The following is a 104,457-nucleotide window of genomic DNA, read 5'->3' on the forward strand; positions in this document are numbered from 1 at the left end:
CAGGGAATGTTTTGGGTCCCAGTTGTGGTCTGGCCCATGAGTCCAACCTGCCTTGGGCTGAACGGCCAGTTTGAGGCCAGCCTGGCTTCTCCTGCTCTCCTCCCCGTGTCTGCTGCGAGCCCCTCTCACCCCCCCCCTCGGGGCCTGTGCCCCCTCTCCCCCCCCCCCAGGACCACACGAAGGTCATCCTGTGCCCGCTGATGGCGGCCGTCAGCTACATCAACCAGAAGCGGGAGTTCCACACCTACAAGCTCAGCCTCCTGGAGGAGTTTGGCTGCAGCAAGGAGCTGGCCAGCCGCCTGCGCTTTGCCCGCACCATGGTGGAGAAGCTGCTGTTCTCCAAGGCCGTCCCCGCCAGCACCAAGCCTGCGCCCTAGAGGCCGCCCGGCACGCAGGACACTCTCCGGGCAGGGGCAGGGACGTCGTCCCGGAGCCAGGGAGCCCAGCCACGAGGGCCGTCTGTTCCCCCTGCTGCCCAGGGGCTCTAAGGGGGCAATCCTGCCCCCCCCCCAGTTTTGATGGAGAAGATGCCTCCCTTTCGCCTGGCGCCTGGCCCTGCCCCAAAAGGGGGGCTGTGGGTGCATCATGCACGTTATTTATATGTGTGACTCTGTCAGCGGCCTCTGCTTGGAGGGCTCTGCTTCCTGTTGTTGCTGTCTGGGGCTCCCCCCCCTTCTCTAGTTTGTTCAGAGAACCTTTGGTGCCCCCTCTTTTAAATACTGAAATGAATCCAATAAAGGTCATTTTGTACAGTGCAACAGTCTTGTGTGTGTGTGTGTGGGGGGGAGCACTTCGCAGCCAGGACACTGGGCCTCAAGGTGTGTTTGTTATCCCTGTGGCAGCCCCTTGCCCAGCCATTAGCTTATTTCGGGGGGGGGTCTATGAGGTCTGGGGCCAGCCCAGGAAAGAGCCTTTGAGAAGCAGGGGGATGACTGGGTGCAGAGGGGGAAGCCCAAGCAGGGAGGGAGAGAGGACTCTCTGGACTACAGTTAAAACTTTGGTTTAATATACAAAACTGTGTTACAAAGGAGTGCTTGACCCAGCAGCCTCCATCTCTGTGGGGCAGGGCCCCCTGAGCAGAGAAGCCCCTCAAGCGGGACGCATGCCGGAAGTGCTGTAGCCCCCTCCTGCTGCTGCTGCTGGGGGATCTTGGGGATGCCTGTGGCCTCGGCTGGCACAGAGCAGTTGGGGGGGGGAAGGGTCCAGAGTAGCTGGGCAGCCAGCTCTGCCCTCTCCTTCAGCTCCGAAAGGCTGGTCTTTTGCAGGCCACGTGGCCACGCCCTGTCCCCTGCTCCTGGTGGTAGTAGTACGGCCGCAGCAGTCTCTCGCCAGCACAGGGCTGCAGGGCCTGGTGGGTGTGCAGGAGGAGGCGGGGGAAGCGAGCCGTGAAGTAGCGCACAAAGTCCTGTGGGACCTCCCCCAGCGTCTCCTGGACCTCCTTGGGCAGCTCGCGGTAGTGGTGCTTCTGGGGAGGGCAAGAGAAAGGGCTGCTCTCGAGGCACCAGGGGGAGGGGAGGGGAGGGGCACGGCTGCGGCTGCCCAGGAGGGAAGGGGCACAGACTTCTTGCCAGGAGCCCTCCAAGGGTACGGGCATCTTGCAGCCTCCCGCCTGGCCTCTTACTGCCAAGGAATGCCCACTGGGGTGGGGTGGGGTGGGGGCTACCTTGTTCCTCATGGCCCTCAAGAGGTCGCGCACAGAGTTGCCTTTGTAGGCCCGGAACTTCCTGAGGTCTGGGGAGAAAAGGGGGGATTGGGACCGCTGACCTTTGGCTGTGCGGTGCCAGAGATGCTGCCGGTCCCACGTCCCACGTGCCCCACGGCTTAGTCTTACCCGTCTGCAGGGGGACAGAGATGTGGGCCCTCCAGTTGCCTCTCACCACCCCCTCTCCCCCGGCCTCCAAGGCTCCGAGGAGGGGCCCGCCCACCGGCTCCTTCTCCAGGCGGTCGCTGACATCCTGGAGAGACAAGAGAGGGATTCGCACTTGCCTCTGCTGGCAGGACTGTCCCTGCGTCCCTGCTGGTCAGGCTCGTGGGGTGGGGTGCCCTCCACCTGCCCAAAACTCACCAGGAGAAACTGCAGCAACTTGGCTGGGCTCCAGAAGAAGGGGTGGGCCAGGACCTGGGCCCCTGTGGGCCTCCTGGCGGGGTCGCTGCTGATCATGGCTTCCATCAACTGCAGGCCGACCATGTTCTCTGAGGGAGGGGGGGGGAGGAGCAGAGGCCAGCAAGCCGGTTTCAGGCCCCTGGAGGAGCACTGTGCAGTCTGACCGCTCTTGCCTGGAGAGGAGTTCTAATCCTGGGAGCTCTCCTGCTCAGCAGCCCGTTCCCATCGACCTCCCGGCAGAGGCTGCCGAGTCCCGTCCCCCCATTCCTCACCGTGAGTCTCTGGCTGCAGGTGCTCCAGCCGGTGGGCCCCGGCCAGAATGTTGCCCTGGCGCTGCAGGCGGTCTCCAAAGGGGTGCTGCCCGCCAGACACCACGTAGTAAAAGACGCAGCCGGCAGAGAAGATGTCCACAGCCGGCGTCTGCAGGGAGCAAAGGGCAGGGCCAGGAGCTGAGGCCACCCTCCGTCTCCAGCCCCCCGTGCCCCCCCCCCACCCACACGCGCCCTTACCGGGTTCTCCCGCGGAGCCTCCCGTAGGACCTCGGGGGCAATCCAGCCCTCCGTGCCGGGGATGCCGGAGCGGAGGCTGAAGCTGCTCCGGCCGGCTTGCAGCTTCTTGCACAGGCCGAAGTCCGAGAGGACGGCACGGATCCGCCCGTGGATGTCGGGGGCCGAGAGCAGGATGTTGCAGGGCTTCAAGTCACGGTGGACTGGAAGGAAATAGCCCCCCCCCCCCCCGGCAGGGTGTGAGCTGAGGGCGGGGGAAGCAAGGCCTTCTGAGGAGCGATCCTCGGGAACCAGCACCCCCACTTACCTATGCCCAGGGCGTGCAGGTGAGCCAAGCCAGCCATCGTCTGCTGCAGCAGGGAGACTGAGGACGCGAGGGTCCGGCCGCCGAGGGAGGGGGACTCCACGTACTGGGAGGGGGGCAGAGAGAGACAGTCACCTGCCTTGGAGGCACCGGGGGGGGGGGGGCAGGATCTCTCTCTCGCTCTCCCAAACCAAATCCCTGGGGAGGGGAGGGGGAGGAGGTGGAGGGAGCAGCTGCAGCTGCGGCCCCAGTGAGGTTTTAAATGTTTCGCCGCCGGCCCCCTGTGGGCTCACCTCCTGCAGGGTGGCGGTGCAGAGCTCCAGGGCGATGTAGTGGAACTGCCGGTCCTTCTCCGTGCAGAAGTAGCGCACCACGTTGGGGTGCTCATCAGATTCGCGCAGGAGCTGGACCTCCCGCTCCACCAGGTGGGTGTACTCTGGCAAGAGGCGCTTCACGGCCACCTTGCGCCCGTCAAAGTGGCCCCTGGGGAAACAAAGGGCCCATCGGGAGGGGGGGAGAGGTCAGGGCACAAGCAGCCACTCCCCCCCCCGCCCCGCAAGCAGGGCTCAGCTGGGACTCCCTGGGGGCGTGTAAAGCCCCACGGCAACCTACAACAGGTTCCTGGGAGAGGGCACCACCTCCACCCCCAATGAAGCCCCGATGCCCCCCCCCCCCCGAAATCCTGCTCTTCTGCCCGGGGAGGGGGGGGGGACAGGGAAGGTTCCAGCCCATCCTGGGGCAGAAGGGGGGTCCTCTGCTCCCAGGGTTCAGAAGCACCCCTTACCTGAAGACACAAGTGCCTCCTGCCCCACGGCCCACCACTTCCTTGGGGTCGAAGGAGATCTTCCCCACGACAAAGGTCTCGGGGTCAGCTGCTGCTGCTGCTGCTGTCCGGAGAGAGAGCGGAGCTCTGACTGCCCTGCAGGCACCTGCCTTCCCTTCCCTTCCCACCCCCTGGAGCTATACAGCCAGGTGGCCTCTCCCTGTGCACCCACCTGGGGCGGCAGAGCTGTGGCTGGAGGGCCCTGCCCTCTGCTCTGCCTGGGTGGGCTCTGCGGAAGCCCCGGGGGCGGCTGCTGCTGGGCTGTGGCTGGGAGGGGACCCCCCCAGGCCTCCCTGGTGCTGCAAGAGCTGGGCCAGTTGCTGCTCCAGGTGCCGCTGCTGCTCTCGGTTCTGCCGCTGCAGCTGCTGGGGGAGGGGGGCAAGAACGTGGCCTCAGTGTCGGGGGGGGGGCATCCCAAGGACCTCCACAGTCTTCAATTAAAGGTCACTCAAGGCTCCCCCTCCCTTCCTCCCCACGGAGAGCTGGGCTCTGGGGATCAAGATTCATGATGGGGTGGGGGGGGGGGGTGCTGGAGCCCAGCCCACTCACCCAGAGCATGAGGAAGAGGATCCCCCCTCCCAGAAGCACAGTGGTAATTCCTGAGCCCACCAGCTCCCAGGGACCCCACGCTGGGTCAGCCTCCGGAGGCTCCAGGGGCAGCTCTGCTGGGCCAGGGCTCCCACCCGCTCCCTCCGCCAAGCCACCATCCATCGTCAGGAACTGGAGGAGAGAAGCAGGGGTCAGGTTAGGGGGAGGCTGCACCATGGGGGTGGGCAAAGGAGGAGGAAAGACCCTCCCCAATTATCTCAGCTCTGCCCTGCCCTGCCACCTACCTCATCGAAGAGGGTCTTGGGGGCGGACGTGGGGGCCAGCAGGGCCTCGGGGGTCCTCCTCAGGCTCTCAGGAAAGGCCCTCAGCATGGTGGTGTGGACCACCGGGGGCAGCTCGTGGTGCCCTGCGGGGAAAGATCACCCCTCTGTCTCCATCACCCAGCACGTCCCCTGCACCGACCTGCTAGCCGGATCCAGAGCTGACCTACTCCGAAGCCTCTCCCCAAGTCCAGCCAGCTGGTCAGTCTTCAGGGACGGCAGAGCACGAGTCCCTGTCCTCTTTTCCAGGGCAGCCGCCAGGGGCCGGCTCTGCTCAGCTATCGGCTGCTTTGTGCTGCCCCACTCTCTCTCCCGTGGCCCCCCGAGACAGAAGATGTGGTGCTGGTGCGTTCCTGAGCATGGCAAGAAAGGGGGACTCACCAATGAGCATCCACTGGCTGGGAGGCACAGTGACGCTGCCCTTCGGGTACCTGACCTCTGTGCTGGGCGTGATTTTGCACTCTCCCGACTTTTGGAGCGTGACCTCCTCGGTGGTGGGGCCGTTGATCCGAGCCAGCGTCACCCCCTGAGGCTGTGGGAGGCACAGACAGAGCAGTGGGGCCTCCGGGCCCAGTGGCATCTCCCCCCCCACCCACACAAATACAGGGCCAGCCAAAGGCAGATGGGGGGGGGGGGAGGTTCTCACCACCAGTGTCACTCCAGCATGTACCAGGGACGTCAAGGCATAGAAGCAGCTGGCATCTCTGCCCACGTAGAGCGTTGGCCTGGGAAAGGGCAAGGGGGTGGGGGGGTGGGGGTCAGGTGTGCAGTAAAAGCTTCTGGAACTCATTTCCCAGGATCCCCCAGGCAGCTTCAGAGAAGACCTGGAATCCAGCCTCCCAGCCTCTCCATGTCCCCACCACGCTGCCTCCTGAAGCCCCAGAAGGCAGAGGGGCCCTGAGCTGAGCTCCCTCCTCCCCTCCGGCTTGGTACGCACAGCAGCTGCGTCTTGGTGGCAAACTCCGCAGGGGACCCCCGGTGCCAGTTGAGGGGGCGGATGTCCCGGGCGCGCAGGGCCAGATAGCGCAGGCTCTCCGTGCCGACGTTGAGGTGGGGCAGGCGCCGCAGGCTGTCCTGGTGCCAGGTGTAGACCCCCACCACGGGGGACCCGTAGTCCTGCGTCCACAGCAGCTCCCCGCTGGCCTGGGCCGCCGTCACCAGCAGCCCCTCTCCGCTGGAAGCCAAATGAACCATCCCTGGGGAGACAGGCAGGAACGAGAAGGGCTGGCAGACGGCCAGAACTCAGTCCCCAGAGGCTGGCAGCCCAGGCCTTGCAAGGCTCCACCAGGCCAGGAATTCACAGAGGCCTGGAGGGTCAGCCCGTCACACGGAATCCACAAACAGTCCCGCTCACAGGCGCAAGAGAGATACAAAGAGGCTGGAAGAGGGACGGGGCCGAACCCTCCTCCAGTGGAGCTTCAGCTTGCATGTGTGTTCTGGAGTCCCCCCTTTGCAGCTTTTGACTCTGCTTCGGCAGGAGGTCCAGGGCAGAGCGCTGACTCGTTCAGCACCAGAATCTCCCCACCCGGAGGGCACTCCCTGGGACTCACCGTGCTCCTTGTCTGGATCGTCGTGCCGCAGTGCGGAGTAGTCCAGGAAGGTGCCATTCCAGCGCAGCTCGCGGGTCTTGGTGTCATACATGGTGAGGACGTACTCTGGAGACACAGAGGGGTCGGAGGTGGGGGGGTCACAATGGCGAGGCATAAGAGATCCTCCCCAAAGAGAGGCAACGCCAGAAACTGGATTGGACCCCCCCCAGGGCAGAAGCCGGAATGGCAAAATATGCATCTGTGAGCAGGTAGCAACACCCCCCCACACACACACACAAAACTACAGCCACATGCCTGATTTCCCGCCTGCCCCCCCCCCAGCCCCCAGGCCTGCAGAATTTGGCTGCCCAAAGCAAAGCAGACCGCAGGAGAGGCGAGAGGAAGCCCTGGCCTGGTGCCAGGCTGTCCTGGCCATCCTCGGGGGTGGGCAAATCCAGTCTTACGGGTACGTCCGATGTAGAGGAACGGTGCCGAGGGGCACAGCCCGTCCCAGGCCTCGGTGGAGAGCGTGGTCTGCTTCTGCCCCGATGCGGGGTCCACCACGAACCAGGTGTCCTCCTTCTTGCCTGGGAAGAGGGATGGACTCTCCACAGTGGGGCCCACACATGGGTGAGACGGGGCCTCTCCCACCACCCACGCCCCCTTCCCGGTCTTGTACCTGTGTAGAGGATCCCGTCGGAGCTCCGGCACGGCGAGGACTGTACCAGCTCTGGGATGGTGAACGGCAGCTTCTGCAGTGGCCAGAGGAGGAGGAGGAGGGGCTCTTACGGGGATTGCAAGCCCTCCGTTCCCCCGGGGAACCCCCTTTTGGGCCCTGGGAAGAGGGGCCTTCTCCTGTGAGGGGAGGGGCTTGGGCTGCCCTCCGGCTGAACACTCACCATGAGGCCCTCCTTGTTCTTGCCCCCCAGGACGTAGAGGCTCCCATCACTGGGGTCCGGAAGGAAGGCTGGCCTGAGCAGGGAACAAGCAGGCATGAGAGGGACGCTTGGGAGAAAGAAGCAGCTCCAGGGGGGCTCCAGAGCAGCCCCCTTGCCAGCAAAGGCAGGCAGGCAGGCAGGCAGGGTGCCACATCCCCCTCTGCCCTTTACGTCCTGATGCCCGCCTGGACCAGTGGCCAGGACCACTGCTCCAGGTACCTTGGCCAGCTCTGTGGCCCCAGAGGGGGAGGGGGCTTAGAACCTCAGCCTCTCCTCCTTTCCTTCCCATGGTGCCGGAGCGATCCAGAAAGCAGCGGGACCACTGTACGAATCCTGCCCCCCCCCTCACAAGGATCTGCCCTCCAGTCCCAGGAGACACTCACTCAGCCACGTCCACGGGGGCCTGCAGAGTCGGCGCTGAAGGAGAAAGGGGGAGGGTCCCGGTCAGGGGGGAAGAGCTGTGGGATCTCGCCCCCCAAGCAAGCCAGTCCTCCCGGAGGAGGGGCTCTCCTGGCTCCATGAGGGAGAGGTCAGTCCCACTGCCCCTGGCCACCCCCAAGGGCTGGCAGGTGCTCACCATCTTGCAGGGTCCACTGGATGTCCCCCGTCCTCTGACTCACGGCATGGAGGTGGCCGTCCAGGGTGGAGACAAAGAGCAGACTTTCTGGGGCAGGGCCAGAAAGGCTCTAGGGGCAGGGGAGAAGAGGCCGGGTGAGGCCAGAGAAGGAGGGCCGGGAGGACCCCGGAGGCAACAGAGCGCGTGGGCACCCGAGCCCACCACCCCTGGGGGCTGGGAGGAGAACCACAAGGGCAGGAGGGGGAACCTGCTGAGGGGCCATGGAGCAGGGCAGCATCTTGTCCCAGCCACGGACCGGCCAGCCAGCCCCCCTTGGGACGGCCCAATGACCTCTCTTCTTCTTCTCCATTGCTCCGGGGGCGAGGGGGCGGCCTTGCCCCCCCCTGCCCCCCAAGGTGCAGGCGGGCTGCTGCATCCGGGTGCCAACTCACCGGCGGCACCCTCCGCCCGGCACTCCCCCTTGGCAAACAAAGCCGGGCTGGGCCAAGCGAGGGCAGGGAGCGCCTGGAGAGGGGAGGGGAGGGGAGGGGAGAGCTCGGCCAGGACAGCTGCCGCCTTGGCCCAGGGAGGGGTCACTACCCAGCTTGAGGGTCGGGGGGCCGGGCGGCCCTCCCTCCGACCCAGAGGTACCTCCCTCCCTCCCTCCCTCCCTCCCTGGGTCCCGGGGCGCGTGTGCTGGCGTTGGCCGTCGGAAGCCGGTTCCCCGGGCAAAGCTCCGGGCGCTGGACAGCCGTTGTCGGGCCAGCTTGTCTGGCCTGCCGCCCGCCCCCCGCCTCACCTGCGCCCCCGCCGCCACCGCCAGCAGCAGGAGCCCCAGAGGCAGCAGATGGAGCGCGGCGGGGAGGCTCCGTCGGGGCCCGCAGGAGCCGCACATGGGTCGCCTGGCCCTGGGTGTAGGATGCGCCCCCCCATGCCCCGCGCCCTCAGCCCCGGCCGCACGCCCGCATGGCCCCCGCCGCAGGTGCCGCTCGCAGCTGGCTCTGGCCCCGGGACGCCCGACAGGGACACGACGGGGCGGGACCAAACAGCCCTGCCCGCCTCTCGTCGCCTCCCCACTCCCAAAGCACTCTGTACGCGCTCAGGGGCCTCGTGCCGGCAAGGAAGCGTCGCCTACACCCCTCCCCTGCCGCCGCCGCCGCCGCAATTGCTCGGGGGAGCCGTGGACGCCCACCGCCCCCTCTGGCCCCCCAAGAGAGGACTCCGCCCCCAGTGGCCGGACCTTGGTTGGCCTTGGCACGGATCCTGCTGCTCGCATTCCTGTATGCAGAAACACAAACCAGTTGGACCAGTCCCCATGCATGTGTGTGTGTGTTTGTGTGTGTGTGTGAGGGGGGGGGAGGAGGCCTGAAGCCCAAGGCCCACCCCCCCCCCTTCCAGCCCTGGGTCCTGCCAGCCAGCTGCCCCCTCCCACCCAGAGCAGAGAGAAGCACCGACTTCCCTTCCCCCCCCCCAGGAAAATGCCCCAAATCCTTCCCAAGCAGGGCAGGCAGCCCAAAGTGGCCCCTCCCCGACCCAAGAAAAGACCAGCAGGCAGCAAGGAAAGGACTTCATTCTCAAAGTTTAATTGATAAGACTGATTGGATCTTACAGAACAGAACAAGGAGAATACCGGACAAAGTGACACTTTAAAAATATCTCAGGGAGGCAAGCTCCGGATGACGCCGTTCCCCTCCCCTTCCTCAGGGGGGCTCCAGGCTGAGATGCTGAGATTAGGACAGAGACCCCCACCCAACAGAGATTAGGACAGAGACCCCCCGCCCCCCGGCCTGTAACTCTGCAAAGGTGGGAAGGGGAGGGAAAGGCCGGTCTCTTCTGGTGGGGATGGGCACCAGCCAGGCAGGGGCAGCTGTTCCCAGCCCCTCACTGCTGGGCACTGGGCTCCCGGGGGGGCAGCTCCACAAGGGAGGGGGGTGAATCCAGGAGGGCAGCCTTGCAAGTGGGGCTCGCAACACGCCAGCTGGTGCACACGTGACTCTCTCCGTGTCGGGAGGGGAGAAGGGTCTTCCCGGCCCCAAGCCTGGGGAGCAGAAATGAAATACGGCACCTCTGAGGAAGAGGGAGGGAGGGAGGGCAGAAGTCGGCCCTCGGCCGGCAGAAACTGAGAAGGAAAGGGGCACCTTGCCACAGCAGGAACAAGATTTGAGCCGGGCAAAGCGCCCACAGGAGTTCCAGGCACCTGCTCCAGGGCACTTTCCCTCACCCAAGCGCTCCCTGTCGAGGCTGCGACAGGGCCCAAAAGCAAATCTCAGCCCCCAGGCAAGGGTTCGAAACATGCAGCTGCACACCCCTTACTCTCTGGCCCGAAGCGGCAGAGTCCTAAGGGATGGGGGCTACTTGGCCGTACTGCCCCCAATACACATCTGCCACGTGCTCTTTCAGTGGGAGGCACACAAGCAAGAGACAGGCTGACGAAGAACTATTTCCGGAGGAAGAAAGAGGCAAAACGGCGTCCCCTGAGCGGGGGTCTCGCTGGGACCCCTGCAGGTTGCAGGATTCGAAAGGCCCCCTGATCTCAGCACCTGGGTAGAAGGCGGGGCAGACCAAGACTGGGGGAGGAAGAAGACACGGCTGTTTAAGAGGCTGCGGAACAGAGATCTGTGGAAGCTTTTTCCATGCTCCATGCACAAGACGGTCAGGGGGGAGACACTTCCCTGCCCGAGTGCCTCAACCAAGAGCCTCCTCCGCGGTGTCAGTCCTTGGTGAAGCAGGAAACAGATTCTCCCCAGCCCCAAAGGGTGTGTTCAGGGAAGGCTCCTTAGAGTAGCCCCCCCCCCCAAGCAAAGCAGCAGGAGAGATCATTTTCTCTCCAGGAAGGACTGCAGCAAGAGTCAGGCTGTGCACACCTTCCGGAACAGGGATCCCGAGGGCCAGCCCTGCTCAAGTGCCCCTGGGGCAACCGCTTCTCCCAGGCCTCACGTCGAGCCGCATCCTAAATTCAGAGCCTAAGAGCCCGATCCGTCAGGCGTTGGGGAAATGCAGGCACAGCCTGCCGGGGACCGGAACACCTGAGATAAGCAGCACTAGGAGGGAACGTCACGTGGTGAAGCTTCAGTGAGAACTGATGGGCGGGGCACCCAACATTCTCCCCACAGAGTCTGCGTGGACGGACAGCCAAAGGCGAGAAACACTCCGGTGCCAGCCACCCTGTCACAGCTAACTGGAGAAATGCCCGGAAGTCGGGGTGGTTCAGCCTTTGGCCAGACAACCGCAAGACAGCCCGAGGCAAAGGCAGCCCCACAAGGAACAGAGCAGAAGGCCTTGGAGCCTAATCTCTGTGCAGCAAACGCCTGGGATTAGCCCAGCGGGTGTGGCTCACACCCATGGCCCACGTTCCCAGCTGGCTCAGCAGGACACCGTCTCCAGCCGCTCCAGCAGGCACAGGGACTGTGCACAGCGCCAGGCCTCGAATGCCAGGCAGGCTTCTCATCTAAGCCTGGAAGGAACTTCTGCCAGCTGAGGACCAAGGCGGCGCGAAGGACAGAGGGAGCCTGAGAGAGCAAAATGCTCCTTCCTACACACACCAGGTCAACGCACGGCCCTCCTCCTGTGTGGACGCGCCCCCTCGGAGCCAGGCTAAGCCCCCTTGGTGCTGCTGCACCCAGCATCCAGTGCCAACGCTAACCCAAACTACTTCACCTTCTCCAGATGGCTGTTGAACACTTGGCAGCACCACGGAACGGGAAGCCAACAGGACGCCGCTCAAAGCCAAGTCCCCTTGATGATGCCGGTCCGGCAGCAAGGGCTTCCTGCTTCCCTCCGTCCAGCCTCCCCTGGCCCCTCCCAGGCCAGACCAAGGGGCCGAAGGGAGCCGCCTGGCTGCATCCACTTCTGGGCCCTCTGTGGAGGCTTGGGAGGGACAGCGGTGGCAAAGGCGGCTAGAGTGGAGGCCCCAGGCCCGAGGATCAATTCAGCTACACAGAAGGCCCCAGCAACAGAGTAACAGTGCTCCATAAGGCACGCCCCCCCAAGGATGACAGCACAAAGTGCCGGGGGGGGGGGCAGAGAAGAGAGAAGAGAGACCAGAGCGCAATCAGTGCGAGCCCACTTGGCCAGAAGGCCCCTCCCTGTCCCCATTCTTCTCCAAGAGCGAGACGTTCACAACGTCCCTGCAGAAGAGCTGCTGGTGATGTCTCCAAGCATCCCTGGCTGAGAGGGGAGGCTGCCACTAGAAGCAGCCCCTGGAGAGCCTGGGGGCCAGGAAGATATGGCTGACGAACACCCCACGTTTGCCTCCTGCCCGAAGAGACTCCTTGCAAGATGGGGAGAAAGGAGAGAGGGCAGCAGGCCCAATCCCTCAGCGCGGCAGCTCTAAAGGAGCAAGAGAGAGGCGGATAAAGCGACCGGAAGTTCTTTGGCGGGTCTCTTGCAGAAACGACACCCCGGAAGGGCGGTGCTCAGCAAACGGTATTACACACACCGGTTTGTGAATTAAGATTTATTGATTTCCATCATATTTGCTTTTTTGTTGTGTTTTAAGTAGGGTGGAAGCCGCCTGCAGAAAGAGAGGGCTGCTGCTGCTGCACGTTTAAGTTAAAAATAAACTAGTGGCGAGAGTTTTCCCCACCTCTGGCGTCCTCCCAGGTGCTGATTTAAGAAGTTCCAGGACAACCACCCCCGTCCAGGCCTCTCCCAGCAGTGTCCTTTCGGCTCGAGTCCGTCTCCAGCGCCAGAGGTGAGCGTTCCTTCAAAAATACTGCCATTTCCCCAGCACCGTGTCTTTGATTGCGTCCACGTATTGAGTGGGAACCCAGTAGACCCAGTAGTAGGAGGCTTCGGTGGGACCCAGCTGGAAGGCCTGCGGGGGCAGAAAGAGGAGGGGGCCAGGTTAGCAGCTCAGAAACTTTCAGAAGAAATAAAACCACACTCATTTGCACAGAAGAAACAAGCAAGCAGCTAAGTCACGGAGCCACAGTCAGGCAGCTCCGCCAGGGTAAGGACATGAGCTGGCCCGTGACACCCACAATGTTGCCAGCAGCACCTCAAGGTTCCTATCTCATCCCACCCCCACCCCGCCCCACCCCACCCCACCCTATGCAATGGATCGGGTGAGAACTCTTACCATCATGTGATACTCTTCATGTCCTTCAATAGGTTCACTCACCACGTTCTTGATGGACCCCATGGGCAGTTTTTCTGTTCTCTCTAGACGCAAAGAAGAAGGCGCATCATTCCAGCCCCCCGCCAGCCCTGCAGTGGACACCCTCGCCACTTTCAGGCCCAGAGGGAAGAGGAGAGGGGTTCTGTCCAGACAGTCCCAACACAAGGCCAGAGTCCACGGAAGAAGGCCAGTTTTTGAAATCAACAATTTTTCGCTAGGGCCCAGAACAAAACCTCAAAGTAGGCAAACAGCTAAACTCCCCCGACTTCACTGCTGATCCAGTCTGTGCTCTTGCAGAGTGTGTGCGATGTATGAATTCAACAAAGCGTGGCCTGAGAGACCAGATGGAAAGAACATTAGGCCACCTGTTCTTTTCCCAAGACAAGCCTCTAACCCTACCTTTCAAATATATATATATTACTTTACTAAATGTATAGCCCTGCGTTTTGGACCATCAAGACACCTAAGTAACGTAATAAAAATCACATCTGAAAAAAATGTTACCTTTCGTACCAATCCAGAGCTGATCTTGTTCGAGCTTAAAGGTGAGTCGCACTTTTCCACCTGACTTGTTGTACATACCCGACAAAGGAACAGTTGGGAGACGCTCCTGAAGAGGAAAAGCCCCAAAAGTTCAGCAGAAGTACAGAAAGCGCTCTCTAGGTATGTAAAAGGAAGAAGCATTTTACAGGCTGCCTTGAGAATTACAAGGCTTACTGACTCACCTGTGCACCTTTGACAGAAGGCATCACGTCATCTGGTTTGCCTTTATCCAATACTTTCCTGTGTTGCTGGGACAAAGCAGAAAGCACAGGTGACTCAACAGGACAGAAGCCTAGAGAGATCTCCGTTCTGACCATTCGCTAGTACTTACGAAGGCGAAAGAGACACACAAGAAGAAGGAAGCTTGTTATGAATTATGCTTCAGTAAAATAATCCAAACCTGGATGCTGCACAGAAAATACACACGCTTACAAAAAACTGACAAGTGTGAGTCCTGTGGCTCCTTTCATCCAATAAAGCTTATTTCTGTTAGCTCCTGAAATCTGCTAAAACATCTTCATTATGCTGTCTGTTAATTTACTGCCCACCCTCTACCTATATGTAATGGTTGAGGAAATTCTGTTGCACTGTATCTGAAGAAGTTGCATGCACATGGATATACCTTGAATAAAACTTGGTTGGTCTTAAAAGGTGCTGATGGACTCCTACTTTGTTTTGATGTTTCAGGCCAACATGGCTACCCACATGAATCTCTCGCTCCCCATTAATGCCTTGGTAGTACAGAATTAAAGCACATTTCAAATAATTTTGGCTAAAATTTTGCACATGTTAAGAATACAACTTTCAGAAACAGTAACCCAGGATCCTACCTTGTAGCTGACAACAGACAGAGCAACGACAAAGCTGCTGACTTTATTATTGTGCCCAAATAACAGGGCAGACTTCAGGAAAGCATAAATGTACAACGGAAATTCCAGTGTGAAACCAACCCAGGTATACACGTGTTCCCCCCATCCTGCAGCCCCTCCACCGGGAGTGCATCAGTTACCAAGTTCAAACAGAAGTACTGACTGTCAGGCAGAAGGCACCTCCTGGCCTTGGACTCTCCTGTCTACAAGGTCGTCTCTCCTTCTACACGCTACCGCAATGGCCTTGTTCATCAGAGCAGGGCCTTCTGAGGCGGAACACCACCCTACAAAAGTGCAAGATCAACAGCTGCCAGGGCACGTGTGTCCACCGCTGCAGCCCCGCCTTCTAGAACAGCCTGCCTGAGGAGTTCAGGAGGGCGCCCCCACCATTGCCTATCTGGAGACAATGTGAAGCAAAACTGTGCCAGAAAGCATTTCTGTAAACATAATAGGGCTACACTGCAACAGAACGGTTCTGGAAGGGAGGGCTTTTGTTTGCACGTTTGCAAAGAATGGGACTGTGGACTACACCGCTATGTATAGCATACATCATCTGCTGGCACTGCGTACTATAAGCTTCCTCCATGTTGTCTCTTATTTAAGTGACACAGTTTCCTTCACTGTTTAACGTATGTCTAATAATTTCTGTCACCTCAGTTCAGATACACAATGTACTAGTTCCAGAGAATAGCCATGTTCGTATGCAGCAGAATACTAAGAGCAATTAGGGGCACCTTTGAGACCAGTACAAGTTTCAGGCTATGAGCTTCAGAGAATCTGTTGAAGGGAACACTGACTCTCAAAAGCTTGTACCCTAAAATTCTCGCTGTCTCTAAGGTGCCAATAGACTCAAAGCTGACAACTAAATACAGCACATTGCATTGGCTTTTGCTGCATAATCCACCTTGAGTCTCAGCTGGAAAAGCAGCCTACAAATAAACCAAATAACAGAGACAGCATAAGGCGCAATGTAAGACCACCTGTTCTGCCCACACAAAGCCCCAGCAGCGCAAACTGAAAAGCATTAGAGGGTAAGTGAATTGGAAGCTCCGCCAGAACCCCTAAAGATGACACTGACCTCGAAAAAATCACCAGCCCAATGCAACAGAAAGCAACTCAGCCACACGCGTTTAAGACAAGGCATCCAATAACACTGAGGCTCACGAGAACGGGCGTGTTCCGAGCTAATGTTGCCGTCAAGAAGGCAAAGCTTCAAGCGCCCCGGATGGTGAGTGCTGCTCTCTCGCCTGCGTCTCCTTGACCAGAATCCGGTCGGTTAGCGGCTGCCGCTCACCTTTTGCCTGCAGAGGGGCTCCTTTTTGGTCTCTTCCGACTTCACCTCCTGCTGTGCGGCGTCCTTTGGTATGCTGACCGCTAAGACGTCGTTGATGGTGGAGCCCACCACCATGATTTTGGCGCCGTTGATGACTTTGATTTCCCGCAGCGTCTTCTCCTCCGGCAAAAGCCCCTTGAACATGACCTTTTGCATCGTGGGAGGAAGGCCTGCAGCGGGGGGAAGCCGACGCAAGGCCGCTGTTTCACGAAGGGCTTCTATGCGCATGGGAGATGGGTCCAGAGGTGGGCATGCGGGACAGGCGGCCCCCTCCCTTAGGGCCCGTGACGCTGGGGGGGGGGAGGCCTGTGGGAGGCGGCCCCGCAGGGCTGGGGGGCTCACCGGTGAGGGCGTGGATGTGCTGCTTGAGGTCGGCGCCGGTGCTGTCGAGGGGCAGCTGGACGTCGTACTTGTTCTTGTTCCAGATGATCTTGAGCTCCACCCGCTCCTTCTCCAGCCCGTTGCTGACCGAGCTGTGGGGCGAGTCGGGGTCGGGCGGCGCGGGGGGGGCCGGGCCCGGGGCGGGGTCCGTCTCGACGTCCTCGTCGGGCCCCAGCGGCGGCTTCTGGGCCTCGCCCTCCTCCGACTCTGCCAAGCGAAGGGAAGGGAGGGGAAGGAGGGACGCCCGTCAGCCACGGCGGAGGGAGGGAGTGGGGGGGAGGAGGACGGGGCGCCACCCCTCCCCCCCCCGCGGGACCCCCGCCCGGACCCCCTCCCGCCTCCCCCCCCCTCCCTCTGACCCACCGGCGGCGGCGGCGGCGGACGCGGCGGCGGCGGCCATGATGATTGTGTACAAGCCGCCCGCGGGGGGTGCCGGGAAAAGGCGCCGCGCTTGGCCCTCGCCGGCCGCCGTCGCCCGCCCCGCCTCCCTGGACACGCCCCCCGGCGCCGGACACGCCCCCTCGCCTCCGCGGGTAGAGTGCCGCTGCGCGGGGAGGCTTCTCGGGCCATGGTGCGGGTCAGGTTCGCGCCCAGCCCCACCGGTGAGCCGCCCTCCAACCAGGGGACCCGCGGCCGGGACGGGGGGTGGGGGGGTTAGGCGGTATGCCCCCGCAGGTAGACTGCGCCCAGAGGGGGAGGCTCCATCCCACGCGGGACTCACGGGCCCCGCCTCCGTTGGACGCCCCACCAGCCCTGCGAGGTGGGCCAGCCCAGGAGAGAGCGCCCCACAGCCTGCCTGGCCCTAACCCTCCGTGACTCTCTCTCTCTCTCGCCCAGGTTTCCTGCACTTGGGGGGCCTGCGGACGGCTCTGTACAACTTCCTCTTTGCCCAAAAGCACGGGGGCCGCTTCATCCTGCGGCTGGAGGACACCGACCAGAGCCGGGTGGTGCCCGGGGCCGCCGACGGGATTGAAGACATGCTGGAGTGGGCAGGTGAGCCCTGGCGGCCTTCTCTGCAGGGCAGGAAGGGCCCCAGGAGGGATCGGAGGGGGGCTGAAGTGGGAGAAGAAATGCGAGGGAGGCTCCCGCCTGGGGCCGGTCTCAGCCCCCCCTTCCCCGGGCAGAGGAAAGGTCTGCACTGGGGCGCTCAGCGGAGGGAAGAGGCTGGCGTCCTCTTGTGCTGCTTCTCTGCCCACCCTCAGCCCGGGCACTCTCCTTCCAGGCATCCCTCCGGACGAGAGCCCTCGCCAGGGCGGCCCAGTCGGTCCCTACCGGCAGTCCCAGAGGTTAGATCTGTACCAAGAGGCCACCGAGGAGCTTCTTGGGAAGGGGGCTGCATACCGCTGCTTCTGCACCCCCCAGCGCCTGGAGCTGCTGAAGAAGGCCGCACTGCGGGAGCGGCAGACGCCCCGGTAAGGGCTTGAGGCATGGGCCCCCCTCTCGCGGCCCCACGGGAGCTATGGGAGCAATCAGGCCCCAGACAGAAGCGTGTGCCCCCTTCTTTATGCCCGCTCTGTAGCGAGCCAGGGGCTCCCCCGGTTTCTCTGCCGGCAGGTACGACAACAGATGCCGTCACCTGAGCCCCCAGCAGGTGGCTGAGAAGGTGGCCCAAGGGGCCGACTCCGTGGTGCGGTTCCGATTGGAGGATGGTTCGGAGCCCTTCTGCGATCTGGTGTACGGCTGGACCAAGCACGAGGTGGCCAGCGTGGAAGGCGACCCGGTGATCCTGAAGAGCGACGGCTTCCCCACCTACCACCTGGCCAACGTCGTGGACGACCACCACATGAGGATCAGCCACGTGCTGCGAGGCTGGGAGTGGCTGGTCTCTACCTCCAAGCACCTCCTGCTCTACCGGGCCTTCGCCTGGGACCCGCCTCGCTTTGCCCACCTTCCCCTGCTCCTCAACGCGGACGGCAGCAAGCTCTCCAAGCGGCAGGGCCACGTCTTCGTGGAGCAGTTTGCTCAGGACGGCTATTTGCCTGCAGCGCTGCTGGACGCCATCACGAACTGTGGCTCGGGGTTTGCAGGTAAGGCCGCCTTCGGAAGGCCCCCTCGGCCCCCAAGCAAGGGTGGGGTGGGGTGGGGTGGGGAGGCCTCTGTAGAAGAGGCTGGCCAGACCTACCGCAAAGGGCTGCTGCGAGGAGGTGTCTCCCGCAGGGGCCGGCCTCTTCCCCCTGGGAGGGCCGCTTTGGTGGACTCACTGCCGCTTTTGCCCAGAGAACCGGATGGGGAGGACGCTGGAAGAGCTGGTGGCCGAGTTTGACGTGGGCAAGATTGAGAAGCACTCCGCCCTGCTGGATCTGGAGCAGCTGAGCGAGTTCAACAGGTAGAGAAGGCCAGTCTAGGCCGGGGGGAGTCTAACTGGCCCGCACATGCTCTGCAGCCCTTCTGGGCAGCCTTCCCTCCTCACCATTGGGTGCGGAGCATTTCTCGGGTGGATGTGGCTGTATCGGCCTGGGATGACTGAGGTTCTGGCGGGTTCTGTGATTACCCAGAATCCACCTGGCCCGGCAGATTGGGGACGAGAGGAGCCGGCCTGCCTTGGTGGCAGAAGTCCAGGAGTCTGTGGAGCGGGTCTACGGGGAGCAGCTGACAGACAGGGGGGTCCTTGAGAAGGCGTATGTAGAACAGGTGCTTCTGCTGAGAAAGGTAAGCCGTCGTGTGGAAGGGGTGAGCTCTGCCCAACGCTGCCCCAGGACCCTGGACAGTTCAGAGGCCTAGGTGGCCTTCACCAGGGTTCAAGCGCACTACGTCCTACACAACACACACATTCTCCAAACACGCCAGGACACAATGCGAGATTCCCGGGTGTTGACTCTAATACTGGGCAGGGATGCATAAGTCACCGTCGACCCTGGTTAACTAAGGGTGTCCAGAGAGGGTCAGTCTACAGGGGGCCCTTTTCAAGGCCCAGAGACTTTATTTCTCAAAGATAGCAAGGAGCCATTAATGGGTACTGCCTTGCTTGCTCTCTTGAGCTCCTGCCTGAAATGTCAAAGGGCTACAAATAGAGTGATGGTCTGCCCCTGATATTTTGGGATTGGCTCCGCCTCCTGCGGCAGCCATGTTGTGGTCAGCTCCACCTCCTGCATCAGCCGTTCTGTGGCTGCGCTTCCCACCCTGTGTCAGAATTCCAAAGGCTCAAAACGGCTGGGGACCCCGGCCTTACTGCCTGTCCTTCCTCTGCCAGGGTCACATAAGCCGTCTCCAGGATCTGGTGTCACCCACGCATGCGTTCCTGTGGATCAGGCCCACGGTGCCTCACGAGGAGCTGCAGGCCATTTCCCCGGAGGCAGACGATATAGGCCGGCTAGTCCTTGAGTAAGCTTTCGCAGAGCTGGGGTCTCTGGCCAGGGGGTGTGGGTGTTAGCTGGGGCTTGTCCTCTCTGCGGACATGGTGGGGACAGCCTCTGGTTTCCCTCCCAAAGGCTGCTGGATCAGTCGGTGGCTACCCTGACCGTTGAGCAGCTCAACGGAGACCTGCGGCAGTTGCCGGCACGGGTCCGTGTCACCCAGTACAGCGTCATGATGAAGCTTCTCCGCATGGCCCTTAGCGGCCTGCAGGTGAGTGTCTGTCCCCAACCGACCCTGCCAAGGGGGACTTAAGTGGTTTGTCTGCAGAACCACACTGCGGTCCTTGATGGTCGTGGGCCGCAGCTGCCTTCCGTGTGGCCGAGATTTTAATGCCAGCCTTCCTGTCACCTTTGCGATTCGAGTACCTGAACGCCTCCTCGGGACATGTACCTGCTCTGTGCCCAGATATGGGCTGTGCCTTCTCTCCCCCTCCGGTGCATGGGGGTGGCAGTGAACGGCCTCGCGTGGGCCCTGGGCCAGTCTGGCTTTCCTGCCCGGAGGGGCTGGTGCTTGGCTGGGCAGTGAGCCACGCCCCTGGTTGGCCAACATGCAGGCTGAGATCCAAGAAGGGTTCCCCTGTCCCTGCCCAGACGGTAACCCCTGGGTGTGTTTCAGCAAGGACCCGGCGTTGCCGAAATGATGGTCTCCTTGGGGCGTGGAGAAGCTCAGGCACGGATCCGAAGGGCCTTGAGCAGCTGACCTGCTGACACCTCGGCATGCCCGTCCCTGCTTGCTGGGCCAGGTGGACCTTTCTTTTCTGCGGCTGAAGTACCGGCTGCTCTACACTCAGAATGGGCAGCCCCACTGCGAGGAGGGGGAGGTGACCGATTTTCCGAATGCAGAGCTCTGGGGAGGGAGCTGAAGATGGGGGCAAGGAAGAGGAATGGACAGCTTGCCCTGAGATTTCTGGAACGGGCCCCAGAGGCTGCTGGAGGAATGGGAGGGAGTCGGCGTCCTCTTTCTGTGAACCACTCGGCACCTTTTGATTAATAAAAACCGTACAAATGCTTAGACTTGATAGATTGTGCGGTGTGGTTCTTTCACAGATGCTCCTGAAGGGTCCTGGGGCGAGCAGGCTGAAGGTCACATCTCTGTGCATCTTCCACACGAGCTGAAAGTCAGCCATCCTGGTTCCAAGGAAGCCCCTTATGCCAGCTCTGGGCTGGGAGCCTGGGGAGTAGAGGGGCCCTACTGCAAGGCGGAATGCCAGAGCCTGGCCGCCCTCCCAAGCAGTCATTTTCTCCAGGGAAAACTGGTCTTGGTTCCCTGGAGATCAATTGTCGTAGCCCCCTGGCACGTGGCAGCCTCCTTGGAACATCTGCAGGCCATGCCGGTGAATGCTTCCTCCAGCTGAGCTGGGTCAGGCCAGGCTGCTCGTGGCTCCCAAGGTCCCAAGCTGAGAAGAGGTGTCCTCTGTGCCTGCTGCTGGGGTCCTTCAAGCGGAGAGGCTGGGACTGAATCGGGCCTGCTGCATCCCTGGCAGGGGCTCTGCAGATGCCGCACAGCCACTTCATCCACCGGTTTACTGCCGGCCGACGGTAAAAAGATTAACCGGTGCCAGAGGACTCAGCAGCAGGAGGGGCAAAGAGCTCCGAGGCAGGGCGGCTGAGGGACCACACTGCAGGGGCAGCGGCCTGAGAAGAAGGAAGAGGAAGGGAGGGCTCTGCAGGCAGTTGCAGTCGGTGGAGCACGAGGGGCCCAGGCCCTTGAGGCTGGAGCTAGGTCCTCTGGCAGGGCCCTCGGAGGGAGGCTGCTGGCCAAATCTTCCAGCCGCCCAACATTTCCCGATGGGATTTGCTAGACTTTGCGGGGTGGGGTTGCCATGGGGGTCTGAAGCAGCCACACAGGTTGAGTCCAGGGGAGCAGGTGCCCCTGAAAGCTTAGGCACTGAATCAAGCTTGGTTTGCCCCTGCACTCCAGCTTCCTTCTTTCTGCCTATTTGGAACCGTCAACCAGGGTCCACGAGGCCCCCCAGGGAGGGGGGCAAATGCAGATACAGACGGGACCATTCAGGGACAAACATGCCAACAATCCTGGAAGAGCCAGACGAGACAATATCCCGCCCCCCGCGCCGCCCTCGCTCTGATTGGCCCCGTCCCCCGCCCTGAGGGAGGCGCGGCAAAGGAAGGAGGGTTTCGATTGGCTCAGAGGACCGGCGGCGCAGCCAATCGCCGGACGCCGTGCGCCGTGGAATAGGCGGGGTTCGTGCGTCAATCCCGGTCCACGTTAAGCGGCGCGGGGCCAATCACAGGCGTATGCGGCGGTGTGCCCGGAAGTCCCGAAGGAAAGGGCATGAAGCCACGGAGGGCGGAGCTTCGGGGGGGACACAGCGGCCCTCAGCCAAGATGGCGGATACCTGGGTGGGCTGACAGCTCTGCAAGCCGGGCAAAGTCGTCAGGTGCGCGTGCGCGCAGGTGTGCTCCCGGGCCCCCTTGGGTGGGCGGGGGGAGGTAAGCGGGAGCCTCGTCGGTCTCTTTGCAGCGGAGCAGTGGAGCCTCCCTGGCGGGAGACAGCCTACCTGCATGGGCGCCTCTCGGTGGGATGGGTTTGGGTGGTGCCAAGGAAAGCTGCCCGGCCTGTGCCCGATCCCTGCCCTCCTGGCTTCTTCGGCAGGGCCCCCCTCCCAGGGGTGATGCGGAGAGGTGCTGCCCTTGCTTGGGGGCTCTGGGCCCTCCGGCAGGGTCGGCGGCAGCAGCTGAGCCCCCTGGGTGCTCCGACCCCCTTCCACTGTGCTGTGCTGAAGAGGACTGGGGCGGGGAGAGGGGACAAGCCCAGCTGGAGAGCTGGGTAGGGATGCCGGCCTCCAGGAGGCACCTGGAGGTCCCCTGGAACTGCAGCTCCTAACCAGGCCGGAGAGATCAGTTCCCGGGAAGGGTGGGTTCTGTGGCAGGGGGCCCTACTGAGGCCTCCCCAGGCTCCAACCCCAAATCTCCAGGGATTTTCTGGCCTGGAGGTGGCAACCCCAGGGCTGGGTGGCTGCCAACACTCCGCTCCCTTCTGCTCTTTCAGCCCCATTCTGCCCCAAGGGGTGCAGCCGGCCAGCATGGATTTCTCCAAGTTCCTGGCGGAGGACTTTGAGGTGAAGGCCTGGGTGAACGGGGCCTTCCGGGCCGTGCAGCAGGAGGTGCCGGGGAAGGTGGACGCCCACGCCGCCACCCTCGTCATGAAGCTGCAGCTCTTCATCCAGGAGGTCAACAAAGCTGTGGAAGGTGAGATGCTGTGGAGGGCAGGGGTCCCCTGCAGGCCACAAGAGCTGCCGTGACCTGACTCTTCTGCAGGGTGGGAGTGGAGTGGCTGGCCCCTCCATCTGCCCACAAGGTCCTCGGCCAGCCCCCTTCCCACCCCTCTGAGCACTGGGGGGGGCCTAGGGGGGCTCTGTCGGTGGGTGCTGACCGCTGCTGCTTTCCGCAGAGACGAGTCAGCAGGCGCTTCAGAACATGCCGCGGGTCTTGCGGGAGGTGGAAGCCCTGAAGCAGGAGGCCAGCTTCCTGAAGGAGCAGATGGTCCTGGTGCGGGAAGACATCAAGCGGCTGGAGGTGGACACGGCGCAGTCCATGCAGGTGCGCGTGTGGGTTTTGTGCCGAGGGGCCGACCTTGGCCCACCTGCCCCCTGGCCTGCCACAGTGCTGTGATGGTGGTTCCCCCCTCCCAGAACGCCCGCCCCCACCCCCCTCGTTCTATGCCTTCCAGGTGTTGGTGGAGCTGGATCACGTGAAGTCCAGGATGCAGGTGGCAGCCGAGGCCCTCCAAGAAGCCGACAAGTGGAGCACGCTCAGCGTGGACATCGAAGAGACTTTTAAAACCCAGGTAGCCTCGCCCTCCCCTTGGGCTTTTCTGCAGCTTGTTTGGGGGAAGGGGAGGTGATGTGGGCCTGGGCCGGAGGGGGCTAGCTCCAGTGGGCCTAACCGAGTTTGGGGGGGGGCGACTCTCTTCTCCTTGGGCAGGACGTGTCTCTGATCTCGGCCAAGCTGACCAGCATGCAGAGCAGCCTGGCGGTGCTGGTGGACACGCCGGACTACTCGGAGAAATGCGTGCACCTGGAGGCCCTGAAGAACCGCCTGGAGGCGCTGGCCAGCCCTCAGATAGTGGCCGCTTTCAACACCCAGTCGGTTGGTCAGTCGAGGGCAGCAGCTGGAGGGGGGGGGGCCGGCCGGCCTGCTGGGCTCCTGGCAAGAGGAGACGCCAGAATGGCATGCAGGACAGTTGGGGGGGGGGGAGGCTGCTCCATGCTCATTAGGACAAGAAGCCCTCTGTGTTCTGGTGCGCTTTCTGCTTGAGCGAGCTGCCCTCTCCTTGCACTAACGTCCCCTGGAGCACTGCTGGGAATGCGCCAGGAGGGGGCGGCTTTGCACTGTGCTGAGGTTTCCCTGAGACCAGTGGGGCACCTCTCGTCCACCCTTCTGCTTCTCCTTCCTCTACTTGGCCAGCCAGTAGCAGTGCCCTGAGCATCCCCCTGCAGCCCCCCTCCCCCAGCCCCCCCCCCCCAGCCCTGGGAAAGGGGGACAACTCCTGAACATGAAGGATCAATTTAGCCCTTTGCATGTGCAGCTCTAGTTTGCGGTCACCGTGCCTCGGGACAGAGAGTCCGGCAGCTCCTTAGCGTCTAAACTTCCCTTTCGGTCTGTCCGCTCTGCCCCTTTTCTCCTGGGGAATGCTGCCTGCCTGGTCCGTGGGTCTGTGTGAGAGTGTTGTAGGGTCAGCTCTTGGTTCCTCTCTTTTTCCTGCCGGTCCCTGGCTCAGCCTCGGGCTCCCCCCACTTTGCCACGCACCAGGCAGCGGCTTCCCTTGAGCTCTGTGCGGTGACCTCAGCCCTCCTCCCCGGTGGGTGTGGGGCCTTGCCCTGCTCCTCTTTGGGCGGCCACGTGCGGGGCCAGGGCTCCAGGCCTTTGGGCTGATCTGTGTTGGGGCTCCTTCTGTGTTTCCAGACCAGGCCCGGCTGTTTGTGAAGGTCTTCACGGAGATCGACCGCCTGCCCCAGCTCCTGGCTTATTACTACAAGTGTCACAAGGTAACCTGGGAGAGGAAGAAGGCCCCCCCCCCCGTCCTTGAGACATTGGGGGAGGGGGGGGGCTTGCTGCCTGGAGTGCAAAGGCCTAGGGCAGGTTTTCCTCCGCTGGCTGCATGGAGAGGAAGGGGAGCTCTCTGTCACACACACTCTCTCTTCCTGTTCAGGCCAGTGGGGCAGAGAGAGGGGCCGTGCCCCCTTCCTTCGGCAGCCCAAGACCCATGCCTGGTGGGCCAGGCCCCCGCCCGGCTCCTCTCAACTGTCCCTGGAGGAACCTCTGGGGTAGCGGAGGGTCCCTGCAGCTGCAGCCCTGGGCTGGTGTGGCTTACAGGTGTCCTTCAGGAGAGCAGCATTCCTGGCTTAATTAAACGGGCACAGCGAGGGGCCTCCCGGCTCATCTTCCGCAGGGCTTCCAGCTGGAGACAATCTCCCAACACAAATCCGCGGGTGGGGGGAGGGAGCTGAGGGGCCATGCCAGCTACCTCTTCTGGGACCCCCGAGAGACTGTTCCTCCTCACCTGGCCTGCTGGGGCCCAATCCAGTGGATTTGGCACAGGTGTTCTTCAGGTGTTCTCTGCCCATGTCCCGGCCTGCCCCTGGGGGGGGGGTGATGACAGAGCCACCCCTCCCCCCCTCCCCCCCTGAGCCCCACTTGGCTCTGCTTAGCCCAAAGAGAGGCAGGGGCTTGTGGAGCAGCAATGGGCCCGCTCTTTCCTGGGCCGCAGGTGCAGCTGGTGGTCGCGTGGCAGGACTTGTGCCAGTCCGACCTGCCTCTGGATCGGCAGCTGAGGGAGCTCTACGACCTGCTGCTGGGCACCTGGCATTCACAGCTCCAGTGGGTGTCCCAGGTAGGCAGGGCCGGGAGAGAGGGTGGGAGGGGAGGGTGGGGCCGGCACAGGGGGTCTGGCGGAGGGGCGGTGAAGGGGGCCTTGGATGCTGCACGGCCTCTTGCCTCTCTGAGTCGGGGCCTGCCCAGAGGTGGCTTGCCCTGGCCTTCCTCCTGAGGCAGTTGGGCTCCCCTGGGCCATCCAGGCAGGTCTGCGGCAGGTGACAAAAAGCAAGAAACTCCAGGAGGCGTTCTTCCGAGCCCTGTCGGAGGGACGGCGTGGCCAGGCATGCCCTTTGGAGGCAGGCGAATCCTCCCCTGGGCTGGGAAGGTGACATTCTTTAGCGGTCAGGGGTGGCCCTCCCTTTCCTGGGGCCCCTGCTGGCCGTTCTGGGACCTTGGCCTTCTCAGCTTTCAGCCTGGGGGGGGGGGCTGCCCCTGCTGAGCCGGGTAGGAGATTGCCGGCTTCATCAGATTAGGCCGATGGGTCCTTTCACCCGTGAAGAGTAAAGCTGATGTTTATCTCCGGTGTGACGGCTGTGAGGAGCCCCGTGGGCGTTTGCCCTTTGCAAGCAGGGATCGCCTTTCCTGTTGGCAGCCGGGCTCCCTCCCTCCCTCCCACCCGCCTGCCCTGGGCGCCTTTCCCAAGAGCCGGCTCCGTGGGGGCCTAGCGGGGTCCGCAGCAGAGCTGTGGGGTTTCTCTCTAGGGAGGAGGTGGTGGCTGCCGAGGGGGGATGATCATTATTGCTCGGGCCTGGGACACAGAGCCCCTGTTTGGCACGCAGGAGGTCCCCGGTTCAATCCCTGGCAGTATCTCCTGGTGAAAGGACCAGGCAGCCGGTGACCTGAGATTCCTCTGCCTGAGACCCTGGAGAGCAGCTGCCGATCTGAGTCGACAAGGCTGACCTCGGTGGTCTGATTCAGCGGAAGGCGCCTTCCGGAAGGAGCCACTAGATTTAGCCCCTCCCCTCATTGCGATCCCTGCACTAATAAGGAGAAACACCCTTGACCATTGGGGCCGCCCCTGGAGGAGAGCTCCGGACTCCCTTCATCCATTGACTCTGACACTTTACAGCTCTTGCTTTGGAGCTTTTATTGGCCGCTGTACCTGTTTGATGTGTGTCAGAAGAACTGGTGTGTGTTTAAACCAGACCTTGGAAGAAGGAAGGCCCTACAAGGGCCGAAACACATCGGTCTTTACTGGTTTGCAACGTCCTATGGACTGGGCATAAGTTTTCCTATTGTTGTTTTTAAAAAGTAACATAATTTTGACAGCCCTTGCAATCCGCTGGCTGTGAGGAGGAAGGAGGGATGAGAAATGCGCTACACCCGTTTCTTTTCCAGGGGATTCTTGGCAGCATTTGGGGGGGGGGGGTTCCAGCTTGGCCACTGTGATCCCAGCCTGGGCTCATCCTGAAGGCTGAGGTGGGGGGAGACCCTTTGGCCACCGGCACCCAGACCCTGTGCTGACTCTCGTGCCGCCCCCCTCCCCCTGCCTGTCTCCTGCAGGTGTTCCAGAGCCCCCCGCAGGTGGTGTCGGTCTTGCTGATCCAGGCGCTGGGGGCTCTGGTCCCCTCCCTCCCCGTCTGCCTGAGCACCGCCATGGAGCAGGCCAGCCCCGAGCACAAGCTGGGTCTCCTCCTGAGCCTCCACGCAACCACGGCCTACTTTGCCCGGGCCCTGGAGGCCGCCCTGCATCCCACCTTGAGTGAGTGGCTCCCCACCCCACCCCACCCCATGCGTGGCCGTGTTCAGGGGTGGGGTGGGGTGGGGGGGCACCGTGATGGCATTTGTGGTTACATAACATTTGTACCAAACTTTGTTTGACTTGCTCTGGCGGTGTTGACACAGTCCCTTGGCTGTTTGCTGAAGTGGAGCATTTCGGATACTGCCTTAAGCAAATACGACTTCACACTTCTGCCGCTCACAAACAGCCCCGGCCCGGCCCCTCTCGGCCGGCCTCCGCAGGCAGCTGCCTCCTGCCCTGGGCCGGGCGGGGGAGGGGGGCCCTGGTTGGGCCAGCCAGCACAGAGGTCCCTCGGGGACAGGGAGGGTGTCCCTCCTCCACCCCGGGTTCCCACCCACCAGCCGGTCCTTGTGTGAACTGGCGGATGCTATTCAGGGGTGGACGGGGGGGGGGGGGAGGCTCCACGTGGTTCTGCCCAGCTTCTCTCTCTGTTTTTGTGCCACTGTGCTGGCCCCCCCTGGGTCCCCGGGTGGGTGAATGAATGAATGAATGAATGAATGAATGAATGAATGAGGCTGAGGGGGCCCTCCTCCCATGCTGAGTGCATCTTCTTGGCCCTCAAGGGGAGTGCAACCCGGTGAAGGTGGCGGAGCTGGTGGAGTCCGTCTACGGGCCCTACAAGCCCTTCCAGCTGCAGTACGGGGCCCTGGAAGAAGAGAACCTCCTCATCCAGATGAGCGCCGTCCCGCTGGTAAGCGAGGCCCGGTCCGGGCGCCAGGAGCCACAAACGCATCGCGTCCAGGGAAGCCTTGCCCAGGCGGCAGGCGGTGTGGACCTCTGGCCTCCGCGGGGCTGCCATGGAGAACCCGGCGCTTCCTCCCCGCCTGAGCTCTGAGCCGGGAAAAGGGAAAAGCCGCTGGGGTTTGCCCCCGAGGGCCGCCCTCCTGCCGTCCCCAGGGAAGTCCTGGTCTTGCTTGGCCCGTGGGAGGTGGGAGGGCGACGCAAGGTGGCTGGGTGCCCCCTCCGTCTGACAGGCTCCCTGTGGCTCCCGTTTAGGAGCACGGCGAGGTGATGGACTGTGTGCAGGAGCTGTGCCAGTCAGTGAACAAGCTCTTTAGCCTGTCCCTGCAGGCGGTGGACAACTGTCTCCGACTGACCGACGGGCTGGGGGTGGGCGGCCTCCTCAAGGCCCTGCGATCCCTCTTTGGCAAGTAAGTCCCCGGCAGAACCAGGGGGGTGGGGGGTGGGGCAGGCAGAGCATGACTCCTCTTCTGGACCTCTTGGGCCAGCGGTTCTGCTCCCTGGCTGACAGCCCCCATCTCCCCCCGCTCTGCTCCGTCCCTCCCGCAGGTACGCCTCGGACTTCGGCAGCGCCCTGCAGTCGATCCGCAAGAAGTGCAAACTGGACCAGATCCCCCCTCCTTCGCTCTTCCAGGAGGACTGGACCGCTTTCCAGAGCTCGATCCGGTGAGGCCTCGACCAGGCCTGCTTGTCTCCCCAGGCTTTGGGGGCAGCTGGGGGGGGGGGCGAGGAAGCCCTCCCCCTCTCCTCCCTTGCCTGCCACAAGGGCTGGGTCCTCGAGACCCTCCCTGCTCCCTGGGAGTGTCCTCCATCCTCCATCCACCTGCCCACCCCCCTGCATCCTGGATTAAGCCCAGGGCCCTCCAAGGGCAGCCGGGCCCAGGGACCCAGGGCAGTGGACGACCTAGGGCCAGGTCCCCCTGAGACAACAGGGCTGCCCTCCGGCTGGAAGTGAAAGCTGCTTCTCTCCCCCCCCCCCCCGCCTTCCCCCTCCCCCAGGATCATGGCTGCCTGCGGGGAACTCCTGCGCCAGTGCGGAGACTTGGAGCAGCAGCTGGCCAACAGGTAGGGCTGGGAAGGGGCAGGGTTTTCTCTTTGCACGTGCTCAGCCTCCAGCCGCCTCCAGCCTCCTCCAGCTTGGGGAGGGCCCTGATCCAGGGCTGTTTTCCTAGCGCACCTTTCCCTTGTCCCTGCGGCTGCAGGATCCTCTCCACGGCCGGCAAGTACCTTTCGGAATCGTACAGCTCCTGCGGCCTCCCGGAATCCGGCTCGGAAAGGCCAAGTGCCACCAAGAACCCGTGGCAGGAGTACAACTACCTCCAGCAGGAGAGCCCAGCCGAGTACGCCACCCTCCTGGAGACCCTCTACGCCCTCAAGGTGGGACGCTGGGGCTGGGTTAGGTGAGCCTGGAGCCCTCCGCGCACCCTCGTTCCCTCTTCCGGGTGGCCCCTGGGTTCTCGGCCCGGGCCGAGGGGGGGGGGGATGCCTGCCCGGTGGCCCTGCTCGCCTCACGGGGGTGGAGCCAGCCGGGGCTGTGGTCTGACGGGCGGCTTTGGCTTGCAGGAGAAGGGGACCAGCCACAACCTGCTGGCGGCTCCACGGGCCGCCCTGACCCGCCTCAACCAGCTGGCCCACCAGCTGGCTTTCGACTCCGTCTTCCTCCGCATTGAGCAGCAGCTGCTGCAGGTGCCCCGCATGGAGGTGAGAGCCCCGAGGGTGGGGCGGGGTGGGGTGGGGGGTCAGCAGCCTTTGTGGGGTTCCCTCCCCCCCCCCAATCATGCGCTGTCTGCTGACGGACCCCTCTTCTCCACTTTGGCTTCTGCCAGGTCTGGAGCACAGCAGGGCCGGGGGAGATGCTGAGTGAGGAGCTGCCCGCCTTCAGCCTCACTCCTCTGGAGTACATCAGCAACGTGAGGGCGAGGGGGCAAGGGGGGCCAAGATGCGGGGGGGGAGGGAGGGAGGGAGGAGGGGAGGCCTCCCCATAAGGCGTCCTCGTCTTAGTCTTGCACCAGGGGTGGGGTGGGGTGGGGGGATCAGCACGCCCTCCTTGGCCACAGCCTCTTCTCCTGCAGTGCTGAGGCCACTCGGGGTCCCTCTTCTCCCGCCTAGATCGGCCAGTACCTGATGTCGCTTCCCCTCCACCTGGAGCCCTTTGTGACGCAGGAGGACTCGGCCTTGGAGCTGGCCCTCCACGCCGGGAAGCTCCCCTTTCCTCCGGAGCAAGGTGGGGGCAGCCCTGCAGTCGTCTCCCCCTTCGCCTGGGGCTGGGCTTCTCACAGGGCGGGGGAAGGAAGAGGTGGACGGGGTGCGGCCGGTCCTGGCCTGGCTTTGACTCCAGGAGCTGCTGCCCCCTTGGCCCCGGAGTGTTTGGGGAAGGGGGTCAGGATCTCCCCAGCTGCCCCCAAAGGTTTCCCCTGGCCAGAAGCCCCAGGGCCATCTCCCTCCGCTTCCACCCGCAGGGGACGAGGTGCCGGAACTGGACAACATGGCCGACTACTGGCTGGGCTCTCTGGCCAGGGCCACCATGCAGAGCTACTGCGAGGTCATCCTGCAGATCCCGTGGCTCAGCCCCCACTCTGCCAAGCAGCTGGCCACGGACATTGGTGAGCCTGTCCCCCACCCTTCCTCTGGGGCAGCAGGACCCCCCACCCCCCCCCGGTGGTGCCCCGGCTGAGCAGCTCTCTCCCTCCCCCCCGTCCCCTACCAGACTACCTGGTGAACGTCCTGGATGCCTTGGGCCTGCAGCCCTCCAAGGGCCTCCAGCACACCCTCCTCCTGCTGAAGGCCAAGCCTGAAGACTACAAGCAGACCTCCAGGGCTGTGCCCCGCCGGCTGGCCAGCAGCATCGCCACCCTGAGGGGCCTGGAGCCCTGAGGCCAGACTCTGGAGGGCCAGGATCCCACCCGCCGCAGGAAGAGGGGCTGGGGCCGGCTGGCTGGCTGGCTCTCAAAGGCAGGAGCAGAGACCTGAATAAATGCATAAACCCATGGTGCACACAGGCTTGCTTGTTTATTTTTCCTTTTCAGACGTACCCGCTGCCCTACCCTGAGGCTTCTGAGGGTGAGGCTGCAGCAAAGGAGCTCAAAAGGCCAGGCTGGGGCCAGGCCTGCGGGTGCCTGGTGGGGCATCGCCTGCCCCCCCTTCTGCTGCCTGAGCCAGGCTGTCTTTGGCCAGCAGCCCCTCCCTGCAGGTCCCGCAACGAGATGCCTGCCTCCTTCCGGGTCAGGGCCTGTCCCCTGCATGTCCTCTCCGACAGATGCTGCAAGAACACATTTCCCCCAGGCAGGCAGTGGGGGGGGGGACCTCTGTGCCTTTCCAAGAAGGGCCTGGCTGGAGTGGGGCTCCCTAGGGACTGCCTCAGGGGTCCTGCAGGGGTCCGCTCCTCTCTTTAGCCCCTGCCTTCTTTGGGAGAAGTGGGGGGGGGAGGTTTGTGGGCCCCTACCCCTCAGCTGTGGAGCTGAGCCAGTTGGAGGCCCCATGGCTCGCCCTCTTCCCGCCAGGGCCTGTGGCTCAGCCTCTGGGGAAGGCTGGACTGTGCTGGGAGAGGACCTGCGTGAACTGGATCTTGCCGACTGGGGCAAGCCGGCTTCCTGGCTCTGCCCTCCTGATTGTGCTGCCCATCCATCTGGGGAAGCTGGCTCACAGCTAAGTCGGGGAGGGGCCCTGCGCCTCTGCAGGGTGGGGGGTGGCTGGACAGCTCAAGCACATCTGTAGGCTTCTGTCCTCCCCTTTGGGGGGGGTATGCCACACCTCAACATGGAAGCCCCTCAGGGACGGGGGGGGGGCTTGGTTCTTCCTTGGGACTGGTAGCTACAGCATGGGGCTGTCCACCAGTGGGACCAGAACGCCAGGAGCCCAGTGATCCTGCCCTCCGGTCACCCCCCCCCCAGGCCCACGGTTGCCCCTCACCGCAGACAGCGTGACTCCTGGCACAGAGAGAACAGCTGGGACTTTTATTGGCCTATTAAATGCTGTTTTTTCCAGCCCACAGGAGCAGGCAGGCTCGTTCCCACAGAGCGGGTGAAGGTGGGGCCCAGGTGCATCCTTGGCCTCCAGTTCTCTGCTGCCGCCGGGCTGGGGAGATGCTGCAGTTCCCACCCACCAACCCCCAAAGGTGCCAGGGCGGGCAAGCGCCAGACAATGTGCAAGAGGGGGCGGGGGGGGGTCAGATCTCCCCCCCTGCAGGTCCAGCCGCCTTTTTGGTCTGGGACGTTCCATCTCCCTCCAACTGGGGCCCTGCTGGTCAACCCCCGCCCTGCCTTCCGGAAGCCTCCGCACCCGCCTTGGATTGAGGCCCGCTGTCTCTGCGAGGGTCGGATGGAAACGCAGATGCCCCTTCCCGCCAAGAGAGGGGGGCGAGGGGCATTCCCCCTGCAGAAGGCCCCGCAAGGCTGGTGAGGGCTGCTCCTGCTCCCCGGAGGTGGCCGAGGGCTCTAGGCTATTTTCTGCTCTGCCAAGGAGCCCTCCCCGTCGCTGTCCAGCTCCCCCATGGCCTGGGGGGATACACGGAGGGAGTCGTAGTTGGGTGGGGGGGTGCCCGGCTCGCAGGCCGCCTCTGCCTCCGGGTTCTCTGCTGCCGCCGCTGCTGCTGCTGCTGCCGCCTCCTCCTCCTCCTCCTCCTCCTCCTGGAAGGCCCTGTTGGTGTGGGCCTCTATCCGCCACACCCCAGAGGAGGGAGGGCCCTCGGGGGCCGCAGGGGCCTTGTCCCGCCTCTTCTTGAGCCCGCGGCCCCAGGCAACGAGGTTGAGGATGGAGATCCACAGGAAGTCGATGATGATCTCCCCAAACTCAATGAGGCACAGGACGGAGCCCCCCATCCAGAAGCCAAACTGGCCCCCCAGGTTGGAGAGAAGCCACACCATCTGCACGGGGGGGGGGGGAGAAGAGAGGGGGGGTTGTGGTGGGGCCAGGCCAGGAGGGCCGGCTGCCCAAGGGAAGGGAGGAGGCCGGTTTGGGCAGGGGGGCAGGGGGCCCTGGGAAGTGAAGTGCTGCCTTTTGGAGGGGGGGCAGTTGGCAATGCCAGCTGGAGGGAAAAGCCCAGCTGGAGGGGAAAGGACGGAGGGCCCTTCCAGGCATCAGGCAAATTAGGGGCCCGTGACACACAAGCCAGCCTCTCACCGAAGTGGCGACGGCCTCGGAGACGGTCCGGTAGTTGTACTCTTGGAAATAGACGTTGAGCTTGATGATGCCGCTCCTGCAGGGGCAGAGGAGGGTCCGAAATGCCCCTGACCCAGCGGCTCTTCTGAAGGGCTGCTCCTCGCCCCACCCTTCCCTCCACTGGCTCTCTCGTCCACCCCCCCCAGCTGAAAGAGGAAACTGGTCCTCAGCGGTCCTCCTCGTGGCTGAGCTGCCTCCCTGTGTCCTACTGTGCCCCGTCCCCACCTGGCTGGCCAGGGAAGACCCGGCTTCACTCACCTGTTCAGGGTGATGGTTTCGGACCTATCCCTCTCGTAGGATAAGATGTGGAAAATCCAGTCCTGGGGAAGAGGAAGCAGAAACACTCTGGCCAACAGAGGGAGGGGGACAGCGGGGGGCCTTCTTGGGGAGGGCCCGATCTCTGCCCTCAAGCCCACGCAGGTGGCAAGATGGGGGCGGGCACCGTGAATGCCCCTCCGCGAACCAGAAGCCAGCCCGGCCTGCCCACGGAGAAGGGAGGGTCTCACCCACCTCCGAAGCTTCCGAGGGCCAGTCTGCCATAGAGATGGTCATTTTGTACTGAGTGTTGCTACAGCGAAATAAGGGAGGGAGGACGAGGGGGGAGAGTCAGAGAAAAGAGCTGCCCCCTCGGTGGGGCAACAGGAGGGCCGTGTCCCCCCACCCCCCGCCCCGAACTTACTTGCAGGTCTCCTTACAAGACTCGATGCAGAACTGCCGGTTGGCCAGGCTCCCTCGCAGGGAGGTGTAGCAATGGGCTGCAGGGGAAGCAGAGGACGGGTCTGGGAGGGCTGCTCTGGGCGGGCTCCTCCCTGCTCCTGCTGCTGCCCTAAGGGGTGTGGGGCGCAGAGGGGGCTACCGCTTGGAGAGCCCTTTGCTTGCCCCTCCCTCCCTCCCTCCCCCCCTCCCAGGGGGAACCTGGCCTGAAGTTGCCACCCAGGCCAAGATCCCCGTTCCCCGCCGGCCGTCCCCAGAGCTCCAGCACTGCCTCCCTCCCCGGCCCAGCCCTCCGCTGCCCTCACCCCAATGCGGATACTCGTCGTTGTTGCAGTACTTGGCTCCTTCGGGCAGAGGGAAGGCCGAGTGGCCACAGCTGCACATTTGCACCATCTGCTGCTGGAAGCAGGAGCGGAGGCAGGACTGGTAGAGGGGGAGGGAGGCAATGGGTCAAGGGGGGGCTCCAGGCCCCGAGGAGGGGAGGGGAGGGGGGAGCGTCTGCACCACGAGCAAAGCCCCGTGCCAAGGACCCACGGCAGCCCCCCATCCCTCCTGCAGCTCAAGGGGAGTCTGGGAAAAGGTCACACACCCACGCCCACCCCTGCATTCTGGGTCACTCACCTGGATGGAATAGGTGGTCCGCAGCTGGCTTTGGGCAGTGCCCCTCTTTGCGGCTTCCTCCTCAGTGCAGTTTCCACAGGCCTTCATTTCCAGCTTGGAGGAGGAGGAAGAGGAGGAGAAGTTGGGGGGAGCTGCTGCTGGAAGCTGCCTGCCGTCCAGGCCGCCCCCCCTCCCTCCCTCCCTCCCTCCTCCAAGCACCCATTTTGGCCAGTGATGGAGGGCGGGTGGGGGGACCCCCCCTCCTCAGGTGGCAAATGGACAGGGCAGTTGTTTCTGCCAAGCCCAGCTGTAAATGGGATGTTTTACTGTGGCACCCACTTCCGTCATCTGGGCTCTGTGGTGCCAGCTGCAAGAAGGGAGGGGCTCTGCTGCCCATCACAGCTGGGAGGCCTGACTCCCGCCCCCCCCCCGACACACACACACACACACACACACACAGACACACACACACTCTGCACTCGGGAGGCAGCTGCCGGACCCCGGACGGAGCGGCTCTCGGTCTGCTTTGCCAGTCGCTGGGCTGGAATTTTGTGCAACGGACAAGAATGCTGGGAAACAAGCCACGGCACTCGCTTGGCCGAGAGCAAGAACACACACAAACAACACCCCCCCCCACCCAACACACAGACACACACCCGCTGCTCTGGAGCAAGTGGGGGCTTGGGCACGTCTGGGGGAGATGCTCAGGCGCATCTTCCCCCAAGGGAGGAAGGCACAGGACTCACGGGGGACGCCAGAGATCAGACCCTCAAAGCGGCTGTGTACCGAATTAGCCCCTCGGTCCATCCGCATTCGGCATCGCCTGCTCAGACCGGCAGCCGCTCTCGGGGGTCTCCGGCGGAGAAAGGCCTTTCCCACCCCCTCCAGCTAGAGCCTTTGAACCGGAGATGCTGCTGGGGATTGAACCTGGGACGCTTCTGCATGCCAAGCAGAGGCTCTGCCACTGAACCGCAGCCCCCGCCCCAGTGGTGGTCTGCATCTGCCCTCCTGCCCCACCGACCGTGGGCAGCCACTGGGGAGAAAAGCAGCCCCCCACCCCCTCGTGGGGCAAGAGGCAGGCCGGGTTCAGCGGGGGGGGGGGGGCTGGGGCTCCGTCACCTGCAGGGCCAGGAAGTTCTCGTAGAGGTTCTTCACCCGGATGTCGGAGCCGTTGACGGTGCAGTCGTTGTAGGGATATTCCAGGCGCTGCAGCTCATCCTGCAAAGGAAGGAGAGAAGCACAGGCCTCAGAGGCGTGGATCGGGACCCACTTGCTCCCGCCATTGGTGGAAAGAGGAGAGCTGGGGCTTCGGCCGTGAGGGCGGAGGGGGCAGATCAGGATGCGCGGCCACGGGGAGGAGCAGCGAAGGTCGCCCCCACGGCCTCTCCAGAGGCCCCCTCAGCGACAGGCCTGCCCCGGAGTCAGCAGACGGCACCCCTGCCTCCCACCCACCCACCCGCCTGCCTCCCTCACTGACCACCATGACGCCGATGGAGGTCTCGGTGCCGGCCATGGCCAGGATGCCCTCGTCCTTGAGGAAGGGGAAGCTCTTCTGGTCGTGCAGCATCAGCCGGGCCCCGGCGGTGGAGGTCAGGAAGGGCAGGAAGTCCGTCTGGTTGATGTCCAGGATGAGCTTCAGCCCTGCTGGCCGGCCAGGAAGCCCACAGTCAGCGCCAGCCCTGCAAGGAAGCAGGCCCTCTCCCCCCCCGTGGCGTGGAAGGGGGAAGGGGGGGGGCTGGCCAAGGCAGCTTGGTTTGCCCCAGATGCCAGCCGAGGGACAACCCCAGTCCATGCTGGCAGCCTCCCCCCCCCACCCCCACCGTGGCTTGGCCTCTCCCCCCTCCCGCTGCCCGCAGAGCCCCCTTGCTCCTGCCTGGGCACCCACCGAACTCAGCCCCCGGATTGGAGGACAGGAGCGGCTTCTCCGTCATGCCCCAGTTGAAGACGTAGCAGTTCCCGTGATCGGGGTGGTAGAGGCGGGTGAAGTTCCTGTGGGGCGGGAGGGGAAAGGGGGGCCGGTCTGGGCTGGGCACAAACAGCTCCCCCAAAGGCCATCGCCCGCCCCTTGATCGCAGGGCTTCCTCGTGGGCATCCCTGGCAGGCACCAGCCGCCGCTGTGGCCCCATGTTCCCCCATGTCCCCCATTGCCCTCCCCCCATCTCCCAGACGGGCTGTCGGGTGGGCGGGGGGGCGCACCTGACGTTGCAGGGCCGTGCCCCGTACAGGCAAGCCAGGATCAGGTCCTTGGCACGGTACCCGGCCTCCACCTTCTCCTTCAGGGACATCTGGGACAGCAGGCTGGTGGACTGCAGGACGTACCACTCCCCCACGGCCTGGGCAGCGCTGGTGAAGTTCCGGTATTCGCACTCGGTCCCGTTCTGGCCACACTGGGGGGGGGGAATAAGGGGGGTGAGGCAGGGAGAAGGAACCTCTCCATTCAGGGGCAGTCTACCGCTCACGGCTGGCAGTCTCTCCCGCTGCCTGCTGGGGGCTTTGGGAGAGAGCATCTCGGAGGGGAGATGCCCCTCAATCACCTTCCCCCCCCTGCCCAGCGCACCAGTTGGATGGCCAGCTTGTAGGTGGGGGGAGCTTCTTCGGGGGCGGAGGGGGCGGCCGTGGGGAGCCCCTCGGAGTCATCCCCCAGGAGGTCCGTGACCACCGGCGCAGCCCCGGGGCTCTCAGCAATCATCACCAACGGGATTTGCCTCCACAGCTCCCTGTTCAGCTCCCGGCGGCTGCCGTTGGCCGGGGGGTCCGCGGTCCCATTGGGGGGCCTGGAGGGCAGCAGCCGCTCCAGGGCCGCGTGGATGAGGTCGTCCAAGTCCTTCAGGCGGTTCTTGACCTTGGAATATCTGAAAAGGCAACCGGAAACCGCAGAAATGATATTTTTTGGCAGGGAGGGGTGTGTGTGGAACGGGTAGGTCAGGCCCAGGGCTCCAGCTCCCGTCTCCCCCCTGAAATCCGGGCTGGCCCAGGAGAACTCGGGCCGGCGCTCTCCCACCCCTTCCGCGGTCCCTTGGTGGGGGTGCCGGCCGTGCCCGGAGCTCGGGGACTGACTTGTAGGGGCTGGCGCTGCAGATGGTGACGGCCGGGAAGGTCATGCTCTTGAAGCCGATGGCCAGGGAGGCGGTGACGTTGTAGGCCAGGTAGGCGTTGACGAGGATGCCCCACTGCCAGGCCACCAGGGAGGCGAAGAGCAGCGTCAGGAGGAACCAGGCACACTTCTTCTTGGGGCCCTCGCGGATGATGCGCTTGGGGCCGTGGGTGTTGGTGTTGTTGCAGTACCAGACCAGCAGCTCCCGGTAGGTGTAGCCGGGGCCCTTCTGGAGGCGGTGCAGGGCCTTCACCCAGTACCTCCGCAGCGGCGTCATCTTGGAACCTGCCCCCCCCATGCCCCCAAAAAAGAAGGAGACCACAGTGAGCCTCCCCTCTGCCTGGGCCCTGCGTGTGTCTGGAGAGGGGCACCTGGCACAGCTGTCCCCCTGCTTCAGCCACGTGGAGCCTCACGTGTGGCCTTCCGCCCTTTGGGGATGTCGGGAGCTGCAGGCGCACTGGCCAAACGGGGCCACTGGTGGCTGGGCAGGCGGGCAGGCAGGCAGGCAGCACACCCCAGGGGGCAGGACCCTGAGGCCGCCCCACTCCCGCCCCCCCTGCCCCGGCAAGCCTCCTCTTTGCCGGAGAGGGGAGATTCCAGAGAGGCACCCACGGCCCAGCAGGGACAGGACAAGCGGTTCTGTTTTCTGCATTCTTTTGCTGTCAAGATACCATCAGTACATTTCGTTCTGCCCGTAGAGGGATGCGGCCTCGTTTGCACGGGCCTTGTGGGCTCCAGAGGGGACACCTGCCTGCAACGCCAGAACGCATGTTTTCTCAATCTGTGTTTCCTGGGAGGGAGGCAGCAGGCAAAGCGGCAGCAGGTCAGCAGCTTATGGGGAAGAAGGGGGGGGGCGGAAGCCACCAAGGGTGCCCTGGAGTGATTTTCCTTGTCCGGAGCCGGATGGGGGTGGAGAGACTGGCCCACTGGCCGACCCAGCAGGGCTGTGGCAAAGTGACTGCCGGCAGGCCAGAGCAGAGGGGCGAAGTTCAGCGGTGCCTCCCAAATTCTCTCTGGGCAGGAGAATCGTCCCTGGACAGGAAGAAGCCAGGCAAGCAGCAGCCGGGCCAGGCAGAGCATGTCCCAATTACTCGTGGGGCACTGCCCCACAGGGAGGTTGTGGAGCCTGCCCAGCCGGTTGGCAACGCAAGAGCGGAGGGAGTCACCCCGGGAATCCCGGAAGGAAGAGCCACTTCTCTCCCTCCCTCCCTCCCTCCCTCCCTCCCTCCCTCCCTCCCTCCCTCGCGGCTCCAGCCGGCAAAGGGACAAGGGGGTGGACGAGGCAGCCAGCCGGCTGGAAGTCTTGCCTCCAGGGGAGCGCCAGAGGTGGGGGACTCCTAAGAGCTGAGGCCAGGAGAGAGGCGGAGGGAGAATTAGTGGCCCTCCTGTGGGAACCCCAGCTGAGTTCTGGACCGGTGTGCCTTCTGCCCCAGCTGCCCAGCACGATGGGATGGTAGCCAAGAGGCCAGCCCCACCCTGTCCTGCCCTGTCCTGCCCTGCTGCTTCTGAGCCGACCTTGCCCGGCTCTTTGGGCTGGCCATGCCAGGTGCCAGGAGCACATGCAGGCATCCTCCAGGGACAGTAAAGCCAGAGCTCCAGCCAGATCTCTCCAGAAGCAGCTTTCAGCTCTTAGATGGGGGGGGGGGGAGACTCTGCTGCTGGACCCAGCCCCACCCCAGTCTTCTCTTTCAGAAAAGTCCCCCCCCCACCCACCCAAATGGGTCCCAAGGAGGCCGCAGCCCCACCTGCTCCCCCTCCTGGGGACTGTGCGGGTGGGCCTTGCAGCGGTGCCATCCACGTGGGCTGGCCAAAAGGGAGCCCATGGGGTTGTGGGCTTTCCCTGCCCTTACCTGGTTCTTCCCCCGAGAGGGCCAGTGGCGGCTCCATCGTCCTCTACACCTGGCTGGCAAACCGCATTCCTCTTTGCTTGGCGTGCCACGGGGAGGGCGAGTGAGCGAGGGAGTGTGGGCCGGCCCTGAGGGCGTCCGTCCGTCAGCGGCTTCCTTATTGGGCCAGGCTCTCAGGCCTTCACAGCAGGGTGACCCTGCTCAGGGGCAGATGCAGCGGCTGGTCCCTCGCCTGGCAAATCGCCCCTGCCGGCCAGCCTGGCTTCTCCTGCAAAGGGGGAAGAGGAGACGGACATCTTAGGGAGCCTCCAAGCTCACCCAGCACCGCCATGGCCTCCCTCACCCATGCCCCAGACTGGGAGTATTCCTGCAGTTTGCCATTGAGAGCTGGGGGGGGGGGCTTCCCAGAGAACCCTGGCCAAAGCCCCTTCCCTTGATGGAGGGAGCTTGTTAACCTGCTGGCCTTCTGTGGACAGAGGGTGTTTTTAAGTAAGGCAAATACCAGGATTGGGGCTGGGTTGACCATTGACTTCCCCTGAGACCTATCTTCTCTGTGACCTTTGGGAGAAGGCCGGGCAGAAACCAAACAAACAGCCATCCAGTCCCCCAAGCAGGTGACGCTTCCAGCATCTTCCCTGCCCTCCCCCCCCCCCCACACCGCCTGCATGCCAAGCAGCATCCGGAGCACCAGTCCCTCTGCAGGACAGGCAGGCAATCTACGCGTGAGCAGCTGGCGGTGGGATCATGCCCTTATGCAGGACTAATGCACAACCCAGCCTGCCGGTCCCAGCCTGAGCCACCCGCCTCCCTTGGGGGGCCAGGACCGGCACCCTCTCACCCTGACTGCAGGCCAACTGGCACTCTCAGCCTCCCCCTGGGCTGGCTTGGCAGGGCTAGGGCTGCTCTTGGGGCAGGTTCCCCAGCAGAGAATTTGGTGAACGACCAAAGGGGGGAGGGTGTCTCCGAGCCCCCTTCAGCCCTTCTTCCCAAGAGCGGGGGGGGGGGGGGGGAGGCTTCAGCAATCGACGTTTAGGCGGGGCTCCCGGGCGGAGAAGGGGGCTGCCCCAAGGTCCCCAGACCCTTGAGAGATATCCCCCCCCCCTGCCGGGGCAGCTCAGCCCAGGAGGAAGGGGGCGGGAGAGGGAACGTGCCCGCGGGGAAAGGCTCCCGGGACCCCCGCGCCGAGCCTCCAGGCGCCCCCGGTCCTCTCCTCTCCTTACCTGCGGGCTGCTCGGCGGCGCGCCTCTTCTGCCCCCGACGGGACGGGGCGGCGCAGCGTCTGGGGCGCCTTAAAGCGGGGCGGGCTTGTGCGCAGCGCCGGCGGTGGAGCCGCTTCGCCCGCCCTGGCCGGTCTCACCTGCTTGGACAGCGGCAGGTGTCCTCAACGAGGCGCCCGGCGACGCCGCTGCCCGTCCCGGCACGGCCCGCCTGGCCTCCTCCTTCTCCGGCGGCTGCCCGTAGCGAGGAGTTCCGCCGGCTGCCGAGAAACTGGACGCCCAGCCGATGCCGCCTCCGTCCGTCGGTCCGCCCGCCTGCCTGCCCGGGGGCGACCTCGCCCCGCCCCCCCTCCGCCCTGCCTCCGGTCACACGCAGCCCTCCGGGCCTCAGTTTCCCACTGGGCAACCCCACCCCCAGCGCACCCCGCAAGAAGGATCGCTCCCGCTGTTTGGGGACGACGCCTCCCCTCTCCCCTCTCCCCTCTCCCCTCTCGGGGTCTAGGGTTGCCAGCTCTCATGGCATGGGATGGGGGTCTCCCTCCACAGCTGCCCTCTGCTGCAGGGGAGCTGTCTTCCGTAGCCCGGAGGGCAGATGTCCTTCCGGGAGGTCCCCAGCCACCCCCCCTGGAGGTTGGCAACGCTCCCGCATTGCTTGCTGGCACCTCTTGGGGTCTCCCCTGTGAGCCTGTGGCTTTGGGGGCCAGGCTTGTGGATTGGTGGCTTTGCTGCGCTGCATGCAGGGTGCACCTCCTAATCTGAGTGGTGTGACCAGGGAGGTGAGCCCCGTTTCCCCCTCCCACCCCAGAGTGGCTTCTGCGGGGCTCCCGGGAGAGGTGAGGCCCAGATCCCCTGGGCTGTCCCATTAAGGGGCCCAGCCTAGAGGAAGCGGGACAGCCATTCAACCCCCAGGAGGGTGGGCGGGCCGGTTCTCCCAAGCAGGGGGGGTTGTTTGTTGTTTGTTGACAATAGCCATAAAACAAGTTTGGGACTCCTGGGAGGATGAGAGGAGAAACAATGGAATGCACCAGGCCTCAGGTGACGTCATGGGCTCCTCCGCCCTGCCGCTGCCTGCCTAGAGTGGGCTGTCCCACCTAGGCTGTGGATGAGGCCTTACGGCTGCTGCTTCTCCCGCACTCGCAGCCGTGCGGAGTGTCCTCTGATTAATGTTCTCGGGAGAACTGTGAGTCAGTTCTTGTGACTGGGAGGGTTGTGGGTGAAACTCTGCCATTGGGGCGGCTGCCTTGCGTGCTGACTGAACTCGGGCGATGCTTTGAACCCAGATGCCCAGCTGCCTCTTCCTCTTCCTCTCCCGGGGAAAAGCCCAGGTGAAGAAAGGCAGCTTTGGAAATCCGGAGGCCGCCCGCCCCGCCAGGACCGTTGCTAAACCGTCAGTCGTGGCACCCTGTTTCCACAACACGGCCGTAACCCTTGGCCATGAACCCATAACTGTTGGGGGACAAACAGGCCGCTTGCAGGTGTGTTTGGAGCTGAAGCTCTGGCCCGCCTGCCTTGGCCGTTGGGGGACCTGGGGGCGCAGTGGGCTTGGGATTTGGGGTTGGCCGTCCTGGAAAGGAATTCCCCTTCCAACCACCCCCACCCCCAGCCTTGAGGACAAGAGAGTGCCCTCCCTCCCGCTCTCTTTCTACAGAACCCAGCAGGGGTCTTTCTATCCCAGCCTGCTTGGGATTCTGGGAGGAGCTGCTCTGGGGAGTCAGGAAAGCGTACCTGGAGAGTGGGGCATGCCCTGCCTCTTGTCCTAGTGAGCCTTCCAGGGCTGCTGGGATGGGGAAACAGGCCGTGGGGTGAAAGCCTGGGAGGAAAAGGGGCGTCTGCACGTGAGCCCCGCGCGTGGCTGTTGGGTGGGGCAACCCTCAAAAGCCGGTGTGTGGGTGCCCGGCCTGGCCCAAGGGCTTCCCTCGAGCCCTGCTGTGAGTGAGAGTGAGGCCGCTTCCGACGGGCTCCAGCCCTGCTGGCACGCCGTGCCCGAGGGACCACTCAGGTGGGCAGTCCAAGGAGGCGAGGCGTGGCAGGCAAGCCCTTCTGGAGGAGCCCAGGGCAGGCCCCGCTCAAGGGTAGGGCAGTCCGTTTATTCATGAATTTCTTGCAGCCTTTATAGCCCACACCTTATTGTGGGTCCCGCTGGAGCCCTGGGGCAGCCGGCCTCTAGGCCTCCTGGATCTCCGGCTGCCTGTCCCAGGGGCCACACTCTCTCTTCGGCCCAGTAAACAGACTGGGCCGTTTTCAGCCAAAGTGTTATATCGAGGAAGGTCTAGCAGGGTCCATGAAACTGTTTGTTGACACTGGAGTCGATTAGCAATGCAGAGATCTCCCCTCTCTGCCTGTCCCCTCTCCCAGGAGACCCAGACGCGCCCTGCGCAGGGATTCCCAGGTGCAGCTCCCGGCCGGGGTGTGACAGTGACAGGGGCCACCCACAGAAAGCCTCCTTGCATTCCCTGCTTAACACAAGAATAGATCAAAGCAGCAGCTGCCCCCCCCCCAGGTGGCCAGGTGGCCCTAGCCCCCCCCCATCCCTTGAACAACAAGCACCTGTGTTGATACAGCAGGCCATGAAATGCGGGGCAGACGCATGAGAAAACCCAGAGATCCGGCACTGGGCTGAGTTTCAGAACTGCTCCTTGCCCCGTGGGAGGCGGACGTGGGCTGGGCATCGCTCCTGCAGGCAGGCAGGCAGGCAGGCTTCAGCGCACCTTGTCTTTCTAATCTCCCTGCCTGGGATCCAAATTCCTTCAGCCAAGCTCAGAGGCAGATGCTTCTCAGGTGTCACCAACCATCCCACCCTCTGCAGGGACTAGCAGAACAGGACACCAGCCAGCTGCAAACCCCCCCCCCCATGTTCCAGCCTCACCCCTGGCTACCTGGACAATCTGTTCCAGCCCAGAAGGAGCTGCTGCTGAAGTCTGGCAGGCAGGCAGGCAGCCCCCCGCCCCCCTGCTGGGACTGCCCCTCTGGCATCCTCCTGTCACCTTCAGGAGGGTCCTTGGGCCTCTCTCCTCCCACATCCTGACCAGGTGCCTTGGGGGGGGGGGCGAAGGGAGATCTGCTGCTGCCTGACCAGGGCTGGCCACCCTCCTGGCCCTGCTTCCAAGCCATCGACCGCGGAAGGACCATCGTCTCATGAACCCCTTTGGCTTTGGAATGAGCAAGGGGTGGACGATGCGGCTGGGGGAAAGGCCGGTTAGTCGACCGCGGGGTGGGGGCGGAAGCCGGGCCCCCCTCTCTCAAGGTCAGCAGCGCCTGCCTCAGTGGCCCGCAGAACCCGTTGCTCCACCTGTGCTCCCGCCAAGCGGCAGGCACCTGTCCTCCTGGGCCAGCGGGCGAGGCCGGAGGCCGGCTCTCCTTCCCTCCCTCCCGTGATTTATGATGAGAGATGTTTACCTTTGGTTTCTCAGCTGCCTTCAGCGGGGAGGGCAATGTTCCTTGCGGGAACGGCCGGCCCCAGAACCCCAGCAAAAGTAGCACTTCAGAAGCCAAGGGCTGTTGACTGCCCACGTCCAGCCTGGCCCTGCCCCCACCGCAGCCCTGCCCATTGAAAACCAGCCTGGTCCAGACGGGCTCCCAGCGCCACTGGGAATAGCCTCCGGGGCTTGGCCTGAGAGCAGCCCTGACCGAGGAAGCCCGGGGCTCGAGAGGCGCCCAGGACCTTCCGGAAGGAGGGCCAGCGGCCTCCCCGGTCGTCCCGTGGGAACAGGAAGGGGAGGGGGGCACTGAGGCCCCCCCATCCCCATTGGCGGAAGAAAGGACGGAACCGGGAATTAAAAAAATAAACCCTCCAAGACAAATGTTTATTGAAACGCGTTCCCTCCTCGTACACTTTCTCCACTTCTGTCCTTGGCGGCTGCCAGACCATGCCACCAAGGCCCCTGGCAGGATGAGGTCCCCAGAGCCGGGGAGCTTGGGGGAGGCATCTCCAAAACATATCTTGTACGCCTCTTCCCTCCCCCAAGCTGCCCTCCTGCCTTGCCATGGGGTCCGTCCCCCCCCCTCCCCAGCACCCCCGGGAGCAGCCAGTCCCCCAGGGAGAGATGGCCGTCCTACTCCTACACCGCCTGGCCCCGGGGTCAAGAGGCAGCCCCCCTCCGTCCTCCCCATTGTGGGCAAAGGTGCCCAGCCGGACCTGGAGGAAGGCCAACCACAGAGACCGGCCGGGGCACAGCAGGGCCTGGCCCGCCTTCCCTTCCCTTCCCTTCTCTGTGCTCGGGCCGGCTTAGCCGCAGGAAGGGCCCTTTGGGTCTGCCCCCAAGGTCAGCGCCTCTGCTGAGCCCCAGCCCGACGCAGGCCCCCGACGTGCCCGGGGGAGCCCTTAGGGGGCCCTGCCCACCTCGCAGGTGTCCGGCATCTGCTCGCGGAAGGCACAGCTGTCCAGGTGCAGAGTGCTGTAGGTGGGCGGGGGCGTCCGGGGGGCCGGGCCCTCGAGGGACAGGGGCAGCTGCAGCGCCGTGTTGAAGGTGGGCAGGTCGTCGTCACTTGTGCAGGAGGGGTTGTCGTGGCCCCGGGCACCCTCCGCAGGGTCGTCTCCGTCCTCTGGGACTGCTCCGCCCCTCCATCTCTTCCACCACGTCTTGGTCTTCTGCCAGTGCCGGCGCAGGATGATGGAGAAGGTGTCGATGAAGAAGACCTCGATGATCTCGATCACGCACACCATGGAGCAGCTCATCCACAGGCCCAGCTGGCCCCCAAAGTTGGCCAGGAGGAGGACGATCTGGGGGCGGGAGGGGACCCTGTCAAGTCATAGCCGGCTTCTGGCCACCCCTCAGGCACAGGAGGGGCCCAGAGGCAGCAGCCCACCCCTCCCGTCCAAAGGCCTAACGGGGGCCGCCAGCTTGGCTTCCAGGAGTCGGTGAGCGCAGGGCAGCCTGTGCCAAGCGGGTCCGGGTGAGAGGCGTGCAGAGGTGCTTTGGCCCGCCCTGCCTCCTCCTCCGGGGTCCCCCACCCAGGGGCCGATCGGGGCTGCTGAGCGGTCAAAGTGGGCCGGGACCCCCGGAAGCGCACTCACGTTATTTGCGGGGTTCTCCGAAATGAGCCTCTCGTTGAGGTCTTTGTAGAACACCATGAGGTTTGCCAGGTCTGTCCTGAGGACGAGGAAGCGGAGGAGGAGGAGGACATGGAGAAGTCGGGGCAGAGACACACGGTGGAGGCAGGATGGCCTCCGGCTCAGGGCAGCACTGGTCTCTTCCCCCCACCCCAAGAAGCGGGAGGACTTACTTGTTCAAGATTGCTCTGTCTTTCCCTCGGTTCCAGGAAAGGGCCCTGAGCATCCACTCCTGGGAAGAGAGGGCAGAGGGACCAATGCGGGCGGGTGGGCGGGCGGGCGGGCGGGCGGGGAGCTTCCTCCCGAGACGAGGAGCCGCCTCATGGCCCCTCCCGTGCGCCCTTCCCCAACCCCACATGACTTGCCAGGCCCTCCTGCTCTCCTCCCCAAGCCTGCCCCCTTCAGCCAGCCCCCAAGGGTGAGATCCCCTCTGGCAGCGGTGGCAGGGCAGAGACTCACCTCGGACACGGTCGAAGGCCACTGCGCCAGGCTGGTGGTGAGGGTCCACTCCTTCAAGCTGTGGAGACAGGCAGAAGCTTGGCTCCCAACAGAGGCCCCCAGCTCCACGGGAACGCCCCCCCCTTCCCTCCTGCCCGCCTATCCTCTTAGCAGCAGCCCTCGGCTGACCAGCCCCACTTGAGACCGCCGTCTCCGGCAATGCTGTGCCAGTGTCTCCCTCGGTCCGGCAGCCCACCGAGATGGGGCTGGGCCACAGAAAAGTGGTGGCTGGTGGGGGTGGTCTGAGCTGTAAGCCTCTGAGCGTCTTGCAGAGGGGACCCACCTGCAGGCCTCCTTGCAGATCTGCTGGCAGCCCAGCTTCTCCATCACAAACTCCTGGTGGAGCTTGTAGTAGCAGTACACTGCAAGAAAGAGGGGACACACACACACACACACACACACACACACACACACACACACCCCGCCCGAGGGTGAGAAAGAGCCAGAAAGTCCCCTGGGCCTGGCAGGACACAGAGAAGGGAGGTGCCCCTCTGGTGCCCCAGGTGGCATAGAGCTCAGGGGCAACAGTCTGCCCTGCTGCTGCTTGGGGGGAGGGGGGGCTGCCTGCCTCTCCTCTCCTCCTACAGCCCCCCCCCCAGGAACAAATGGGGGTTTAAACACCGCATGTTTTTTAAAAACGCTGTGATGCCCACAGCTGCACAAGGAGAGGACCCTGCTTCGCCACGCTCCCACGCAGGACCTGGGGTGGGGTGGGGGCCCAGCTGCCCAGTGCCCTCTGGGGCCCGGGGAGGGGGTGGGGTGGGAGGCTTCCCTCCGCCGCCCCAGCGGACTCACTCCAATTCGGGTTCTTCTTGTAGTTGCAGAACTCGGCGTTGGGGGGCAGGGGCTGGGCGTATTGGGCACACTCACACCTCTTCACCATGATCTTCTGGAAACAGGAGTGCAGGCAGATCTGGGCCCAAAGAGGGGGGGGAACAGCACGGGCTGACGGCTTGGGCAGAGACAGGCCAAGGCACCCAACCGCGCGCCGTCCGAGTTCAGAGGCCTGGCTCCACCAGCCACCGGGGCTGGGCGCCATCAGGACCTGCCTCCCCTGTCCTGCCTCGGGGAAGGGCCTGCCGGAAGAGCCGCGGGGCTCTTCAGCCCCAGCCTCTGCGCAGAAGGGCCCGGAGACCCCCAGAGAGAGAGAGAGAGAGAGACCCACCTGCAGGGAGTAGTTCTTGTTGTACAGGTTTTCCACAGGGATGTCTTTGCCGTCTTCAGTGCAGTTACTGTAGGGCTTGCTGAGGCGGGTGGACTTCGTCTGCCAGAGAGGGAAGGGGCCGGTGGGTGGGACAGCAAGGGGACACACACACACACACACACCGCTCTTGCTCAGCCCCCCCCGCCCTCCTTTCCCTAACCCCCCTCTTTTAGCAGCACACCAGACTGAAGGAGGGGAGGGGAGGGGAAGGGCCGTGCCTTCTGGTCAGCCATAGAAGCCTCTTGGGAAAAGCCCAGCTCTCCGCTGGAGACTCTGCCTCTCCTTCCCCCTGCAGTGCTAACCAGTGCTGGGGGAGAAGTCCTGGTTCATACAGGGTGTTGCTCGGAAGGAGAATCAGGCCCACACCCTCCTTCTGCTGGGCCCAGACTGGGCGTGGCCTTCCTGGACAGGGCACCACCCCACCTCCCTTTTCCAGGGCCAAGAAGGAAATGAGGCCAGCCGGGGCAGATTCCCAGGAAGGGCAGCAGGTCCTTTTTCGGTTTAGGGGTTTCGGCTGCTGCTTTGCCAGCAAATTCACCCAAACTTTCTGCTGCTGATTCAGAAGGTATGTGAGCAACCCCTCCCTCCTTCTTGGCCAAAACTAAATCAACATTTTGTCCCACAAAGTAACACAAACGAAGGCGAGAAGTTCTGCTCCTGCCCAGAACTGGGAACGGACGAAGCCTGCCTGTCTGGACGCGCTCCCCCAGCCCCACATTTCCCCACAGACCCCTGCCCATCTTGGGTGCATCCCCGGACCGCCTGAGCCCCGCCACTCACAAAGTGCATCCCGATGGAGGTGGCCGTGGCCGTCTCGATCTCCGTGCCAATGTCCTCGATGAAGGGGTACTCGTCTTGGTCGTGGACCACAATCTTGGCCCCCGTGGAGGTCACCAGGAAGGGGTTGTAGTCCGCTTCCTCTATGTACAGGATCACCTGCAGCCCTGGCCAGAGAGGGGGGGGGACAGGGGCTTGGACCATCCTTCTCCAGGAGGCCAGAGCCAGCAGGGGCAGAGGCGTGGGGGCCAGCCTCTGGGCAACAGGAAAACATGCCGCTGCCTTCCGCCCATGGCCTTTGCCCCGTAAAGGGACCTTCAAAGACAACCAGCAGGACGAAGCAGCCGAATCAAAGCCCCAGTCGAGGAGGCGGGCAGCCAGGACCAGCAGACCCCCTCTGGCAAAGGCCGGGTCCTCCCTGGGAGCAGGATTGCGCTGGGGAAAGGGGGTGGCCAGAAGACCTCATGGGCTGCTGCCTCCCTTGTGAAGGCAACGCCTCTCAGGCGCTGGCCAAACTGGCAGAGCAGGCAGCACCGTGCCCGGCGTGGCCAGGCCTCCCTTCCTGGTGGAAACCTGCAGGGCCACATACCACGTTGCCGCCCATCCCACGGACGGAGGACCCAGTGTCGGCTCCCTTCTCATCCCTCCCAGGAAGCCACCAGGTTTGGACTGCCAACCTCCAAGCAGGGCCTGGAGACCTCCTAGAACTACAACTGGACTCCCGAGACCCTTGGAGAAGAGGGCTGGTTTGTCAGCAGTAGACCCTGCCGAAATCTCCAGGAAGCCCGACACCTGGAACCGCTAGACGGATGTGGAGCTCCGGATGCCACGGAGGTCACAGGGACAGCCTCGCTCTCCAGAACGTGGGAAGACTGTCGGCGTGGGAAGATCCCTGCAAGGCCGGTCCCCTTACCATACTCGCTGCCTCCGGTCGACGTGCTCAGGATCGGCTTGCCGCTGTTGAAGGTGTAGCAGTTCCCGTGCAGCGGGTGGTGGAAGGAGGTGAAGTTCCTAGCAGGGAGGGCGTCTGCTCAGAAGCGAGGCCCATTTGGCTCAAGGGAGCTCGGACCCCGAGGGCAGCCAGCAAGGCGAAAGGGGGGCGCTGGGATTCTTAAGCGATGCCCGGCCTCAGCGGGCAAAGGGCAGGGGCACGCTCAAGGAACGTGGGAGTCCGTGGCAGGCTGGTTTGGATGGAACCGGCCGGCCCACCAAGCGTGGATCTTGGGCTGAGCTGGGGGACTGTTACGGACCTTGGCCAGGGGCTCAAAAGTTCCAAAAAAACCCAGAGACGTGAGATTCGGGGTTTCTTACAGGGAAATCTTTAGCGACACATCCGGGTTATCAAGTACAATCAGCCAGCCGAGGGGACAAATACACAGAGAGAAACTGAACCCAGTGAACAGCATAAGAAAGACTCAGCATCTCTCTCAGACTCAGGGATGAGCTGGGTCGACTCGCACCTGGCTTCCAGTGTGTGTGTATGAGGGAAACAACAAGGCGGACCTCACCCGTCCTCAGGGCACCCTAGCACCAGCGTGGAGCCAAGATGGAGTCACCCTGGCCAAGTTGGGGCTTCTCTTCCCAGCCCCTCGGACCACTCCTGCTTGTGAATGAGGCGACCTTGAAGCTGCCAGCCGTGGGCAAAGGCCTCAGGCCCCAGGCCCCTGGCGAGGCATCCCTTTGGCTCCACCGCCCCCTTTCCCTGCCCCTCGCTCTCCGTGGGACCGACCTGGCATCGCAGGACATGCCATCGAAGGAGCAGCTGAGGATCAGCTCTTCCGCCGAGTAGCTCATCCGCTCCTTCTCCTGGGCATCGATCTGGGCCATGATGTTCATGTAGTGCAGCTTGTACCACTCCTGGATGGCGTTCACCCCAGAGCTGAAGGTGTAGAGGATGCAGCTACGGTTGTTGCTGGAGTCACACTGGGGGGGGGGGAGGAGGAAGGCCGGACTCAGGTGTGCTGGCGGCTGGGAAGAGGAGGCCCACTGCCTTGCCTCCGCTGGCCAACTCCACACGCCCCCTCCCCAGCACCGCCACCATCACCACGGCTAGAAGCAGGGTCTCTCTGTGTGTGTGTGTGGGGGGGATTCAGTGGGGAAAAGCAGTGACTCTTCCTGCCCCCTGCTGCACCCACAATCCAAAGGAGCTGCATTTGGTGAGGCTGACATCCTCAAGGGGGGAGGGGGGTTAAGCTGCAGATTAAGCCCCCCCCCCGATAGTCAGGGGCCGCTGACCAGCAGCCCTCTCCCCCTCCCTCCCGGTGGTTGAGAGACTCACTAGGTGGAACCCCACAATGTCTTTGGGGTTCTTGACCATGTTGGAGCCCTCCGGGCTAACCACGGTGTCAGCGATCCGCCGTCGGCGCCCTGTGACCAGGTCCACGGCTGTCCTGCGCTGGAGGCTCTCCAGCTTCACCAGTGGGAAGCGCTGGAGGAAACGCTGCTCCTGGGGGGGCTCTGGGCCCGCCTCGCGCCGGGCCCTCAGAGGGGGGCTGCCGGAGAAGTTGTAGAGGGACTCAAGGGCCACCAGGGTCTGCTTGTCCAGCTCCTCCAGGTGCCCCTTGATGGCGCTGTACCTGCCAGGCAGAGGGGGGGGGGGTGAGGCTGGCTCTGGGGCACAAGAGGCTGGGTGGGTGGGCAACACAGCCTCGGGGAAGGAGCCTGGCTCGATGCCACCCTGGGGGCCCCTCTCCGGCAGAGGGGGACCCCCCACCCCAGGGGCACGTACTTGTAGGGGTTGATGTTGCACACGGTGACGGCCGGGAAGGGCAGCTTGTGGAACTTGACGGTGACGGAGACGGAGGCCATGTAGTAGTTGAGGATGAGCTGGGCGCAGTACCAGAGGATGAGGCCCACGGCCGTGAGGGTGAGCAGGATCCAGAGGGCACGGCGCAGGCGGCCCCGGGAGACCACGATGCGCCGGCAGCCGTGGGTGTTGGTGTTCATGCAGTACCAGCGCATGAGCTCTCGCAGGGTGGGCGCCTGGGGACCCGTCACCGGCAGCGTCTTCTTCAGCTTGGCCTTGATCTTCTCCGCCTTGGCCAGGCTCTCCGGATCCCCCCCTGCTCCTGGCCCTGCCAACGGAGAGGGCCACCGGTCAGGGAGGGCACCGCCAAGCACAGCCCAGGGCCGGGAAGGGAGGGGAGCCCACAGCAGGAGGACACCTCGGGCGGACCGGTACTCCCCGGAGCCCCCAGCCCACCCCGCGCAGGAGCCAAAGGGCAGCCTCTGGCCCACAGCGCATCCCGCCCGCCTTGGCCGCGGGGCTCTGGAGCCAGAGATCCGCCCGCCTGCCCGGCCGCGGAAGTCCCCGGGACGGCCGCGCACAACCACCCGCCGCCCGCCCGCCCGCGCCGTCGAGCCTTCCTGGGCCGCCCGCGGGGGGACGAGGGGGCTCTCACCTGGGGGTCCGCGGCGGACGCGGGGAGCCGGCTGGAGCTGCATGCCGCTGGCTGGAGGGGCGCTCCTGCTCTCGCCGCTCGGCTCCGGCGCCTACCTGCCTGCCTGCCCGGCCCGGCCCCCGCCTCCGGCCCCGCCTCCGGCCCCGCCCCCGGCCCACCTGCGCCAGCCCCGCCGCCTGCCCTGCACCGCCTCCTGGCGGCGGCCCGAGGAGGCGGCCCCCGGGCCGGGACAGATCCGTGCTTTGATGGGGGGACGGGGGGGGGACGGGGGGGGACGGGGGTCCCGCCACGGTCGGCTCAGTCTTCTGCAACAGCCAAAAGGAAACTGAGTCTCCCAGGCCAGCCGGAGCCCCCCCAACCCCCCAGGAGTCGGAGCATCCCAGCCCCGGGGAGCCCCGTCGGGCCAGGCGAGTGGCCCAAGCCCCCGGACCGTCGGGAGGCCCAGCCGGGAGGCGAGAAGTGCTCCCCCCGAGGCATGGCCAAGCCGTGTTGCCCCCCCCCCCGCATGGCGGCCTCCTGCCCCGGAAAGGGCGCCTCGGCTGCAGCCCCGCACCCCTCCTCGTGCCGGCCTAGGCCGGGGCTCCCGGGCGGGGTGGACGGGGGGTCCCCTGAGGCCGGGCCGGGCCGTTGCCAGGAGCCAAGATGGCGGCGGGGAGGCGGCGGCAGAAGCGGCGGGCGCTTGCCCTCACTTGCCATGGCGCCGCCGGCTTCGCTCGCGCCCGCCCCGTCTGCGCCGGCTCCTCCTCCCCGCTCGGCCGCCGCCGCCGCCGCCGCCTCAGCTGGAGGCCGGTCGAGGGTCCGCGGCGGAGGAGGGAGGAGGGTCCGGGTGGGGGGCGGCCATGCTGTCCCCGGGGCGGGCGGGCGCCGGCGGGGCGGCCAAGGCGAAGGAGCGGGACAAGGAGAAGGAGAAGGAGAAGCGCTCGTTCAGCAAGCGGCTGCTCTTCCGCGGGCGGGGCTCCGGGTCCGGGTCCGGGTCGGGGTCCGGCGGGGCGCGCTCCCTGGGCGGCTTCATGAGCCGCGTGCTGCGGACGCTCTCCACCCTCTCGCACCTGGGCTCCGAGCAGCAGACCCCGGCCCCGGCGCCCCCCGACGCCGCCGCCGCCGCCCCCCGCCGCGCCCACACCCCCCCGCCGCAGCCCCAGCCCCAGCCGCCCCCGGCCCAGCCGCAGCCGCCCGCGCCCTCGCCCTCGCCCGCCCCCTCGCCGTCGCCCTCGGGCTGGGTGCCCGGCGTGGCGGGCCTGCGCAACCACGGCAACACCTGCTTCATGAACGCCGTCCTGCAGTGCCTCAGCAACACCGAGCTCTTCGCCGAGTTCCTCGCCCTCGAGCACTTCCGACGGCCCCCCCGACGGCGCCCCCACCCCGACCAGGACCACGAGGACCCAGACCAGGACCCCGAGGAGGAGGAGGAGGAGGAGGAAGGCTCGTCCGCCGCCACCGCCTCCCAGGGGGAGGTCACCCAGCAGCTGGCCCAGCTCGTCCGCGCCCTCTGGACCCTCGAGTACACCCCCCAGCACAGCAGGCACTTCAAGGTGGGTCCCAAAGCAAGGCCAAAGCACCCCACCCTGGCCCTTGGAGGGCTCCCAGGCGGAGGAGCGGGGGACAGGGGAGGCACCCTGCGGCCCCCAGCTGCCCAAAGCACCCTGCCTCCCACCCCACCCCACCCCACCCCATGCCTTCGGCCTTCTGGGTTTATCCCCTGGAGGCAGACATGTTTGTTTACAAAACTCCCGTCTGCATCTTGGAGAAGGTTTCTGGTCTGTGGAATGGGACCTCCCCCCCGCCCGCCATGCATGGACCCCTAAGAGCAGCTTCAGAGGAGGGAGGGAGGATGGGGGGTCAGCCAAAATCACCCCTGGGCTCCCTCTGCTGAATTCTTCTGCTGGATCCATCCCTTCGTGAGCAGCAATCAGAGGGTGACTTTGCCACTAGGCAAAGAGGTGCCGAATTTCCGCTTCACTCAGGAGGTGTTGGGAGCAGCAGGCCCTGTGAAATGGGAGACCTGGCTCCCATCAACACTGGCCTGGGATGAAGCCCACGTGGGCAGGTGCCCCGGGCGACTGAAGGCCGCAGTCTGCCCCGTTTCCAAAGAGCAAATCCTGGCATTAGAGGCCCATTCTGGCCCCCGGGTGACAGCCACCCTGTCTGCAGAGGGAGGGCAAGCTCGGAGGGTGGGTCTCCCACTGAGGGCACCCTCTGTTTATGCCGGATTGCTTGGGCTGCTGGTGAAGAATGGTCTCATTTTTAAATGCCCGGGTACGGAGGCCACGCGTCCTTTTCAGTCCTGCCAAAACAGGTGCTGGGCTATGGCGTGGGTGCTCACTGCCCACAAGATCCAGGTACTCCACAGGTTCTGTCCTTGCCATCTGGGTGAGAACCAGTGTTGCTGGCAAAATCGGGACGCTTCAGAATTCCTGTCTGGTGGCATCTGTTGAGGAAAGGGCAGGTTAAGACCGTGTGCCTTTGGAGCGAAGTCCGCAGTCCTTTCCCGGGACAAAAGGGGCCGCTGCCAGCCCCAAGCAGAGACCGGAGACCAGCTCTTCTGGTGGGCCAGATGTAGGTGACGGGTGTGAGCAGATTTCCCTCCTGTTTCTGCCGATGCTGGCGGGGCCCACTGGGGGGGGGGCTCTCAGACTCCTGCCCTGCTTGTGAAAGATAGGCTATCACGTCCCCCAAGGAGGATTTTAAACATGAGCACATCTTTTTGAGCAAGCCAAAATTATGCATTTTTTGTCCTGGTCTTACTCGGCCTTTGGGGGCAGCATCTCCCCCCCCCACCCCCTCCCCCCGCTAGCACTGCAAACTGCCTGTGAGAGTTTTCTCCGTCCCTGGTCTGCTCTCGTGCCTTGTCTTCCCCCGTGAGACGTTGCCACCAGGCAGAGACGCTAGTGTGCCGTGGCCTGCCAATGCATCCTGACGGGTGCAGGAACGTCAGTTCACGGATCGTCGGGGAAGAAATGTGCAGCTCTTGACAGACCTGAAATATCTTCGCAGGGCAGCTGAGCTGGTTTGCAGGAGAAGAGTTATGTTTGACTCCGTAGCGCTTTGGAGGCCAACTCAAGTTTTGGGGGTGTGAGTTTTCAAGGGTCCAAGCTCCTACCCGTAAACGCTTGTCCACCGAAACTGCCGATGCCTCTCTGGAGCTGCCCTGGTCCAGATTTGTGGCTGTTTGCTTTAAGGTGCTGCTGGACTCCAATCTCGTGGAACCGTCTTGTCATTTCCTTTTCCTAAAATTGTTTGGAGAGAGTGCAGTTGAGGTTCTGGCCCCTGTTGAGAGGCCTGGCCATGAACTGCCAGCCGCAGGCCAAGAGGACGCCGGGCCTCATCCTGGTTGTGGTGTGCCTTCTGGGCAGGGCCTTCTTGGGGTTCGCAGAGATAGATTCAGGTGGGTTTCCATGTCTGGCTGAACCCACAGAACAAGGTTGGAGAGCAATCTGGGTGCAAGCGTTTGTGTGCCATCCGCAGAAGCGTGCACACTCGCAAAAGCTTACAGGGAGAGTGAACCTTTGTGGGCCTTCAGGGTCCCCCTGGCCTGGCCTGGAGGACCTCTGCGAGGGTGGCAGAGAGCCATGGGTCTGTGTGGGAGGGCCACAGCTTCTTGGGTGATTTCGTCTTTGTCTGAGGAGGAGAGCAGGTTGAGTCCAAAGCGGGGCTGCCCTAGGTCTGCGTGAGAACTTCAGCGAGGGCCAGATCTTTTGGGGGCTTGGGTGGGAATATTCTTTGAGGTTACAGTCCCCCTTCAGGGGAGGCAGATCTTATGAACTGTGTGCCAGTGACTTCACCTGGGCCGGACTCCCTTGCACAGAGAGAGCTCTCGAAGGTCAGGAGGGAGCCGTTGGGGAGCTGGCCATCTTGTCTGACCCCCTGTTCAGTGTAGGATCAGCCGAAAGCCTCCCTGACCAGGGTTTGCCTGGCTTCATGAGGAGATGCTGGTGTTGGCAGGAGCCTGGCATTGATGACGCTGGCAGAGGAGGGCCGTGCCTGACCCTTCCCAGCATGGAGAATCTGGTGGCTCACCTGCTAGAAAGCCAGGCTTTGGAAGATCTAGGCGGTCATGGGAGCCCATTGCCTGCCTCATACAAAGCTGGGTGCTCTGTGCAGAGCTCCCCACAGCCGGCCGGTTTCCTTCCTCTCCCCCTGCCCCCCATATGAGGGTCCTGAGTTGCTTGCAGCCTGTCCCACAGGACCACGTTGCTGGCGAGGGTGCCCAGAGGGGTGGGCTGGTGGCTTCCCTGTTGACCCCTCTCGGCACGCCTGCGAGGGAGTCTGTGGAACGGATTTTCTGCGCTGCTGTTCTGAGCCGGATGAGATGGGTTTAATCTCCCTGGCTGTCAGCTGTTTCCGTCAGCTGCGTTCTGCCTCCTCAGCACGTTCTCGCCTGCCTGCCTGCCTGCCTTGTCAGTGGCGGTGGGTCTGGGGGGGGGGGGGAGGGAGGGAGCGCTCTCCAGGGCCAGGAATCTGCTTCCCCTTGTGACTCCCGCTTTCTGTCCTCTTTGGACCAAGGCTGCCCTCTGAATGGACTTGGTGGTTCCTTTCTCCTGTTTGGCATTTTTTAGTTTGTTTTCTACATCATTTTTGCCTGACCTGAATTTTTCCGGTGTCCTTGGGTGGAAAGCGCGATGCCCACAAGAGCTGTGCCCCGATCCCACAGAGTCAGGCTGGGCGGGAGAGAGGCACCCCGGAGGGAACAGGGGATGCAGGAAACCGAGGCGGAGTGGAAGAGGAAGGAAGGAGGGAACCCATTACAAGTTTAATCCTCCCCCCCTCCCCGTCTTCAGGATGTCAGCTGAGGTGTGCAGATGTGAGAGGATGTTAATAATTCTGCTTTGCTTTGGGCCGGATTTCATGCTAGAGATACTCCTGATTGTTTTAATAGGGTTAGCAGCGTAAATCGTTTGACCGGGCGCATTAACCGGCGTAAATTGCCACAGAGACCTTTGAGTTAATGAGATTATTAGTTTATTGACAGATTAGCAGAACGCCGTGTGGAACATGTAAACATACTCGTGCCCAGTCGATGGGGCGATTGGACCATGCAGGCAAAGGAAGAGATTTAAGGCCGTAGCCCCACTCGAGGGCCCTTTATGCGCAGCCTGAGTGGTGGGGAAGAAAGACTGGCTGCAGGGTCATCCCTGGGCTTTGTGCGCCTACCCATCTTTCTGGAGCAGGAGGGAGGGGCTGTGGCTGGGGGGGGGGGCTGTGCTTGGCACGCAGGAGGTCCCGTTCAGTCCCCAGAAGCATCTTTCGTTCAAAGAGGTGATGGGAGAGGTCTTCCTCTTTCTGAGGCTCCAGAAGGCCCTGCCAGTCGGAGCAGGCATGACTGACCGGGACGGGTCAAGGATCGGATTCACGTGTCCAAAAGGCAGATCTAGCAGGGCTGCCCTGAGGGGAAGCTAGTCTGACCATGCTGGGGTCAGCTTGGAGAAGAGGGTCAGGCAGAAGTATTTTGCTTGGTTTTTTGGGGGTGGGGAACTGGATTCCCCCCCCCCAGATGTGTGAGTCATGTGCAGTCAAATCATTTCTGGCTCATGGCGACCCGGTGAAAGAATGACCTCTCCCACGGCCGCTCCTTCTGCCTCCGGAGTCTGTGAGTGCCTTGGCATCCTCACAATTGCACGAGATCTAAAGACACACACACCAGTTGTCTAAGGGGGCAGGCGGGTTGTGCCGGGTGGCCCTTTCCCTTGCAGGTGGCGCTGCTGACGGGTGCAGGCGGGCAGACGGAGGATTTGCATGTCTCAGTAGAATAGCTGACGGGGAAATGGGGGCAGCCTGGCAGCTTTGAAAACCCCCCTGCTGCAGCCGCCGTAAGCCTCCTCTGCCTGACCTACATTCGGGCTCGGGTGCCCCTCGGCGGCCTGGCTGGTGCTTCTGTCTCGCCCATCGTCCCCCGTAGCCCATTGGTGCCTTTGAGCACTTGAGCATCTTTGGGTCGTCTCTCGCTGGGCTCTGGTGCGCAGGGGTCTGTGGGCAGCGTCTCTCTCTCTCTCTCTCTCTCTGTTGTTGTGGGGGGGGCATGCTCTGGGGCTGTTCCTTGGGGGTGCTTCAGTTGTCGGGAAGGTTGTCCCCTGGGCTCAGGCAGGCACTCTTCCTCCTCTGGAGGAGCTGGGCCTTCAGGGACCCGCTCCGGCTCCTGCATCCCCGGTCTAGAGGGTGCCGGCAATGCTCCTCGGCCTGGGAGGAAGGAGCCCTTTGGGTGGAGCCGCTCAAGCTCTGTGGCGGAGGGAGGGAGGGAGGGTGGGTGGGGCGGGCAGGAGGGCTGGCGGGCATCCCCATGAACAAATGGAAGAAGCGCGTGAGGATTGCCAGGGAGCAGGAAATGGAGGGGAATCGATGTGCTGGAGCCCTGTGGCCTGGCCCAGCGAGGCTAAAAGCCTTTGCGAATGAGGCCTGCCCTCTCTGGGGGAGTTGAGCCAGCATCTCTTCCAGCAGCTCAGCCACGGCCCTCGCCAGGCCCAGGGAAGCCAGGCCTGCCTCGGGGGCTGGATTGGACCCTTGAGCCTGCCTTTAGCTGTGAAAGGGCTCGTCTCTCCGACGGACCCATCTCGTAGAGGCAAAGGTCGGGCCTGGCCTTCCTGAATCAGCTGAGGGACACACACACACACCACACACACACACACACACACACACACACACACACACACACACACACACACCGCCCTTTCGGCCTCTACGCCTCCTCCTGACGTGTGGCAAGAGTCTCTCTCTCCGCCGTGGTCATTTTTCTCTGGCCCAGCAGGAGCTCTCTCTCTCTCTCTCTCTCTCTCTCTCTCTCTGGGGAGATCCTGGGTGTCAGCATTCCCCTCCTTTAGTTTAGGTGCTCCGGTGCTGGAGGAGCAGGGCAGAAGAATGCTTGTGTGCACCCCCGGGGGTCAGCTGCCTCTTTGGGGAGGCAGAAATGGGAGCCTCGCAAAGACCGCTCACGGAAGCCTCTGAAGACAGACCCCTTGGATGCAAATCCTGCCTCTGGGGCTGTTGCGGGAAAGGCCCAACTGGTGCCGGGCGGAGGGAACTGGGGAGAGCGTCTCACCTCCCCCTTCGGTCCCGCTCCGGCTGGCTTGCAACAAACCAGTCTTGTTCATAAGACAGAAAACAGCTTAAGGATTGCAGGAATAGCCAACCAGGGCAGTGCTTCTTCGGCAAGTCTCCATTTCAAGCCCCCTCCCCCCCCCAACACAACAGTCTTGCAGGCCCTCCTCCGATGCTTGCTGAGAGGTGGGACCCTCCGTGGGGGGTGCTCTGGGGCCTCAGGAGCGTGCAGACTGGGGTTCCCTCCCACCCGGCAGGGGCTGACGGGGCAGTGCTCTCTCTCCCCAGAGCATCGTTTCCAAGAATGCCCTGCAGTACCGCGGCAGTGCCCAGCACGACGCCCAGGAATTCCTGCTCTGGCTGCTGGACAGAGTCCACGAGGACCTCAACCACCTGGTGAAGGACAACGGCAGCCCTCCTCTGAAGGTGCAGCTGGCCCCGGTGGAGGCAGGCAGGCAGGGAGGGAGAGCAGGGGTGGGACGGGCCAAGGTCTCCTGGGTCGTCCCTGCAGGCCACTGAGCTCTGCTTGGCTTCCTTGGGGGGGGGCGGGATTTCTCCTTTTAGGTGGCTGGACCCTAGGAAGCCCTGGGTGCTCCAGGGGGGGGGGCTGTTTCTCTTGGACTGCCCAAATTGGCCCGCTTCCTTCCATGGTCCCCTTGCCCGGGGGTGGGTCTGCCTCGCTGACCAGAAGGCCTTTCTCTCCCCAGCCCCCTCTGGAGGAGCCCGTCTTGATCGAGGGGCCGGCGTTTCCGATCAACAGCTCCTTTGTGCAGGCGCTCTTCCAGGCCCAGTACAGGTAGGGCCTCCTTCAGCTGTGCACCTGGCTCCTGGCGGAGGAGTGCTGGCCGGGCTGTGTGCGTGCAGAGTGGCCCTCTGCGGTTGAGAGCGAGGTCTGGTTGGCCCCCTGGACTGTGCTGGGATTGATGTCCCTCCTGGGGGTGGGGGGGGGGAGAAGGTCTGGGGGCCGGAGTGGGGGGTTCAATCTCCCCGGGGGGGGTCCTCGGCCTCTCAAACTGCAAGAGGGGCAGCCACGCTGTGGGCGGGACCACCGCGGACTGAGGCTGCGGCTCCACCTGAAGAAGTCCTCTCCTTGGGAAAGAAGCCTAGAAGGAGGAAGCTGCCCTCGAAAGCTGCCCCCATCACATGCACAGACAGCTCTCCCCTCCACCACCCCCCCCCCCGGCCGGGAAATATTCTCTCACCCTGTGTGCCTTGGGTGGGAACATTTGGGGAGTGGAGGCAAAATAGTTTGGGAAAGGGAGGGGCCGCTGCTCTCCTCAAGGAACCCCCCCACACACACACACACTTGCTTGTGCTTTCCTTCCCTCTGCTTTTGCCAGGTCTTCACTGACGTGTCCTCATTGCCAGAAGCAGAGCAACACCTTTGACCCCTTCCTGTGCATTTCGCTGCCCATCCCGCTGCCCCACACGCGGTAGGTGGGGCGGGGCTTGCGGCACTGGGCACTGGCCTCCTCCCGCAGGGCCCGGGAGAGAGGCCGCTGGGCACGGGCAGGCAGCTGCAGCCAGAGAGCTTTGGAGCCTGGCGGGGCGGAGGCGGGCTGGTCTCTCCCACTTCTGCTGGAGGCAGAGCCAGCATCCCGTGCTGCCCTGGGAGACCATCTCCTCCTCCTTGCTGGCTCCCCCCCCCCCAGCCTGCTGTAGGGGGTGGCGGGGAGTTGCCTGGAGGCCTGGCCTGGGTGTGCTGGCATAGCCTGCCCTCTCCTGCCCCCACAGCTAGCCCAAAGCGGGAGAGGGCAGCTGATGATTCTGCCTGCCCACCTCCTTCTCTTGCCATGCCAAGCCAGGGAAAGGGCTCTGACGTGAGGGGCCTGGGTCCTTGGTGCCGAAGCGGTGCTCTCCGGCCAGCCAGCCAGCCTGTGGGGAGGGGAGGGGCCTGTTGTGCCCGTCCAGTTGTGCCTCCACTGCACGGCTCCAGCCTCCCTCTTCTGCCTCCCCAATTGTTCCTTGCACTTTCTGCAGGCCGCTGTACGTCACTGCGGTGTACCGAGGGAAATGCTCTCACTGCATGCGCATCGGGGTGGCCGTGCCGCTGTCGGGCACAGTGGCCAGGCTGAGAGAAGCCGTCTCCAGAGAAACCAAAATCCCCACCAAGCAGGTCAGAGGGCTCTCCGGGCCGGGCCTTGTCCCTCGGCAGGCCGAATCTCTGCGGAGATCCCCCCTCCCCCTCCCCCTGGGGCCTCTGCGGGGCAGGGCTGCTCAGGGCACTGGCTGGGCTCCTGCTGCCCTCCGTGGCTGGTTGGGCCTCCAGGGAGTGTTGTCCCCCCCTCCTCCGCTGACTCTGCATGAGCAGGAGGCGCTTTGAAGCACCCACTGAGGAGGGGCCCTCCTCTCGCCCCCCCCCCCCCACAGATTGTGCTGACGGAGATGTATTACGACGGCTTCCACCGGTCCTTTGCCGACACGGACGACCTGGACTCGGTGCAGGAGAGTGACTCCCTCTTTGCCTTCGAGACCCCGGAGATCTACCGGACGGAGGGGATCCTGAGCCAGAGAGGTCGGTCCGGCTGTGGGCGCGGGGGGTCGGCCTCTGTGGCTGGGAGGCCCATGCGTGGGGTGCTTGCCGGCCGTGGCCAACGCCTCTCCCTCGCTCTTCCAGGGATCCAGGTGAACAGCAACCTGAACCACTTGAAGTACGGGGCTGACCCTCCCCGGTCCTCTCCGTATACGCAGGGGAGGCTGGACAATTCCAACGTCCGGGGGCCGGCCGGCGACAGGATCGTGGTGCTGGTGTGCAACCGGGCCTGCACGGGGCAGCAAGTGAAGAGGTAGCGGATCTCGGGGGGGAGGGGGAGGGGGAGGGGGGACAAGCCTTGGCACAGCTGCCCAAGCGGACCCTAGAAAGCAGCGCAGAGATGACTGGAGGGGAGGGGGGGGGTAGCGCCAGGCGCTCTAGGCTCATCTCCTGAAAGTCTCAGCAAGCAAGCAAGGAAGGAGGGAAGCTTTGAGCAGCGGCTCAAAGGGGGCTGCTGCGTTCCCGGCCAGCCGGCCGCAGCGCAGAGCCCAGAGAGGCCTTCTCCTGGGGCGGAGGGGAGGGGCCCTGGAGTCGCAGAGGCTGCCTTGTCTCTGGCTCCCCTCTGCACGGGCTCTCAATCACCCCTGCTCCTCCGTGCAGGTTTGGCCAGCCCTTTGTGCTGCACCTGGAGAAGACGGTCCCCTGGGACATCCTGCAGAAGGAGATCCTGGAGAAGATGCAGTATTACCTTCGGCCCTCGGCCTGCATACAGGTGAGGCCACCTGGAGCAAACCTAGCCTGCCTGAGAGCCTTCCCCCGGGCCTCCCTCTTGGCGTGTGGACTAGCCAGGAGGGGACAGAGCACTGCACATCCCTCTTCTTTGCATTCTGCATCATCTGGACGAATGGGGGGGAGGCACTCTAGGATGCTTGCAGGAGGAGTCGGGGCTGTCCATGTCCTGCAGGGGAGAGGGCCCTGTCTCCGCTCTGGCCTGCTGGTGGGCGAGGGGAGCCCGGAAGATTCCCCCCCCCCGCCCGCCCCCCGTTGACTCTGTGTGTGGGTGCGCCCCCTCCTGCTTGCCTGCCCACCAGCCCTTCTCCCCCCTCCCCCGCAGGTGTGCCCCTTCAGCTTGCGAGTGGTGAGCGCGGTGGGGATCACGTACCTGTTGCCCCAGGAAGAGCGGCCCCTCTGCCACCTGATGGTGGAACGGTGAGGAAGACGCGGCCGGAGCAGGGGAGGGGGGATGCGGGGCTTCCTGCAAGGGAGCAGTGAGGGTGCCCCCTGTCTCCTGGGGGATGTTTGGGGCCCTCTGCATGCCCTGGAGCCACGGCCGTGCAGGCTGGCTTCTGGCTTCTCTGCGGCAGGGTGTGAGGCGGTGGCAGGGGCTCTCCAAGGGGGTGGGTCCTGCCCCTGCCCCTGCCCACAGCCTGGAGGGATTCCGCAGGCACCACTGGCTGGCTGGCTGGCTGGCTCTTCAGCTGCCGCCGCCTTCTTCCTGCAGGGCTCTGAAGTCCTGTGGCCAAGGCGGGACCCCACACGTGAAGCTCGTGGTGGAGTGGGACAAAGAAACAAAGGACTAGTAGGTGCCCTGCCTGGGGGGGGGGGGGCTCCCGTCTCCCACCTCTCTGCCTTTGGGGGGGGGGGGTCCTTCAGCCGGCCCGGCCCAGGAGGACTCCCTGCTCTGTTCTGGCCACACCAGCTTTTCGCAGGGCTGTGGCCTCCCCGTGCCTCGCGGAGAGTCAGTCGGGCTGCAGCCGGACCCCCCCCCCCTCCTGCTGCTGCTGCTGCTGCTACTTCCGAGTTGGGCTTGCATCAGGCTGGGCCTGCCAGCCATTTCTGGCCTGGTCCGTGGGGAGGCTTTCCAGCCTGTGGGGGCCTGGCTCAGTGGGGCTGTTTTCCCGTGTGCAGCTTGTTCGGCAACACGGAGGATGAGTATGTTCCCGACGCAGAGAGCGTCCTCCGGCAGAGGGAGCTCCACCACCAGCCGCAGTGCTGCTCCCTGGCCCAGTGCTTCCAGCTGTACACCAAAGAGGAGCAGGTGAGAGAAGGGCAGAGCGGGCCCTGAGCGGACCTCTCTCCCGGGTGCCGAGGCTCCTTGGCCCAGCGCAGCAGCAGGCGGCCTCTGCCTCTGCCTCTGCCTCTGCCTCTGCCTCTGCCTCTGCCTCTGCCTCTGCCTCTGCCTCGTGCTGCCCTTTGCGGGGCGTTCCCCCCTCCCCTCCCCCTTCCCCTGGCTCCTCTTCCCCCTTCCCCTGGCTGCGCATGTCTAGCAGAAGCCTCTCCTCTTGCAGCTTGCGCCGGATGACGCGTGGCGCTGTCCACACTGCAAGCAGCTGCAGCAAGGGAGCATCACCCTCAGCCTCTGGACCCTGCCTGACGTCCTCATCATTCACCTGAAGCGCTTCCGGCAGGTAAAGGGGCGGGGAAGAGCCACTGGGGGGGGGGCAGCGGCTGGGGATCTCCTCCCTCCCGTGTCGCCCGTTTGCACCATAGGGTGTTCCACGCTCAGGCTGTGTCTGAAAGGCAGGCACCAGGGCCACGCCCTCCATCTGCCTGGCCGGACGCCAGCATCCAGGCCCCCGACCCCATGCCCTGTGACTCCCCTGGTGCACTTCTGGCTGGGCTACTTCCTCTCCCCCCCCCCGCAGGAAGGGGACCGCAGGATGAAGCTGCAGAACATGGTCCGGTTCCCGCTGACCGGCCTGGACATGACCCCCCACGTGGTGAAGCGGAGCCAGAGCAGCTGGAGTCTGCCCTCCCACTGGTCCCCCTGGAGGCGCCCCTACGGCCTGGGCAGGGACCCCGAGGACTTCATCTACGACTTGTACGCCGTCTGCAACCATCACGGCACCATGCAGGGCGGGCACTACACAGGTGACCGGGCGGCTGGCATTCCCGCGCCTTGGAGGAGGAGGAGGATGAAGAGGGCCCCCAAGAGCCACTGGGGGGGGGGGGAGGAGGGGCTTGGGTTCCCCCGCTCCTGCCCTGCCCTGCCCTGCCCTGCCCTGCCCTGCCCTGCCCTGCCCTGCCCTGCCCTGCCCTGCCCTGCCCTGCCCTGCCCTGCCCTGCCCTGCCCTGCCCTGCCCTGGTGAGCAGGCTCCTTTCGGGTAGCTCCCCGGGGATCCCTTGCCCTCCCCTTTGGCGGATTGGCCCACAACACTTGGCAGGTCCTGTCCCCTCCCCCCGGTCCTTCTGGAGGAACCCCGTGGGAAGAAGTGCTGCTGGGGGGGCCAGCGGAGCCCCTGCAGTGTGGGCCTCCCCCCCCCCAGCCCGTGCATGGCCTCAGGTGTCCCTTCTCCTGCAGCCTCCTGCAAGAACTCCATCGACGGCCTCTGGTACGGCTTTGACGACAGCGAGGTCCAGCAGCTGGCCGAGAACGAGGTCTGCAAGAACACGGCCTACATCCTCTTCTATCAGCGCCGGACGGCCATCCCCTCCTGGTCAGCCAACAGCTCGGTGGCAGGTATGGCGGGGGGAGGGGGGACAGGGGAGAGCTGTTCCTGGGCTGCCCCCTCCGGAAGAGCAGGTGGAGGTGTGTGGGAAGCAAAGGGCTCAGACTGATGCCCCCTGTTGCCCTTTGCCCTTGGTTCCGCCCCCCCCCCCCTCGGGGCTCTGCAGCTCCCATGCTCTCCCACGGGTAGAGGGTGCACCCGGGGGGCCCCGTTCTCACTGGCTCCCCTGCCCCCCAGGCTCCACCAGCTCCTCCTTGTGTGAGCACTGGGTGAGTCGGCTCCCTGGAAGCAAGCAGCCCAGCCTCGCCTCTGCCGCCTCCTCCCGGCGCACCTCTCTGGCGTCCCTTTCGGAGTCTGTGGAGCTCATGGGGGAGAGGAGTGAGGATGACGGTAGGTCTCTTTTGGGGGTGGGCGGGGTTGAGCAGGTGAGCCGCCAAGAGGCCCTGAGCTCCCCCACTGGTGAGGCTGAGAGCAGCAGGGCTGGGGGCTTCCTGGCCGAGGAAGGCTGAGGAAGGAAGGAAGCAGGAGAGCTGGCCGCCTTCCCTTGTCCCTGCACCAGCCAGGAGCGTCCCCCTTGCTGGGTGCCCGTGGGGTGGGCCCTGCTCCGGTGTCTGTGTCCTGGAGAAGAGCCAGCGGAGGGATGGGGCTGTGCAGGGCCTCCCCAAGGCCTGGAGGCTCCCCTGGTGCCGCTGCCACTTCCTCCTCCTCCTCCTCGTCCTCCTCCTCCTCCCGCAGGGGGTTTCTCCACCCGGCCCTTTGTGCGGAGCGTCCAGCGCCAGAGCCTGTCTTCCCGCTCCTCCGTGACCAGCCCCTTGGCGGTGGGCGAGAACGGGATCCGCCCCTCGTGGTCCCTGTCGGCCAAGCTGCAGATGCGCTCCAGCTCTCCTTCCCGCTTCCCGGGGGACTCCCCCGTGCACGGCTCGGCCTCCACCCTGGAGCGCATCGGGGAGTCTGCAGACGACAAGGTGTCCACCTCCTGCTTCGGCAGCCTGCGGAGCCTTTCCGGCAGCGAGGGCGGCAGCGGCCGGCCGGACCACCGGACTGCGGGCAGGGCCCCCCTGGCGGTCATGGAGGGGGTCTCCCGCGACGAGGGGCCTGGGCAGCAGAAGTCCAGCGGGGGCTTGGAGCCCTATGGCAAGAGCGCTCTCCTTGCAGAGCAGGGCTGCCCCGCCCTGGCCCCCTTCGACAACAACAACCAGATCGCCTTTGTGGACCAGAGCGACTCTGTGGACGAGAGCTCTCCCGTCAAGGAAGACAAGGGCTTCCGGGGGCCTGGGCCGGGCCTCTCCCCCAGCAAGGGGGACGGACCCCCGCGAAAGGCAGCCGCTCCCAAAGATGCCTCCCCCGCCCCCGCCCCCGCGGCAGGTAAGAATGCGAGGAAAGGCCGGCCCCTGCTGTCCAGCACGGATTCCCTGACGTCGCCCCAGGCTGGTGCATCGCCTCTTCCCCCCTCCAAGGGCGTGCCAAAGGGGTCCCGTTCACGGAGCAAGCTGGATTCCTGCCGGGCCAGCGGGAGGCACCACGGCTCTCCCGCCCCCACAAGGCACCGGGCGAAGGAAGCCGGCTCCAGGGCCCACGACGCAGCTGCCACCCCCCTCTGCTCCACAGAAGCCAAAGCCCCTCTCCTCCTCCGCTGCGACGCGACGGAACTCCTCCGGCCCCTCCTCCGTGCGCGGGCCTGCCCCGGCCGGGAAGACCCGGACTCCCGACCACCGCAGCCTCAGCAGGGAGGGCTCCAAGGTGAGCCTGGGTGCGGAGAAGGCCAGCGTCCCCCTGGGCTCGCGCACGGGCTCCCCGCGGATCAGCCAGTCGAGAAGCGAGGGGCAGGCAGAGAGCAAGCATGTCCGCAGCTCCTCCATGGCCAGCCTGCGGTCGCCCTCTGCCGGTCCCCGCACCAGCCTGAAGAGGGACAGCAAGTCGGAGGAGAAAGGCCTGTCCTTCTTCAAGTCCGCCTTGCGCCAGAAGGAGACGCGCAGGTCTGCTGACCTGGGGAAGACCACCCTGCTCTCCAAGAAGGCGGCTTCCGGCTCTGCCAAGGCGGCCGGCAAGGGGCTGCCGGAAGAGAAGCTGAGGCCGGAGAAGAGCAGCAACCCCCAGCCTGCCCGGGACCCCGCCAGCCCCAGCCCTGCAGCCAAGGAGGCCTCTCCCGCCAGGCACGCCCTCCTGCTGAGCCGCAAATCCAAGTCTTCCCAGGCGGAGGAGCCTGCCCCCCTGCCCCCTCGCCAGCCGGCTCCCCACAAGGCCACCTTGCGCAAGCCCCCCTCCAGCATGCCCACCTCTGCATGGCCTGCCGCCTCTGCCGCCTCGAAATCTCCATGAAGATATGCTGCAACACCCCCCCCAGCCCAGCGTGGGTTTTTGGTTTCTCCTCCTGCCAAGAAGAAGAAGCACATCTGTCGGGGCCCTTCTTGTTTGGCTTCCCTGTCCATGTGCCTGAGCCGTGCGAGGAAACCGTCCCTCCGTCCCTCCGTCCGTCCGTCCAAGCGCCTTCTGATTCCGCCGTCATACCAAATAACTGCAGGCAGCCACTGGCCTCGGGGCCACCAAAGGATTCTCTCCCCCCCCCCTTGCCACAAACCGGGGACTCTGTACAGAAGCCCTTTCGGGGACCCCCCCCCACCCACACCCCCCCCCCGCCCCCTAGAGCCGCTTTGGCGCTTGTAAATGGCTAGCGAGGCTTCGGGGATGCCCGGGCGGGTCCCAGCCTGGCTCTGTGTGTGAGTTGCAAAAGGGGGGAAGGCAGGGCTGCCGAGGGATCCTGGGGAAGGCCAGAGGGTGCCCCCTCCCCCCTTCCCCCCCCCGCTCCCCTCCCCCAGGCTTCTTAAAGGGCAATATCTCCACATATCTCATGTTGTGGTTTCTCAGGTAAATGCTTGGCCAGTGGTGGAGGAGGCAGAGGGGCGGGGGTGGGGGGCTGGCCGTGTCTGTCTCTTCCGGGTGGTCCCTTCCCAGAGTCTGTCCTCAGGGCTCCTGGGCCCTTTCCTCCCCCTCGCATGGAGTGGCCTCCCTGGCCAGCAGAGGGCAGGGCAGCCGAAGTGCTGCGGTGGAGAGCCAGCTTCTTCTCCGGAAAGGCAGAGGCTGAGTCAAGCCGCCACCTCCCTGTGCTGTGCTGTGCTGTGCTGTGGGGAGGACGGGGAAGCATTGGGGCTCTGGCTCTGCCCAGTGCCTCCCGTCCGTCTGCCCCGACTCCTCCTCTGGCACCCTCTTTTTTTGTGTGTTTTGGCACTGGACGGCCTCTCCGAAAGGTGCTGTCTTTTCTTGGCCACATTCCTTGCAGGGTCCCCAGCGCTGAGGTTGGCCTGGGGAGGCGTGGGGGGGGGGGTCTCTCTCCTGTCTTGTTTGCAGTTTGTGCAGAAGGGATGTTCTTGTTTTTTGCTGAGCTGCCCTTTGTTGTCTGGATGCTGGTTGGCAGGTGGGCTCCTCCCTTCCCTTAAGCATTGCCACCAGCCTGCTGCCCACTCCCCTCTCTTTGCAGCTCCAGGCCTCTGGACATGAGACCCAGGGATGGGCACAGGCTGAAACTCATCACGGACTGTGATGAACATTCGTGAATTTTGATACGGCTTGTGGAGAACAGAAAGCAGGGGTGGGGAAGCTCCTCAACGTTCAGCTGTTCGATTTGAATGATCCCCTGCTTTGTGCTCCCCACAAAAAGCCACTAGAAGCAGAAAGGAGGGATTTGATCTTTAAATGGTTTGTGAGCCAGTTCAGTTTCCACACTGACCTCCCAGTTCATACCGGTTCGTTGTTCGGTTTGTGCCCCTTCCTATTTTGACCGTCTTGCCAGAGCAGCTCCCCACTTCCTCCGCGCCGCTGTGGGTCTGATGCTCGACTGTCTGCCCCACCCAGAACGGTGGGCTCTGCCCCAATCCCGGAGCACCCCCTTCGCCGTCCGTGTGCGCGATGGAAGGGCAGGGGCAGGGGCAGGGGCAGGGGCAGGGGCAGGGGCAGGGGCAGGGGCAGGGGCAGGGGACCTTAGCCTTTTGGCCCTGACTGCTCTGGGTCTGTTTCTGGTGGTGTGCTGGATACCCACTTGCAGGTAGAGCCCCCCCCCAAACACACACACACACCATGAGCCCCTTTGCGTCCCGTCTCAGGGAGCACCTCTCTCTTCTGGCCCCAGAAGGCATTCCGCCCACCCTGCCCGGGAGTGTTACTGGCTCCTGTGATTCTGGAGGCATAGGCCGGGCATAGGTGTTGCTTGCATGTGCCATAGGCTGCCCCTTGGGGCCCCTCCTTGTGCTCCTGCCGGTTCCCTCAATCAGCCCCACAGTGGGGCCAGGCCTCTGGGCAGGGCTGCTTCCTTGCGGGGCCACTCACAGCTGGAATTCTGATCATCGGGGCCACCCCCTCCTCAGTCGCTGAGGGTCGCTTGCATGGTCTCGACCTCTCGCTGTCCCCCCCCCCCTTCACGCGTCCTTTTAACTATGCAAACTGCTCTGTGGGTGGCCAGGCCACTCTGCCGCTGAGGCCTGATGGGACCAGGGCGGGGCGGGTGTGGCCCGTCCCTCCGAAAAGCAGGTGGACCCAGCGCTTGGCTTTCTGTTTTGCACTCTTTCCGTGGGTCTCCTCCTCCTCCTCCTCGTTTCCCGGCTCCTGAGGTTGAAGAGGACAGGCCGTTTTGCTTGCGTTCTGGAGTCTGGACTGTCACGATGGTCAGTTCAGAACCTCTGGTGGGGGGCCGTCCAGTCCCAGGAGGGAGGGGTCCTGTCCATCCATCCATCCATCCGTCTGTCCATCCACCCAGGGAGGCAGGACCAACCCTCCCTCTCCCAGCCAGGTAGCGCTTCCTTCCTGTCGCGGTCACACCCAAGGCCCGGTGGGCACGGATCCCTCCCTCTGTGTCCTTCCAGAATCCCCCCCCCCAGACCGTGTTTTGTGTCTCTGGTGGGAGTTTGCTGCTGTTATTCTCCGCTTGCTCGTCTGCAGGAGGGAGGTGGGGGCCACGTGAGCGGAGAGGTTGGTTTTAATCAGTGGTGAGATGAAAGCCCTGCTTCGTGGGTTTTCCCCTTAATTAAAAAATATCCATTAGTGCTGGGAGCTTGGATTGGCAGGATTGAGGGCAAAAACAGGAGTGTGGCAGAGCCCCCCTCCCCCCCCCCCACCATTAGCATCTTCTCCTGGCATGTGTTGAGCAGCACAGGAGCCAGTTGGGGGGCTGATTGGGTTCGAGTTCCTCTTTGCGCCCAGGACCTATGCCCCGCAGCAGAGAGATGGGGGTTCGGAGTTCTGCCTGGTCTCTGGCCCCCTTGCGCCCCATCCATGGCGCCTTCTGCCTGTGGCCCCCAGAACGCCCCGAGGTCTCCAGAGGCGGCCAAGGGAGCCGGTCTGGCCTGGGGCTGCAGCGAGGGTGGCTTCAATCCCCTTTCTGAAACACTGGAATGGCTCCCCTCTGTGAGGAGCTGCCGCTTTGACGTTACTGGATGCTTTTTGCTTCCCCCCCCCCGCCCTTGGACCCTGCCGCCAGGATTTTAATCCTGGTGGCTGGGAGTGTGTGGGTGTGTGTGGCACTCCACACTTCTCTGGGCAGGGGAGGGGGTCCCCCTCGGGGCCGAGCCGTGTTGTACCATAAAGGATTTTAACTTATTTGAGAGCGCAGCTGCATGAGACCGTCTGTCAAGGCCTTTTATTTATTTGTATGCACTTTTAATAATGCAGAATTTATATTTTTATGTTTCAAAAAAGAATAATTTCCTTGTTGAAAGAGTTTGGATACCAAGGGTTGTAATTGGACGATTAAAAGTGGAAAAGAACCTCGTGAAGTCCAGAATGCTTCTTCTTCCGGTGTGTGATGCTGCATGTTCCTCTCGCCTTGCGTGAAGCGCTCCCTGCCCTTCTTCGCGGGCGACTGGAGAAGCCGGGCGTCTGCCGCCACCTGGCGCCTTGCACTCCTGCAGGCAGGCCTGGGCATTGGGTCAGTTTTGTGCCTGGAGGGTTCCTTCCTTGGTACGTTCAGACATTGTGCCTGGGAAGAAAGGAGCCAGGTGCCCCAAGCATCGCCCGCTTGCTAAGCCCAATTACGGGGGAGGGAGAGGGTGTGAGCATGTGTGTGTGTGTGTGTGTGTGTGTGTGTGTGTGTGTGTGTGTGAAGGCAAGCCCCTTGGCTCCTCCTGGTTTTCTCTTCCTGACCAGCAGGTGGCGCTCTCCCCTTGCGCCAGGTGAGGAGGGCCCCCAGGCCTCCTACTGGAGCGTGGCCAGGGCTGGCTGCCATCTGCACCCGTGGACTTGCCTGACCGTAGCTGGGGTCCCCGTCTTGCCGTCCTCCTCCGTGTCTTGGACCGGAGACACCACTTCATTCAGCCGCTGACCAGGAGGAGCGACCCGGCGTTGTGAGCAGCAAAACCCAGTTCTCCATCTGCGGGAAGGCCCCTCCACAAGGTCCGGAGCGAAGGTTTGCTTTCCCCACGGGGCCGAAAGTGGAATCCCCAAGCAGGCTGGGGCAGGGGTAAAGCTGGCCTCCTTCAGTCTCCTTCAGCCTCATTCCTTTCCTGCCTGCCAGAAGCGCTCTGCTCTCTTTCCAGCACACGGCCTCCCTCCCTGCCAGCGCAGAGTTCTGCCGTAGGCTCCCAGCAGGGGTGCCACAGAAGCAGCACCAGTGTGAAGGCAGGCCAAGGAGGCAGGGGCACAGGGGTGGGCCTGAGGCAGCAAGTCCTGCCAAACATCCCCTCCAGTTTGCTCCAGTGGGCCACGCCCTGCCTGGTGCCCTCCTGATGTTCCCCCTGACTCAGTGGGGAGAAGTGGGGCCCTGAGTGGCACTTGGAGGGTCAGCGGCTCGGCTGAGAGCAGCCATGGGGGAGTGCTTTCCCCCGGCTAGGAGCTCCAGCCCTTCCTCCGGGGGTGATGCCATAGGGGGCATCTTCAGCCCCTCCTCTTCAGCCCCTCCTCCTCCTCCTCCCCCCCTGTCCGGGGCCCCAATTATTGTATGCCTTGTATGGAAATTGCCGTGACAGATGTCCTATTGAAGCAGCAGCCCATTTATTTATAGGTGATTGGATTACAGCTATATTAATCTGGCCTTGGACTGCACCAAATTGGAGTTAATCTATTTCTATGCTTGGTTGTATTAGCTGGCATTTTTCTCATTTTTGGACTGGCCTCTCTGCCTGCTGGTGTCCCAGAGCAGGCACTTGGGGGCAGGGCCTAAGTGTGGGGCTTGGGCAGTGAGAGGGGGCAGCGTGGGGGCCATGGAGCAAGGCCCAAATCTGGGTCACTGGGTGTGGCTCCCTGGCAGGCCGCTGAGGGGGGGCCCCAGCTGTTGCATCTGTGCCGGAACTAAGCAGGATTACGGGATTGTCAAGGGAGGGGCTGGGGGGCAACAGGAAGGGCCTTCTGCATGAGAGGGGGCCAGGCACAATCACTGGGCAGCTTGGGTCCCTGGAACGCCAGCCCCTCTTCTGCACACACACACACACACACTCCCTTCGGTCTGCTGCCCTTAATGAGGATCTGTGCTGTGCCGCCTGATGGGCAGGAGCCGTCCATAAATTATCCAGCGTTCAGAGCTGTCGTGGCCACCCTCGGCCTCCTAAATTCTGGCCTAATGAGCGTCTCTCTCACTTTTCCTTCCTCAGCATTTTCTCCTCCTGCTGGGTATTGATCCCCCCCCACTTCCTTTTCCTTCTCCTCCTCCTCCTCCATGGGGAAAGGACCAACAGTTGACAATTTGTGGTCACGCAGCCCCCGCTGCCCCCTCTCGCTAGTGAAAGTGGTGCTCTTAGCCGAATGCACTCCGGGGTGCCCTGGGAGGGAGGCCCCCGTGTGGAGAGGGGGCCCTGACTGGGCCGTTGGATTGGGAGCCCCTTTGTTTTGCGGGGGGGGGGGAAGGGGAGGTTCCCTCCAGCCCCCTGCGAGCGAGCCCCACCCTCTTCCAAAATGTGGGGGCCTCTGTGCAGGAGCATTCCCACTCCCCCTCCTCGGCCTCCGTGTTTCCCGGCCCCCTCCTCACGCGACGTCCGCGTTGGCAGCAGCCGGTGATGGAATTAACGCCGCTAAACATACTGAATATTTCTCAAAGCGATTTGTCAGCTCCATGACAAACACCACTGTCAGCCGCTGCCAACCGTCGGTTTTAAATACCTCTTCCCCGGTGCTCAGAGAGCGAGAGGCGCAGGCGGGATTCGGCACGGAGTCCTCATCATTTTTTAATGCGCTGCAGTCCTTTGGCTGATAGAATATTGATGGCTCCTTCTTTTATTTATCAAGAAAACAGAGGAAGGGGCCCTTGCGAGGCGGGACTGCCAGGCCTGGCCCACCCGGCCCCTCCCCTCGTGTTTTCTAGCTTCCCATGGGAGGCGGCTGCCTGGTCTCCGCACCCCCTACCATCCGGAGGGGTGGGTGGCCAAGTCGCTGCCTGGCGCAAGGGGTGGACTTCTCAAGGAGTTCCCCCACAGCCGCTGGGAGAGGCCTGGGGCTTGCATCCCTCCCTCCTCGGCCTCCGTTTTCAGAGCCGCTTCCGTGGCTGCCACTTTGCAGGGGGAGGGCATCTGGGGGGGGGGCTGCTTGAGTTCAAGGAGCAAACGTTTTCTTTGGCTCAAGGTGCCTGCAGGCCCTGATTGGCCTGCCCCTCTGTGATGTCAGAGCAAATCAGGCCGTGCCCTCGGGGAGCCTGGGCCATTCAGCCTTCCCGGCTGGGGTGAGCCACACTTCCGCCCGCCAGGCCTCCTGCCCTCGGATGTGCCTCAGAGCCCCAGGTGGTGCTTGGCGAGGAGTTGGATATTTCCTTGGTGATTTATCTCTGGCACTGAGCAGCCGACAGACTCTCCTTCAAGGGTATGGATTATCTATTAAGGCTGGCGGGGGCTGTGAGCTGCCGCTTGCCTGTGATGACCGCCTGCCAGCAGTTGGAGGTTCTCCAGGGGCAAAGGTGTCGCCCGCCCAGGGAAGTGGCTTCCTCTTGGAAGAGCCCCTGCAGGCTGGTGGGACTGTCTGCTCAGGGGGAGGCAGGGATCCTCCTGGGGTACGTTGTCCCAGGGCCCTCAGCCTCTCAACAGGCGCCTGGCTGAGTCTTGACCTGTTGGACTTGTCAGGGAGCTCCCCCTGACCCCGGGTTTTCTGCTTTGGGGACAGCCCCTGTGGGGGAGCCCGGGGTCCTTGCATTGTCGCCCTTCTACGGTGGCAAGAGCATTTGTTGCTCCCCCCCCCCGCTGCCTGCCCCCGGAAAGGGAAGACATGATTTTGGGGGCTGCGCAGGTGAAAACCACATTGATCCAACCAGCTTCCAAATGAAAAGCAGCGTCTGGACTTATTGCTTTCCGCCTAGAAATTTGATTACATTTTTCTACGGCCGTAAATCTGCTTCTCTTTCTGCAATGTTGTTATTAAAGCCACCGTTGGGTTTGTGTGTGTGCGGGGGGGGGGGGCGGAGTGATACGTAAAATTTCAATCCTCACTCTGACATTCCAGGAAGTTAAAAAGCAATTACGCTGTGTGCGCTGCGCCTCGGGACAGAATGAATCACCCAAGGCAGCAGCAGCACCCGCTGCTCTGCTAGGAGAAATTAAAGGCTGGGGGGAGGGAACGGCTTGGCTTGCTGGTTGGCTGGCGGGGGGATTAAGCTGAGCATCAAAGGTCAATTAAAGTGGGATTGGCGGGCTTTTGTTTTTGATATTGTTGCGTGTATGCCACATCTTCACAAGTGAGCCCAAGAGTTAAGTGCCCCTTAACTGGAGCTGAGTAAGGGCGTCTTGCAAATCGGAGAGGTTCGGGTGGGTTCTCGCGTGTTCCGCCTGCAGCCGGAGACCAAACGTTTAGTCCCGCCTGGCACCCTGAAGACCAACAACGCTTCGTCCTGGGCCAAGGCATGCGCACCGAAGCATCTACCAGGAACAAAGCTGTTGGCTCTTCATGCTGACTGGCTGGACTTGAACTTGGGTCAACTTTGGTCATCTCTCTTCTAGGGGAGGAGGTGTGCCAGGGCCATGTCCCCTCCCTGCACGTGAGGGAAGCACCCGAGGGTGGGATCACGGGCACAAAATTGGCGTCATCGTGGGTGGGCAGGTAGTGGTGAGTTCCTGCTTTGGGGAGGGGTGGCCTCAGGTGATGAGATGGAGGCCCCGGGACCCCCTCCTCGGCTGCCTCTTGCCAGTGGGAGGGAGGGGTGGCCGCCTGCCTCTTGACCAAGAATGGCCCTGCTCTGCTCCCGGAGCCAGGAAGGCCTGTGGAGTCAGGCCAGGCCGGCGGGGGCTGCTGTCTAGCGTGGCTGCCTGCCTCCTTGCCACTGTTCTGGGGGCCACAAGTAGTCCAGGGTCTGCTTTAGTCCTGCTTGGTTAAGTTGCAGAGGAGGGGCTTGGCAAGGTGCTTTTCTTGTGTGCGGGGGGGGGGGGGGGCTCTTGATGGGAGAGTCTCTCTCTCTCTCTCTCTCTCTCTCTGGCTCTGGCCTTTTTTCCTCATCTCCCATCCCTCCCCCCCCCCCCGGAGTTCTGCTTCCTATGGCTTTCTGGCCCCATTAGTGGCAGTGTGGAGGGTGTTGGCTGCTCTGTAAATGCCTCTCTGCGGTCAGGGCTAAATCCAGCCCAAGGGCGGCGCGGCTTCTCCGCTCAGCTTCCTGGGCAGGGCTGGCAGACTCCGGGGCGGCCTGTGCCAGGAGGCTCTTAGCAGCGGCTCTTAATGGGCTGGCGTCGTCTTCCAGGCGCAAAGGCGGCTGGCCCTCTCTGCTGGGAAGGGAGCCAGCTATCCTCCCACCTCTCCTGGGACCGGACCGGCCCTGGGGGTCTCCAGGAGTCCAGAGGTGAGGGGGCTCTTCTGAGAGGGATTGTAGCAACTCCCAAGGCCTCCTGGAGCACCTGCCTTCCTTTAAAACGCCTTGAGATCGCGTGCGCGCGCGCGCGCGTGTGTGTGTGTGTGTCAGATGCTGTTGTCGGGATGATCCCTGCCCTGTCCCCCTTCCTCCCAGAGGTTTGCAGCTCAACTGCAGGCAAGGCTGATCTGTGCATGCACAACGTTTGCTAAAGCTTGGGGGCGTTTGGGGGCAGAGGAGATCTGGCTCCTCTCCCCAGTGTTGCCCCCCCTCCAGGAGACAGGGGAGGTGATTTTGCAAGCCCCCCCCCCATTTCTGAAAGGAAAGAACCTGCCATGCTGCGGGTGGCACATGGCAGCCTTGACATGAAGGGAACCTGCTGGCGCTCTTTCATCTCTCCGCTTTCCTCCTGTGCTCCAAATGGACGGTGATTGTTCCTATTTCAGCAGAGCCTATTAAAATGTAAAGCAGGATCCTGGTGGTTCTGGGGGTGGGGGAAGAGAACGCTCAGAGGAAAGGTGATCTTGAAGGGAGCAGTTTGAGCACACCTTTTTGTGCTGCACTGTTTAAAGTCCAGGCTTTGTGCATGGGCCATGCATGCGCTCCTCCGCAGCATCTCTCCGGAACTTTGACTGTGGTGGTGTTTGGGCTGCTGGGGGGCTCCTTCCCCCTCCCTGCTGGGGATCTGGCACTCCTGCAAGCTGACTGACAGCCACGGGAAGCTGTGAAGCCCCACACTGTGGCAGTTCAGAGGGGAGGGCCAGGAAGGTCCGGCCCTTCCCAAGTGAGTGCTCAGACCAGTGGTGCCCTTGCCCATTAAGGAATGGTAAAGTATTAATATCCTGAAAGTTAGCAGAGTGCCATGTGGAGTGAAAATAACAAAGACACGTTCACCAACGTGGTACTTAACCAATATAAGAACTATTTAATAAAGCACTTAATACTACGTACTTAGGGGTAAATATAAGGTTCCTATTCTAATCTAAATAGCTGGATGGAGAGAGATGCTTGAGGCACCTCCCTGCCATCATGTTGCAGGCTGGAGAGATGGAGGAGAAAGAGGACGGAGTCTGAGGAAACAGGAAATGACCCTCTAGGGACAGGTCAGTGAGATCAAAGGTGAGAGTGGTCAGTGTGCCTGTCTGTCTCACTAACTCTATGGTAAAGAGCTCCTGTTTACAGCCTCTCCAGTCAGGGGCATCGCACAGAGAGCTCCAGAGTGTCCCAACAGTGCAAAAGGTCAGGTTCTGCCCCTTGTTGGAGGGCCTTTGCTTGCCCCCTTGGCCAGGGAGTTTTTGTGTGCCACCCACCTTAGGCTGCCTCGAGAAGGACGGATTCTGGAATAAGCAAATCCACCAGTACCGCCAAGGGCCTGCTGGTGGGTTTGTGTCTTTTGCCTTCTGAGACCCCGTTGCAATAAGAGGGCCAGAAGGAAGCACTTTCTCCCCTTCCTGGAGCAGCTCCCGGAAGGCCTTTCCTCTCTCTCTGCCATCTGTGGCATTAGGAGGAAGGTGCTGCGGGCAGAGGGCGAAGGGCACGGAGAAGCCAGGGCCGGCCTCCTTGAGAGGGTGGCATTCCGCCTTGGGTACAGCAGGAAGGGCTGAACCTCTGGACTTTCTCCAGGTTGGCGGTTTATGGAGAGACCAACTGCCCGGCACCATTGGCAAAAAGAGGAGGAATCTTGCGTGAGCGCTGCCAACTTGTGCTGGGTGAGCCTTTCATCTTCCCAGCACCTGAGAGGGAAGCAGCCGCTCTTGGGCTAGCTTCCCAGGCAGGAAGAACTCGCGTCTCTCTTCCTTTGGTGGTCTGGGGTGGGCTCATGGTCCCCCTCCCCTTGGCCATGGTTGTCCCCTTGGGACTGGCCTTCCTGTCTGAAGCCCACAGCGAAGGTGTTTCTGTTTTAAGTGCCTTGGCGGAAGCTCTCTCCTCCTCACGCATTTAATGGCATCATTAGAAAACCCAAAATTCTCTCTGTTCTGCATTGTCAGCTTAGCCAGAAATGGAGGGAGAGGCTGCAATCTGCGCAGCATCTCCGGGCTCTCTTGAGAGCCTTTGTCGAAGAAGAAAATCTTGAAGAAACAGAAATCCCGGAAATTTGCAGAACACTTCCTGGCAAAATGTGCAGCCCCCTTCACAGCTCTCCCCACCTTGAAAATCGCCTCTCGCCCCAGTTGTCTTCGCTACAGCAGCCTCCTTTGGCTGGGGAGAAACACACAGAGAGAGAGACAGCTTCTAATTTGAGGATTCCTGCAGTCCGCAGAAAGACGGGGACGCTCCTCTGTCTTCCCTTCCCCTCAAAAATGATCAATTGGACTCAAAACCTGCAGGAGCCCTTGCCGTTCGCAGCCATGAATTATAGATCACGGCACCCTGTCAGCCATTAGCGGCTTTCAACATTTCTCACTAACAAGGGCTCAGCAACGGTTTCTCGAGCTGCCGTTGGAAAAAATCTCTGCCTGGCTGAGACTCCAGAAGGTTTGTTCTCGAGCCAGAGAGAGACACCCTGCAGAGGCGCCTCCGTGCAATCTGGGGACCCTCCTTCCCCCCCCCCCCCTACACACACACACACGCACAGGCACACAAGGGAAGGGAGATGGGCCTCAGTCCCTGCAGCGGGACTGCCTCCCTTGGGCCAGCCACAAGGCTCTGGGGCTGCTGACGGAAACCCCTCGAGCCGGGGCAGCCTGGGCCAAGGCCCCCCTCTTCCCTGGAAGACGCCTCAGGGGGGGGGGGCAAAGGCCAGGCCCCAGCCTGTCGCGGTAGGAGGGGGGGGGGGCTCTGGAAGGAGCCTAGAGGGGCCGCGGCGGCCCTTCCGGCGGGCGCCCAAGGCGCTGTCCCTGGTGCTGAAGGGGAGCTGAGCCGCAGGACCCTGGACAAGGCGGAAGGCGGAAGGCGGGTGGCCGTGCCAGGCCTGGGGGGAGAGGGTCTTCCTTCTGCCTTGCCTCCCCTCGGCTGCTTAGGGGGAGGGGGGGGGAGAGATATTCTGACTCCTCGGCTATGTCTGCCTCTCTCCCCCGCTAGCCCCCGTGCGGCTTTAGCTATTTATCGCCTAGTCTGCCTTTCCGGAGACCCGGAGCTTAGCGTCAGCACTCACGCGGCCCATCCCGCAGGGTAGGCCACGGGCCCCAGTCGTCCATCCAGGGGCCTCTGTGCCCCCTTTGCCCAGGACAGCGCAGTTTGGACCCAGGGGAACCTTCCGGACCGAGGGGCTTGATTCTGGCCACGAAGAAGAAGAGTTGGTTCTTATCTCGCTCCTCCCCGAGGCTGATCCTGCGGGCCGGCCCTGCAAGGGGGCCCCTGTCAAGCGGCGTTTCCCTCTCGGCTCAGAGATGCCGCCTCCCGCGACAAGCGTCTCCCCCCCCCCCCCAGAGGCGGGCGGGCGGGGGAGAGCCCGGCTTGGCGACCGACGGCGAAGGCAGGGAGGCTGGCGGGTCTCTGCGCGCCTGTGTGGACGCGCCCGGCCTCAGCCTCCGCAGCCAGGGTTTAATTGCCTCTTCAACGCGCGCGTTTGCCTTTTGTTTTCGGAGTGAGGCCTGAATGGCTGCTCGCCCTCGGGCGCCGGCGTGACTAAGCGCCGAGCAATGGCACAGGGGCGGGGGGGGGGGGGTAGGGGGAGCGAGATCAGCAACTGCTCCTCGGAAGAAGGAGGGAAGGAGAAAGGGGGGCGGTCTGGAACAGGGAGATCTTGTCGCTCGCACACGCCCAAGCAGCAGGGCTGGCAGATCCGCCAGGGAGCCCCCGGGGAGGGAGCGGCGCCCATCCCTCCTGGAGTGCTGGCCTTGCCGTCCCTTGCAGGCAGTGCGAGGGGGGTGTGGGTCTGCCTGTCTCCTGGAAGAGGACGCTGCCAGCCCCTTAGGTGTGCCCCCATCTAGCGTCATGTACTTGCGGGAAGGCGTACCTTGAGACTCCCTCCCCTTAATGTGGCTCTGTGACTCCCCCCCTCCACACACACACACCTGCTTCCAGCCACCCCAGGAGCGGGATGACCTTCCTGGATGGGCTCACTTGCCCTTCCGACATGGGTGCCTTGTGAGACCCTGCAACAGGTGGGAGGCCGGCAGATGTGAGCACTTGCTGGGAGGTGCTGGAACTGGATGGCCCAGGCCGGTCCGGCCTCATCAGGGTGAGGGCTTCTGGGCTCTGCTCACCTGGACCACCCTCTGCTGATCCTGCTCACATTTCCCCAAACAGCCCCCTGGTTCGCTGGTAGGACTTCTTTTGGAAGCGGCCCTCCCCTTCTGCTCGGGGAGGCCGGAGGGGCCTTGCGAGGTGCCCGTCCCACCCAGAGACCCTCTCTTGGGTGGCAGAGTCCTGTGTTTGGCAACCGAAAGGGCATGCTTTGCAGAAGGTCGCCCGCCTGCCCTGCCACGCAGCCCCCTCCCCTCTAGGCAGATCCGCGTGGGCTCCTCCCAACTTGTTAGCGGAATGTCAGCCTCTTTCACCAAGTTCTAAACCCCTCAGAGAAGTGGCTTAGCTGGGTTCCAAAGTGCCTTGGAGAATAATGGAGGTTCCGCGTATAAATCAATAGCTAATTTGAGGGAAACAATAGGCAGGAACGGGCTCATTTAATGCTTCAGCAAAATCCTGCCGGGATCTCGCCTGCACAGCGGTGACTCGGGCTGGGCCAGCGTGAAGCAGAGATGGCATTAATTTGTATTCATGATCCGATCGTTCTGCATCGGGCAGCCCACGCCCGTGTGTGTGCAGGGGGCAGGACCACCGTGCTGGGTGGGGCGGGCAGCGCGGCAGCTTCTTGGAGGGCAGCCTCTGGGTGCAGGTCGCAGGGCGTGACGGGCAGGCAGGGTTGCTGGACTGGGCAAGGTCTGAGAGGTCAGTGGGGTCAGGGCCTTTCTCTCCTGCTAAGTGTTGCTCTTTGTCTGCCTCCAGGCTACTACCCTTAGGGGCAATTTCCGGCTTCTTCTCTCTCTCTCTCTCTGCTAATCAGCCATGTAGTCAGTCTCTCTCTCTGTCTGTCTCTCTCTCTCTCTCTCCTCTGCACTCTCCAGCATGGTCGTTCCTGAATAAATCCTTTTCCCCTAATCCTCAAATACAGCATGTATGACTTACTCTGCTGACAGGGGTGAGGCCTCTCAACTGGGCTGGAGCAGGGTCTCAGTACGAGAGCAGAACTATTGGGGCCCGGGGGCCTGAGCTGCATGTCCCAGGTTCAGGTCATGTCTTGCTCTGACCATCGGCCCTCCCCTCCCTGGCTGCCTGGATCCTAAGTGGAGCACCAGCTGCCCAACCCCGGGGGTGGGCGGGTGGGGGGCTGTTCTGGGGCTCTTTTTGAAGCCGGAGGGAGCAGCCACTGCTGCGGCCTCCTCGCTGGGGTGGTTTAGATGCGAGTGGCAAATCACAGGTTTTGACAGGCCCTGCTGCTGGGAGTGACTGCAGCAATCGATGGGTGATTCAAGGAGTTCCTTGCTCAGATCGGCAGCCAACAGGCAGCTTCCCAGCTCTCCTGGGGTCCCTCACGTCCTTAGGCTCCTGCGTAGGGGCCAGGCAGGCAGGCTGTCCAGGGGGGAACCAGGCCTGCACACTCTCATGCTCCCTGGCAAAGACCCACATGGCAGCGACCTCCAGGGAGCTGCGGTCCCAAGAGTCCACCTGGACTCACCTCCAACAAGCCTGCTGTCTCCTGGGGGCTCTGCAGGAGCCTGATGCTGCCTCCCCCACCCCCCCAGCTGGTGGGCTCTGGCCCTCTTTGGGACAGCTGGGGCAGCCCATGTGCTTCCTAGGGGAGCCCTCCCTGCTTCAGCAGAGGCAGCCTCAGGAAGAGTGCAGTGCGTGTGTGTGTGTGTATGTGTGTGGGGAGGTCGAAATCCTGGCCAGGCCTCTTCCATGTGCCACAGCTGCAGCTCTCCTCTCCTGAAAGTGCAGCAAAACTTGCTCTGCAGAGGGGGGGGGGAGGCGCAGTCCCTGGGGACACGTCAGGGAGGAGGGAAGTGAGCCATCTGCTCTGGGCTATTTTGGACAAATAAATTAGGGGAACCGCTTTTGTTTGTTTTCATGCAGAGCCATTAACCTGACAAGGAGGCTGGCTCCATCAAGGCCCTCCACCCCCCCCCAGAGGGAGTAGCGTGGAGGGTGTCCCCCCCTCAGCTTCTCAGACCTAAGCTTCTCAGGGATCCTGAGGCAGGAAACCAGACCCCACAAGGAAACCAGACAAGGGGCCCATCCTGCTTGACGGAGCAGGCCGGGCTACACTGGGCTGTCTAGATGGCCTCTGGGGTGACACAGCAGCAGCCCCCTGCCCAGCAGGCACCCTGTGAGATCCAGGGACCAATTGGGCCCAGCCCCTCCGGGCACAGAGGTGCAAGGCTGTCGCCTGCAGAGGCAATTCCGAGCCGCACTTGACATTCAATTAGGCCTGTGGGTACCTATAAAACAGCCCATTAAGCACGGCCATAAATTCCCACTGGCTGCGCACCCGGCACAGAGCTCTCCCAGTCTGTTCCCTAAAGCAGCCGCTGAAGGCATGGCACTCGCTGCCCGGTGGGAAGGCGCCCACCCCCACCCACCCACCCATCCCGTTGTGAGCAGGCCCCACCCATTGGACTTCTCCTGGTTTTGCCCCCTGCCACAAAGAAGAGGCAGAGCTGCCCCACGGCCCTTAGGCTGGGCCTTTTGACTGGCCTTGGACGAGGCTGCTTGGGAGGGCATCTCCCGCTCTGGGCCTCAGAGGCCATCCATGGGCAGATCCAGCCACTCCGGACAGGCATGGGCCGGGCCTTGCTTTGGTCGCCTTCAGGCCAGGGGGCTGTGCTTGGAGAGATCCCCCCGCCCCCAATCCAAGGAGAGGGCACTGCTCGTGAGTTAGTTGCCCCCCCTGAACACTAAGGGAGGGGGAGGGGGGAATCTTGTTCTGCCCCCCCCTAAAGGTGCAGGGTTAAGGGCTGACACAGGGAAGACCCCCGCAGGGGGTGCGGGTGGAGGGGAGGGGAGGGGAGGGGGAATTCACATCCAGAGCAAGAAGAGGGCTCTCTCTGAAGTACCCGTAACAGCAGAAATCTGTGCTTTATTGGCAGGACAGAAATGCCTCTCTGGGCAGGGGGTGTTCCTGGACAGACAGGCTGGCTTTGCTCCAGAGGAGTAGCGACAGGTGGAGGGAAGGCCGGGGAGAGGGAGGGGCCTCCGTACTGCCCAGGAGCCGTGCAAGCCAAGCCCCACGCCACCACGCAAGGCCAGAGGGAGGTGGAGCCTTGGGGTCTGGGGCTGACCCAAACAGCATCTAGGTGGTGGTTCGGGAGGAGGCAGGTGTGGGTTTGTGCTTAGGCAGTGAGCTTGGTAGACTATATATATATTTATATATATATATTTATATTATAATACTATTATTATTAAAAAATAAAACCCATCCTTGGGCATCGTATGCCCTGATTGCATGGCAGAAAATGGGCCCCCAGGAGGCGTTTGCACTGGCCAAGCAGAGGGTGGGGGTGGCATCTTTTCCGCTCTGCCAAAGGGGAGACTGAGGCAGCCCCCTCCCCTCTGCCTCGCTGGAAGAGGGAGCCCCCCTCACTCACCCCCAATGGGCCCTGGGGGCTCTAGTCCCAGCGGAAGTCCTGCCCGACCGTCTCGTAGAACCGGACGTTGTAGGGGCGGAAGAAGTCCCTCAGCTGCTCGATGGCCTCGGGGTCGATCTGCACGTGGGGCCGGCCCTTGGACTTGCCCAGGCAGCGGGGCGGGCCGCCCTGGGGGCTCCTCTGGAGGCAGGGGAAGCCCTTGGTCTTGTTGAAGTAGAACTGCTCCTGGGTGATGAGGCGTGGCAGGCCCAGGAAGTCCTGCACTTTGGCCATCTCCCCCGCGGGGTCCGTGATGAGCCGCTCCCCGCTGACAAAGAGCATCTGGCGGAGGGGGAAGAAGCGCAGCCAGCCCTGCAGGTGGAGCACGTAGAGGCCGATGCGGATGGCGCTCCAGGAGGCGTCCACCAGGCCCCGGCTGCGGTTCAGGAAGGAGAGCCCCTCGAAGGTGGGGATGTCCGGCTTCTTGGAGAGAGTCTGGGTGTAGTCCGAGATGGCCCGGGTCACCGGGTTGCGCACCACCACAATCAGCCTGGTCTCTCGCGACATGTTGAAGATGCGCTGGGGGGCTTCCCGCGTGACGAAATAGCTGGGGGTCTTCTCCACGGTGATCTGCCCCTCCACGGTGCGAGGCATCAGCCGCCTGTGGGCACAGTGGGGCAAGAGGGGACATTAGGGTTGGACCCCCAAAGGCCCCAATCCTTCACGGAAGCCACAAGCCGTGCGGTGCCCCTAAGCTGCATGGAGGAGAAAAGGGCTCTTGTAGCCAACCCAGGGAGCCAAGACCCTCACCCTGCTCCCTGCAAGGCTCGGGGAGGGGGGGCTGCCTGCCTGCCAGCCTGCCCACATGGCTGAGGGGCCCAGGGCCTGGAGGAGAGTCACCCCTTTCCCGGGCGCTGCCCAAACAGCTGCTCTTCCACATCTGGCCCCTCTGGAGGGGAAGGGGCTTCCCTGCTGCCTGGCCACTGAAGGCACCTGGCCCGTCCAGACCCCTGCTACCAAGCAGGCAGGAGGAAGCGACAAGTTCAGCAAAAAATGGGACACACGGGCATGTAGAGCCTGCCTGGCATCTTGGCCTGGTTGCACCTCCTCCCCCCCCCCCCCCGCCGCCCCCAAGAGCCCAGCTCCTTCCCTGCATGGCACCAACAGCCTTCGGGATAATCCTGGGTGTGGGTCTCTTTTGGTGGGGAAGTGGAGGGCTTAGCTTGGCAAGGTTCCCAGGCAGACAGCCGCCCGGGGCCAGCAGAGCTGGGAGCCAGGCAGAGGGAGGGAGGGAGGGTTCTCTTCCAACAGCCCCTGTATGTCCCCCACCCCACCCCCAGGGCACCTAGGCTGGTTGTCGGGCAAAGGGGGATGTAGGCAGAGTCAGAGGGCAGCCGAGGGGCTGCGGGGCTTGGGCTGCAGAGGCACAGAGCAGCCCCCCCCCCCACACTGCCTGCAGCTCCCTTTTCCCAAGATGGAGCAAGGGCGGCGACGCTTAATAGGACGCACTAACACACACACACCCGACGGAGCCCCCTGCCCGGCCTGGGGAGCGCAGGGCTCTCTCGGGGAGTGGCGGAGACGGCCGCCCGCCCGTCGGCCTGGAGGAGGAGCGGCGCCGGAGGACCTCGCCCGGGCAGGAGAGTCCTCGGAGAGGGGCCCGAGCACCGCCTGGAGAAGCTCCCGACTTCCGCGCATCCCCTTTCGGCAACCGGCTCCCGCGCTTGGGAGGGGAGCCCCCGACCCCCACCCGAAGCGGAGATTTCGGGAAGGGAAGAGGGCTGGAGAGCCCTACGGGAGGGATGGGGACTGGGAGGGGGGGTTGAAGTTTGGGCAGCGCCCAAACTTTTTCCTCCTCCTGCTTCTTCTTCTTGTATCTTCGTGTATTTCCGAGCCAGGCGCCGGGCGGGAGAGGGGGGCGGGCGACCCCCGAGTGCTGCCTCTTGCGGGCGCGGGGGAGGGGCCGGAGGGGGGGCTCACCTGTACCAGTCGAGGCCGCGGTGGTAGTGGCGGTCGAAGAAGTGGGGCTCGGTGCCGAGGGCGCGCACGGCCGGGTGTCCGCGGATGAACTCCAGCACGGCGCGGGTGCCGCCCTTCTTGACGCCCACGATGATGGCGCGGGGGAGCCGCTTGGCCGGGGGGGCGGCCGGGGCCGGGGGGGCGGCGGGGGCGGGGGCGGGCGCGGGGGCCGGGCAGGCGTGCGCCTGGTGCAGAAGTTTCTTGCGGGCGGCGGCAGCGGGCGGGCAGGGCGGGCGGGGGGCGGCGGGGGGTCCCGTGGGGGGCGGGGTCGGGGGGTCGGGGGCGCAGCAGAGGAGCAGCAGGCTGTAGCCCAGGTAGGTGCCCGACAGCGAGAGCAGCCAGGTCAGCGCCAGCGCCCGCCAGCGCCGCCGCCGCCGCCCCCTCCCCCGCCGCCGGCTAAGCGCCATCCCTCCATCCTCGGCGCGCCCCCGACGCCCCCGACGCCCCCGCCCCCGCTGCCTGGCCCGGCCGTCGGTGGCGGCGCATCGGGGCTGCCGGCGGGCCAGCGAGCGAGCGAGCTCCGCGGCCCGCCACTGCCGGCCCCCTCCCGCGGCGGCGCCTATTTAAGGGGCTGCCTGACGTCAGCCGCGCCGGAGACGCCCCCGCCCGCCCCCCCCCCCGGGCCTGGCCGCGATCCCTCGCTGGAGACGGCACCCGCGCGCCCACCCGGCCCCCGACGCCCGCGGGGGAAGAGGGCAACGTGCTGGGGGGGGGGAGGGGGGCGGCTGGAAGGGGGCAGCGAGAGAGCCTCTGAACCCGCGGCTGGGGAAAAGCCCCCCTGACGGGAAGTGTCGGCGGCGACCGCCCGAGGGACCGGGGGGAGGGGGGCTTTCATTCTTTATTCCTCAGCTCCCCGAAGCCGGCCTGGTGGCACCGCCTGCCTTTCCCTTTCTGGACCAGAACTTCCAGGGGGGGGGGGTGAGGAGGACCTCCGGCCAAGGTGAGTCTCCTTCTTCCTCCTCCTCCCCCTCCCTCTGGGCGTGTGCAGAGCGCGACCCTTGGTCGGAGGCGGGGTCCCCCTTCGGACTTTCCCCGCGCCTTCAAAGGACACCCAGGCCGTCTCCGGCCCCCGGGAGCCCAGAAGAAGCCTCACTCCCCCCCAGCTGCCCACCTGGCCCGCGGTTGAAGGCAGGGCAGAGCAGGGGAGGGGGGGCTTTCACTGGGCCGTGTCCCCCTCCCCCCGCCCGGCTGCGACGTAATGGAAGGGATAATTCGTGGCCCTCACAACAGCCCTGCGAGGAAGGCACGGAGTCTCTGGTCGCTCTTCCCCGGCGCTCTATGAGCGGCGCCGCGTGGGCAAATTGGTGCGGCGCACGGGGGGCGTGGGTGGGCGCTGAAGGGGCTGTTTTGCAAACCGGACGGGGCGGGGGGGCGATGGCGCACGGCCACGCGTGTTTGGGGGGACGCCGGCTGGCGGGGAGCACCCACCCCTGCGCGCCCAGTCTTTCGTCGCGGCGCTGGATTGGGTGGGGGCGGCCGGCAGGAGTCTTTGAAGTCGTCCCCCCCTCAAAGGCGCCTTTGAAAGCTGCTCCTGCTCCCGGTGGCCTTTTCCGCTGCAGGCAGGCGCCGAAGGATCCCCGGGAAGAAGGCGGCGGAGGAGAAGGAGCGGCGGTCCCCATCGGAGCCCCCCCCCCGCCCCCGCCCCAGGGGCAGGATCCAGAGTGGCCCTGAGCCCGCGGGCCTCACAGCAGGCAAGGGTGGGAGCTGTCCCCCCACCCCGAGCTTCCCTGGGGGGCTGAGGGGAGCCCAGAACCAGTGGGGAACCCCCTCTCCTTCGGCGGTGGGGTGGGGAACAAAGGGATCCCCCCGGAGAAAAGGACCGGCTCTGTTGGGGGCTCCGAGGCAGTGCCTGGGAGGGAAGGAGGGGGCCGCATCAAAGGGGGACCTTAGCGCCCCCTCCCACGTGCCAGGCTTTCATTCTTCTCCCTTCAGGGCTCCTGGGGGGGGGGCAAGGAGAAGCCCTCGGGGAGGGTGCTGGGCTCAGTGCTGGGGGAGGGGCCACTGGGCTCAGAAGCCTCCGTGGGCAGAGCCAGGAGAACCAGCTGGAGCTGGAAAGGCACTCTGGTGCTCTTGGGGGCACCCCCCAAGTCCCAGGTGAGGCAGTGGGTCCCCTCCCTCCCGCCCTCCCTCCACCGGGCCCTGTGGCTGCTGCAGGTCTCCCCCATTGATTCCTTCTGATGCCTTGATTAATTACTCTGTGAGATTTCAACACTGTTAATTACCCTGCTTAATTAGGGCAAACTTTTAATTGAGTCCCTCAGCCGACCAGAGTTCAATAGGCTCCCTCATTAGTGACCCGGAGTCGGCTGGAAAGCCATTTGCTAGCTGGCTGGCTGGTAACCGGCTGGCGGGTGAGGGTGGGTGGGCGCCGGCTGGGCACAAAGGGGTCCATGGGCTGCTGGCCAGCCGAGGGAGGCTGGAGCCGGCTGGAGGCCTCTCCCCTGGCCTTGGGAGGGGCTCTGGAGCAGGCAGCCCTCCCACAGAAGGGGTGGGTGAATGGCTCCGGTCCGGAGGGAAGCTAGGGGGTCTCGTCTTGAAGGAGTGTGAGCCCTGGATGGTCTTCAAGGGCAGCACTACAGAAGGCAGAGGACAGTAGCCTCAGTTGGGGGACAGTTGTCCTAACCGTCTCATGCTTTGCTCCTGGAAAGACGCATTTCCTGTCATTCAGCCAAGTAAAATCCTGTGCGAGCTAACATAGCTAGCCTGCTAGCAGAAAGCAAGGACACTCTGCCCCCATCTCCCGCCCCCCCCCCCAAAAGCACCCAAGAGGGGAGCGGCCAAAGCCGCACCCTGTGTGTGTGCGTGTGTGCGTGTGTGTGTGTGTGTGGGGGGGGGGGAGGGAGTGATCCCCAGGGCCCAGCTGTGCAGCAGAAGCCAGAGGCCCAGCCTCAAAAGCACCGTTAAACCCAGCGTTAATCTTCAAGAACACTCATGTCAAAAATCTTAGCAACAAAATTAAGCCGCCTCACTATATTTTGACTACAGAAAATCAATATTAATTACAGGCAGAGCGAAAGGCTTCTTTGAGGGGCCTTAATGGCGGGCTGGAGCAGATGCAGAGCTGAACACTGCCGGGGGCTTGGGCCAGCCTGTCTCTGGGCAAGGGTCTTCTCGGGGGGGGGGGCGGGGGGGGCCCTGAGCCGAGCCTTGCTGCAGGCGAGTGAGGAGCCTAGCTGAGCCCTGGGGCAGCCCCTCCGGCCAGTGTGGCTGGGCACTGTCCTCCTTGCAGGCAGGCTGGGCTGGCCAGTTGCCCCCAGGCTGCGGAGAGCTGGTTGCTGATGCTCACTGGGTGCCAAGGCCTGTGGGCAGCCCAAGAGTTGTGCCAGCTGGAGGCCTGAAACCAAGGCTGAGAATTCTGGGATATTCTGCAGGGTGCCACCCCCTCCCCAGTTCAGCCCCCACCCCCACAGGTCTTGGCCGGTGTCTCCTGGGGCCGCAGGCCCTGCTGAAATGGCGGCCGATGATGCCTAATGTGGGGGTGGGGGTGTCAGGAGGGGCCGCCCTTCTCCCCAAACATGGCCTGAAGCTCCCCCCTGCTGCTGGGCCGCAGAGTTTGCCCCCTCCGGTCCCCTCCCCCGGAGACGTCTGAGCAGGTGTGGGTGTCTTCCACAGATGTGACGGGAGCTGAGCTAAACACTTTAGCGCTATTTATTGCTAAGAATTAATGCAACTGGGTCGTCTCCCTGCCAGGTTCTCTGCTTGAGAAGCCCCAGAGCGAGGGGGGCTGGCGATGCGCTCCGTGACCTCAGCAAATGCCCCCCACCCCACCCGTGGCCAGGCAGAAGCCCTCTGGGGTGGCCCCAGCGCGCCCCCACGCCTCTGGGGGGGGGTCTGTCCTTCAGCAGGACTTTGCAGCCGCAGGAAGGGGCTCAGACGGGCAGGCCGGGGGTCCTCCTGACCTTCAAGCCAAGCAGATCTGGCCGAGCCGAGCGGCGCACAGGCCGGGCTCCAGGGGAGTCTCCGGTGTCCCTGGCCCGAGGACAGACAGGCAGACACCTCTCCTCCCGGGCTGGAGCAGCGCCTCGGGTTTCACACGCACCGCCAGCAAGACGGGCACGGGTGTGCGTGTGAGTGTGAGTGTGTGTATTGTAGGTGGCTGCGAGGCCTCAGCAAGGTCGGCCGCCCTCCACTGAGGGGTGTGTGTGTGTGTCTGGTGTACAATGTCTGGTGTGCAGAGATGAGAAGGGAGAGACCCTGAAGGGGGCAGCAAGAGGAGGTCAGAGAGCTCAGGAGGGCCTTTCTCTCGTACTGCCTGTCCTTAGATTGCTGCTCTCAGGGCCGCATCCTGCTTCTTCTCTGAAGCTTCTCTTTCCCCTACTCTTAGGTAGCCACGTAGACAGATGCCTGACCCTGTCTCTCCTCTGCACTATCACAGTGTGTCCTTCCCTAAATAAATCCTTTTATCTCCTTCATCCTAAAACACAGCGTGTGCATATCTTTGACTTATTTACCCTGCTAACTAACGGGAGCATCACCTGAGGGCCCCCCCAGCCCACCAGGTGCCTGATCTTGGGCCCTCCCTCCCGGCCCCTGCCAAACCGCAGCGATCCTCTCCCCCTGCAGTGAAGCGGGTGCCCCCCACCTTGCACCCCCACCTCTCCCCTGCCTCACAGGGCCTGAAGCCCCGGCTCCGAATAACTTCATCAAGGTGTCAGGCCCACCGATCCCCCCCACCCCTAATGGCCCGACTCACCCGCTTCTTAATGAAAAATATTGATTGCCCGGGATTAGTTGCAGATTTATGGGCAGGAGGGAGCGACTGCAGATCCAGCACCTCCGGGCCCCTTGTTGGGAGGGGGGGGATGGAGTAGAGCCCCCTCCCCCCCTGGCCTGGGTTTGAGATCCCTGACCCCCTCCCCCCCCTTTGGGGGCACCAGCCGATTTCAGCAGCACAGCATAGGGGAGAGCCGCCTCAGGTGTGCCTCTGTCTCCGATTCGTGGCATACCTGTCTCAGCCTGGCTGGCGTGCTTTTCAGACCCCGGCCTCGGTTGGAGCAGGAGCCTGGCGGGGGGGGGGGCAGTCGGTGGCAGGCGTGGAGGGGAAGGCCAGCGGTGCCCGGAGTCTGCAGTGAGAGGTGCCCCCCTCTGCCAGTCGTGCCAAATTAAGTAAGGTGGTGTCTCCGACATTCCTGCCTGCCGGCACCCGGAACAGAGGCCTCAGCAGGTGGGGTCCACAGAGACCTCCTTGGCAGTGGCTGACAGGTGGGGATTGCTGGGGAATTTGCCCCTGGGCCTGGCCTCATTGGGAGCCCCGAGTGTGTTTCTGGCCAACATTTTCTCAGCAAAGGAAACAAAGAGCAGGAGTAAAGAGGGTGAGGGGGCTGCAGCACCTTTCCTGCCCCCCCGACTGCAGAAACAGTGGGGGACGGGTCCTGTGTGGGGTGGAGCAAAGCACCCCCCCAGATGAGAGCTTTGGAAGTGAGCACATGGCTCCCCCAGGAATCCTGCGGTGGCATTCCCTGCCGGCACAGGTGCCCGTGGGGAGCAGCGTTGTTGGCACCTGGGATTCATTCCTCCCATGAAGGAGGCAGTGATTCCCCACGGCTGGCAACAGGCCCCCACCCTCACCCCAAAGCCCCCCTGGAAGGGGGTTAAATTTTGCGTGGCTGCCCTTGATGGAGGGCCTCCTTCCTTCCTCAGACAGGTGGGGGTTATATCACGGGGGAGGGGGGCTCTGCTGACACAGGCAGGGGTGTGGGTGTGCATGCCAAGGCAGCTGCAACGTAATTATTCAGCAAATATAATTAGCTACAGATGTACTGAATAAGTAATATGAAAAAGATATTTATCCCTGACTGCTGCAGCCCACTAAAATGCCTGATTATGGCCATTTGTCAGAAAAATGGCCACATTTATTAATGCATTAAAGTTAATTCCTAGTAAATTAGTAATTGGCTAAACAATACAATTCACACCACTGTGGTGGACTTTTATCGGGGGGGGGGGAGGGAGCAAAGTGTTTGGTTAGCAGTTCCCTCGGTGCCCCCCCCCCAAGCCATTTGTTTCTCCTTCCTGCAATCCCTGCTTCCTGCAAGGAAGGGGGCCACACGGCTCACGTGCCCACGGAGGCTGCCTGCTGGCCCCATGGGCAGGCCGGAGACAACTGCGAGAGCCCTCCTGGCAAACCGAGTTCTGCCCCTGGTTTTCCGGTCCTGTCCCTTGTTGCTTCCAGAAGTGTCCTGCCCCTGGAGGTGGGACACCAGCATCCCTCTTGCTGCCCACACCGGCACCCCTGAACCACTCAAGCCAGCCTCCCTGGGAGAGGTGAGGAGGCCAGGCCTGGCCCGGCCCGGCCTGGAAGAGCACAGAGCAAGTTGGCTGCAGGGGCCTGAGATGGCCTCCTTGGCTGTCCTGCTGGCCAGACACTTGAATCCCTCAGGCTGGGGGGGGGTGGAACACCAGACCTTCCCCGTGGCCTCCCTTGGCTGCTTGCTCTTGCATGTCCCCCTGCTGGAAGGTGGCCGGGGTGGGTGGGCCGGAGAGGAGAGCGGAGCAGGGGGTGTGTGGCCGGGGCAGCAGGGGGGCAGCCGGGGGGGGGGGTCTCCCGGGGACTGTAGGATTGGGATGCCGGTGGCATCGATGCCTCCCAACGCGGCAGGCGGCTGTCATTGGCCAAGGCCGGCTCCTGAAGTCACCAATCTGGGTCTTATTTATTCCACAGACAAGCCACAGTGATGTATGAGTCACCCTCGCCAGGCGTGGGGGAGAGAATTTCAATTACACTTCCCGGTAAAATATTCACACAAAGCAAACTCTGGTCTGTTTGTGAGGCGCGTGAGGCAAGGCGAGGCAAGGCGGGGCAAGTGCGTCTGCAGGGGGTCCTCCTCCTCCTCCACTGGCCAAGGCAAGGCGTGTGCAGGGGGTCCTCCTCAGCACCTGGTGGCAAAGGGGGCAGGAATGGGGGGGGGCGAGGTGGAGGAGGGGAAGCCCACTAGAGCCTCTCTCTGCCTCTCTCTCACTCTCTCTCTCACACACACACACAGGCAGACATCAGCATCTTAAAACACCATAAAGCCCTAAAACTAACCTCCCCTGATAGGTACAATTATGAATGGCTGGACGTGTGCAGAGGGAGGGGGTGTCATTCTCTCCTCAGGCACCCCAGTGGCAGCCCACGCTCTCCCTCCAGGGAGTTCATTCATGGTTCTCACCTCCTGTTCCATCCTACCTCGCAGGGTTGCTGTAAGGAGAAGAGACACCTGGCCTGAAGTCACCCAAGAGCTCAAACCAGAGTCTCTCCTGGTGCAGAAGGCCTCCCCTCAAGCAACCCCCCAGCCGTCCAAAGAGTGCGACTATCCCTGGGAGCTGGGAAACCCTCCAGATCAGCCTGCAGCCTCCCGTGGCACGGCGTGGCGCAAGTCCCTCTTTGCATGAAGCTAACTGCGGTTGACGCTGCAGTCAGCCTTCCTCACCCAAACCTTCCGAAAGCTTTGCAAGAAAAGCGAAGGCAATTTCTGTCAAATTAGGGGATCGATTCCGTGATGACCAGATGACAACTGGAACGCGGGGGTGGGCTGAGGGGCTTGGGAAGCCGCTGGAGCAAAGCGTGGGGTGGGGACCAGGAGCTGCTGGGGGGCTGGAGGTCCCTGCCTGGCTGCTTCATCGCCTCCTCTGAGCAGTCCCGCCTGCCCGGCACAAGCTGGCTTCTACCACCCTCTGCTGGCCACTCGCTGCCCCAACAGGTCGTCCTCCCGGACTGATCGAGGAGAGAACGGAACCGGCATCGTTTTGAAAAAGAAGAGCCTGCTTTCCCTCCCTCCCTCCCTTCCGTCAAAGCCCCTCCCGGAGCCCCTGGCGCGGCGGTGCCCTTCTCACCCTGGCTGTCTTGCCTGAACATTGGAGGGCACAAGCCCACCGTTCCTCCCCAGGTCAAGAAGGGCCACGAAGGTCCCGAAGAAACCAGCCCCTGTCAGGGGGGCTGCCCCCTCCACGTCTTGTAGTCAGTGGTGTATGTGGGGATGGAGACCGGGGCACACCCCACATGATGGGGACACCACGCAGCCCCCAGGGAGCCTCTCTCACCAGGGCTCTCCAGCTGCTCCTGGGGGCAGCCACAGATGGAGGAGGGGGTCTTGCTGCCTCCCCCCCCCCCAGCATCCTCCTCCTCCCCACTGGCCTCTCAGCAGCATCAGCCCCAATGGGTGGGCGGGCAGGCAGGCGGGCAGGCAAGCTGTCTCCCCAGTGGGAGAGCCCTCCTGCCCACCCCCCTGCCCCCCTGCGTGTCGCCCGCCCCACTGAACAGGGGGATGTGCTGCTGCTGCCCAGGGGAGCTCTAGCTGAGGCTACAAGGGTTGCCCACTCCCTCTCTGGCCACCAGCAAGGGGTGGGGCTTGCTGGCTCAGGTTGGGGGCTCAACTGGAAAGAGGCCTGCCTCAAGAAGGCCCACCCACCTGCCCCCCTGGGCACCAAACGGGCTACATGCACCACTGCCTGGGGTGACCATTCTGAAACTGGAAATTGAGGAGCATTTTGTGAACTTGGTCAAGGGAGGCTGGGACACTGGAAAACCCCCCCCCCCTTTCCCATGTCTCCCCAGGGAGAATTGGCCTGGCCTCCAAATGCTGCCCGAGGGCAAGGCGGGGGGGGGTTGGCTGTCCCGGTGCCGGGCTGGGGTCTGTGTTGGGAGGGGCCTGGGGGAGAGCAGGGGAGGACGCCCAGCCCGGCCACTGCCACTGTCACAGGGCCTCCTGCTCCTGCAGCCACCAGCTGCAATCAGGGCTGCTGCTCTCCTTGCTAATCACATGTGTCATTACTGTGTTTACAGTGAGGCAGCGGGGGAGAATTAGCCTCATCAGCACAGAGCCGGCTGCCATCAGGAGCGGGCAAGGCACCCCCCCCAGCCCTGGGGGGGCCCCCGCCAGGCATGTGTGTGCGTGGCTCTGGGACGATGGGAGCCAACGTGGCTGGGCATAGTGGGAGGGATCTGGTTTCTCGTCTTTCAGAAGTGGGGCCTGGTCTCTCTGGGGGATGGGGGGGGGAATGTTTCTGTGAAGTGGAATTGAAGGGGTCCCGCTCCCTCCCCTCCTCCATGCCCCCCTGTGCTCCTCTTCTTCCCATGAGCTGCTGGAATTGGGCTGGCGCTCCAATGCAAAACTTGGCATTTAAAAAGATTGGCCTTGGCCTGGCCCAGCCTTGAGGGGGTGGCCTTGCAGCGTCACCCGAGACAAGGCGGAAGAGAAACCAAGCAACCAGAGGGCAGGACGTGGAGCTAGGAAGGGTCCTCTGGGCTTTGGGAGATGCTGTGAGGGCTGGGGGGGGAGGGGGGGTATGAGTTTGAGAGAAAGGAGCCAGAGCCCAGGAGCACCTTAGTGACCAAAACTTTTGTGGCAGGGCAGGAGTTTCAGGCATCACAAAAGGGGGAGGCCCTGGACAAGTGATTTGACAAGTGATGACAGTGTTCCTGGAACTCTAAGAGTTATTTTTCCTGCTGCCCACGGAGGAGCGGAGGAGCGTGGCCGTCCATCTTCCGCTCCTGATCCTGAGAGATGCTGCACTCCGTGAGTGGGGTGAAATCTGCTGGTGCTTGGAAGTGTTGCCCTGCACACCTTGTGTTACAGCTGAACTTTGGAGGGAGCCCTGTCGGGGCACAGGAAGCCCCCAGACCCCCAAGCCCTGTGCCGGGAGGGCTCACGCTTTTGCTGTCGCCTGGGCAATGTAAAAATAGCGCCCCGCTTTGTGTTCTGGCTCAGCAGAAGGACATGTCATTATGTAATTGCATCTGCACGCACCATTGACAGACAGACGTATTCAGAAACGCACCAGTGAATCCATGAATCACCCGGCATGTACACAGTAGCCTAGACAACCTGCGAAAGTGCACGGCAGCCCAAGGCCTAGCGAGAGGGGCAGGGTCTGAAAGGAAGCCGCCTCCTTTCACAGAGGGCCGTGGCCTCTACGGCAGCCGTGGCTGCGGCCAAGGAGAGGACCAAGAACTGTGGGGCACCCGTGGAACTTTCCCCTGCAGCTCCAAAACTGTTTCCCTTCGCCCACCAACTCTTTCAGCGGCCAGGCGGGCAAATGGCAGCATCTGCGTGGAAGCCACCGGCCCAGAGCGCCACGGCCGAGGCAATCCGGCTCCATGCTCCCATTCAGATGCTGTCCAGAAGCGGTCTGAGCTCCTGTCCAGCCAGCGCGGCAAGCAGGACCCAAACTGGCCGGAGGCCAAATCCGCCTGAGGAGGAGGATACCCGGCGTAGGCTGGCGTGGCTCCAGCAGAGGGAGCCCGCAGCCTATACAATCTCTGCCCGCTGCAGCAACCGCTCAGTTCTCCCTCTCCCCCCCCCCCCGCATGCCTGCCCAAGGCAGAGTGTGGGATTGGGCCCCATCTGTGGAGAGGATGAGGGTGAAGCCTCCCACGGGGAAGAGGCTGCTGGGCCTGAACGGCTTCTGTTGGGGCACCTCAGCAGAGCTCCCTGCCCCGGCATGCCAAAAAGCTGGGCCCGGGGCCCAGTGAGCAAGCCTCTCCCGCAGGGGTGCTTGGGGCCCCCTCTCTGCCCTCTGACTGTTAGGAAGATTTGAGTACCCCATGTGAGAGGCAAGTCCACCTTGTGCTTGGGGCGGTTCTGTCTGTGGACCCCTGGGTAGAGGGAAGCCCTTGAAACGGCCCCTCAGGCCGCCCATTTTGCCGAGATGAAGGCCCTTGGAAAGAATGCCTTTCTTTTGGCCTTGGCCCCACTTGGGCCAGAGGCAGCCTTGCCGATGGTTGGTGACAGGGAGGGGTGCTGAGGGAGAACATTGGCACAGCTCCCCCCCTCACACACACACACACACACACACACAAATTCATTCTGTGGCCACCCAGACTGAGCCCCCACCCCACTGGCTCTTCTTCCCCACCCCTTAGCTGGCCATCTTGCCCACTTGAGTCCTTCTACACGGGGCAAGCCCAGGGGGGGCCATGGTGGCTGGGGAGGGTCCCTCCTGCTGCCCGAGAAACAGCCTGGCAGGAGTCCTGGCACGGCCCTCCCCCACAGATCAGAAATGAGCAGCCCGTGTTAAGTTCCCTTCGCACTTCCTTGTGTTTTACTTCAGGTTTTTTTCTTTGCACATACGTTGTGTTAAAGAGCAGATCCCATTTAAAAAATGCCAGGAAGAAGAGAGACAAGCAGAAGCCAGCCTGAGAGGCGTAAACAAAGTGGTGGTGGGGGTGGGGGGTGGGGGGGGGCATCTGAGCTTGTTGTGTGCTGTGTGAGCAGCAGCAGCAGCAGCATTTTATATTGGGGCTCTCAGACCCTGTTTTAGAACTGCTGCTCGCTCTTGCCCTCTGCTCTGGCTCAGAGTCCCCCATCAGGTGACTTGGCTGGCTGTTTCCGGAGGCTTCTCCGCTGACTCCGAACCAAGCAGGAGGGGTGGGAGGGCGGCTCTTTTCCCAGCGTGTCTGTTCTGCTTACCGGTGCCCGAGAAAACAATATGTCCCCGTTCCCCTGGCGTGAGGGAGGTCCTGCTTTGGCTGCAGAGGGTCAAGGGCTGCTCTTTGGCCCACCTGCTCATGAAGGAGAATCCCTCTTTTTGGCTGGTCCTGAACCTCCTGCCCATTGGCTCCGCTGCATCTTCTAGAACTAGGAGAGGGGGGGGGAGCGGTTCTTTCTCCCCACAGAAGGCTTCTTTGGGGAAATGTGGGTCTGTGGTCCCCCAGACAAAGCCCCAGACATCATGTCCACAAGGAGCCCCAGAGCAGAGCCTGGATTCCCAGGGGGGGCTTCCCTGGCACCTTGGATTGGGAAGGGTCTCTTGGCAGCAGGATGTTCCCCTGCCCCTCATCTGGGGGGGAGGCAGGGCAGGAGAGGAGGCTAAGAAATTGCAGGAGCTCACAGCGGGTTTGCTCACAACCCAGGGATTCCCCAGAGATTCCCCAGAGGCAGACGGTGGGGGGGGGGGGGTTAGGGATTCCACTGACCTTTGAAAAGGAGGGACCCCCCCTGTTAAAAAAAATTCCACTAAAATTGAATACTAAAGATGAGATTCTTAATTAACCGTATCTGTTCTGCTGATGCAACCCGGGAGAGCTGGGTCTTGGCAGGCAGAGAGAGCTCTTGTGATAAGGCCTTTGGGGAGATGGTTATCTGCCTTGTAACAGGATCCCAGGAAGACCAGGGAGGTAATTGCATTCTATCGATGTCTGTTCTCTTACTTAACTCCCTCTCAAAACAAGGGGGGGTGGAGCAGGGGCTCAGCTCAGCAAGTCATGAGAACCATGGATCACAGAGACCTCCTCTTTTCCACGTGGACAGCTGGGACCCCCCCTTCCCCTCCAGGTGGCTGTGGGGCACTTTGGGCAGGCCAACAATGCGCTGGGTCCAAGGGCCAGGAGTGACTGTCCGAGAGGGATCTGCTTGCCCTGATTCAGGCTGAGGGTCTCCTTGGGCCGGGCCCTTGGGACAACTTTCTTCGCAGGACAACCAACTGCCCCTGAAGCAGGGGGAGGAATGTTCTTGCCAGTCCTGTTCCTGGGGGGGGGGGGCAGAAAGTCAGAAAACATCGCCCTGATCCCAGGTATCTCTTAGCAGCAGCAGCCACGGAGGGTAGCTCTGGCACCAGTAAACCAGAGGGCAGCTCTCACTAGGCAGAGAGGCATATCCCACACTCTGCCCCCCCACCCCCCGCAGTGCTCTTTTGGGCTTCTACCTCCCCCGCCTCACCCCTGTAAGCCAGCACAGGAATCGCGGGTGGCACTCCTGCACATCTCCATGAGGTGGGAAATGCCTTGCTGCTCTGTCCGCCTGCCGACTGCACAACTCCGCGCAAGAGTGCTCCTTCCTGTGGCTGGGGAAGGGATGCATCATCCATTCATGTGCTTGGCCTCTCTGCAGGCAGCGCCTGTGAGGCCTGTACAACGGCGCCCCAGGGCTGGATTATTGGGCTGGGGTCTAGGCAGAGAGCGTTTCTCCACCACAGGTAAGCTTGGCTCTGTGTGTCTTGGGAGGACGGAGTGGGCACAGCTTCCTTAGTCTTTTAAGACAGCACGGAGCAGGGAGAGAGAGAACACCCCTCCCAACCCTGCCCAGCTTTTGAGTTTTCATCTCCCCCAAATCTATGCTGTTAGCAAACCCGCTACTAGATTCACACAGGTGGCGACGCTAAGGAGGCTGGCCGGAGGGGTGAGCGGTTTGTGTGGGGCCTCTTGATGAAAGGTGCTTCGGAACGTGATGGATCGATCCGCCGTGTCGGCCAGCAGAATGATTTATCGTTGACTAAGCCGGATCCGGGTCGATACGGCTAAGATCCCCCATCGGGCTCCCAGAGACGGCCTCGATCCATCCCCATTTCAGCACCTTTTGCCGACATGGAGAGAGCAGGAAATGGCTGTAATTTCACCACTTCACGCGCTCAGAAGACGGAGCCCAGAGCATTCCCTCCGTCTGGACATAAAGACTCTGCTTTTTTTGTTCACGTTCCCAAGGCATGTCGGCGGCAAGCCCCTGTGATGTGACACAAGCAGTTTGCCCCGATGCCCACCGAGGGATGTGGGGAAGACCGTGGGAGGACAGATGGGGCCTTGGCCTGGGAGGGAGAGGGGGGGTTCTCCGGAGCTAGACCCACGCCCTTCCTCTGCTGGGGTACCTGTGGACTTCCAGGGTGCGAATTGCCCTGCGGGATGCCCCCGATCCCAGAGACAGCCTCTGCTGAGCCACTGAGTGGGGGGGGGTCCCCAACATCTGTGCTAGAGAGAGGGCTCTGTGTACCTCACCGACCGTGTGGTGATAATTGGGTTGCAGTTTGCCCATCCCTGTTCCGTCCTGTCCGGGCTGATTTCTGTGGACCGTTGTCTTCAAAACAGACTCTGGCAGCTGCTTTTGATCTGCCAGGCTCAGAAAGGCCTTTCTGCCCCTCTCTCCCCACTGCCGGGCCTCCGCCAGGCCCCCCGAGAGGGCTGCCTCTTTGAGAAGCAGCAGCCGAAGGCCACCAGGCGTCAAGATGCGAGAGACGGCGGCTGTGCTTTGTCAGGAGCGATATGAATAGTGCCTGCTTAGCAGTCTCCGCAGCAGGCCTCTGTTGACAGAGCGGCAGCAAGAGGAGGGGGAGGAGGAGGAGGAGGCCGGTGCTCCGGGGCCTGCTTTGATGCTCCATCCTTGAGGATTTAATAGAGCTATCGAAGGGGCACAAACATTGATTGATTCCTATTGACTTGTTGGGGAGACAGAAGCACGCCAGGTGAGGCAGGAGAGAGCTGCTTGCAGCTGGGCGGTCACTCTTTGTGGCCAGCAAGGGCTCTGCCTTGCACCAAGGGAGCGAGAGGCACAGAGGGCATGGGGCAGAGGGCACGAAGGGAAGGAGGGGGCAGTGCGGCCCCTCCAGCCACTGTGGGTTGAGCACAGCCGGCAGGCAGGCAGGCAGGCAGGCAGGCAGGCAGGCTGCTCCCCGGCTGCCACAGTCCCTTGGGGAACAAGTCAGAGCAACTTGCTAAAAAGGTGCAAGTTTCCATAGGAAGGTGCCGCTTGCACGGGCAGATAGGCAGATGGTGGAGGTGACAATTCCTTGACAAGGCTCATCCTGCAAGGTCTGCATTTGCCAGCAGGGGGCAGTTGTAAGCCATGCCTGAGCCTGGCTCCTTGTGCTCCCAGCGTGGGCTGGCCAGATGCCTCCCTCTGCCCGGGACGCATCTGGGACCAGCCCCTGCGCTTGGCCAAATCCCTTTCCACTCCTGAGCAGCCGAAGACAGGACAGTGGAGGACAGGAAGGCCCTGGGAATGGGGAGTGCGCAGAGGAGAGGGCTGGGGGGTGTGCGCAAGGCTGTTCTTCCCTTGCGGGGTTCGTTTGGGGCCTGCTGTGGCCCTCGGTGCCAGCACATGTCCAGCCAGGCGTGCTGCTCCGGCTCCTGGGCCAGGCCCTCTGGCCGCCTGACGGCTGGGGCCACCTTCTGCAGAGGGCCCTCGAAGGAGGGCCGGTTGCTATGAGACCCGCTCAGTGCCCTCCCGGGCTCCGCTGGTGCGGCTGCGCTGCGAGGGTGGTTGGCACGCAGGCCACACATTTGCTTGTTTGTTTCCAAGCAAGACCCGGAGCGTGGTGAGTGCCCGCCACAAACACCAATTAAGCGGCACGGCTTTGGCTGGCTCTCCAGAGGCACACGGTGCCAACGCAGCTGCAATGCGGGCCTGGCTGCCAGGGGCAGGGGCAGGGGGGCCCTCAAGCTGCATGGCAACCCCACCACCAGGGCTGCCGGGGGATGGCTTAGCCGTGGGTCATGTCTGCCCTGCACTCTGGCCAGCTGGGGCTGGGCCCTCAAGCGGCCCGATGCACAGGACGCCCGCCAGGTTGGCTTTCCTCACTCACTGCTGAATCCGCAGGGAAAGGGGCAGGAGGGCGTCTTTGGCTCAGGGAGACCCCCAGATCTGCCTGTGCAGCCAGCCAGCCAGCCAGCCAGCCAGCTCCCAGGGCCTTTGGAGAGGGCGAGGGGCTGACCCAGGCAGGCAGGCAGGCAGGCAGGCGGGTGGGTGGGTGGGTGGAGTTTCTCCCCTTTGCCCGCAGAGTGCCTTGCAATGCCCTGGGGGCAGTATCACTCTGCGCAAAGTCTCCTCTTCCTCGGGCCCAGTGGGGGGAGCGAGTCCAGAGGTGAGGTCAGGGCACGGACTTCCTTCCAGAGCAGGAGAAGTGTTGGTTTCCATTACCCTGCGTTGCACTATTCAATGGAGCCTCCAAGTGGCTGACAATCCTCTTCCTTTCCCCTCCCACAACAGACACCCAGGGAAGTGTGTGGGGCCGAGAGAGCTCTGTGAGAACTGTTCCATGAGAACAGCTCTAACATGACTATGACTAGCCCAAAGTTACCCAGCTGGCTGCACGTGGAGGAGGCGTGGAGAATCAAACCCAGCTCTCTGGATTAGAGGCCACTGTTCCTAACCACGATGCAGTGCTGGCTCTCGGAGTCACGCGGGGGCTGTTTCGCCTTCCACTGCCCCGATACGCCCTGCTATCTCCTGCTGGAGGCCCAGGGGTGGGTGGGTCTCAGTGGGCGGTGGGAAGCAGAGGGGCAGACAGGGGAGGGATGGACTGGGGCCTCTCTTGGCTTCTGCTTTCGGTGGCTTTTGCCCCTCCCGCCTAGATGCCCCATTGAGATTGGTTGTGCTTCTCCAGGCCCAACTTGGTCCTGGTGGGCAGGCGGGGGGAGGGTGGCCGGTCTGTCTGTCTCTGCCGCTCAGGACTGATGCCATCTGCTAATTTCCCCGAGGCCTTAATTGGCGCAAATCAAGCCACTGCATCTGGGCTGTTTCTCACGGCGTGATCAAATATGGATAAAAGAACCATCACTTTAGAACAGCAGGAAAGGAAATAATTGTGCCACTCTCAGTTCTCCCCAAGGCTGTGCAAATGAGGGGGGGGTGGCTTCCTCAGAGCACAGGGAGGCGGGGGGGGGCAGGGGGGCATCCCTCCCACCCCTCTGCCAAACAGAGCAGTCCTGCAGGGGAGGAACATTTCAAAGCTGCTTGCAGGGCAGGCCAAGCCGTCGCTGAGAAGCCCTTTCCCACGCCCTGTGGCTCTGGCTGTGCCACAGAACGGAGGCCATGCCCGTGGTGGGCAGTTCCTGCTTGGCCCCAAGCGGGGAGGGCTCCCTTCTCCTGGGAGGCCTCTGGCACGAACGGACGGTCTCCCCCTCCCTCCTGCGTGGCTGCGAAGGCCGGGCTTGGCCAGCGTCCTGGTGCTGCTGTGCCTGGGCAGGCTCTCTTTCCCAGCAGCCGGGCCGTGGCCGTGGCCAGGGCTGTGGCCGTGGCCGTGGTGGCGGCTGTTGTTCCAGGGGCTTGCAAGGACGGGGAAGTGACACTGACTAATTGAATTCTGAACAAGCTGGCGCGATGCAAAATCTGACAAATGGATTTAATTGCATTCACGTACAATAAAGCTGAGATCTAAAAGGTCAGCGCGAAAATGGGAAGGGTCCCCAGAGTGCTAACAGGGAGAAGCTGACTTTAATACACATTCATCACATTTTATCATCTAATTAGTCCACAGCATGCCAGACAGAGAGACAAGGGCCTAAGCAGAAGTATCGATTGATTATTACCCCGGAATCTATCATATTACCTGCAGTGGAGGGTCTTGGCAGACGCTGCTCAGGACTCGGGGCCCGGACAGGGGCTGGGAGTGATAAATGGTCTTCCAAACCAGAGGACCGACCTGCCCCCCCCCCAGCAAGAGCACTATTGGCTGGGGGCCACCCCTTCTCCAGGGCGGCTACGTCTCAAGGAAGGCACCCAGGTCGCTGCCAAAGGATGTGGGGTCAGCAAGAGCCCTGCTGGGTCTGGCGCCTGCAAGGATCTTGGGGCCGAGGAAGATGCTCGCTGGGGGGGTGACATCCACCACCCCCCCATTCCAGGTAGGTGGTCCAGGTGAGGGGCTGATTTGATAACCTCAACCAGAAGTCTTCAGTGTCTAAGCTAGAGGAACATTGTGGAAGTTGCTGCGCATCCTGAGTGAAGGTGTTGGGTCTCCACAGGCTGGGACTGGTGTGGGGCGGGGTCAGCCCCTGGCTGGGGAAGCTCAGTCCCAGCCTTGGCGTGGTTTGCGCTGGCCGGCTTGGCTGCCGTGCCAGGCCCCGAGCATTGGCCTCTCCTGCTGCACGCCCAGCGCAATCCGCCCTTGTTGACTGACCAGCCTGTCGTGTTGACTCTTTGGAATTGATCCCTGCCACGGAAGGATTGCTCCCCGCTCCTGCCCCCGCCGTGTCCAAATAATCCCTCTATTAACAAACAGAGCCAGGTCAGGCGAGTATCTGAGCAGGCCGACCAGAGCCCCGGCTGGCTGGCTGCCTGGCTGGCTGGCTCATCCCTCCCGCTGGCTGCAGGCTTTATCTTCCCCCGAACTGATTTGAAAGTCAAGCAGGCCAGGCAGGGGTCGGGGAAGGAACCATCCGGCCCTCAACCATCCCCCTGGGAGGCACTGGGGCGGGGCCTGGACAGCTTTGACCCCCTTTGTGGGGGCCCCTTTGCCTCAAGGCACTGCTCGGAAAGGGCAGAGCTGGGGGGAGCACCTGCAGGGAGATGGCTGGGCTTGCACTGCCCTGGGGCTACCCCACAAGGCCACAAGGTGCCTGCACACCTCCTCCCTGCCCAGCCTTCTAAGCAGAGCTGCTCTCAGAGGCACCGAGCCAGTCTGGCCTTCCTGGTGGCCACTGATGGTCCCCCCACCCCAAACGAAAGGGGGCCTGGGGGAGAGGCTGGCCTGTCTGCCCACTGCAGGGGAGGTTGGTAGTGCTGGGGGGGGGGACCCTTGGACAGATCTGAGGAGCTGTTAAAGAAGCAGTTTAACAAGCACAGGCCAAATAACGTTTTGAAACAACTGCCCTAATGCGTCCGTGATTCTCCTGCAGCCTCCTCTCGGTGCCAGGCTGCATTTGCATAATTTTGATGCGGAGGCATCTGGCAGGGACCTCGGTGGGCTGGCAGGGGCTGTTCTCAAGCTCCCCTTGGGAGGGAAAGGAGGAGGCCTGCAGGCTGCATGGTTTGTAGTATTTCACACAAGGAGAGCTCAACGGGAGGCGTGTGGACACCCATGCAACTCCCGCCTGCTGCCTGCTTTAGAAGGGTGCAGGGTGTCCCATGGCAGCAGCAGCAGCATGTCAAGGGTAGCCAGAAGGGCCGGCCGCCTTGGGGGACGCGTGAGGTGGAGGTGGGCACTGGCTAGCTGCACAGCTGAGGCCAGGGGGATGAGGCAGGGGGACATGGGGCCTTCACCTGCCTCCATTCACTCCCCCTCCCCTCCAAAGGAGATCAGGGGGCTGGACCACTCCTCCTCTGGCCCCTCAGCCAGCTGTGCTCGCCTCACATCTCTGCCACTCTGCCCCCTCTGTGGGACGTGACGTGGCTCCGCCCCCGGCTACTGGCTTGGGACAAGGTGTGATTCTCCCCTCAGTTGGGTCCACACTGTGGCATTTTTCTTTCCCACCCTCTGTGTTGACCTAGAAGTTGGTGATGTTTCATTTCCAGCCCCGGCTGATCAAAAATGGATGGCCTTGGAGCAGCAACAAGGTTTCCTTCTGATCGATAATTCCACAGACGGCCCTGCAGACAGCCGGGCAAAGAGGCCAGCTTGGGCTTTGCTGTCTCCGAAAGCGGAGCCGGCCAGCCAGTGAGAGGAGGAGGAGAAGGAGGAGGAGAAGGCAAAGAGCTCTGGCCAAGGGGGCGACACCCCCTCCTCCTCCCGCTCACAGTCCTCCTCATGAGGAGGTGCTTTGCAGCTTGCCCAGAATGTAAACACCAGGCAGGCCAGCCCGGCAGAGAAGACAGCTGTTTGCACAGCCCATGGGGGAGCCGTTTCTGGCAGGGACGTATGGCGCGGGATGGCACGAAGAGCGGGATTCTTATGAATATATAAACAATGTAGACAAATGGCTCGCCCAAGCAGCCCCCCCCCCCCCCCCCCAGATAGCCTCGGCCTAGACAACTGGGGAGGAAGCGCGTTCCAGGGAACCCTCCGGCGTCTCTCTGGCCTGTGCTCCCCCCACCCCTCCGTCGGTGCGGGCGGGGGCAGGCCCGGGAGCCCGCGGGAGGAGGTGACATCGCAGCCCATGCCCCGGCGTGCCGGCAGCCCCTCTTAGGCAGGCAGGAGGGAGGGAGCCCCTCGAGTCGGGCTGGGCGGGCCGGGAGTGGCGCGGCGCGTCCAGCGGGGAGCAGCAGCGAGCTTCTCTGTGCCGAGGGAGGGAAAGGCCGGCTGCAGCTTCTGCCAGGGCGGGAGAAGAAGCCAGCGAAGACTTGGAAGGCGCCACGGATCGTGGCCCACGTTTCTTTCTCCAGCGGCGGCGCTTGTCAGACGGTCCAACTTCGCCCGAGACAGCCGCGCCTTCGCTCCAGAAGGTGGGGGGGGGAGAGAATTGAGGGCGCACGAAGCGGGAGGGGGCACCAGCGCCTCCCCCTCTTGGCCAAGGTGGTCGCCTCTGTCCAGGCTGCGCTGACACCAGTCCGCCCCCCCCCCCACGAGTTCCAGAACTGCCCTTTCAGCGCCTCACACCTGGCCCCCTCCGGGCCCCTCGGGCTGGGCGCTGAAACTGGGACGGGGCCACCCCGCACAAGGCCCTGCAGGGAGTCCCAAGGGGCAAGCCGTGCCCAGAGAGCCGACGCCCGGCTGCCGGTTTCCCCACGGAAGCCCCTTGCTGGCGCTGCCCTGAAGAGGCCGATCCCCGAGTGGTCGGGCCACGCCAGGCTCAAGCTCCA

General features: G+C 63.3%; 9 protein-coding genes across 18 annotated transcripts in view; 4 read left to right on the forward strand and 5 right to left on the reverse strand.

Annotated features, from left to right (window-relative positions):
* PLK1 (polo like kinase 1) overlaps window positions 1–758 on the forward strand; it is a 3,958-nt gene extending 3,200 nt beyond the window's left edge. Inside the window, exon 10 of the mRNA XM_077317086.1 lies at window positions 171–758. Within this exon, the coding sequence (XP_077173201.1) occupies window positions 171–377 (207 nt within the window). The 3' untranslated portion in view covers window positions 378–758. The remainder of the gene's footprint in view (window positions 1–170) is intronic.
* Window positions 759–984: 226 nt separating this feature from the next.
* ERN2 (endoplasmic reticulum to nucleus signaling 2) lies at window positions 985–8,986 on the reverse strand. 6 transcript variants are annotated; one of them, XM_077317085.1, is made up of 22 exons: window positions 8,870–8,986; window positions 7,651–7,759; window positions 7,457–7,490; window positions 7,035–7,107; window positions 6,815–6,887; window positions 6,600–6,722; window positions 6,157–6,261; window positions 5,544–5,802; window positions 5,253–5,331; window positions 4,988–5,138; window positions 4,571–4,692; window positions 4,287–4,457; window positions 3,910–4,102; window positions 3,699–3,801; window positions 3,208–3,397; window positions 2,918–3,020; window positions 2,614–2,813; window positions 2,377–2,524; window positions 2,066–2,193; window positions 1,832–1,955; window positions 1,664–1,731; window positions 985–1,465 (listed from the first exon to the last, which is right to left on the reverse strand). In XM_077317085.1, exons 1-22 carry the CDS (start codon window positions 8,948–8,950, stop codon window positions 1,238–1,240), a joined length of 2,865 nt encoding a protein of 954 aa, XP_077173200.1. In that variant the 5' UTR covers window positions 8,951–8,986; the 3' UTR covers window positions 985–1,237. The 6 variants fall into 6 exon arrangements, with proteins under 6 accessions (XP_077173200.1, XP_077173199.1, XP_077173197.1 ...); XM_077317084.1 differs by lacking the exon at window positions 8,870–8,986 and adding an exon at window positions 8,429–8,796; XM_077317082.1 differs by lacking the exon at window positions 8,870–8,986 and adding an exon at window positions 7,898–8,292 and having other exon boundaries at window positions 3,910–4,099.
* Window positions 8,987–12,070: 3,084 nt separating this feature from the next.
* UBFD1 (ubiquitin family domain containing 1) lies at window positions 12,071–16,374 on the reverse strand. The gene is made up of 7 exons (XM_077317089.1): window positions 16,238–16,374; window positions 15,836–16,081; window positions 15,455–15,663; window positions 13,474–13,539; window positions 13,253–13,358; window positions 12,710–12,792; window positions 12,071–12,445 (listed from the first exon to the last, which is right to left on the reverse strand). The coding sequence occupies exons 1-7, from the start codon at window positions 16,272–16,274 to the stop codon at window positions 12,335–12,337; spliced, it is 858 nt and encodes a 285-aa protein (XP_077173204.1). The 5' UTR covers window positions 16,275–16,374; the 3' UTR covers window positions 12,071–12,334.
* EARS2 (glutamyl-tRNA synthetase 2, mitochondrial) lies at window positions 16,337–20,246 on the forward strand. The gene is made up of 9 exons (XM_077317088.1): window positions 16,337–16,476; window positions 16,712–16,867; window positions 17,097–17,286; window positions 17,429–17,901; window positions 18,092–18,200; window positions 18,370–18,523; window positions 19,065–19,195; window positions 19,303–19,438; window positions 19,844–20,246. The coding sequence occupies exons 1-9, from the start codon at window positions 16,443–16,445 to the stop codon at window positions 19,925–19,927; spliced, it is 1,467 nt and encodes a 488-aa protein (XP_077173203.1). The 5' UTR covers window positions 16,337–16,442; the 3' UTR covers window positions 19,928–20,246.
* Window positions 20,247–21,481: 1,235 nt separating this feature from the next.
* Window positions 21,482–30,534, forward strand: COG7 (component of oligomeric golgi complex 7). Of its 4 annotated transcripts, none has more exons than XM_077317073.1 (18): window positions 21,482–21,642; window positions 22,238–22,437; window positions 22,640–22,788; window positions 22,919–23,035; window positions 23,173–23,341; window positions 24,154–24,236; window positions 24,959–25,081; window positions 26,569–26,767; window positions 27,370–27,497; window positions 27,803–27,957; window positions 28,097–28,213; window positions 28,547–28,612; window positions 28,750–28,924; window positions 29,111–29,248; window positions 29,374–29,457; window positions 29,657–29,771; window positions 30,007–30,150; window positions 30,255–30,534. In XM_077317073.1, exons 1-18 carry the CDS (start codon window positions 21,521–21,523, stop codon window positions 30,419–30,421), a joined length of 2,451 nt encoding a protein of 816 aa, XP_077173188.1. In that variant the 5' UTR covers window positions 21,482–21,520; the 3' UTR covers window positions 30,422–30,534. The 4 variants fall into 4 exon arrangements, with proteins under 4 accessions (XP_077173188.1, XP_077173191.1, XP_077173187.1 ...); XM_077317076.1 differs by having other exon boundaries at window positions 21,482–21,626; XM_077317072.1 differs by having other exon boundaries at window positions 21,538–21,678.
* A 945-nt stretch (window positions 30,535–31,479) lies between these two features.
* SCNN1B (sodium channel epithelial 1 subunit beta) lies at window positions 31,480–40,490 on the reverse strand. 2 transcript variants are annotated; one of them, XM_077317078.1, is made up of 15 exons: window positions 40,317–40,490; window positions 38,963–39,227; window positions 37,076–37,397; window positions 36,576–36,870; window positions 36,215–36,405; window positions 35,904–36,007; window positions 35,496–35,659; window positions 35,138–35,236; window positions 34,040–34,132; window positions 33,724–33,841; window positions 33,384–33,459; window positions 33,215–33,272; window positions 32,963–33,024; window positions 32,666–32,741; window positions 31,480–32,409 (listed from the first exon to the last, which is right to left on the reverse strand). In XM_077317078.1, the coding sequence occupies exons 2-15, from the start codon at window positions 38,997–38,999 to the stop codon at window positions 31,981–31,983; spliced, it is 2,124 nt and encodes a 707-aa protein (XP_077173193.1). In that variant the 5' UTR covers window positions 39,000–39,227; window positions 40,317–40,490; the 3' UTR covers window positions 31,480–31,980. The 2 variants fall into 2 exon arrangements, with proteins under 2 accessions (XP_077173193.1, XP_077173192.1); XM_077317077.1 differs by having other exon boundaries at window positions 40,180–40,490.
* A 3,459-nt stretch (window positions 40,491–43,949) lies between these two features.
* Window positions 43,950–51,735, reverse strand: SCNN1G (sodium channel epithelial 1 subunit gamma). The gene is made up of 13 exons (XM_077317079.1): window positions 51,107–51,735; window positions 50,434–50,779; window positions 49,984–50,281; window positions 49,435–49,628; window positions 48,619–48,716; window positions 47,709–47,872; window positions 46,890–46,988; window positions 46,520–46,637; window positions 46,008–46,086; window positions 45,686–45,743; window positions 45,400–45,458; window positions 45,191–45,266; window positions 43,950–44,896 (listed from the first exon to the last, which is right to left on the reverse strand). The coding sequence occupies exons 1-13, from the start codon at window positions 51,147–51,149 to the stop codon at window positions 44,498–44,500; spliced, it is 2,031 nt and encodes a 676-aa protein (XP_077173194.1). The 5' UTR covers window positions 51,150–51,735; the 3' UTR covers window positions 43,950–44,497.
* Window positions 51,736–51,841: 106 nt separating this feature from the next.
* On the forward strand, window positions 51,842–67,981 carry USP31 (ubiquitin specific peptidase 31). Its single transcript, XM_077317071.1, is given in 17 exon segments — window positions 51,842–52,638; window positions 58,424–58,561; window positions 58,843–58,931; window positions 59,476–59,568; window positions 60,116–60,251; window positions 60,506–60,650; window positions 60,753–60,921; window positions 61,269–61,380; window positions 61,723–61,817; window positions 62,110–62,187; window positions 62,517–62,646; window positions 62,897–63,016; window positions 63,254–63,479; window positions 63,910–64,068; window positions 64,295–64,447; window positions 64,793–65,652; window positions 65,654–67,981. Coding segments are annotated over 17 exon segments (4,119 nt in total). The 5' UTR covers window positions 51,842–51,945; the 3' UTR covers window positions 66,377–67,981.
* A 13,734-nt stretch (window positions 67,982–81,715) lies between these two features.
* On the reverse strand, window positions 81,716–84,889 carry HS3ST2 (heparan sulfate-glucosamine 3-sulfotransferase 2). Its single transcript, XM_077316610.1, has 2 exons — window positions 84,278–84,889; window positions 81,716–82,958 (listed from the first exon to the last, which is right to left on the reverse strand). Exons 1-2 carry the CDS (start codon window positions 84,721–84,723, stop codon window positions 82,340–82,342), a joined length of 1,065 nt encoding a protein of 354 aa, XP_077172725.1. The 5' UTR covers window positions 84,724–84,889; the 3' UTR covers window positions 81,716–82,339.
* Between the last annotated feature and the right edge of the window lie 19,568 nt (window positions 84,890–104,457).

This window comes from Paroedura picta, chromosome 17, assembly GCF_049243985.1.
Source record: "Paroedura picta isolate Pp20150507F chromosome 17, Ppicta_v3.0, whole genome shotgun sequence".
Classification (NCBI taxonomy): Eukaryota; Metazoa; Chordata; class Lepidosauria; order Squamata; family Gekkonidae; genus Paroedura; species Paroedura picta.

What these genes read in the sequence shown, in the direction of transcription:
- ERN2 (XM_077317080.1), bottom strand. Translation starts at nt 8,065, where the DNA reads ATGCAGCAGCCCGCCTGCACCTTGGGGGGCAGGGGGGGGCAAGGCCGC. An exon ending in GGAGGCACTTGTGTCTTCAG is followed by an intron (nt 3,398 to 3,698) that starts GTAAGGGGTGCT and finishes TTGTTTCCCCAG; the next exon opens with GGGCCACTTTGACGGGCGCA. An exon ending in AGTTGCTGCAGTTTCTCCTG is followed by an intron (nt 1,956 to 2,065) that starts GTGAGTTTTGGG and finishes TTGTCTCTCCAG; the next exon opens with GATGTCAGCGACCGCCTGGA.
- UBFD1 (XM_077317089.1), bottom strand. Translation starts at nt 16,274, where the DNA reads ATGGCCGCCGCCGCCGCGTCCGCCGCCGCCGCCGCCG. An exon ending in GTCCGCCGCCGCCGCCGCCG is followed by an intron (nt 16,082 to 16,237) that starts GTGGGTCAGAGG and finishes TTCGCTTGGCAG; the next exon opens with AGTCGGAGGAGGGCGAGGCC. An exon ending in CTTCTGTCAAAGGTGCACAG is followed by an intron (nt 13,359 to 13,473) that starts GTGAGTCAGTAA and finishes TTTCCTCTTCAG; the next exon opens with GAGCGTCTCCCAACTGTTCC.
- EARS2 (XM_077317088.1), top strand. Translation starts at nt 16,443, where the DNA reads ATGGTGCGGGTCAGGTTCGCGCCCAGCCCCACCG. An exon ending in AGGTGCTTCTGCTGAGAAAG is followed by an intron (nt 18,524 to 19,064) that starts GTAAGCCGTCGT and finishes TTCCTCTGCCAG; the next exon opens with GGTCACATAAGCCGTCTCCA. An exon ending in ATAGGCCGGCTAGTCCTTGA is followed by an intron (nt 19,196 to 19,302) that starts GTAAGCTTTCGC and finishes TCCCTCCCAAAG; the next exon opens with GCTGCTGGATCAGTCGGTGG.
- COG7 (XM_077317073.1), top strand. Translation starts at nt 21,521, where the DNA reads ATGAAGCCACGGAGGGCGGAGCTTCGGGGGGGACACAGCGGCCCTCAG. An exon ending in ATTACTACAAGTGTCACAAG is followed by an intron (nt 24,237 to 24,958) that starts GTAACCTGGGAG and finishes CCTGGGCCGCAG; the next exon opens with GTGCAGCTGGTGGTCGCGTG. An exon ending in CGCCCTGCATCCCACCTTGA is followed by an intron (nt 26,768 to 27,369) that starts GTGAGTGGCTCC and finishes TTGGCCCTCAAG; the next exon opens with GGGAGTGCAACCCGGTGAAG.
- SCNN1B (XM_077317078.1), bottom strand. Translation starts at nt 38,999, where the DNA reads ATGGAGCCGCCACTGGCCCTCTCGGGGGAAGAACCAG. An exon ending in CGACGAGTATCCGCATTGGG is followed by an intron (nt 33,460 to 33,723) that starts GTGAGGGCAGCG and finishes CTTCCCCTGCAG; the next exon opens with CCCATTGCTACACCTCCCTG. An exon ending in GGCCCTCGGAAGCTTCGGAG is followed by an intron (nt 33,025 to 33,214) that starts GTGGGTGAGACC and finishes CCTCTTCCCCAG; the next exon opens with GACTGGATTTTCCACATCTT.
- SCNN1G (XM_077317079.1), bottom strand. Translation starts at nt 51,149, where the DNA reads ATGCAGCTCCAGCCGGCTCCCCGCGTCCGCCGCGGACCCCCAG. An exon ending in ACAAGAACTACTCCCTGCAG is followed by an intron (nt 46,638 to 46,889) that starts GTGGGTCTCTCT and finishes CTTTGGGCCCAG; the next exon opens with ATCTGCCTGCACTCCTGTTT. An exon ending in CGGAGAACCCCGCAAATAAC is followed by an intron (nt 44,897 to 45,190) that starts GTGAGTGCGCTT and finishes TCCCGCCCCCAG; the next exon opens with ATCGTCCTCCTCCTGGCCAA.
- HS3ST2 (XM_077316610.1), bottom strand. Translation starts at nt 84,723, where the DNA reads ATGGCGCTTAGCCGGCGGCGGGGGAGGGGGCGGCGGCGGCGGCGCTGG. An exon ending in CGCGGCCTCGACTGGTACAG is followed by an intron (nt 82,959 to 84,277) that starts GTGAGCCCCCCC and finishes CTGTGCCCACAG; the next exon opens with GCGGCTGATGCCTCGCACCG.